We start from the raw sequence: 138,677 nt of genomic DNA, 5'->3' as shown, positions 1-138,677 counted from the left end.
GAGTACGCGAGCCGCCCGGCGCGGGATGCTGCGGCGCCGGCGCGGGGGCCCGGCGGGGCTGCCCCTACCTGATGGCCACCGCTGCTTGGCCGGCTGCTGCCGCCACCCCGGGCAGCCTTTCCCTCTTGGGCGAAGGGGAGAGCACCCCCGACGGGCGTCCTTCCTCGGGAAGCCGGCATGTGCATCCTCCGTACGGGCCCCCGCACCCAAAGCCTTTCCTTCGGTGCGGACGGGACGTGTGAAGTAAATTGTCTCCTGGGCAGACAGCAGTCCTGACCGAGTCTTCTGAGTTAGGCACCTGTGGAGAGCAAGGCTTCAGGAGATGCTCTGCAGCAGCTGGATGTCATCCTGAAGGTGGCCCTTAGGGATGAAGCCTCTCCTGATGTTATTCCTTCCCCGAGAAAAAACAGATGTTGGGGTTCCCTTGGTATCCATGGCCTGCCGACTGTGATGGTGACGTTCTGTCCCTGTGATTTGATGCATTTCGGTGATGGTAATTTGGAGTAAGCACCACGAGCTGAATGAGCATAGAAAAAGGTCTCAAACAGGTGGGAGTGTGGAAAGGCAGCAGCATCTTCAGGCAAGTTGCCAGTGATACAAAAGACTAAATGCTTTCACCTGGGGCAGATACTGGGAGGCAAAAATGAGTGATACCAGAAAGCTTACAAGAAAGTTAAGGTAACAGAAAAGGATACTCTGAACTAAAATTTTGAAACAAAAGTTTCTTTAAGTTTTCCCATTAACATGATTCATTTTTCTCATACTACACACTTGGAAAGCTCAGAGAAGCCAGTTTAGAAAACACTCAGATGTTTCTCAGGTCATGAAAAGCATTAAGTTTTTTTTATTTACCCTTCCTACAGTATAACATCAACAGAGCACCTCTGTTGTGGATTTCCAATTTGCCTTGCAAAAAGCAAGTCCAAGAAAATAATTTTGTAAGTGGGAACAGCTCCTGCCTTATAGGACACTTTGTAAATGGGGTGTCAAGTTACAGTATTTGCTGTTTCATTTGAAGGATGAGTAAATGGGAGTAGAAGCACACAGTGGGGAGAGTTTTTAAGTCAGTGGCAATGCCCTGGGTGTGAGATTAAAAATTTGTAATGGAACACAATAATTATTTCAACTTGTCCTCCAGAACATTGTCCAGTAAAATTCACATTGAACCTCTCACCTGTTGCAGAGTGGGCTGAAGCAGGATTGTTTTGGACTCTGTTAGAAATACCTTTATTGATTGAAAGATCTAAAAATCAAAACCTTCCAGCCAGCACAAGTAAACTTCTACTTTTGCCACTGTGCAGGATTTAGTGGTATGAGAAATGACAGTAGTGTTCTCAGCTCCTATTTTCCAGAGCAAAAAATTGCTGTTTCTTTCCAGCTGCTGTTATTCAGACACAGCTTTTATGTCCTCACATTGGAATGAATAATGCCTTTTTTTTTAATCCATCAGCTAGATTCTGGATGAAAGAAAGTGATTAACCTTCAGAAAGCCCGTCCCACATAACTAAAATGTTGTAAAGTGTAAGTTATGAAGTTATGAGTATGTTGGTAACTAATGCCAATGAAAGTCACTGTTCCTGCTCCCTGACCTTCCTTCAGCTCCCCTAGTGAATTTGAATAGTTTTTTAAAAAATTGGAAATTGTTATTTTGTTGAAAAACAAATTATGATGCCTGGGAAAAGCAATTACCTGAAGCTGTACTCATCATCAGTCCTTCAGAGACAGAAAAAGGACACAGAAATGTAAATATTAGTGGCATTTATGGAGGGGAAAATTGCTGTAAGAGCTGAAGTACATGTCAGAATATCTAACAGGATTAAAAATGGCCCTTCAAATTTAAGCGACAGGCTTACTGAGATGGAAGAGGGAACATCTACTTTGGAACAGAAAGCTGTTAGTGGACCAAAAAACACAGAAAATGTCAGGACAAAGGTGGAACTAAATGTCTTCAATTTGTTCCTTTGTGAGTGATTTCAAGACAAGATTGTATGCTTCCAGCAGGAGGGGATAGAAAGGGAAAACAATCACCAAGTTCCAGGAAAGCATTCCACATTTGTTAAAATTGTCTTCCTAAGCTAGAAATCAAGAGATCAGCAAGTGCCACTTAACACAACTGAGCAACAATGCAAATGGTTGTATTTTCTATCCTGTTCATTAATAGAGAGGAAAAATTACTCCTTTGAGGTGAAGTATGTTTCTATTCTGGTGCTGTACACAAAAATTAGGTACTCAACCATGTGTTTACCTCAGTTTTCAATTGCAAACTCTCTTTGCCCCTCTTGAGTGGATGGGCAGCAGGATGGGGACTGAAGGAAAAAAGTGCTCTCTACTGTAATAGATGAGGGTTGTGATCACCTGAAGAACCTGAATATATGTGTCTATGGGATCTGATGAGATGCTGTGCTGCTTTTGACTGGGGTAGAGTTAATTTTCTTCACATGCTTGTATGGAGCTGTATTTTGTATTTGTGCTGAACACAGGGTTGATAACACAGAGATGTTTTTGTTATTGCTCAGCAAGGCTTACATACAACCAAGGCCTTTTCTGCTGTTTGTACTGCCATGCTGGAGGAGGTTTGGGGTGCATGGGAGGTTGAGACAGCTGGGACAGGTGACCCCAACTGACCAAAGGGATTTCCAGACAATGTGGCATCATGGTCAGTACATAACGTGGGGCAAAGAAGGAGGAAAGGTGGGACATTTTGAGCGATGATGTTTGTCTTCCCAGGTCACTGACAGTTCTGATGGGACCCTTCTCTCCTGGAGATGGCTGAACACCTACGTGCCTATGGGAAGCAGTGAATGAATTCCTTGTTTTGATTTGTTTGCATTAATAGACTTTAGAGTCCCTACTAAACTGTATACACCTCAACCTATGACTTTTCTACCTTCTACTCTTCTGATTCTCTCTCCATTTCCAGTGGTAGGGGTGTGAATGAGAGGCTGCTGGGGCTTGGCTGCTGACTGTAGTTAAACTATGACAGATGCTTCCCTGAGTACCAGGGGAATTAGATTACATAGTTGCCAAGCCAATTTCAATGGCACTTGAAATGTCCTGGCAGTCAGGTGAAGTCCCAGGTGACTAGAAGAGCAGAAATATTGGACCCACCTTTAAAAAAGGTAGGAAAGAGAACTGTGAGAACTACTGACCTCTTAGCCTCCCTGGACTGACATTTCCTATTAAAAGCTACCCAGTAGCTCTCTAAATTGTCTAGAGAAGGATTTGATGGGTGGGCTGTTCAATGGCTAAGGAATTGGTTGAATCAATACCCAGTCATACCCAGAGGGTAGTCAACAGCTCAATCTTCATATGAAGATTAGTAATAGATGGTGTCCCTTAGGGATCTGCCTTGGGACAAGTACTGTTCAATGTCTTCCTCAGTGATGGAAAACCATTGGCAGGTTTGCAGCCAACCTGATTTGAGTGGTTTGTGTGGTGCTGTTGACACCAATAAGGTCAGGATGCCATCTGGAGTGACTTGGACAAGTTTGAGAAGTGAGCCCATGGGAATCTCATGAGGTTTAACAGGACTAAGTCCAAGGTGATGCGCCTGGGTTGGGGCAACCCCCAATATCAACACAAGCTGTGAACAGATGGAGAGCAGCCCTGTGAGCAGGACTGGGGGTGCTGGTGGGTGAGAGGCTGGACATGACCTGGCCATGGGCACTCACTGCCCAGAAAGCCAAATGTGTCCTGGGCTGCATCCAAAGCAGCATGGGCAGCAGGGGAGGGAAGGGATTCTGCCCCTCTGCTCTGCTGTGGTGAGAGCCCACCTGGAACCCTGCATCTGGCTCCGGAGTCCCAGCACAGGAAGGACATGGACCTGTTGGAGTGAGTAAAGAGTAGGGACACCGAGATGATTAGAGGTATGGAACGTCTTTCCTACAAACACTGAGAGAATTGTTGAACATCATGGAATTCCATGGGCCCACTTCTCCATTTCACCCACATCCCTCTGCATGACATCATGTCCCTCAGGAGTGTCAACCACACCCCTTACCTTGGTGTCATCTGCAATTTTGTGGAGGGTGCATGCAATGCCCTCATCTATGTCATTAATGAGTTATTAAATAACACTGATCCCAATACCAGCCCCTGAGGGACATCTCTTGTCACTGATGTCCAGTGGGACTCTGGATATGACAGTCCAACTAATTCCTTATACATCTAAAAGTCCACTCATCAAATCCATCTCTCTCCAATGTAAAGAGCAGGATGCTGTAAGGCTATGTCAAAGGTTTTACAGGAGATAAATTATATTCATAGTCCTTCCCTTGTTCACTGAAGTAGTTACTCTATTCATTCTCTATTTCCAGTCACTGGGGATTTCTCCTGACTGCCATGGCTTTGCAAATATTGTGGAGAGTGATTCAGCAACTGCATTAGCCAATTCTCTCAGGACTTTCTGGGATATATCTCAGTGAATCCCGTAGACATATATGTTCTAGTTCCTCAGATGATCAGGATCCTGATCTCTCAAGAAAGGAAGCACTTCTCTCACCCAGTCCCCACCTTGCTGTCCATCCACTCAAGAGCTGTGGGAAGAGAGATTGACAATGAAAAAAGTTGCTGAATATCTCAGCCTTGTCTCATCTGTTGTTTCCAGTTTTATAGTCGTGTCATCAGAGTACATTTTCTTTGTCCCTTCTTAATAACCATGGAGGAACCAAAACAGCTATTTGGATAAGCAGTTTTAGATGTATTACATTCCTTTTGGTTTTTTATGTAGGTTTGAAGATAGAGATCAGAAAACGATGGACCAAGGTGGATGTGGTGGAAAGGGTACCAGATGAATGACAGGTAATTTTTCCTGGTATTTCTTTATTAAACCCTTCTCTGAACCTGCTGTTTTGCAGATACAATTGTCTGCTTCAGTCAATGGCTTTTTCCAAGAGCAAAGACTTTCTCTGACCAGGCAGTACTGCAAAATCCATGGAAAAGTGTATGTGCCGTAATTTTTTGTATCCTAAAATGAAAAGATCTGGCAGAAGGAGTTTTGAATTAATACATGACAATTGACAGCTGGCTTACTTATAAGATCTCATACCATGAAAGAACTCCACAGGCCCTTAATAACATCATAGGTAAAATTAGACTCTAATTTTCACCTTCCAAGCTCTGTGGCAATGCTAAAACTTGATACTGTTTTTGAGAGTGAGATCATGTAAGTCCTATGTGTAATTTGGGTATGGAACATGGAATCGTTTTGCTAGCAAGTTCTGTGTGGCTTGGAATACTCAAGTTTCAAGCTTTTACACTAATGCACTTGTGCAAATATTTGAGCCACCCCATTAGCTTGAGGAGACAGTCAGTCATTCTGCTGAGGTCACTGGCACTTCAAACCTGCTCAAGAGCTGCTTAAAAAAAGTTCTTCCTGTTTGCAGCAAGTACTCCTTGCTGAAAGTGGATGCTGAATGCGCAACATCCATCTCCAAGCCTTTTTGTACATTGTGTTTTCTTGGCAGCATATACGAAAGAAAATACTTGACAATCTTTTTGTAAGGTGCAGCTATGTGCTGGGATCCTCATATGCCTCTGCTGACAGCAAAGATCTTTTTTTCCCTCTATTTGAAGATGTTTGTTGTTTACCCAGCTTCACATACCATAATTACCTTATTTCTAGTTCTTAGGGGGTCTGTGTAGCCACTTCTGATGCCTCTTCCATGCCTCTGGACTGCTCTCAAAAGTTCTCTGGGTCTTCATGTCCTCAAGCAAAAGAAGTTCACCTGAGGAAGGATTTTTGGGCTCTGACTGTTCACTCAAACCCCTGGGTCTTGCTCTTTGTAGACAATCATTCATGCTTGACTGCTGCTTGCCAGCCAATTGGCCAGATGTGGAAGGACTCTGCTGATAAGAGCATCTGATCAATAAACAAGGGGCAAAAGAGAAATATCAGACGCCTGAAGGGCTTGTGTTTCATCACTGAGCCATTACACCAGGAGTGGGATTCAGAAACCCTGGTCATGCGTCATGCATCCATCTTGAGGTGACCTTGGGGACTTAGCAGGTTTGCTGTGGAAGAGGTACAGGCTGCTGTATGAGTCATGGCATCAGGCAATAAATTAGCCAATATAATTCACGGGGAACTTTATCTATCAGCATCGCTCTGCCTGATGTGCTCTTTCCTTTGGGAAGCTTCTGATTAAATATACTTTATTTCTTCTATCGAAAATTGGTCACAAAAGATGCAATAAAACTCAGGGGACTCACCCACAAGTACTGTGTGTTATGCACAATGGTGAATAACGGGTACCTTGCTTTGTCCCAGAGAACTTAGCAAACACTTCTTAAAGGGGGTCTCTAATTGAGTTACTTGTCTGTGGAAAAAGAAGAAGGAAAAATAGGTTGTCTTGACCTACCTCTGCAGAAGAAGCTAATAATTTTTCATATGCTGGAACACTTTTAAAGCAGTTTTAAGCATAATCATGACCATGTATTAGTGTACTTGCAATGACTAATTCTTTCTGTGAAGCTTGCGGACATCCTCCCTGTCTGTTTAGGAAAATATAGTATAAAACTAAGGGAACTTATTAAAAGGCTATGCATGTTCCTTGCAGGCTCTGGAAGATCGGAACTTCCCAAGCCAATTAATTTTGAAGCAAATTTAACTGGGGATGGATATAATTGTAATCTATAGCCCATTTAAACAATGCAAATATGTATTTTTAAAAAAATCATCCTATGCTGTGGATATGAAAGAAGAAATGAAATCTTTGTCATAGCAGTCCTGATTGCCTGACCCATGATTACTTCATACCACATCTGCACCTTTGCTAAGAAGTACCAGCTAATCCAGGAAAATATTTCCAGGCATATGAATGACAAGAAAATAATCAGAAGCAGTCATCATGGATTCACAAAGGGAGAAGTCATGCTTGATCAGGCTGATAGCTCACAGTGAAATGGCTGGCCTGCTGGATGAGGGGAGTGTGGGTACTGTGTACTTGGACTTCAGGGAGGCCTTTGACATTGTCTCCCACAAGACCTTCCTAGACAGGCAGTTGTTGTATGGCTTAGGTAAGTAGAGGGTGAGCTGGGAAAGCTCAAATGGGCAGACCCAAATGCTGATGGTTGGTAGCACAACATCTAGGTGGATGCTGGTGACTAGCAGTGTATCCCAGGAATTGATACTGGGTCCTTCAACAGTCTTCATTAATGATCTGGGTGACGAGGCGGAACGCACAATTGAAATACCTACCCCTACAGCCCCCCGGGGTTACTAGACTAGCCCAGATCTGAGAGGGCTTTGCGGGAAATATTTCAGGGGCATTGGCAAAAGACTCCAAAAGAGGGTCTAACCCCTGATGTGGTCCAAGATGTTTATTCCAGGGGAGGAAGAGGGAAGGAGAACAAACAAGGAAGAGCAGAGCCTTATCTAGACTCCTGCTCAGGGAAATGATAGTTGGCTCTCAGCCAATTAGGTCAAGAAAGGAAGGAAGAGTTAAATTAACATGGTCACAGCTACAGGGGTCTCTGGGGAGGGAAAAACAGTTTCCCGGAGCAATACAACACACAATCAAGAATTTTCCAGAGAATATAAAACTAGGAGGAGCAGCTGATATCAGAGAGACATGTTTCCATCACAGGGGCAACAACAGCCTTGAGAAATGGGCTGAGAGGAACCTAATGAAATTCAGCAAGGGGAAATGCCAAATCCTGCACCTGGGGAAAAATATATATATATATATGCTAGGGTCACCCCAATAGCTCATTCAGCTTAAAGGTGGAGAGTGAAGCAGGAATTGCAGTAGGCCACTCTGTGCTGGGTCCACGCTGGGTCTTTGCCAAGTCCTTGCCAAGTCCTTGCCAAGTTCTTGCCAGGCTCCTTTGGAACAGCCAACGTGACAGTGCAGTGGCTGCATCAGCACTGTTGCCTTCTCCAAGCTGGAACTGCAGTGGGAGAAGGGAGTTCCTTCTCATGGCAATCGGCAGAGAAATGAGTGAGGGTCTTCAGACGGCCTCTTACAAACACTAGGGCGGGTTGCCCAGAGAGGTGGTACAGTCCTTGGAAATATTCAAAAGTCATCTGGACATAGTCCTGGACAACTTGCTGTAGATGACCCTGCTTGATTAGGGGTTTCTTCCAACATGCACCATTCCGTGATTCTTTTATGGCAGAGAAAATGACGGAAGAGTGTGAACATGTGTGCATGTACAGACTGAGCACTCTCTCATCACTGTGTGCAGGGGCACTGGGGAGAGATAGGCAAAGCATGTTTTACAGGAGATGAGGATGAAAGAATCTCTCTTTGAAGGGGTGAAATCTACATGGTACACCAGGAATTCTCTAGGGAAAAGTATGCAATGGAGCTCTAAGTGTTCACATAAGTCACAGGGCAGCTGTGTTCTTGAATAACATAAAATCTGCTTTCTTTTCAGGAGGCAGCCTGTCTAAAACCTGTCAAATGGTGATGGCTTTCCTGAACCATCTGCTCCAGAAGATCATCAGCCATCATATGGCTGCAGGCACCATGAGCAGCTTGCTGAAGTCCCATGGTAGTCCCTCACTCTCAGGCATTTCCCTGGCAGCCTGTCTTCTTGCTGCCTTTGGGAAATACCAGTTACTTCACCCTCTACCACCCAGCAGTATTTGAGAGGAGGTTTCTCAAACAATGCTCTCCAACAGCTGTGGGACCACAGACACTCCTTGAGGAATGTCTCATCTCACCTCAGCCAGCTGCTGCTGGTGGCCACTGTGAAGGACTTTCAGGGCCTCTCTAAAGACCAGGGGAGAGAGGTGAGTTATGAGATAGCTGTCTGCCAGCTCTGCTGTCCCAGTGATCGATACCTAGCAATACGCACTGCTGGGGATCAGATCAAAGCACGTATACACTGTGAAATTTCCTTTTCTTATTTGTCTTTTGGGTACAACAGAGACCAAGATCAGGGAGAGACAGAAGCCTGTCCATGCTTCCTTCCAACATGGTTGTCATGGTTTGACACTGGCACAATGCCAGTGCCCCCATGAAAATGTAATCTCTCAATTGAATGCTGTGAAATACAATCGAGAATGGAGCAAAGCAGGCCCAAGCTTAATAACAGAAAAAACCCATTTATTAAGCTACTACTATAAAAGAAAGAAAGGAAGGGAAAAAAAAACACACACAAAGATCAAAATGAAAACCTTGCAAAGCATTCCTCCTCCCACCACCCAACTCCAACAAACCACAGTGAGACACAATCTGGACCCCAATCAGGTTTCCACCCTCCAAGCAATCGATACTCAGCCCATTGAGGGACACAGGAGTCTCTCCTGTGCCACAGACCCCCCAGGAAACACAGCTGCCACATCCTGTGCTTCCATGTCACACATGGCACCGTCTGGAAAAAAAAGTTTGCCATGGTGACCCTTCTCCTTTCCATGCACAGTGCTCTCACCACCAATGCATGGATGGACAGACTGCTTTTAGGATTTTTCCTTTCAAGGATGCCTGCCAAGAGGGGAAAAAACAACAGTTCAGTTTTTCATTGTTTGGGACCACATTCCCCCCCATTTTCCCCTGGGGCTGAGGATCTAAGAACAGAGATCTTCTTCTCTTCTCCTTCTCTGAGGTCAGGGGACACCACCACAAACCCCCTAACTCTTCTCTGTTCGCTCGACTTACGTCTTTTCCCAGCTGAAGCAGGTCTCTTGGCTCACTGGCATCCTCCTAAAATACAGTCTCTCTCAGCCAGGCCATGGGCCTGGGCAGGGGAGAGTCCTGCACTGAACGCTGACCAGAACCAAAGAGAGCCAGTTCTCCTGGGAATTCTGCTTTTAACCCCTCTGTGTTCTCAGAGGCGTGTCCACCTTCAATTGGCCAATATCCAAATTGACCTCTGCCTTCCGAGAAAATGCTTTTTCCGTGTCAAACCACGACAATGGTGAACATGCTGCTGGAAGACTGCCTTCAGAGGAAACAGTGTTTCCTCTGAAACGAAGGTACCCTTCACGAGGAGTTATGGGGAAGAATATGCAGAAATGGTTTTGAGGAGTCTCTTGCTGTTTTCATGCATGGATAGTGCAATGAATGGGTAGGAAGTGGTGGTAGTGGTAAGGCCTCTGTGATGAAGTGGGGAAAAATTAGATGTTTTACTGTCCAAAGAAAAATGCATGTGCATCACCATGGCCCTTGCATGTCACCACAGTCTAAAAATTAAGAACTGACTTGTACAGACATCACTCATAAGAGTGCCTAAATGTGTACTTGATTAACCTTATTGCCCTACGGGCTAATTATGGAGCTTATGGGCACAGCTTCACAGATGGTAATATTTGCTTTATACACACTTGTTCTCTTTCCTCATAAGCAGCACCCAAAAGCATCCATTGTCTAACTAAGCCACTGTAGATGGTGAGATGACAACAAGCATCAGTCAGTTGTGGTACGTTACTGTGTCAAGGAGCAGTATTTAAAGGAAGGGTTGTGTGTTCATGATGGTTGGGAGCACATCTCTGTGGATGCTTTCTGTATAGACCAGATCCTGGTGTTTATTACATGAGGAGGTGTGTAACCACAACGTTGTGAAGGGCAGTGATGGGGGAGGACTTTGCCAGCAATACACACATTTCAATGCAGTATGGTGTTCTTTTGTTTCAAAGACATTTGATGCAGGGGTGTAATAAAGTTTTTATTGCTGTACACTTGGAGTGCTTGCAACATTTAGAGTTGGTAAAAACCTTGCATGCTAATATCAGAGGATATCAAATGGCTCCTGATTGCAAACATGGGTGTAAATACACTGCTTTTCAGTCCCTTTCTGTAGAACAGGCCTTTGCCTCTGAAGAAATGGGGAAGGATGCTGTAAAAAGTGCTACAGATGTTGCACAAGAGGAGCAGAGCACTTGAAGGTGCTCAGCCATCCTGCAGGAGCGAGGCGCTGGTACAAACCAACCCTTGAGAACAGGCTCTGAAGGGCCAGACCTGTTCCTCTAACCCCCCTCATTTCCCCTGCACTCCACCTGGAGCAGACACAATGCAGGACAACTTGGGGCAGCTCCACTTGAGCAGGGATGTTCCCTACCACATCCCAGAGACCAGTAGGTTTAGAGGGTATCAGAGAATATTTACCCGATGTGTTTACTATTGCTGGCCCTCCACAGGCATGCCCTGGTTGAGGCCCCATCTCTACATCCAGTATCAGGCATCAGGTGCTCTCTGTCCTCTGAAAAGGGATCTCTAGCCAACAAAGAAGGCCACATGGCAGGTTCCTTTTTAGCTCTGCAGGTTGTGGTGAAATAACTGTCCAAAGCATGTGCAAAACTGTTTAAATCACTTCCACCAAATAATACTTTTTTCTTTCGCATATTGGTAGGAAAGACATGGTAATAGAAATTTTGTAACTTTTTGCTCCTTCCTGCAAAGTGCAAGTGGTTCCTCAGACTCTGATGGCATTCTGTGTCTCTTTACTGGCCTGTTCCCAGAAGCCCATTGCAGCAGGACAGCTGTCAGAGGTCTGGCCCCAGGGCCTGCAGGGAAGGGCACTGCTGAAGGAGAAGCCAGTGTGCTTCCCACTTCCCTGACTGCCACACCATAAGCAGATGGGCACAACTCATACAGTGTCACCCTGACACAGGATAAAGACCCTTGCCTAAGCACATCCTTGGGGCTTCCAGTTAATTCCAAATGCTCTCCTGCCATGACTAACTTTCATTTTCCATCCAGGAAGCAATGTCCAGCTGAAGGAATAGAATATGGGCATCAGAGGCTCCTTGTCTAGACTAACTCTTTATCCCAGGCACAGTCACCTGGCTTGGACATTTCCCCAACCCATGGAAACCCACTATGGAAAGTGAGTACAGGCCAATCTGGAACCCTCCTCTGCTGATGTCATGGTCTCTGAAAAGGAGCAACCAGCCATTGGTGTGTTTTGAATCATACCTTGTGCTTTGACAGGAAGCTGACATGTGGCAGGATAAGAAATTAATTAGCTTCATGCCTGACATGTGGCAGGATGAGAAATTAATTAGCTTCATGCTGCTGCAAGCTTTTCCAGTCCCAGCTGACAACAGAATAATTAAGAATCTCCCTGTAGTGTCTATTTTAGATAACCATTTTCTTTGATACAATTCAACAAGGGCTTTTCTAATGGTTTATTTTACTGGCAACTCGTTAGATTAATGTATGGAAAATAGCAGGAACTTGAATAGACATTTGAATTCCCAACCACTAAAAGTCAATACAATTTTGCTAAAGAGCGCATTAATTTTACCAAGGCAAAACAAGTACTTCCGTCTGATATTTTGTGTAATGTCATTTGTTTCCAGATGTCACCTTAACCTAAGTCCAGAAGTTTTGAAAACTGAAGATGACCTTGTAAGTGCTGTTTTTTAGGAGCCAGTTAATGCCCCTGTATGAGATTTGCCCATCAGAGTTATTTGTAGTGCTTGCAGACTGAGCACCAAGGGTGCTGAGTGCACAACATTATCAGTGCTCCCTGTTTCAGCATCTCAGTGAAGACTGAGGAGCCAAACCTCCTGCTAGCCCAGCAATCCCTGCATCCATGACTATGGAAAATGCTGATATATTTACAACTCCAAGGCTTTCACAGGATCTCACACAAAGCCTAATAGAATAAGAAAAGGGCCCTACATCCCTGAAATGGCAGGAATATCCTTCCTTTCTACCTTAACTTTCAAATGTTAAGCTTGACCCTACCTAACTGCACCAATACAGTTTGTTTTTAGGAAGTTATAGAAGTGCCAGATGTAGCCTGAACCAAAGTAGGGACATGGGTTGAAAGTGAACCCAGAAGCAACTTGGTTTTCTCTGCACAATCTGTCCTAATGGGAAAACATTTAGGAGGATTTTACCTTCCCTTTCTGTCTCTGCACTGCCTCATGTTCACAAATTACAATTGTGAGGGTGAAATTTTTGACTCCAGATTAAGAGTGAGTGGATGACAGCAAAGATGGCAGGTTGGACCTTACATAGCATATGATTGCACAGCTTGGAAAGAAAACTGGGGCTCTGGGTGGGGAAAGAGGAACATGAACTGAAAGGCCTTGCCAAGGGAATAAGGTGGTGCCAGAGCAGCAACTAAATACTCTGTGTGATTTTCAGCAGGATACAATTCTCCACAGGTCTCAGATCAGATTTTTCACTGTCACTAGAATTAATTGGGAAGGTCTCTTTGAAATGAATATTTGCACATCTAATATATTTTCTTTTTCCCTGGGGATACTAACCAGTTCCCTGTTTTCAAACACCATCGGAATCTTACGTTAAGGCCTCAGAGATTAATTTTTCTCCAAGTTTGGTTGAAATTGGCTGTGGATTTGGATACGTAATTTCATTGGACAAATTGCTTAAACTGGGACTGCCTCCCTACAAGTCATCTGCTCAGAGCCACCTGCTTAGAGGCATGCAGATCATCATTGTTTGTTGATGAAGAAGTTTCCATGCTTTTCTTTCTAAAATGCTATCACAAACTTAAATCCCTATATTCTTGTCTAGGATAGCACATATGAAGTGAAAACTAAAAATGTTAGTGAGGTTATCAGTTTGCATTTCTTAGCACCTAATTTTTTGTAATTCTAGCTTCACTCTCCCTCACTCCCAGAAATTCTATGTGACCAGAATTTGGAACATTTCCCCTGTTTCATGGCAACAGAACTATGCTGTAGAGGCTCCACAAAGCCACACACATTATGATTTTTATCCCTTGTTGCTGGCTGTGTGTAAACACTTCCTTCCCAGTTCTGCCTGAGCCTTTTTGGATGCAAACAGCTACAGCAAATACAAAGTGTGACTTCATTTGCTGTAGCTATCTGCCCTGTGCCTCCTAATCCTTGAGGCTGTTGCTACTTTTCCCTGTGGCTGAATGCTAAGAGGCTGGTGACCCAGTTCCCGAGACTGAAGACACTGTGGAACACAGGGTAGCTGCAGTGCCCAGCAACTCTGCTGAAGCTGAGTGCTGACAGCCAGAAGGCCGTGAGGACTAAATGCAATTGCCTCTGAAATGCACACTGTGCACTCCCCCAGCAGGTGCTTCTGCCGTAGCCGTGTGACAAAACGTGCTCTTGACTCATTCCTCAAAGGTGAATGCTGGCTCAGTGCTATCAGCTTGTATTTCTTCCTGCCAGAAGCCTCCAAGGACTCTATTAAGCAGGGGGCCTCTAGAGAATTTTTTCTCCTGAGGAGTAGCTTTATATAAGCAGCCTGTCTCACATTGATGAAATTTTTACTTATTTTCTGGCCCTTTGGGCATTTAATGGTGCCTTCCTGAGGTCACTGGTACTGCTCTGCTGACTCCTACCTGGCATGCTACTCCCTTGGCTGAGCTCAGCCTGCCCAAAAAACAACTTTATTGACCAGGGTGCTCATGTCAACTGCTGGGTGCAACTAGATGAGCTGCAGTTGTCATTCCTTTTCAACTATCAGATGGTAATTTTTTTGTACTCTTTTATTTACTATTAAATATCCATTTCCAAGAATATTGTGTGGTTTCTAAAAATACTGTGTGTAAGATCCCCTAGGTTGTAAACTCACATGTCCTTTGTGCTTTGGTGTATTAACAGATGGGGTACTTGGGCATGTTGCAGTACATGAGAATCTGTCTGGCTTCTGAAGATGACTTGATATCTGCTGATAATTTTCAAAAGCAGAAATTCTTTATGGGAACATGAAACCGTGGCAAGGTCTTGTAGATGAGCTACATCTGTGAGAACACCAAGTGACCAAAAACCACCATGCTACATATTTCCTTGCAGAGGCTTCCTCAGCCCCAGCAGTAACACTGAACAGCAGATTGTACCTGATTGTGCAGTTTCGATTTTCAGACTCTCACCAAATGTGTGTCATTGATTCCCACTCCCTTGCCCTGAGTCCCAGGTGTTGTACTTGGTTCCTTCTATACTTCTAGCTCCCTTCAGGGGCATGGCTATCCTCAGTGATGACACAGTCTCCTGTTAAATACACTGGGAAGAACCCAAGAGGCATGGAGTCCTTGGGCTTAAACTGTAGAGAATGATCCTGTGTCTGTAGTAGGGGCATTGGTTTTCCTTTTGTGAATTCCTATCCTAAATCCCACCCTATTCTGCCAAGGGAAGCCACCAACTGCCATGTTATCCCATGGACTTTTTCAGGGTTGCTGTTTCCAGTAAATAAAATATCTAGAAGTCCTTTAGCATTCATTCAGAGCCTGTGTCCCTGTCAGAGTCTTTTCCACATTTCCTATTCAGGTGCTACCTGCAAAACATATAATCAGTCAGAGATACAAAGACTGGATAAAACATTCCTCAGCAACATGTATTAGACAGATTCATCCCCTGTGATCAAAGGCCCTGTCCTTATCCTGTTAAATTTAATGGAAATTTTACTAATAACCTCAAAAGAATATTACTCTCCCTGATTAGTGGACCAGACCATTTAAGAAGAAATTAAATCCCTTTGCTTACTCTTTGAGTGGGGGGAACAAGGCATGTATTATGCTTCCTCTTTGGGTGATGTCTGTTCTCACTACTGGAAACCATCTGAGACAGGAGCTGGTGTCATTCCTGTCAGAGGAGTGTGCTGTAGCAATTTCTCTCATCATCATATATTTAGCCCTGAGTTTGGAAAATGGCTCTGTCTAGATGGGAGCTCAGCTAAGTTTATGTCCATAGTTGCAGCTGTGCATTTCTAGTCCCTGTTGGTGCTGCAGAACCCAGTGCCGAATTTCCACTACTTTTTATTCATTTCTAGGAGATTTGGTGGAGATGTGTTGAGATAATTTCTCTATCATGCCCTAAATTTTTATTTCAGGAGTGTGTCTCAAATATACTTAGAGAAAAGGAATTAAATTCATCAGTATGATTCTGCTAGCAGAGGAAATGTTTTGCTGGTGGTAGCTATTTCCCCCATCATGCTAGCACTGAATTTGTTCTGGTATTCCTGAAATGCCTTTAAACACTTCATTTCTTCTTTAGAGTGAGCCAAAATGCTTCCTGGTGTGAAAGCTGGCCTTGAGAAGACAGCACTAAGCCTCTTAGGAGAGCAAAGTTGTGCCTGTGTTTAGACTTATTCCAGCACCCTCTGTGGCACTTGAACTGATTCCACGTTTTATGCCTATCACTTTCTCATTTCCTTTGACTATGATCCTTCTTTCTTTCTGCTGAAATGTTTGGAGGGCAGGCAATTCCATGGCTGCCTGCAGATGAAGCCAGATCAGCTTTCAGGATTGAGTTGTGTAACAGCTGCCCAGTGTCACTTCAGAGCCAATTTTGGGACAATGTCATCAGCTTTGTCAATCCATATGTCCCAGGGAGATTTTTAGTGGATGAAAGCTTAAGTGTGTATTAACTGGATCAAATTCTTAAATGTACAACTGAGACATTAAGTGTCAAATGGAACACCCAACTCTCACTACTCTCACTAACCACACAAAACTGTAATTCATTGATATCAGAGTTCCATGAATTCCACCTATACATAGACACATGATATCTAAAAGATTGTCCTGTGCTGAGCCTGTATATGAATATGTGGGAATGAGTAAGAAAAATGTTAGTGGCCTTTTTGCAAATTTTGCCTTTTTTTTTTTTTTTTTTTTTTTTTTTTTTTTTTTTTTTTTTGTTAAATAAAGACTTTAATTGCCAGGCAGGCTTGTGGTTGTCAAAAGCATGTGACAAAAAAGACAGTATGAATAGTATCAGGGTTTTAGTTCCACAAAGCAAGTGTAAAAGATCCAGTGGAAGCTCGCTAATATAGATCTTTCTGATATATATTTTTTAATATATATCTTTCTAAGCTTGCCACTATAGCTTTCTAATAATAAAGATGTCCCACTCACCTTAGATGTGGGACACTGTGTTCTGGAAGATGTCCTTTTGCTACCTGAACAGCAGAGCCTCCTCCAGAGCATGCCCTGGGCTGCTCTTTGCCATTGCATTCATTTCTGAACAAGATGACATGACCCCAGAACCAGTAGGTCACCTGGGCACAAGCTGCATCAGATCCCAGTGGCCTCTGGCAGGAGGTTCAGCACAGCCCATCCTGTCAGCAAGTGCCGGGTGGCTGATGGGCTCTCAAACAATGCACGCAGCTCAGACAGCTCCTAGTTTACACAGGTTTCCATAGACAGCTCCAAAACTGAAGTGCTCTGTGTGCCTCAGGTGAGTTGTCTGCAGAGACCCTACTACTGAAAAGTAATCCTCAGGACTTAGTTTGGACATATTTCTCTTTGTCTAAACACAAAAGCATGATCAGTTCAGCTTGAGTCACTTGCCTTGTTTGTACTAGTTACTCACTAGCCCAATAATGGCTTAACTTCATCCATTACCTTAACAGTTCTTTAACTAACTCAATTTAGATAAGAAACTAACCTTATCTGGTGCAGAATTTGCTGAATGGTAGAGAATTTTGGCTGCACAGAAGCTCAAAGTGTGACAATAACTCTAGGTCACTTCTCAGTAGGCTTCTGCACATCCACAACGTGACAGCTGCCTTCAGGGTGGCCAGAGGAATGAAAAAAAAATAGTAAAAAAATTATAAATCAGTGTAAGGAGCTCTTTTGCTCTTTCAATTGGTATATATTGATCTGCATTTTCATTGATCAGACCTGCCTGCATGAGATTAACACCTTAAAATTATCTTATCTTTGAAAAGTGAGTTTGACCAAATTCTTTACAGTGCTGGATAACTTTTAAAAGGACTTATAAACCCAGCATCCTGAGTCCTTTTGAATAATGGGTTTCACTACAGAATGTTACATAGTACTTTTTCCAGGAGTAACCAGGGATTTTTTCAAGTTGGATAAATTCCAGATCTAGTAATTACGCTTTGCCTTCCTCAGTTCCCCCAAAGATCCAATTAATTCAGGTATTCTTAACATAAAACTGTTACACACTGCTACTGTACATGACTAGCTGCTGTATTTCCTCCCCAATAACAAATACATCTCTGTGGTGAGTGAGCTGATGCCCTCACACCACTCTGATGTAGTGTGCCTGAATGATTCCAATTCTCACAGTCCTCCAAGAAAAAGCACACTGGTAATATAATACACTTTTGTAATGGTCTTCCTAGACCTGCTAGTCTTGATCATCCTTCTTTGTCCTGCTGGTTAAATTCACTCTTGGATTTTGAACTACCATAGGTGGGGAGGGTCTCAGAGCAGGGGATGTGCCAGATGCACTGGCAGGCTGTACTTACATAGCACATGTTGCTTTGAATACCTGAGAGGGCACCCCCACTGAGGTAATTAGTTACTTCCCAATTGCCTAACAGGCCTGTGACACCTGTGCTGGCTGATGTTTATCTGTAGTGAAAGAAAAGTTTAAAATCTCAGACAGCAAGTGGAGATAGAAATCTCACAGCTGCAGTGGGCCTGTCCTGCTTTTTCTTTTGAACATGTTTTTACATCTGTTTTTTTGACCAGGTTTCAGTCTGATCCTTGCAGAAAGACCTTGTTGCTTGAGGCCCACTGGTCCCTAGCTCTAATGATCTGTGTGACTCCTGTGGATTTTAAAATCAACTGCAGTGCTCATGTCTGACCCTTGCTGCCAGACTGCAGCCAGCTGTCACATCAGTCTCAGAGCTTCTAAATAGAGGGCTTTCCAGGCCTTCAGAAAACTTGCCTCTGTCATAATCACTGTGGTAGTGAGGATGTTTCCACATCAGGGTTGAAAGCAATAGCCTCTTGCTTCTTTAGTTCTGCTCAAAAGCAATGTAAGGCCCAAAGGTAACCCTTGGTTACACCATCTTCTTGGAGGGACCTCTGCACTACTGGAGCAGCAGATAAAAGCCACAGGGCTACAATGAGAGAGGGTCTCACAGAAAGAAAGCTGAATATGACAAGGATCAGAAAGGGGCAGATTCTCTTCCATGTGCTTTGCTCTTTGACCTTCTGATCATTTTGGACATGCTGTAGGATTTCCAGTTGTGTCAACTCCCACCATATGCACCCAGGTCTGCAAGATACAATGGGGACAAATATTTTGTGGAGTTGCTGTGAGATGAGATAATCCACACTTCTGTCTCATCTGCACCCGTGGATGCATTTACCTTTCAGTCTGCAAGGGGTTCAGTTCAGCTTGCATTGCTTGAGGAGTAGAATTTCAGCTGTCAGCTTCTGGGTCAGGCTCCTGTTGGTGGGTGGAGTAGCTCTGGGAAGGAGGTTGTTCGGTGATGGGTGTCCTACATCGGTCTGTCTCTTGTGTCCATCAAGATTTCACTCAGTGCCGATTTACAGCTTCCTTCCTGCACAGCTGTCAGGGGTAGCTGTCATCATACCAGAGCCCTCTTCCAGTTGTGACCTTGCCATCTGATGACCATGACATGAAGCACTGGGTGAAGGCTGCAGCAGGAAGGTGGTATGTGCTTGCCTTTATTGCGTGTGCTACCAGAGTCAGCCAGCTCACATTTCATCTGAGCTCAGTCTGGAGATGAACACATTCAGTACACGTCCTTCCTGGGGAAAGGCTGTCATCCCTGAAATTTACTTCCTCCAAGCCCACTGGTTCCCAAGATGTGGCATGGAGTGTAGAGAGCAAGTTAAAGCATTAGGAAAACAGTTTTCATTTCACATGGGTAATTGGACAAATTTGACATTCTATACAGTGGGATGGGCAAGAGACTGGGAAGGGTAAAAATGAAAAAAAAAAAACATGGTGAGAGGGACCAATTTGATTTTTATTGATGTCTCAACATGTCATACACATGAGGGGAAAAATTACGGAAAGGACTGTACACGTGTTGGAAGCCCTGTCCCGGGGAGCCTCAGCCTGGCAGCTGATCAGGCCAGAGAAAACTTCCACGATCGGGCTGCGAGTGACCCCCACTTGCTGGTGGGGCAGATGCCCCGATGCCTGGGGAAAATTGCCTGGGAAATCGGGCTGTGGAAGGAGCCTTAACGCATCAAAGCAATTAACCGCGACACGACCAATGCCATTTTGCTTGGGTTTCTTGGAGGGATCGGGGGCTCGCTCCTCCTGCCCCTCGCCTCGGGCTCCCTGCGCTCCCGCCTCCCTGTGCGCGCCTGTCCCGCCGGGCTCCGCCGCTTCCAGCCCGAGGCGCGGCATCCCGGCGCTCGGCGTTCCCCTGGGCGGAGCGGGCGCTGCCGCCCCGTTCCCAGCCCCGTTCCCAGCCCCGTTCCCAGCCCCGTTCCCAGCTCCATTCCCAGCCCCATTCCCAGTCCCGTTCCCAGCCCCGTTCCCAGCCCCGTTCGCAGCCCCGTTCCCAGTCCCGCTCCCAGCCCCGCTCCCAGCCCCGTTCCCAGCCCCGTTCCCAGCCCCGCTCCCAGCCCCGTTCCTAGCCCCGTTCCCAGCCCCGTTCCTAGCCCCACACCCAGCCCCGTTCCCAGCCCCGTTCGCAGCCCCGTTCCCAGACCCGTTCCCAGCCCCGGTGTCTCAGCCCTGCTCCCAGTCCCGCTCCCAGTCCCGCTCCCAGCCCCGCTCCCAGCCCCGCTCCCAGCCCCGTTCCCAGCCCCGTTCCCAGTCCCGTTCCCAGCCCCGGTGTCTCAGCCCTGCTCCCAGTCCCGTTCCCAGCCCCGCTCCCAGTCCCGTTCCCAGTCCCGTTCCCAGCCCCGTTCCCAGCCCCGGTGTCTCAGCCCTGCTCCCAGTCCCGTTCCCAGCCCCGCTCCCAGCCCTGCTCCCAGTCCCGTCCCCAGCCCCGCTCCCAGCCCCGTTCCCAGTCCCGTTCCCAGCCCCGTTCCCAGCCCCGGTGTCTCAGCCCTGCTCCCAGTCCCGTTCCCAGCCCCGTTCCCAGCCCCGTTCCCAGCCCCGTTCCCAGCCCCGTTCGCAGCCCCGGTGTCTCAGCCCTGCTCCCAGTCCCGTTCCCAGCCCCGTTCCCAGCCCCGTTCCCAGTCCCGTTCCCAGCCCCGGTGTCTCAGCCCCGTTCCCAGTCCCGTTCCCAGCCCCGGTGTCTCAGTCCCGTTCCCAGCCCCGTTCCCAGCCCCGTTCCCAGCCTCGGTGTCTCAGCCCTGCTCCCAGCCCCGTTCCCAGCCCCGTTCCCAGTCCCGCTCCCAGTCCCGTTCCCAGTCCCGTTCCCAGCCCCGTTCCCAGCCCCGTTCCCAGCCTCGGTGTCTCAGCCCTGCTCCCAGCCCCGTTCCCAGCCCCGTTCCCAGCCCCGTTCCCAGCCCCGTTCCCAGTCCCGTTCCCAGCCCCGGTGTCTCAGTCCCGTTCCCAGCCCCGTTCCCAGTCCCGTTCCCAGCCCCGTTCCCAGCCCCGTTCCCAGCCCCGTTCCCAGTCCCGTTCCCAGCCCCGTTCCCAGCCCCGTTCGCCGCCGCCGCTCCCGGAGCCGCGCGGGCTCTGCCGCCGCTCGCCGCTGCCGGCTCCATCTGCCCGGGCGGGCCGCGGCAGCGATCTGTCCCTGCCTGCTGCTTCTCCCTCCGTCTCTCTTCTTCCCCTCTCCTTCCTCTTCTCTGTCCCGCTCCGCTGGGAACACTCACCCTTCTTTATCAATAAACAGTTCCCAGATATAATATTGGTGCGTTTGGGTTTCATTTTTGTCCGAGAAATCTATCAATAAGAATCCCCTTCAACTCCACTTTTACAACGGCATGGAATATTCATACACCCTGTTTGCAGGGTCAGACTATAGCGATTATATTTACCCAAGTACCGTATGTCCCCAAAAAGGGCTCATATTCTAATTTACTGTTTGGCACACAAAAGGGGTGCCAAGGTCTTGACAGAATCCAGACTACAGCTGATGTCTCCATGGGGGTAACCAGCTTCCAACTATATTTTTATATTATTTGAGTCCCAAAGGCTTGTGGACTATATTTTACATGAAATTTGCAGCTAGTTGTATTTGCTCATTGTCATCTCATCACCTGTTAAAAGAACAAAGCCCATGACTTCAGATTAACAACCCCTGCTTTAGCAAAGCTGGACTGTCTCCTCCACAGAGACACGCTGTTTGTTTGGGTGTTTCACCTCTAGAGAACTAAACTAAGCCATGTTAACATTTCAGTCTTGCTTCCATTCCTGGCACCGATTAGAAGTGGCACCTCCTAGACAGATGGCACCTATTAGGGCTTAGCTATTCAAAATACAACCACTCAAAAGGTAGTCAATTAAGCAAATATCCCTGGCTTAAGGCAATGCAACATTGGGCCTCTAGCCTTATTTACTGCAACCATAAGGGCTTTTCGTCAGAAAAAGAAAGGAGGGATTTAGCTTCATGACAAAGGTGTCAGCAATAGACTCCTCCTCAAATAACTGCATTTCATTAGGCTTGATCTCAGGTTTCAAGCAAGTCTTACAGAACTATTGTTAGAGCCATCTGTAAATGTAACATTGAGATACCCAAATTTTTATGGAAGTGCAAAAGATAGCAAACACTCCATGGAGTTTACAGTCTTACATAGAACGTCTGCAAAAAACAACAAGTGAAGGGAAATACACTTGTGGCTGTTTCCCCGAGTAGAAGCGGAGAAAATGAACTGATAAGTAAGTTCTCTGTTTTCACAGGAAAGGTGAAAGCTACTGATTGACCACAGTCCTCCTGTGATGACACAGCATCTTCCAAGCCAGACAGAGTTTTAAAGAGCCTTTAAAACCACAGCTAACATATAATTTCTATTAATGACTTCTGAAACTGTACTGAAACCCAGCCACAGCTGTATGGGAAACGTGGGCTGCAAATGGATGACAATGGAGGACTGTAGAAATTAACAAAATATAAAATCTGTGGTGTCACGCAATATCCCAGATTAAAAGACAATGAGTCTGATATTTAAAAATCTGAGTAGGATGGACAGTGGACAACCCTGCTCTGAAGGGTAGGATAGGAAAAAAGACAGTTCCACTGGGCAGGCAATGGAAAACTGCCCTCCTCAAGATGAAGCATGTCAGCAGAGGGGGGTATTTTTTCCATTCACCTTTGTCCAGTACAAGTGACCACATGGGGACATCATCCACTCATACATGATTGATTTGTATTTATCCTGACAGTTTGTTTCTTTCTGAGTGGTCCATTAATTTTGGCTTCAGGCAAAAAAAAAAGACAGTGCAAAACCAAAGAACAACAAACCAAACTTGCGTAGGGAATTTTGCTTTTGGATAAAAAGAAATATTTTACAATAAATACCAGGAAATACTTACAAATTCAGAAAAAATTTCATTACTATTCCAGATATAATGGGATATATTAATATGTATTAGGACAAAGTCTGTGTACAAATATATAATTTCACATGCTTTATAAAGTGGTTGTATCTCAAACTACTTACTTTACCTTTGAATGGATAGTAAAGATAACTTGTAATTTCTTGAAATATTGAAAGCTCAGAAAACCATGCTTTTTCTGAGCATGTTATCAGTAGACTAGAATAAACTGGGTGTGTTTTCTGTTCAAGATTCACCTACAGATAGTCTATGAATAAGTCAATACCACTATCAATTTTTCTTAATTAGGAGTCTTTTACCCATGAGGAAGAAAGAAATATAACTACATCTCAGAACTACTTCGCTCATGCTTCAGCCTGCTGTTGGCCAATTTATCTTTTTCAGCCACAGTTCTAAACAGCTTCTGGGGAAAGAACTCATTTGAAGAGTATGTACTTCTATTTTCAGAAGCAATTGTAAAAATAGCTTAGTAGGAATCTTATTAATAAGCTTTTGTTCTTTTATTGCTTCCTCAGAGTCAAGTATAACTCATGTATGTTGTTTCTTGCTATTTAAGCTATATAATGAAACTGTAAGTGATGTTTTAGAAATCTGTATAAAACTTCTGTCCTGAATTAAGTGGGCAATATCTGTTGCCATGTAGAACTGAGCTACTATTACATTTAGAAGACAGGAAGCTGTGCCTGCAGTCTGCCAGTAATTTACATTTTCACAGTCTTATTCTTCACTAAAAGAAATTAAAGAAATGTTTCTTTCCCTGCTATGTTGTGTGAAAAGCCCAAATGAAAAAAAAAAAGATTGATGGTATGCATGTGAATGTAGAGATCTGCCAAATCAGGCACACACTCTCATCCCTCCCAGGGGACAAAATGCAAAGTAGAGACTTCTAAAACCACTTGCCCTTTATAAAATGATACCATACCCACCAAACTAAAGTTTTACTCTCTTTCCTGGCACAACTAGCTCAGCAGACACAAAGTCATGACTTTAGAAAAAAAATATAAAAAAGCCTATTTCTTCCATTGCTACATTTATAATAAGTTTAAGCACAACTTGCCACAAGTTGAAAACTAAAAACTCAGGTTTTTGCTAAGTTCACACAATGTTCCTTTGAAAATAGTAAAGTAAAAATTTTGAAGTGCAAGTTAAGAAAGACAGAGGCAACAGTGTTTTACTCTACAGTGTAAAAGTGGTTCTTTAATGCTATTAAAAGCCTTGAATGAGGCTTTCAAGAAGCATAAAGAATTTACATAAAATTAAAAGACAGGAGATAACATATATTTTATATTCCATATTTACAAATCTGTAATTATTTTAAGGATTTAATTTTCTTCTCATGACTGCATGGATAATTTGAATTAGTCTAGTATGAAACTGATTCGGCCAACATGTAAGAAGCTAGATAGACATTGTGTCTTAACAGCCAGCCAAGAACTAGATAGCTAGCTTAAATTGGCCAGCTAGGTTTTCATCCTAGGCCATCTAGCTCTTGCTGAAAGACAGGTGTCTTGGCTCTGTTCTTAAATTTCTTCTGAGTGCCTTAAAAATGTGAATCAGGCATAAATCACCAATGAATGCACTTTTTGCCTGCATGGGAGTACAAACATTGACGGGTAAGAGCTGCAAGGGGTTTTGCTATATCAGAGCAACGCTAACTCCAAAATGTATCAAGTGATATCAGCTTAAGCAGTTTAAGGTGGAAAAATACATGTAACCACTGCCTGAATTTGGGACATTAACTGTATTTTATCTCCCTGAAAGTGCCCAGTTTCTGCCACATACACAAGCTGTATCTGACAGGCAAAAATCACAGACTCCTTACATAGACTCAATGCAGATGTTTTGTCTTCTGAAGAAAAAGCTTTTATCAAAAAAGTTACCTGAATTTATTGATTTTTCTTAAGGAGCATATGATAGAGAGGTGCCACAGGGATGATGCATGCTCAAAATCAGTGAGGTTCTCCTGAGCATCTCATCTGTTTGTGGCTCTTAGTCTTTCCATGGCTTTCAAAATATGCAAAACCAATCTAACTAACTGCAGCTTTCATTAAACAGAATGAAGTGAACAACATGGAATTAACCTGTGCATGGAGTAAGACATTTTTACCATTCATGTATAAAGCCTTTTGATTTTCAGAAAACCATGTGGAATATGAAGTATAACCAGGAAGTCATCTCTACAGCTGGCCTTCTTGACTTGTTTCTGGTGCCTAAGAGTTATGCATCAGTCACATACTTTATATTCTCCTACTGACATTGAAAATAGCAATTTGAAACAAAGCTGTCTAAATGCTTCAAAATTGTCAGGTGAGCTTCAGTGAAAAAGTTCCCAATTACTTACAGTGAGAACAAGGTAACAAAAGATCAAGAAGGTAAGTTTTACCACTAACCAAGCCAAACATAATCCAACACACTTCAACTATCTACAAAAGTTTATATTATCAATATGTTCCATTTCCTGGGCAGAGTTTCAACTGACAGTACAAAAATTAACATCCTTGCTTTTTTTTTTTTTTTTTTCCCCTTACATCAGAGTCTTCTGATGCTACAGGATTGTAAGTTGAACAGAAAAGCATATTGTTAACTTTTAAGTTTCATCTCAGATCTCTCTTTCTCAACACTGACTCAGGATCACTCCACTCCCAAATCCTCCAGTGCACAGAAGAAGTCCTATGTTGGCTTTTCCTGTGTCAGGAGAAAGCTAACATAAGAAGGAAATGTCAGGAATGCTTATCTGGGAGTGAACTGCATTTCCCAGTGATCATTCGTAAAGGAAAGCTGGCATGAGAAGTATGTGTCTAAATAAAATATGTGAGAACACGGGAGTGAGGAAACAGGCAAACTTTATGTGAGGTAGGGTTTTCTCCTCTCCAGAGAAGATCAGAGCTGTAAAAAACTTTGTTTGTGTTTGTCCTGAACACTGGGCAGTATTCCCTATTGCCCTCATGAATTAAAAAATTAATAAAATATTTAAGCAGCATTTTCTACATCTGCCTGGAGAAAAGATGCTTTCCAATGGCTTAGCCTTGCTTGCTGAGCTGATGCTCCAGGTTGCAGTGTCTGCCAGACTAGGGAACTTGATTTGGAACAATGAGATCCAGTCATGCAGGGAGGAGATTAACTCACATCCATTATAACACCTTTTGAGGCAACTCATTAAATCAGTCTGTCTGTGAAGTCCAGCACACTTGATAGCATTAATCTAATGTCTCATCTCAGCCTTGAGGTTATCAGTGGACAGGTGTAATTACAATTGATTGAAAAGACATTTTCACAGAGGAGTTTCTGTTTCCTGGAATTCAGGCATTTCTGAAAATTTTTCCTGTGTTGCCCAGCCCAGTCATTCCAATCTTATTATCTCCTGGCAGGCATATGCAGCTTTTTAGTAACTTAAAATCAAAGTACGAAATCGGCAATATTCTGACAACAGGAAAACTATAAAGTTAATCTCAAAAGAGAAGCTCACATGGTCTTTTAATGACACTGTATATGCCTACTGCAATCTCCTACATCCTCCCTATATGTTGGGGAATGTGGTGAGAAGCTCCTGCTTGGTTCACTGTCACTCCAGCTGTGACACTGGACCGGTTGCTGCTTCTTGACATCTTCCCTTTTCTCTTCCTTGATGGACTCCTCAGAGTCAGAGGACAGCTCAACCACCTCTGGTGTCCTCTCAGCTAATGGCTTAACGTACCCAACAATGACACAGTTGTCTGAGGAAGAGCCACTGTCGTTTGAGTCAGCATTAGCCTGTAACTCAGTCTGCACCTTGGTTCTTTGGCTCCCTGAAGCAGAGTCCTCATCTGAACTTTCTGATGACTCCAGAGGAGAAGCTATGGTGGCACGAGCCTCTTCTGAAACGGAATAGGAAGGCCCCGGAGTTTCATCATCCCACGGGGCCTGGCCAAGACCAGGTACAGACAAACTATTATCGGGTCCTTGCGGGTACGCCACATCTGGAGAGATTGTAATAATGGATGAGTCTGAGTGGCTTCCTTCCTCATACGATGGTGCAGGACAGTCATAATTGGCGTGTTGATCGTAGGCTTCTAAGTTAAAAGGACAACGAGCAAAACTGATGAATTCGTGCAGGAAGTGTTCTGTCCGATTCAGCAAAAATGGCTTTAAATCATCAGCAAAGGCCTGACTTTCCAGATCGTACCTGGTTACGTTACTCATGATTATGTGCTGCACGATATTGATCAGGGACCCGTGGGCACCAAAGAGGACTGTGAGTTCTCGCTTCAGCCAAGGAACCAAGCGGTGAAGGCAAGCGGGGTTGCGGCGGAAGAACTCTGCCGAGATCTCTCGGTACCGGCCGCCGTCCTGAATGCTGCGGATGCGCACGCCGGTGCGGTACAGAGCCCTGCGGAAGCTGATCATGTCCTCCTCCTGAATCTGCCGCAGAGATCTGCCCTCCGCGCTAGCCTTTCTCCTGGAGGCCAGCCTCCTGATCATCTGCTGAATCTCTCTGTGTCTGTGCCGCGCTGGCTCGCTCGACAGCCCTTCAAACAACATCCCGTTATCCGGAGGGGACAGCATCCTTCGGGAAGGGGAACCGCGCATGCGGCGTTCCCTCGTTAAGGTAGTGCGATAACGAAACCTCCGGCCATCGGGGCTGGCAAAAGAACTTGTTTCTAAAGGGCTGAGTATGTACTCCTTGAAGTCATCTTCAGCACGAATCGTATGGAAAATGGAAAAAAAGGGCTGCTTGCAGAGCGGGCATTCTGCTTTGTTTTTTGACCATTCTTGGACGCAGCAGAAGCAGAACCTATGCAAGCAGCGGTCGAGATACGCAACGTTGTCAAATCTGTCCAGGCAGATGGGGCATTTGGAGTCGGGAGACGCATCTGTTGGCAGCTTACTGGTGCTGGCTTTTGGCGAAAAATTGCTATTTTCTGCAATGTCTCAGCTAACAGAAAGCACCTAGTGCCTCCTACATTTTAGGATTACCATTTGGCTAGTGAGGTCATCCCTGCAGCAAAGCACCTTGAATCATGAGTCACATCCTGACCTGTGAAGGATAGGCTGAGTTTATGCACTGAGATAAGGAGTTTTTCCAAGCAGATGCTCTGTGTGCATCTCATGTCTCTGTTCTTGGCTCTTAGCCGGAGTGTGCCCACAGGGTCCCAAATTGCAGTAGAGATTTGAGGGTCTTTCTCTTTCATTTTCTTTCCTCTAGTTCCCTGTAGTCTCAAGGACTGGTCTTAAGGAACCATCTCATCTTAATGTGAGCTGCAGGCAATTATCAGATGGCAGCATTGCTCACTGATGTGTGGATGGGAATTGAGTCAGAAATTCAGAAAGCAAAGGTTTAACTTCCACTACCATTTCTTTAAGCCACCCAGTTCTCACAATCTAGGAGCTATTTTACCTTATAAAATAATCATTTTCTAAGGGAAAAGAATGTTTTAAAAGAAAATTATTTATTATTGTCTAAGTAAAAACATAGACTCAGTCTCCTGGACATGAAAAGGGTCTAAATATACAGTCTAAACCAGCACCACAATAAAAAAGACCAAGTGTGTACACCATGCAGTCACTTACCAAAGGGACTGAATATTTGCAAAATCACATGCTCCTCTTGAGGATTTCTCTGGGTAGCATTTGGAAAGGAAGATAGAAAGAAATTCAGTATGATCTGCAGACTTTTATTTCTGGACATGGAATAATATTTAATATTCCCTGGAACAGGCTCTTCCATGCAAAGCCTTCAAGCTCTGAAATGCACTGCCTTCTACCACCTGTACATCCACCCATCCTTCCTCAGGCTCCTGCAGGGCTGCACATCCACTGGCTAAATGGTGCCCACATTAGCACCTTGACACCTTAAGCGTATCCAATGCTCGCCCTTTGGTTGGCTGATGGCAAAGAAGCAAGTTAAACTGGAAAGGTCAAGTGGAAATCTCTGAACAGAGTGAGCCATATTGCAGTCACCAAGTAAAGCGAGCAATGAGTTCTCAAGCTATGTGAAAACTGGGTCAAAATGGCCTGAAACAGAAGCTGTTAGGCAAAGTGAGAAACCAAGTTTGTTATTTCAAAGACGGTCCATGTGGCAATATCTGTGCCCAGGATGAGCTTTGCTTTTGCTTGCTCTGCTCAAGACTTACAGTTTTGAACTGTAAGCAGAGGTTGTATAAAGCAGATGCAAGCTGCATTGGGAACAGAAGCCATGTGCAAAACCAGGAAGGTGTGCAGGAAAAAGCAAAACCAACAATCCTAATAAAGGGAAGAAATTATATCACATGCTTTCACTGATAGGCAAGGACAGCATTGAAAACCTTCCACATTCACTAACAGGACACGTATACAGAACTTTTATCCTTCCAAGGATTTCATGCATATTGTCCTCTTAAGTCACAAAGTCTAAGCTTCCAGCCTGTCCACACTGTGACTAAACCTAATGCCTCAAAAGAAGAGCAATAAAACAAGAAGTGACTCCATCCTCCTCAGAGAAGGATGCTAGCAGGACAGTACTTACAAGAATCCCTGTAACATCCTTTGGTAGGCATTTCAGAACTTACAAAGGCGATGCTTTGTGATCCTGGGAAGCTTCTGGTCCTTCATTACAATATAGTCAGAGCACACAACACTGAGTGTAGAAATAGGGAACCTTGAAAAAAGAGATGCATGGCAGGTGTGAACACTATGAAGACAACCCATCCTCTCTCTAGTGGAATGTAATCAGAAAAAGCATTCCAACCCAGGACTGCAGGAACAGGTGTAAAATAATTGCAGAATCCTGCACTGAAAACTTTACCTGGAAATTTGTACAGAAATACTAAGGGGACAGTGGTTTTACTAGAAGCCTTAGCCAGTTACCCCAAATTATCTGTCCTTAAGTCTTGGAAAAAAACAGCCAGCACTTGTGAACAGGGACTGAAGTGACATCCACTGTAACAGCATCTTCTTATAAAGAGGATGAGCCAGGTTGAGTAGAGACCATAAGGGAAAGAATAACAAAGGTAATTCATATCCTATCTTGCCTCCATGGCAGCTGAGCTCTGCACACAGAAAGCCTTCTGGGTCCCCCTCCTCTGCTCCTTGTATGCAGTGGAAATGTTCTTTTTATTGTATACCACATTATTATGTTGCAGCTGGAGAAAGAAAAAAAAAATAAGCCATTTTTGTACTTGCCTATAAATGGTCAGGTCATGAAAGAAATAAATTGCAACAAATTATGAGGTCCTACTCAAACTGCAGCTCTCTGCAAGCAGAGAGTATTCCCAGGTAAGCAGCCACTTGCCCATTTAATTAATTTTCTTTTTCTGTTATTTGTAATTAAATATACTTTAGACATCTAGACATCCAATATGGAACAGCCTGGTTTTGGAAGCCAGCATGCTCTGTAACTGTGGCAAGTTCTCAGGCTGATGCTGCAAGGCATGAACTGCGCATTTAAGTTACATAAGCAACTTTCACTGGAGAATATATAAAATGTCAAAATCTGGTACTATGCCTTATGTTCCTCTGTTTCAGAGTTTAAAAGTTAAAAGCTGCTGCAAAACCACCAAAGGTTTTCAGTTGCAAAGGTACAATCTACCTGCTTTGAGCTTTAGATATTTGAGAAGCTTTTTAAGATGAAACTTGGTGATTTGAGAAGGTTAAAAGTTTGATTTTTTTATTTAATTTATTCAATTTTAGCATTCCTGGGTATTGGAAAGTAAGGTGTCTGCCCAGATTTCACAGGTTTAAATATTTTTTTTAATTCTGAGGCAAAATAACTTGTCGTGATATTCACAAAAAGGCAGTTTACAAATACAATCACATGTACTTTCCTTTACCGTGGACATGTGATTAAACTGGCTGCCAGCAAAACAGGCTGCTAAATGGTGAGAAGGTTTGTAATCAGCCTGAAATGTAAAAATCTATACCCTCTCTATCCAAATTTATACAGCATAGTACTACATAAAGAGATAACATAATCATTGAGCAGAAAGAAACCAATGAAATAAATGCAGTGAATACTTGCTTATCCAGTCACTAAATAAGGAAAATACAACCTAGATTGAGGGATGCAAAAATCGATAGTCCTTATTTTTCATATGATACAGACTATTATCCTACACTAGCTTAAACAGCTATGTGAAAATGTTGAAGTTACACTGTGCTGGAAGGAGAACACAAGCATACTCGTGCTGCGCCACATCATATTTGTTGTGTTTTAAAGGCAAGTTACTAATTTCTTGCAGGAGAAAAAAAATGAAAGCAGGAGAAAAAAGATGAGGGTGGGGCAAGAAGAGAATTTGAAATATAGAAATAGAGCGAACCCATTCTCTTCTTCAAGTTTCAAAGGCGTCCTCATTTGCATATCCATATCTGAAAATTGAAACCGCATGTTTACTTCTACACTTTTAGATTATGATATTGTTAAAATTTATAATGGTTCCAGAGTCTGAAGAGACACAACCTGGAGTCCAAGCCATCCCTGAATTACCAGCAGAACAAAACCTGTGTAGGGATACAGCAGCCAAGATCAGTATGCAGCAGCAGGTCAGCCCCTCAGCTTGGTCTGAGGTGCCTGTACTTCAGAGACTATAAAAATAGAAAGTAGCAGAAAGCACCAGCATTCTGTAGTGCTGCAGGTTAATGATATTCTGTTACAGCCATATGGATCAGTGTCATGCAGACACTAAGGAAGAAGGAGAAGGGGACACAGAGTGATGAAGAAAACTGAGACAAGAGAGTGGGAAAGCTGAGAAAGAGAAGAAGGGTAGCTGCATCTCCACTGGTCTCTGTGGCTATTGCACAGAGTCCAGAGGTCCTCCTGAAAATAGCAATTTAATATGCCCACACCCTAGGCCCAGACAGAAACACTGGTTCCAGTGTCTGCTCCCCACAGGGATTCCCTATCTGGCACATTCCCTGTCTGGTACTCTTTACAAAGAGTAAATCAAGCCCTGGCTGAGCATCCCATAATCCAAAACTAATCCCTCAGATTCCTTTGGACACCAGCCACCTTTTGTGCCTGATGCTAGACCCTGGGTAATGCAGGATCAGCTCCTTTTGGCCCTTCTCCTTGGCGCAGAAAGACCCTGGGTGCAACCTGTGCTGGTAGGGGGCTGTGTGGGGAGGAGCCTAGCAGGGCATAGCTTTGCAGCCCAACATGAAGCAGAGACATAGCCATACAGAGATACCAGAGTCAGAGAGCACTTCAGATTGGGTGAGGCACCCCTCTAAAAAGGGTTCAGGTTATGTGCAAAACTTGGTCTTCATTTATGCAGGCATATAGTAATGAGAAGAAGAAGATGGTCTGTGTACTGGTTTTGGCTTGGGTAGTGTCCACTTTCTTCACAGTGGCAGTATAGGGCTGGGTTTTGGATTTGTGATGAACACAGCAATATTTTTGCTACTACTGAGCAGGGCTTGTGCAGAGCCAAGGCCTTTGCTTCTCCTCACCCATCCCACCAGTAAGGAGGTTTAGAGAAGGAGAAAGGCACAAAGAATTTTGAGGGGACACAGCTGGGACAGCTGACCCCAGATAACCCAAGGGATATCCCAATCCCATACTTTATGGTGCCATGCTTAGCATATAAATCTGGGGGAAGAAGAAAGAAGGGGAGGAAGTTCAGAGTCAGGGCATTTTTCTTCCCAAGTCATCATTATACAGAATGGGGCCCTGCTCTCCTGGTGATGGCTGAACACCTGGCTGCCTATGGGAAGCAGTGAATGAATTCCTTGATTAGCTTTGTGTCTTGGTGTGACTTTTATTTTCACTATTGAAGTGTCTTTACCTCAACCCATGTGTCCCAGCATGCTGTAAAAGTGGAGTTGAAGGGGATTCTTATTGATAGATTTCTCGGACAAAAATGAAACCCAAACGCACCAATATTATATCTGGGAACTGTTTATTGATAAAGAAGGGTGAGTGTTCCCAGCGGAGCGGGACAGAGAAGAGGAAGGAGAGGGGAAGAAGAGAGACGGAGGGAGAAGCAGCAGGCAGGGACAGATCGCTGCCGCGGCCCGCCCGGGCAGATGGAGCCGGCAGCGGCGAGCGGCGGCAGAGCCCGCGCGGCTCCGGGAGCGGCGGCGGCGAACGGGGCTGGGAACGGGGCTGGGAACGGGACTGGGAACGGGGCTGGGAACGGGGCTGGGAACGGGGCTGGGAACGGGGCTGGGAACGGGACTGGGAGCGGGACTGGGAACGGGACTGGGAACGGGGCTGAGACACCGGGGCTGGGAACGGGACTGGGAACGGGGCTGGGAACGGGGCTGGGAACGGGGCTGGGAACGGGGCTGGGAACGGGGCTGGGAGCAGGGCTGAGACACCGAGGCTGGGAACGGGGCTGGGAACGGGGCTGGGAACGGGGCTGGGAACGGGACTGGGAGCAGGGCTGAGACACCGAGGCTGGGAACGGGGCTGGGAACGGGGCTGGGAACGGGGCTGGGAACGGGGCTGGGAACGGGACTGGGAACGGGACTGGGAACGGGGCTGAGACACCGGGGCTGGGAACGGGACTGGGAACGGGGCTGGGAACGGGGCTGAGACACCGGGGCTGGGAACGGGACAGGGAACGGGGCTGGGAACGGGGCTGGGAACGGGGCTGGGAACGGGGCTGGGAACGGGACTGGGAACGGGGCTGGGAAAGGGGCTGGGAGCGGGCCTGGGAACGGGGCTGGGAACGGGGCTGGGAACGGGGCTGAGACACCGGGGCTGGGAACGGGACTGGGAACGGGGCTGGGAACGGGGCTGAGACACCGGGGCTGGGAACGGGACTGGGAACGGGGCTGGGAACGGGGCAGAGACACCGGGGCTGGGAACGGGGCTGGGAACGGGGCTGGGAACGGGGCTGGGAACGGGACTGGGAACGGGACTGGGAACGGGGCTGGGAACGGGACTGGGAACGGGGCTGGGAACGGGACTGGGAACGGGACTGGGAACGGGGCTGGGAACGGGACTGGGAGCGGGACTGGGAGCGGGACTGGGAGCGGGACTGGGAGCAGGGCTGAGACACCGGGGCTGGGAACGGGGCTGGGAACGGGGCTGGGAACGGGACTGGGAACGGGGCTGGGAACGGGGCTGGGAACGGGGCTGGGAGCAGGGCTGAGACACCGAGGCTGGGAACGGGGCTGGGAACGGGGCTGGGAACGGGGCTGGGAACGGGGCTGGGAACGGGACTGGGAGCAGGGCTGAGACACCGAGGCTGGGAACGGGGCTGGGAACGGGGCTGGGAACGGGGCTGGGAACGGGGCTGGGAAGGGGACTGGGAACGGGGCTGGGAACGGGGCTGGGAACGGGACTGGGAACGGGTCTGGGAACGGGGCTGAGACACCGGGGCTGGGAACGGGACTGGGAACGGGGCTGGGAACGGGGCTGAGACACCGGGGCTGGGAACGGGACAGGGAACGGGGCTGGGAACGGGGCTGAGACACCGGGGCTGGGAACGGGACAGGGAACGGGGCTGGGAACGGGGCTGGGAACGGGGCTGGGAACGGGGCTGGGAACGGGACTGGGAACGGGGCTGGGAAAGGGGCTGGGAGCGGGCCTGGGAACGGGGCTGGGAACGGGGCTGGGAACGGGGCTGGGAACGGGGCTGGGAACGGGGCTGAGACACCGGGGCTGGGAACGGGACTGGGAACGGGGCTGGGAACGGGGCAGAGACACCGGGGCTGGGAACGGGGCTGGGAACGGGGCTGGGAACGGGGCTGGGAACGGGGCTGGGAACGGGACTGGGAACGGGACTGGGAACGGGGCTGGGAACGGGACTGGGAACGGGGCTGGGAACGGGACTGGGAACGGGACTGGGAACGGGGCTGGGAACGGGGCTGGGAGCGGGACTGGGAGCGGGACTGGGAGCGGGACTGGGAACAGGGCTGAGACACCGGGGCTGGGAACGGGGCTGGGAACGGGACTGGGAGCGGGGCTGGGAGCGGGGCTGAGACACCGGGGCTGGGAACGGGGCTGGGAACGGGGCTGGGAACGGGGCTGGGAGCGGGACTGGGAGCGGGGCTGGGAGCGGGGCTGGGAGCGGGACTGGGAACGGGGCTGGGTGTGGGGCTGGGTGTGGGGCTGGGAGCGGGGCTGGGAACGGGGCTGGGAGCGGGGCTGGGAGCGGGGCTGGGAGCGGGACTGGGAACGGGGCTGCGAACGGGGCTGGGAACGGGGCTGGGAACGGGACTGGGAGCGGGGCTGGGAGCGGGGCTGAGACACCGGGGCTGGGAACGGGGCTGGGAACGGGGCTGGGAACGGGGCTGGGAACGGGGCTGCGAACGGGGCTGGGAATGGAGCTGCGAACGTGGCCGGGAGCGGGGCTGGGAGCGGGGCTGAGGCACCGGGACCCACGGCGGCGGTGCCGCTGCGGGCTGGCGGCGGCAGCGCCCGCTCCGCCCAGGGGAACGCCGAGCGCCGGGATGCCGCGCCTCGGGCTGGAAGCGGCGGAGCCCGGCGGGACAGGCGCGCACAGGGAGGCGGGAGCGCAGGGAGCCCGAGGCGAGGGGCAGGAGGAGCGAGCCCCCGATCCCTCCAAGAAACCCAAGCAAAATGGCATTGGTCGTGTCGCGGTTAATTGCTTTGATGCGTTAAGGCTCCTTCCACAGCCCGATTTCCCAGGCAATTTTCCCCAGGCATCGGGGCATCTGCCCCACCAGCAAGTGGGGGTCACTCGCAGCCCGATCGTGGAAGTTTTCTCTGGCCTGATCAGCTGCCAGGCTGAGGCTCCCCGGGACAGGGCTTCCAACACGTGTACAGTCCTTTCCGTAATTTTTCCCCTCATGTGTATGACATGTTGAGACATCAATAAAAATCAAATTGGTCCCTTTCAGGTATGTGAATTTGTGATTTAGAAGGTACCACATAGTGATACAGGAATGCTAATTAATGAATCGCAACCCTGCAAGGATTTTTGTTTGGTGCTTGTGTGTTGCTAAAACTGAATTAATTGGCTTTACGTCCTGAACATGGAAGTTCAGCACATGCTTTTGTATGTGAATAGTCACCTTGAAATCACTGGTAACAACTGTCACAGTCGTGTCTGACACAGCTTCATGTCTGACACGGATTTGAAGCCTACTGAAGATGTTTATAGGGAGCATGATTTTTTAAATTGTGTGTTTTTATTTACTTTGATGGGATTATTTGCCCCATGTCAGGTGAGTAGTTTGTATGGATTTTGTATTTAGTCTTCTAAAGAAAGGAAAAGGGGAAGAACTTGAAATGAAGAGTGTGCTACAAATTTCTTTTTCTTGCAATAGGCACTTTTATCTGCTGCAAAAGTATATTGTCCATCCTCTGTTACATCTGAAAAATGATAACAGAGAACTCAGAGTGTGATTTCCTGCATTTGAGAGCCTTTGTAGCAATGTGGAGTGACAGCAGGATGACTGCAGCTAGTGAAAAAAGATAAAATATTATTATCAAGCTGCATAACGAGCAAATTATTTCACTTGCTTGGGTTTATTTTTTTATTCCTTTTGTGCTCTAATGCTGGCACTGAGCTTTTGGTACACAATAAAAACCAATATATCATTTCAATTAGAGTTCATAATTTTAGTAATTTTGATTACTTTGCTGCTTGAATCAGCACAAGGATAGAGTTGAAATATCATTTATATAATTTTCAATGGAGAACTATGAAAACCACTCTACCAAAAAATAGTTTGTGGAGCAAAAATATGTTCTACTAATGACTGTAATCAGTAACACGTAGTGTGTAAAAGTAAATGCTGTCTTTATCTGCTGGCCATGTTGTGCTCTTAGCTGCTGCAATTATTTCAAAATGAGTGGAAGAATGAGTTTTCCTTTTCCTTAGAGTGACTGTTGTCCTTCTCTTCCTATGTGTGATGTGTGCCACAGAGAAAGAAACTAAAGGAAGTTACTGTCTATGTTTTTACATCTCATCAAGTCCAGAAATCACTTTTAGAGCAATCCTGAATAGCCACACATCTGTACCCAGTTAAAAGATTATTATGACATTATTATTATTAGAAATCGCTGCAGCAACAACTTGCCAAATGAACCATTAAAAGCAAGCCAGAGTCATGAACCACAGTAAAATCAATTAACGGCTGCTTGGGGCAACATATGGTATTTGAAGGTCTTTATCTTCTTAACCATTTGTCTCTTCCAGTGTTTGTGGCAGAGCCCTCCACCTCTCTTTCATTTGAATGTAAAGAGCCATTTCAAAAACTGTAACTTCCTCTTAGTGACAAGCTCATTTAGTCGAGTGTCACTGTTCAACTGGACCTCTACTGACATGAAGAAGTTTGAATTAAAGGGAGAAAACAACTTTTACTACTGAGGAAAATTGAGTGTTCTTTCTGCTTTGAGAACTTCACTTGAGCCTTTTTGGCTGCTGTTCTGCCCTATTCCCTGAGCTTCCATTTCGTGGTTCCTGTTTTTGAGGCTGAAGTTTCAGATGACAAAAAACAGGGAGGTGGAAACCCAATTCCGTTAAATGGAGTTTCCACAGTTAGAGCCCACTGTGCAAACCCCGAGCAGCAGCTTGCCGGTGCCTCAGAGCATGTGCCAACACTGCCGTCTACCTTCCACAAAGGCTTTGTGCACTTCTGCTTCTAGGTTGCTTGTGTCCATGTGTTAACACAGCTTAGCGAAGCCTCTGTCAGCGAGTCTGACTTCTGTTTGGAAACACAGAATCATTTGAAGTGGTCACAGCGCGGAGGGATGGAAGACGGCAGCAAACAGTAGAGGAGATCTTAAGTGGCAATGCATCAAGAAAATTCACCGTCTGTGTTTGCACATAGGGAAATGAAACCCATCTGTCCAAACTCTTTCAAGGTATCTGGCAGCACAACAAGGCAGAAAAACAAATTCCAGGTCTGTTCAGTATTTCTAATGACAAAGCATTTGCGATGTCATTGAACAGGGTCTCCTGACATATCACCCCCTGATTTGTCTTTTGGGTTCAGTGTTGGATCCTACTTTCTCGTGTGTCTCTCTCTCCCTTACCCTTCTCTGTCTCATACCACAAATACATATTTTTTACTCTTTCCCTGCAAAAGTTGTACATTTTGCTTCTTGGTCTGTGGTGACCTGGGAGCTACTTGTCTGAAGTAGTCTGAAGTACTGTGTTTAGGTTTTATATGCACATGTTATCTGGTCATCTTGGGATTTCAAAACTTTTTATGGTTTCCATTCACTATGAACTTGCATTTGTTTACCAAAATCTGTATTTATATAGCATTTAGGTTACAGATGGTAGTGCATAAATAATAAAGAAGCTAAGGAATAGATATAATATTTGTATTATATATCTGAATATATAAAATTATTTTTAAAGAGGCAGAAGGCTCTATTAGGGCTCTAATTTGAAATTGCATAATTCCTCCATTTTTGAACAGCATGTAATACAGGAATGAAGTAATTAAGTTCAAGATTTCTGGGTGGTGTAACTTGTGAGAAATTGATGATGATGATACATTAAAGTGATTTAAATATGTATTTAGCCCAGAGTGGCCTGGCTAATTATTTTGTTTCTCGTTTTTGCTCATTTTCAATAGACTTCCTTAAATAATTCCACTATAACAGTAATCATGGAATCATCAGGGCTGGAAAAGACCTTCAAGATCATCAAATGCAACTTTTGATCCACCATACCCTGGCACTTAGACCATTACTCTATTTGCCACATCCAATCATTTCTTGAATACTTCCAGGGATGGTGACTCCACCACTTTCCTGGCAGCTTGTGCCAATGCCTGACCATCCTTTCAGTGAAGAAATCCATCCTGATGTCCAATATGGACTTCCCCTGGCACAACGTGAGGCTATGTCTTCTCCTCCTGTCAGTAGAAGCCTGAAAAACAAGCTGATCCCCACTTTCAGGCAGCTATAGAGAGTAATGAGGTCACCCCTGAGCCTCCTTTTCTGCAGGCTAAAAATCCCCACTCCCTCAGCCTTTCCTATAGAGCTTTACTTCTCTGGACACACTCCAACCCCTCAGTGTTCTTCTTGTAGTGAGGGACCCAGAACTGAACAAGCACTCATGGCACAGCCTCGCCACCATACAGGAGGACAATCACTGCCCTGGTCCTGCTGGCCACTCTGCTGCTGGAACGGGCCAGGATGCCACTGGCCTTCTTGGCCACCGTGAGGACACTGCTGGCTCATGTTCAGCCACTGCCAACCGGCAGTCCCAGGTCCTTTACCTCTGGGCTGATTTCCAGCCGCATTCCTCCAGCCTGCAGCTCTGCACAAGGTTGTTGTGACCCAGGTGCAGGACCTGGCACTTGGCCTTGTTTAACCTCATACAGTTGTCCTTGGCCAAGCAATCCAGGCTGTGCAGGTATCTCTGCCAAGCCTTCCTGCCCTCAAGCAGATGAACTTGGCATCATTTGCAAAGTGACTGAGGATGCATTTGATCCCCTCACCCAGATCATCAATGAAGATGTTAAACAGGACCTGCCCCAGCACAGATCCCTGGGAAACACCACTGGTGAGCAGCCACCAGCTGGATGCAGCACCCATCACCACCACTCTCTGCGCCTGGCTATCCAAACAGATCTTAACCTAGTGAAGATGCACTTGTCCAAGCCATGGGCTACCAGCTTTTCCAGAAGTATGCTGTGGGAGATGATATCAAAGACCTTGCTGAAGTACAGGCAGAAAACATCCACAGCAATTCCCTCATGCTCTAGGTGGGTCACCATTTCATAGAAGGAAATTAGGCTGATCAAGACTTCCCTTTTCTAAACCCATGCTGTCTGGGCCTGATCCCCTGCTGGTTCTGTACATGCCATGAGAGCACACTCAAGAAAATCTGTTCCATAACTTTTACTGGCACCAGGTTTAGCTGTCCTTTTATCAACCTTTTAATCAACATGTATCCATGGGTACCGCTTCATATTAATGAGATAAGGTTGCATTTGAAGGACAATCTTTTGTCTCCATAAAAGCAGCTGTTAGTGTGGCTGCATACCTGGGTCAATCAACTAATCATTTCATTAAAGGAAAGTACTCTTAGCTATGCTAATCAAAAGCATGCTTATCACAATTTTTCCAAACAACCCCACTGAAACCTAAACAAACAAACCACTTCAAGACTAATAAACCAGTCTTACTCTGATATATAAATTATGCTTTATTAAGGATTAAAAAGCAAAAAAAAAAAAGATCTGAGGGAAATTTAATCAGCATTATGCATATATTCCTTTAGCCATCTTGGGTGATGTCATCTGAATGGTTAATGCTGCCTAAACATAGTTATTTGCTGTATCACTTTGAATATGACAGGAAACACAGGCTTTCTCCCCTGAACTTCATCTTCTTGGCTGAGAAGATGGTGGATACTGAACACTGAGACAAAGCCCTTCTTATTAAATCCCAGAAGCAGGCTGAGGGCGTTTCTATGTACTTCTTGACCTCTATGAACAAGCATATGAGCAGAAGCTGAAGAGAGAGAGTTTTAAAAAGGACAGGTGGAATATAACATTATCAGTGAACATCTTCATATACAGATTTTTCAGAGTGGTAGATCAGTGTATTAAAAAATGAGATAACTAGCTTTAAAACTTCATAGGTGTGGTTTAAACCCAGCAGGCAACTACCTACTATGCAGCTGCTTGCTCACTCCCCGTCCAGCAGGATCAGGGAGAAAATCAGAAGAGTAGAAGTAAAAAACCTTATGGGCTGATATAGTAACAGCTGACTAGGTAAAGCAAAAGATACACATACAAGCAAAACAAAACAAAGAATTCATTCTTCACCACTATCCAGAGGCAGGCAGTTGTTCAGCCATCTCCATGAAAGCAGGGTTCCACCATGCATAACAGTGACTTCAAAGACAAATACCCCTTGATTCCTTCTTCACCCAGCTTTATATTGAGCATGATACCACAGGGTGTGTGATACCCCTTGAATCCACTGATACCAGCTGTCCTGACAGGGTCCTTCTCCCAACTCCTTCTGTAGCCCCAGCCTCCTCCCTGGTGGTGTGGGTGAGGATCAACAAAGGCCTTGTCTCTGTGAAAACCCTGCTCAGCAGAAACAGAAAGTGCTTTATATTATCATCACTGTTGTAAGTGAAGCCCCAAACACACCCCCATACTGGCCAGTGTGAAGAAAACTACTCCAGCCAAACCCACTATATTTTCTACTCCTTACTGCATACAATTAATGTCATGCTGTAGTCCTACATGATTTAACAGAGTTTCATTGATACCCCCCATTCCCTCTCCATCTTTTGATATAATACACAGGTATCATTCCCTTAGTCTATGGATATCCCCTGCAGAAACCCACCAAATGTTTACATATGTCCATAGAATGTCAGCTGAATTCATCTCAGGGCCCATGAGCTGGGGGTCTGTCTGTTCTGCTGGTCACTCTGGAAAGGTTAGGAGAAGAGAGGTGAGGTGGTATGGCCAGCTCAGGTGAAGTCACTGCTGCATTTGCATCATGTATTGTAGGATTTGTCCTCCATTGGTTCATGTAGCCCTTATTACAGTAATTCTTGTAAACAAAACTCAAATAATGCGTTACAACAATTTAAAGGCACATCCATTACTATTTCCACCCCTGTGCATTTTGTGCCAGATTGAAGGGTTTAAGAGTGTAATGAACTCCTCATCTTGCTTCTAGTCTGGTTAGAAACAGGGGTTCCTGCTACAGCAATTACAGAGTCCACCACGGACCTCCATGGGATGCAGAGGGGAAGCCTGCCTGACCATGGTTTCACCATGGGCTACAGGAAAATCTCTGCTTCATCACCTGGCCCACCTCTTGGCCTCCCCTTCTTCTTCAGGGAAAGGACTTCTCACACTCTTCCCCTGTACTCATCCACAGGTCACAGTCCCTTTCAAGTTCAAGGGGCAAGTTCACACTGGAATTCCAACCTGTCCAGTACAGCAGCACAGACCTGCAATGCTGTGGCCACCTGCCAGGCCAGACACATCGTAGCTGTTATCAAAATGTTCCCAGGCACAGCAGAGTGAGATAAGAAGCATAGAACTACAGCAAACAGCCACCAACAAGTGCTGGATTGCAATACAGCATCAGGCAAGTGACCCCTGTGGGCAAACACTGGAGCCTGCTGATTAATAATTTAACAGTCATAGCTGCTGTAAGTTTAATCTAGCACATTCCAATCTAGTCTATCATAACTGGAGGTTTTTGAGCCCCACATTGGATCCAAAGACGGACTGCTGTGGTTTAACCCCAGCCAGCAATTAAACATCCTATAACTACTTGCTCACATCTCTGTGGTGGGATGGGGAAGAGAACTGGAAGGGTAAAAGTGAAAAAACTCATGGGTTGAGATAAAGACAGTTTAATAGGAAAACTAGAAGTCACACAAAGAAGCAAAGCAAATCAAGGAATTCATTCACTGCTTCCCATAGGCAGCCAGGTGTTCAGCCATCACCAGGAGAACAGGGCCCCATCCTGTGTAAGGATGACTTGGGAAGACAAATGCCCTGACTCTGAACTTCCTCCCCTTCTTTCTTCTTCCCCCAGATTTATATGCTAAGCATGGCACCATAAGGTATAGGATTGGGATATCCCTTGGTTCATTTGGGGTCAGCTGTCCCAGCTGTGTCCCCTTAAAATTCTTTGTACATCCTCAGTGTCCTCACTGGTGGGGTGGGCGAGGAACAGCAAAGGCTGCAGGAAAAGTTCAGCAGGAAAAAAAACATGTCTATGTTATCAGCCCTGTTTTCAGCACAAATTCAAATCACAGTCCAATAGTGTGACGAAAATTAGCCCTACCCCATCCAAAATCAGCACCTTCCCACTAGACTAGAAGGAGGTAATTTCTAAATCTCTATGGGGCCTTTAATCCCACTTCTGTGTTATGAGGGAGGTAAAAGTGGCTTCTTGCTTCTGCTATCATGCTGATATGACTTCAGGTCAGCATCAGGATGTGGAACTGGAAATGTTTCTAGGACCACTGATATTTACTCTAGCACTGAGATGTGACAGCAATACAGGAGAGAGGATACAGAGCATAGTCAAGACAGGCTAGAGAAGTAAAAGGTCTTGAGTGAGGCTCTCAGTTCTTTTAATATATGCAGAAACATCACACAGGTTTCTCAGTTAGCTAAGGGTCATGTCATAAAAAGAGAAAAGTGTTGTTCTGCCTTAGCCTGCTGCCACTGTTCAAGGTCCTTGTCATCAGCAGGGACATTATTGAGTGTTTCATCTCTCCTGTGGGCCTTGGACTTCAGGGACAAGAGAAAATGAACAGGCCTTGGTCCTTCAGAGATTTTTGCAGAAGCATCCCCGAGCATGCACACCAAGCAGCAGGCAAAGATGAAAGGAGAGAAATTCAGCTGCTGTTGCTGCTGCTGCTTCTTCATAGTCCTGCACAGCTCCAGCCTTCGGTGCAGCAAGGCAGCTTGGAAGGGATGCAGGGGAGTATTTTGCCATCTCGTGGCAGCTCGGAAGTAAAGCATTTCTATGTGATCACAAAGACTCACTGCCCAGACGGAATAAAGCCAAAAAAGAGAGATTTCCATTGAGCTGGATGCAAAGAGACACTTGGAAGATTTGCAGCAAAGCAAGCCTCACAACCCTGAACTGACCGGCACCTGCCCATGTGCAGCTGCAGGTGCACACCAGTGGTGGAACCTAAAATGGAGGTTGAGAAGATGACACGAAACAGGACCCAGCGTGGGGCAGGGTCAGAAACTATTTCTAACTCCTGCTCTTGGTGTCATGCTGCTGGAGATGCCCAGCTAGTCAAGGAAAGGAGTGGATAACTGCAAGCTGGTGAAGACTTCAACACCTCAGTGAGGACTAGGGCATACTGAAGCTGAGCTCTTCTGGTGTCGACAGCGAAGAATGATCCAGCCAGTCAGCTTTGGCTCGGAGAACATCAGCAGAGAGGAAGAGAGCCCGTTAGCACAGAAACCTTTGGAGGAGCACTGCTACATATCTATGACAATTTTCATGTATTTACAGAATAAATATTCTGTAAATATAAATATTTACAGAATAAAATGTAGCTGAGAGATGCTGAACAAACTTAGGAATTGAGCAATCTGAACCTTCCACTCACCTCCTTTCCCACAGGAGCAGCTGTTCCTGCTGTGACTGAGGGACCATTGTCCAAGGTGCTGGGCACACCAGAAAGAGGGCTAGAGGTTCTCGCTGGTCAGTGACTGGAGATCCCACTGTCAACAGTGTGGGAACTGCCAGTGCTGTGGCTGATGCTCAGGAAGACATGAGACCTCTCCACATTCCTATTCCCACAAAGCTGCTGGCAGGGAAAATTCCTGTTCCTGACCAAGGGACCCCAGAGGCCCTGATGGTAGAGCACAGAGGGCTAGGCTCCCCAAGAAAAGATTGCTCCCCAGCTTCAAGAGCTATGTGGGATGAGGTGCTGCCAAACTGTGTGGGCAGTGGCAGAGGAGCCACATAAGTTCTGCTCTTCACAGACATGTAGAAAACCAGCACCTCAAACCAGATCCATTTTACTTCTAGAATTGCTTCTTTTCAGCTCAGAAATCATAAACCCCTGTGAAGAGCCTAGAATGCCTTTCAAATATACTTTATATTTCCATGACCTAAAGATGAACTGTCCAAGTGGGTCCCACCTTGCCTAAGAGCTGACACTTGCACACAGCATTTATCGAGTTGACAGAGTACAACTATTTGTGATAAAAATCCCTCCTGTTATGCCAGCAATGGGAGTGGGTAATGGCCCTGATGCAAACAAAGGGTGCAGGTGCTCATCCAGCCACTGGGGCAGGATGGGTATATGTGCCCCAGGTGCACCTACTGGGGAACTGAGGCAAGTAAAATTAGTGAGTCTTGGCACCCACAGACAAAGCAGGACGGCAGGTCACAGCCCACATGCCTGATGCTGCCTGCTGTGGATACAAGAGAGGTTGCACCTGCCCTGAACACCAGGGAAAATTACTGGGGGCAGAGATGTATCTCCTGAGCAAAGTACAAGGAGGGCTACCTGGTGAGAAACAGGCTCTGGGTCCAGGCAGGTCATGAAGGATAGGCCCGTGCTGCTACCTGGGGAGATCTTTAGGAGTGGAGTACCTGTTGGGAAGTGCCCGAGCACGCGTTTGCTCTTGAGCAAGAAGCAGGACCAGCTGGTGCGTGGGAATGAGTAAAATGGCTCAGGATATGGGACAGGGCTGTCACATGAACAGAAGGGTTGTGCTGGTACTCTGGGGATTGCGAATTCACAAGTGCTTTTGTAAACTTTAGTCCAAACTGACTGTGGGTAAGAAAAAAGACAGGGCTGGCTGTGCTCGTGTTTTGCACAAGTCCTGGTAGTAATACGTGTGGGTACTCTGGCAGGCTGTGTCCCACCTGTGGCAGCCTGCACAGCTGGCCTTGTCCATGTCCTTTGCACACTTGTTTCTACTGCAGGTATCAGCTTCTGAAAATCAGTAAAGACAGTTATTTTTCTCTTTCCTCATATGCTTATGCTTTATCTATCTCCTCTTTCCTACCTGCTATTTATGTTTTATTTGCCCAACCAACCACACTGCTTCCGCAGCCTTCGCTGTATTCCTCCGCACCCGCGGAGACAACGCCGAGCCGCCGCGGGCTCCGCCGCCGCCTGGGGCAGCCCCGGCCCCGGGAGCGGCGCTGCCGCTGCCGCCACCCGCTGCGCCGCGGAGAGCGAACCGCCGCGGCAGCCACCGCGGAACCCAGCTCCCTCCGGGCCAGCCCCGCCGGCGAGCACTCACAGCCGGCCGAGGCCCCGCCCCGGCCCCCGCCCCGGAACGGCGTCAATGCGCGGGGCCCGGATGTGACGGCGGCGGCCGCGGCCTCTCTCGCGGCAGATCCCGGCCCGGCTCCGCGCCCGCGGGCCGCCGTTCCCGTGGCAACGCCGCCAGGATGGCGGACCCCTCCCGGCGCCCGGGCCGCCGCCGCCCGCCCGGGGAGGAGCGGCGGGAGCCGGCCGGCGCCGGGCGCTGCCGGACGCGCCACAGGCTGAAGGCGGCCCTGGCCCTCACGGGAGGCGAGGGCCCGGCGGCGGTGAGTGCGGGCCCGGGGCGGCGGCGCGCCGGTGCTCTCCGCGCTGCCCGGCGGCTCCCGGGGCGGGCGGCCGGGACCCACTCACCCCGCGGGTGCTCCGGCGCTTCCCGCGGCCCGGGCCGTGCCCTTGGCACCCCAGCGCTGCTGCTGCCCCATCCCCCGGCGTCCTGCCGGCGGGAAAGGCCTGTCAGGCTACAAAACATAGGCTAATGGATTTTGAAGTAGGGCGGTAACTTATTTTCAGTGGATTGTAATGCCTTAGGGTAACGCCAAAACTTAAAATGGCATTTAAATAGATAGATTTTTTTTGTTGACCGTATTTGACTTCTCTCATGATTTCACCTCAGCCAGCTGCCAAGCACCAGGCAATCACTCACACACTCCCTGACCACTGAGATCAGGGAGAAAAACGAAATTGTAAAAGGTGAAAAACTCAACAGTTGAGATAAAGACAGTTAAATAAGGACACCAAAAGCCATACAAAACAAAGGATTAATGCACTGCTTCCAATGGGCATGCAGGTGTTCAGCCATCTCCAGGAGAGCAGGGCCCTGTGATGTGTGATGGTGATTTGAGCAGACAAGCATCATCACTCCAAATGGCTGAGCTTTCCTCCTTCTTTCGCCCATGTTATATATTGAGGATATCACATGGTCTGGAAATTCCTTTGGTCAGTTTGGATCACCTGTCCCAGCTGTGTCTCCTCCCAACCTCCCACACCCCACCAACTTCCTCACCAGTGTGGAAGTACAAAAAATTCTGTGTAAGCCCTGCTCACCAATAACAAAAACATCTCTGTATTACCAACACTGTGTTCTAACACAAATCCAAAGCTCAGCCCCAGACGAGTCACCGTGAAGGAAAATTTACTACCTCAGGCAAAACCAGCATAACAAGCTGACTATATAAAAGGCAGTGTGTACTTGAGCATGACATCTACTTCAGTCTTGAAAACAAATACTTATTTTGGGAGGAACACATCCCTGGAGATTGTCTTATCCAACAAGCTGTGTGTGTCCAGCATGAATACCCAGTAAAGAGGGGCAGACTGTACAGGAACAGAACAGGTCCAGCAGAACTTGGAAGGTGATAACATAGTTCAAGTCCAATTACTTCTTTTGGCTGGTTTGTTTTACTGTTCAGAATTAACTGTTCTCATACTTTTCATACATAAATGTTAGATTTTTTTAGCTGTGTTTTGGAGGATACCATGTAAATCATAAATTTACTGACCACATCAAAGGAATTATTTAAGAGTGGGGAAGAAGACAGGTCTGCCTATGCCAGCATCATTAGAGTGCTGTGTAAAACTTGAAGCACTGAAGAACTAGATCTCACTGTGAAGAGAAGTCAAACAAAGTAGTTAGGCTATGTTGCCTCTTTGTTCAGCATTCTTTCAGAGCCACTGCTGGGTTTTGCCACTGTAAAAGCAGTTGTTATGGGTTTCTGCATCTAGATATTTGCCTCCTTGTGATAGCAATGATCTTCTGTCTCTGTCTTTCTAGAATATGACATCAGATAAGGAGTTTGCAGAAAATAGCAATTTTTCACCAAAAGCCAGCACCAGTAAGCTGCCGACAGATGCGTCTCCCGACTCCAAATGCCCCATCTGCCTGGACAGATTTGACAACGTTGCGTATCTCGACCGCTGCTTGCATAGGTTCTGCTTCCGCTGCGTCCAAGAATGGTCAAAAAACAAAGCAGAATGCCCGCTCTGCAAGCAGCCCTTTTTTTCCATTTTCCATACGATTCGTGCTGAAGATGACTTCAAGGAGTACATACTCAGCCCTTTAGAAACAAGCTCTTTTGCCAGCCCCGATGGCCGGAGGTTTCGTTATCGCACTACCTTAACGAGGGAACGCCGCATGCGCGGTTCCCCTTCCCGAAGGATGCTGTCCCCTCCGGATAACGGGATGTTGTTTGAAGGGCTGTCGAGCGAGCCAGCGCGGCACAGACACAGAGAGATTCAGCAGATGATCAGGAGGCTGGCCTCCAGGAGAAAGGCTAGCGCGGAGGGCAGATCTCTGCGGCAGATTCAGGAGGAGGACATGATCAGCTTCCGCAGGGCTCTGTACCGCACCGGCGTGCGCATCCGCAGCATTCAGGACGGCGGCCGGTACCGAGAGATCTCGGCAGAGTTCTTCCGCCGCAACCCCGCTTGCCTTCACCGCTTGGTTCCTTGGCTGAAGCGAGAACTCACAGTCCTCTTTGGTGCCCACGGGTCCCTGATCAATATCGTGCAGCACATAATCATGAGTAACGTAACCAGGTACGATCTGGAAAGTCAGGCCTTTGCTGATGATTTAAAGCCATTTTTGCTGAATCGGACAGAACACTTCCTGCACGAATTCATCAGTTTTGCTCGTTGTCCTTTTAACTTAGAAGCCTACGATCAACACGCCAATTATGACTGTCCTGCACCATCGTATGAGGAAGGAAGCCACTCAGACTCATCCATTATTACAATCTCTCCAGATGTGGCGTACCCGCAAGGACCCGATAATAGTTTGTCTGTACCTGGTCTTGGTCAGGCCCCGTGGGATGATGAAACTCCGGGGCCTTCCTATTCCGTTTCAGAAGAGGCTCGTGCCACCATAGCTTCTCCTCTGGAGTCATCAGAAAGTTCAGATGAGGACTCTGCTTCAGGGAGCCAAAGAACCAAGGTGCAGACTGAGTTACAGGCTAATGCTGACTCAAACGACAGTGGCTCTTCCTCAGACAACTGTGTCATTGTTGGGTACGTTAAGCCATTAGCTGAGAGGACACCAGAGGTGGTTGAGCTGTCCTCTGACTCTGAGGAGTCCATCAAGGAAGAGAAAAGGGAAGATGTCAAGAAGCAGCAACCGGTCCAGTGTCACAGCTGGAGTGACAGTGAACCAAGCAGGAGCTTCTCACCACATTCCCCAACCTATAGGGAGGATGTAGGAAGTTGTAGAAGCTGTTTATCTCCTGCAGTCGAGAAGATGGAGTCAAAAGAGGATGAAAAGAGCAAATGTAAAAGAAAAGATCTGCCTCCACAGGACTTGAATTGGAGCCCCTCTCCAGGGAGTGACACAGTATGTTCCCCTTGGAATCACAGATTGTTTAAAAAGGGAAAGTCTAGAAGCCCACAGTCCTCTTCATGGGACAGTCGAGGCAGTCGTGGCCATCGGTCTAGAAGGGAGCACTGTAGCAAAAGCCAACTTAATAGGAGACGATCGAGAAGCAGAGATACTAGCAAACATAGGAGTAAAAGAAGCAGCAGAAGATCAAGGGCTCATGACACCAGAGCTTCTCTGAAAAGCCAAAGAGGCTCTCTAAGTGGTGAGAGCACTCCATCCAGAGAAGTGAGCAGATCACGTTCACGCAGCAAAGGCCACAGTAAAAGGAGATCAAGAAGCAGAGACAGTGATCGCTATTATGTAAGAGACAGTTATCAAAGTAGACACCAGTGGGGTTCTGCTTTCTGTAGTCGAAAGGTGTTTGGAGACAGCTATGAATCCTCCAGTAGAAGGAGGACCCGATCTAACACACTTTACTCACGGCAATCTGCTAGTCCAGAGTACAGGATACGATCCTTTATTGAGAGGACAGATCTGCATAGCCAGAGGGGACTGCATGAGAGACACTATTACTGTTATGAAAGATGCAGGTCAAGGAGTCGGTCAAGCAACAGATCAAGGACTCCTTCTGGAGGAACTGACAGAATGAAAAGTGAAAAGCCTGGTGGAAAAAGGAAGTACAAAACTCGCCACCTGGAGAATGCATTCATGGAAAGCACAAGTCTAGAAAGAGAAAACGAGTCCAAGAAAACTTCCTCAAAACTTGGTGACTGCTGCAAAAATGAGGAAAGCCTGTCAGACAATCGTGCAAGCAGCGAGACAAAGCGTAAGAAAAGGAAGAAGAAAATGAGGAGTCCAAGTGTGGAGATAGTCTATGAAGGAAAAGCAACAGACACAACGAAGCATCTTAAAAAGAAAAAGAAAAAGCATAAGAAGAAACACCGGAAACATCACATGAGTAACTCAGTACATTCTTCTCCGGTGGTGATAACAATTGATAGTGATAGTAGCAAGGAGCCAGAAAGTACTGAATGGGACAGCAGTATTACATGGACAGGCACAACTCAAATAAATGAGAAGGAAACTGAGTCTCCATCTTCTTTTCTGAGGAGGACAGGAAGTGAGGAAACCGGAGGAGTAGACAAAAAGTATGGTATGCCTACCACAAGGGAAAACTTAGATGGTGGCATTAGAAATGCTGAGGTTAAACTTCAAGAAACAGCAGCTGATCAGATTGTTACCACAGTGAATACCAACAGTAACACCTCTCACACAGAAACTGTATCCAGTTATGTTCAGGAAGCACCAGCAGTGCCTTCCAGTCAACTGCCTTCCCCCAGGACTTCCTTCCTAGAGTGTCCAGAGAGAGAGCCATTGATACTGAGACTGCCAAAGAGACTTGTCAACAGAGCCTCGTGGTTTGATTTCCCAGAAGAAGAAATGTAGTAGGCTTTCCTTGGAACACTTGTTAAAACTGTGAATTTAACTACTTTCTTTTTCCCCTTGAAAACTAAAATGTCTGATAGGGTGTCTTTTAAAGATGTCTAGTAAATGTCTAAAACTTTTGAATGTGTATGCACTTTTAAGTCAAAGAAGATAGAATATTGTTAGTATGTAATTCTAAAAGTTTGTTAGAGGACTGTTTGGAAGTTTTAATTTCATAAAGCCATCCACAGAGTATTTCAAAGTTTTGTATAAACCAAACAACAGAAAAGGAGCCCAAAACAAGAGCCTTGAAATGCATTTTATGGGGATAGCTCTTCTTAGACTAGGAAAATGTTGTTTGGTTCATAAAAACGGATTCAGTCTGAATTCCAGCATCATGTTAATCTCTGATTTAAGCTGATACCTGCTGAAAAGCAGTCAGTGATTTCTACAGAAATTCTCGATGACTTTGAGTAATTTTAAGGTAAGCTATGTCAAAATCTGAATAAAGCAATAAGATTTTGTTGCTATTGTTTGTTTAAATGTATCTACATATGTACTGTGTGTTTTATAAATTGAGTTTTTTCTTTTGGTTTTGAGTGTCTCATCTATACAGGGCATTGGATATTTTTGTAGTCAGGAGTACTTCAAGTTGGAAGGGTTGTCTGGAGATCAGCTGATACAAGCCTTCACTGAAAGCAGGAACTTTGATCAGATTGCCTGTGGTTGGTTTGGTTTTGAGCTTTCCCAAAAGCTGGGTGGCTGCTCTGTCCTACCCTTTCTAACATAGTATTCCCTTGGGAAACATTTTTTTCAGATTTCTCCTTTTATTTCCCTTAGTGGTGCTTGTGCATTCTGCCTTGTGTTCTTTAGCTGTGCAGACTTCAAGAAGTCTTTTCCTCTTCTTTATATTCTACAGCTGCATAGTTGAAAAACATCTGTCTTGTCTAGCCTTGGCAATAAAACTCTCCCTCCTGACCTCCGTGAAATAACCAACATTTACCTGGCTCTGCACGTCCTAGATGTCCTGCTGCAGGTATGTGCAATGCACAGGGCTCTGGCAGGGTTTTGTTTTCCAAGTTTGGCCCTTCTCTGTGTGCACAGCAGTAATTCTGAGGGTGAATGAGGAGGATACCTTCTCTGTCTCTCCTGCATTACATCCAGTAGTTTTATGGGTCTGACCTTGGCTGGTTGCTTGCCAGGTAGTCACCAAGCTGCTCTGTCACTTTCCTTTCTCTGCAGGATGGGGGAGAAAGTAAAATAGGACAGCTGGGCAAGGACAAGGTAGAGTACTATCACTAGCCAGAGAGAGTTGGGTACAATTAATATTGCCAATGAAAAATTGAGAAGGGGGATAAGAAACAAAGGCAAATCTGAAACTAATTTCCTCTCCCTTCTCAACTTCACTCTTTCATACAGGCTTTTCTACCTCTTCCTCCCTAGCTGTGCAGAAGTATGGGGAATGGGTAGTGTGTTCAGTCTGTCACATTCTTGCTGCTTCTTACTCCTTACACTGTTTTTCTGCTCTACTGGGCCCTTTCTACAGGTGTGCAGTGCTTGTGAAACAGGTTGCTCCAGCTGCCAGGAAACCTGTGCCTGTATATGCTCCTAAGCACAGGCTTCAGCTCCTGACAGGAGCCTGTTCCTGTGTGAGATCTCCATGAGCTGTAGCTTCCATCAGGGCATCTCTATCTGCTTCAGAGTGGGGCTTTTCCACAGCCTGCAGGTGGTTCTCTGCTCCACTGTGGTTATCCAGGGGTTGAAGGGGATAGCTTTTCTCACCATGGTCTTCATCACCTGGAAGTGCTCCAGCTGTGGAGAAGGGCTGCTCCTGCCCAACCAGTTGGCACAGGTTGGCTGAGGTTGACAGAGAATCAGGAATGGTGACAGACAGTCACCTCTACTCTTGTCCCTGAGAGTGTCTCTGGGCTGCAGGGGTCAGGTTGGTCCCTACCGTGGGGTTAGGTTTCAGAGATGTCAGAAGGAGCCAGGACACAGGAGGCCTGGGGCCACGTGGTGTGAACTATAGTGGTGGGCTTGCCATGGTCCATTCTGGCTATTGGTTGCTAAGAGCTCTCTGGCTTCTCCAGGGAATGAATGTAATGGCTCCCTTAGTTCTGTTTAGCCCTGACAGCCTCTCCAAGTTCTCCTAGAGGGCAGGGGCTCAGGGCCTAGGGTGTCCTTGGCAGATGGCTCAGGGCTTGCTGCTGCAAGTGCCTTTGACTGGAAGCCTTGGTCCATTCAGAGAGCTGGGATATCCTTGGCATAAGTGGGACTTCTCCTACACCCAGAGTGCTGGGGTGGAGGGTACCAGCTATTGAGGAGAGGGCAGGGCAAGGTGGAGCTGTTGCACTAAATAGAAGGGGGAGGTTTAATACAGCCCTTACAGTTGGTGATGTTGTGGTTGGGAATCTCTGGGTGAGGATGAAGGTGTGGAAGACAAAACAGATGTGGTGGGTGTCTTCTCTCAGTTGCCCAGCCAGGATGCCAATACTGAGAAATTAATTTAACAGGCAATTAGGAGAAATCTCTGGATCAGCAGCCTTTGTACTTATGGCAGATTTCAACTTTCTAGAGACCAGCTGGAAACACCATCCTGCTGTGGTGAGCAGATTTGAAAAATTCCTACAGCTTGTAAGAGAGAACTTTATATTGTAACTACTCAGAGAGGCAACTAGGAAAGATGCCCTAGACTTGCTGGGTTAGAATGGAGAAGGCCTGGTGGGAGATGGCAAGGTCTTTGCTATAGTGATTAGGAAGTGGTTCAGCTTAAAAATGTCAGCGCAATGAGAAAAAAGAACTGCAGGGTTGCTTCTCTATTTTGAGAAAGCAAACATTGCACCACCCAGGAGTCCCCTGGGAATCTGCTCTTGAGGTCTCAGGAGCTGCATGTTGCATGGGATCACTGCAAACACTAGAAAAGAGCAAGCTGCTGAAAAACATTCTCAATACTTCAAAGACATTTACAGTGTGGGACACCTCATTTGGTTGTTTTTCATGACAGTCATTACTAGGAAATTGTCATTAAAATGTGAAGGGTGTCTAGCGAGTACAACTGAGGAAAACAAGTGTGCTACAGGCAGCTGTTGCTTTCCAGTGCTGCTTTGTGTAAATTGGCTCATCACTCCCACTGCACCTACCTGCATAGTGTGAGTAAGCAGCGTGACTTGGTGCCAGCTGCTACTAAGAATTCTACTTGCGCAGAGAAAACATTGTGGCTTAGCCCCAGCTGGTAACTACCATGCAGTTGCTTACTCAAAACACCCTACCCCAGTGGGGTGGGGAGGAGAACTGGGGGGAAAAAGAAAAGTGAAACATTTTTGTTAGCAGTTTAATTATTGAACTGGAGTAAAATGCAATAGTAGTATTAGTAATAGTAATAAAAAGGGGAGAGAGTGAGAGAACTAAAGAAATGTAAGTAATGTAAAGTATAGTTGCTCACCACTTGCTGGCCAATGGCAAACCCAGATAGGCCCTCTTCTGGATAAGTCCCCCAGTTTATATACTGTGTGTGACATTGTCTTTTGTGGAACATCTATTTGACCAGTTTGAGTCCCCTGTTTTGCCCGTGCTCCTCTTCACCTTTTTGTATGCTTCCTCACTGGCAGAGCATGAGCCGCTGAAGAGTCCTTAGCTCAGAGTAAGTACTCTTAGCAGCAACCAAACCATCAGCATATTATCAGCATCATTCTCATACTGAATCTAAACACAGTGCTGTACCTGCTTCTAAAAAATACCTACTCAAATTCCAGCCAAAACCAGGACAAGGACTGAGCTGAACTAATCGCTCAGGGTAGGAAATGAGATTTATCAATCCTCTTCTAAAGTTCCCCTGGCATAATTTTGTAGGCTTAGACAAGACTTCAGCCAGCAGTTGTGTTTGGTTTAGCAACCCACATAACCTTATCCAAGGCTATTTAACTTTCCCTGGATATTCTGCCTGTTTTCCAGGTGCCTTTTGAGAAGAAGGTGCCTAATCTACCAGACCTGGCATGTAAAGCCCTGGACTCTCTAGATGTGTTTCTTTATTTTTTTTTTATTCCCTGAGACAGGCACATGGGAGAAACACAGTGTTCTCAGAAGGCTAAACAAAGTTTTTCAGGCAAATTTTAGAAAATAAGGGTACCTGGCAAATTTTTAAAAATTCAATCGACATAAAGCATTTCATAGGGCATTGACTTAGTAAACTATAACCCATTCAATTTTAAGTTAGCCAGATTTCAAGAAGAATTTAGGGAGAGGGTGTTTGTGCAACTGCTTTTGTCTGCTTTAGCCTCCTGGAGCCCTCCCTTTCACATAGGGCTTCTGGTGTGCCAGTGGCTGATAACCATTCTGGAGCTGGACTAGAGGCTCCAGGGAGATGGGAAATGGAGAAGTGCAATATCCCACTTTTTGCAGAGCTTTCATTGCCATCCTGCTGCACATGTACACACTTAGTTGTTTTGAGCAAGTAATGATTTTCTCCAGTCTCTTACACTGGAGTCACTTGAAATCTCAGGTGACAAAATGAGAGCAGATGAACCCACCAGAGTTATCTTGCTGTACATGCATGCAGAACTTACTCAAATAGGCCTGGGATGTATTTTGCGGTTCATCCTGTCAAAAATACGTAATAACCCAGGGTGCTCTGCATGGGCCTCCTCCTTTAGTACCCACCTGCTCTGCTTCAAATGAGATTCTAAGGTTCATCACATTGAAGTGAAACTGCAGGGATGAAGCATGTTTCTGTCTCCAGAAACTGGACCAGAATCCAAAAGGTGGCTGCAGAAAATGTTGCTGCTACCATGATGCATATCCATTGAACATTTTACTGGTAGGGAAATCATCAGCAGTGCCACAGATGCTCAGTGCCTCAGTTTCCAGACGTTTCAAGTGTCAGTTTCCAGCAAGCTGAAATGGTCTGCAGTTTAACAGGCTTCGTGGCCTTTGCCATGGAGTGACAGAAGATCTGGAAACATCCCAAGCCTAGTTAGGCAAACTGCTCATCTAGGTATGTTGTCAGTGGTCTCCAAAAGGGGAACTACATTTAACTGAAGCAAGCCTTTTGTTATTAGCAAGGGTTGAGGAAAAGTCCCCTCTTAGGATGCTTTGGAATGCTGAGTCCTGAAGAATTCCAAGGTGTGGAATGACCAACTGCACATCTAAGTTAGTCTTTATCCTGATGAATAACATAGGAACCAGCATGTGTGGCAATAATACCATTTATCTTTAAAAAACCTGTAGCCATTAGAGATCAGATACTCATCCAGTGTGTTATGCACAGAAGTCACAACTAAGTGACAAGCTGCTGTCCAAGGCATTGAGATGAACAAGTGCATAGGGGAAAAGACATGCAGAGCATAATTTTTAAAAGATCATTCACCTTGTTAGTGTAGCTGAACTGGTAAATTTAATTCTCAGCAAATCATGAGGCAGGTCACACAGCTCCTCCAAAGCAGAAGGCTTTGTGCCTTGAAGTCATAGCAGTTTCTTGTCCATTAACTGAAGAGTCAAAAATGAACATACATACATGCACATGTATGTGTACGCTCACCTGCATGCACTATGTTTATGGGGAGAGAGGGAGAGAGAGTAGGGGGGAGAGCACGAGTAAGCTGACAGATGCCTCTTGTACCCTGGGAGAGGAGAAACACAAAAGCAAATACTGTGCATCTCCTGCATGCACGCCTATTTTATTTGGATATATGAAAGAAGGAAAGAAACCCCAAACAACAAACCACTGGATGGATTGGTGTCCCATATGATTTATGAACTACTAAATTTAGTAAAGTAATTTTACTCTTGCTGGTGTATTGCAGGTTCTTGTGCAAGAGTCAGTAAGAAAAAAAAAAAAGTAAGTTACTTTCTCTGTGAGAGGATGTACAAGTAGCATAAAATAGGTTCAATTAATCTTTTCGTCTACTGAATTTACTCTGGATAAACAAAGCATTTATCAGATTGTATGTCTTAGAAAGATAATCAGCCTTATAAACTGCTTCACAGTTCTGCTTTTCTCATTATTGTATTTCAGATAGTTTTCTGAATGGGAAAATTGTTCAAGCAAAATGTTAAATACCATTCCTCTGTCATTTTTTTGCATAGATCTGGCAGCATCCTTCTGAATCTCAAGATATGTAGTCATTATAAAGCTTGTATTGAACTGTTCATCTTTTTTTGCTCTTTTTATCAGGTAGTCTTCTTTTGTGGCGGGTAATTTCCAGAACTCCTGCTTCACTTGCTATAGGAATCACACAGATGATTAAATACAGAGGATCTCAAGCTAGTGATTGAGCTGTGTTCAGGTAACATGTACAGGCAACCTCTACTGCTTTACCTGTAGCTATAGATGTTCTGTCATGACAAAAACCTGTGCTCTAAACCACATCACCAAGATCATTACAGAAGAAACCTGTAATTTTAGGCTGAGGCATTGATGAGTGGAAACAGATTTTATCAATCCCTTTATATTGTTCATTTTTTCAAGAAGGAAAAAGGAAATTTCTACATTTCTCATAGTAACTTAATGCAGAGATAACTCAGTAGGATTCTTTGACTTTTGCTATGAATAATGTCATAGTAAACAATTGGATTAAATACTCCCAAGTTAAAAAAAAAAAAAAAAGAAAGGGAATAAAAAAGGGGAAAAAATAAAATAAACTGCTGTCTTTTAGCACAGGCCTATTGATTGCTACAGAGCAGTGTTGGAAGACAGTGTACAGTCAGAAATCAGCCTTGTGCAGGAAACAGCCAGCAGTGCAATGAAGATTGCCAAAGAACAAATTGCTGTCACAGAATACCCCTACCATGTCCCACAGGCCAAACAGGTGAATGATCTCACCTCCTGCACAGCACTAAGCAGATGTGTTGAAGTAGTATGCAGTACATTATCTGTGTTGTAACCATAGCTGCCAGAGATACTTTCTTATAAGAATGCCTTGTTGTCACCAATTAGAGAGTATAATGGTCAGTTCCAATTCCATCATAACTGAAGCTCATAAATAATAAATTTTGTCAATGATTAGTAACATCTCTACCAAATGGCTAACAGCCATAGTGCTGGCATTTTTCTTCTGATCTTTCTTCTCCTCTTTATTAATCCTTTTCTCCTTTTAGCACCTTTTCCATTTGTTCTGCAGGTTCCCTGAACATCTCAGATATTTGATCAGAAAGGGCAATATGGGCAGAGTATGAATCTTGTGAAGTTAATGTCAGGGCCGTTAGGGCATTGCAATCTAGCCTTCTTCCCAGTTCTTGTCTGCCTACACTGATGTCCAGCTCTGGCACTGCACAGCCATTAGCCTGAGATTGTAGTGTTGGGGTGCCAGGGCTTCTCCATCACTTGTGGGCTGTGCGTCAGCTCAGCCCCACTGGTTTGTCCTTGTGCCCAGACTCCCAGTCCTCAGCCAAGCAACCAGCTATTGGCACTTGCTAGTATTTGGTGGAGGTACAAACTGGTTCAGTTTCCTGTTACCTTAAGCTTTGTGCTGCATGCCTTGAGTCTAGTTGTGTGCTGCCCTGTTTCCACATCTTGAAATATGACATTGCCAGTACCGCTTAGCAGTGATCTAACAGGAGAATCTGGAAAATTGTCAGAACAACTTTGTGTCAGCCCTGCCATGCTTTCAGGTTGACTAAAAAGGACAGGGAAGTAAATGTCTCTGCAATGGTGAACTTTCCTGCACAGTTTCTCTTCCCTGTTTTTCCATGGTCTTTCTTACTTTAACTTAAATTTATCCATGCTATGGCTCATTCACTTCTGAATGTACTTTTGCTCCATCTGCTCAGGCAGTTTGCTTTCCTTTTATTTATATTGAAGTACATAGATGTATCAGAAATACAGCTTTAATTGCTCTGCAACTCTCAGATTCTCTATGCATAAAAAGAGGGAGAGGGACCTTTTTATTTGAGCAGATCATAACAGGACAAGGGGCAATGGTTTTAACTGAGAGAGAGCTGTTTAATTTAGATATTATGGGGAAATTCTTTACTCAGATGGTGATGAGGCACTGTAACAGGTTGCCCAAAGAAGCTGTGTATATGCCATCCCTGAAAGTGGTTAAGGCCAGGTTAGATGGGGCCCTTAACAACCTGATCTAGTGAATGCCATTCCTGCCCATGTCAGGGGCATTGGAAGTAGGTGATCTTCAAGCACAAACCATTCTATGAAACTGAAGATTCAGAGTGAAGTTGAGAATAAGCAAAGTAATAATATCCCAACTGGTTATAATTTCTTTTTCATAATAGGATCCAAAGTGATATTTCTCAAGATTAAACTTTGCTAATATCTGTAGGCATTTGCTTTGCACAAGCTGTTTTTTGTAGGGGACTAAACAAATCAAATTTTCAGTCTTTTTTCTAAAGACAACTTTAAATCCAAATTTCATTCCTAATTAATAGAATTTCTCAAGAAGTATGCTATTTTCATACATGTATACACACTGGAAATATTGTAGAGATGAAGAAATTACCTTTTTTCCAGGAGAAGAGACACAAATGAGGATAGGGTAAGTAATTTTTCAGCCATCTGTCTTCTCAAAACACTCAAACAACATTCATACCTTGAGTTAAACCCCACAGCATCATACCTTCTAGACGTGAAAATAAGAAAGCATGGACAAAATTTGGCCAATATTCTCTGTCTGACTCTAACTCTATACAATACTATGCATACAAGCAACATTTAGGTTTCTTCTGAAGATCTGTTGAAGTGGAAACTCCTTTGGCAGCCTTGCAGCTTTTATGGCTCCAGGGTAAGTCTTGTGAAAAATGTAGCATATAGAAGAGAATCAGAAAACTTCATAATGTTAACAGGACATTTGAACAGCAGTATAACTTTTGAGCTGAATCTTTTTTTTTTTTTTTTGTGAAACAACTGCTTCTTTGAATTTTCACTGAATGCCATATAAGTGAGCATTTGCATGTATAAGGTTATATCAGACATAGTGAAATAGACTTACAGACTTTCTGATGAAGTCTATCAGATTTACTAGTGAATTATTTTATTTCTGCAGACTTTGTGAACTATCTTATAGAATGGCATTTCTGTATATACAGAATTTGTGAGCAGCTTAATACACAGGAATAAAAATGAAATATATTCTAAATGTCCTTCAGGTACTTCTTTTAAAGTCAAGACAGAGAGTTAGTTTTCCTAAGACATGAGTTAGAGTGGAGACAATTCTAGATAAGCCACTCCTGAATTAGATCTTATGGGAATGTTAGGAATATTTGTTTTATTTTAGCACATTTTAGAGATCTCAAAAATGCATTATTTTTCTAATTTTCTCTTCTGGACTCTTGACTCCAGACTCCCTGTCATATTAATGAGAAAAACTCAAAATTTTAATGACAGCTGTTACTGTGACCTGAAAAGAGCTTTGTGCAAGGTGGAAGTACTGAGGGTGCTGTCAGCCTTCCTGGGGCATGAATATAAGAGCCAGTGGTACCCTGTGCATCATTAGAAATATCAACACTTGTCTTCATCTACAGAAAGATGAAGAACTACAGAAAGACCCAACAACTTTTGGTGTTCTCTACTGAATGTGGGAAGTACATTAGGTCAGACAATTATTTTCCCTCTCTTTGTCTGCCTGAGCTGGGCTTTTGCCTGGCTTCGGGGTCCAGGAAAAAAAAAAAAAAAAAGAGCATGCAGAGAACCTTAAACCCTTTGGTTGCATCTTTTAATAGCACTTTATGATTTCTTCCTGTTGTATTTCTTTTAAGTTTAGGATTAGAAAAGGATATTGAAAGGCCATTTTCTTGAATTGTGGAATTTCACTGAATTTTTGGAAGGAATTTTCTTCTCTTGAAGTATCTTGTGTGATGTTTACACAGCACAAGATTAAAATGTTTCCTCTATCCTCACACTTCCTTCTTCTGGATGAAAACAGACATAATTGTTTGACTATCTTTATATGCAGCTTTTATTTCTATCTCTTTTTCTTAAGTCTTCTCATATTTCCTGGTTCCAGTACAGCCTCTGTATGACTAATTGATCCATCTTCATTAGGCTGTCATCTGAGTAAATGATTGTCACAATGTATAAATACAGTGTTTACTGAAAAAATAGGATTTTAAGTATTGTGCACTTTCAATTTATAATTATGGTTTTTTGTTATGAACTGTACTAATCTTTAATCTGTTTCATTGCTGTTTCATAAAAAACAGATCTGTGAGTTTACCTCCAGTACTGTTTGGACCTCCTTGCTTCAGTCTCTGGCTATTATTAGTGCACTATCTCACTACTCAAGTATGTGGCTAGTGAATTCTGGAAAATTCGTTGTCTGGGATATTGTTGATATCTTTCAAATACACTCTGCATGCTTTTGACTGTACTGGTTTGCACACTTCCAGATTTTTTTTAGAAGTATTTTGAGTTTTGGCTAAGATCTTCATGGTTATGGACTAATTTCTGATGGATTTGGCCTTTGAGGTGCTGAAGTCATGAGCAGAGCCAGCCAGAGGCTGCCTGAAAGTTCCAGAAACTTCTTACTGGCAAATCTGTTTCCCAGCAAGAAATTTCCAGGTTAGTGGTTTCCATACATTTGAGCAAAATAGTGCTTTTTTGCATGGTCTATGTCTGTCTGAGCACTTCACCTATGCAGTGATAGCTGAAGTACCTCTTTTTTTGCCAACGGAGTATGTATCTAATACTGGCTTTTTTCCCCCAGCCTATCCACACCTCCACTGGGAGTGTTTACACTGTGCTCTCAAGCACATGCTGTTACTCTTGGGGTGTCCTGTGCAAGGCCAGATGTTGGATTTGATGATCCTGGAGTGTCCCTTCCAACTCAGGGTATTCTATGACTCTCTGACTCCAAACCCACACCTCACAGTACAGGAAATGAGAACAGTGATCTGATTTCTTGGCCAAGCCCTGACAGACTGCCTTCAGAAGGAGAAGCTGGGAAACTGATTTTTAAGAGTGACTCAGTAGCATCATCTGCAGCCCACCCCTGACTCAAAACTACCAATCAACCTGTACTGAATCAGGAAGAAATCTACATCCCAAATTTCCTGCATGTAAGTAAGTTCATGTCTCCTCCGCAACCTTGTGTGGATGATAAAGCTATGATTTGCCTCTATCCCCAAAACTGCAACACTACTTACATTGCAGCTTTAAGGAGTTTTTAATTATTTTGAAAATGGTCTTTCTAGTTCTGATCACTCTTAAAAATGTTGCCAAGCAAGAGTATAATCTATTAAAAAGTCAGTCCACCAGCCTTTGTTGCTCAGCCTTTGCTACCAATCTGTTACGCTTGTCATAATAAGTTGACAGATTGTTACAATAAATGGCACAAATTTAGGGTGTTGTTTTGTTTAGCCTTTGTATGAAACACAGTTTAGTAGAGAAATATAAAGTATAGCAAATGAATTCTGAAAGAGAGTAGTTAAAAATTGTTAGAATAATATTTTCTACTATTTTTTGTTTACTTGGGGGACTGCAAATTACTGCAAGTGGTTGTGACTACTGAGGAAGTAAATATTGATAAGGAACTTATTGCCTGAAAGCAAACTAGGAATGTGAATATTTCATTTACTTACTCAAATTACTTAATTGGTAATTACTACTCATAAGCAAGTTCAGATAGTGCAGCCTGCCCAATATTCAGCCCATAAGAGGAAGCAAAGCTGTTCTTTTCCAAGAAATGAAAATGCCCAGACACTGGTATATTTTTTAATAGATATTCCTGTTCGGTCTGATTCTCCACAGAGATCTGATATTTTTCTTTCCCTTCTTTTTTTTCATCCTGGAGAAATCTCTGGGCAGAGATGTAACTTTGTTGTCACTCCTCTTACAGACACTAATGCGTCAATGGCCCTTTAAAAGTTGTGCTACCATGTATCCAACCATATGTGTCAACCGACTCCACTGCCATCTCTTGGGAATTTTGACTCGTGGCATAGTTAAAACCAAACCAGGTGCTCAGGACTCCGAGGCTTCCCCAGTACCTCCCAAGAAAATCTTTGTCACCTCCAGACTTACTGGGGTTTCACCAGATGAGCCATCACAGGAGCTCATCTGGAAATTTCATCTCTGCAAGCTCACCATCGCACTGGTTCCCATCAACCTTAAACGCCGCCCTGAGCTCGTGGTTTGTCTGACTCGCACCGACCTGAGACCACCTGCAGAGCCCTTGGAGAGAGCAGCAGCTGCACAGCTTCAGAGCAGCACACCAAGCTAACAACCCATCAGGTAGGGAAAGAATTTCTATCCTTCCTTTTCCAACGGGTCGTGGAAATTGACCCTTTGAAGTATTTTATGGCAGTGCTCTATCATGGGTAGATCTCAAGTGAGAGTCAGGTTGAAAGTGTCAAGTCTCCTAGGAAGAGGGACCTTAAATGTGAAAATTTTTTTGTTGAATTTTCCTGTCCTTGCTGCAGATTTGGTGGGTGTTCTGGTCATTTTCCAGACAGTCTCTTTGCTGAAGTGTAAGGGCAGGGTGAAAAATACTGCCTGACAAGTGTCAGTGTAGGTGAACTCCCTTCTTCCTTTGAATGAAGCTAAACTTCAGTGACAGGCTATTGCAATGTTTAAGACTGTTTGCCCTGCAAATCAAGCCGTGCCATTAAAATGAGCTCTGTGTGCCCCAGAACAGCTGCAGCTGCAGAATACAGCCTCACCCACAAGGCTGTTTTTAGAATAAATTCACTGTATAATTTCAATGTGTGTGTCTGAAGACCTGGGTTCTCCCTGGGCGAATGCACTTTCTGTGGTCTTTTGTGATGAGAAACCCAAAGTAGCCAAATCCAAAAGCAGCTGGGAGATAGGAAAGGCTGTGATTTTGATTATTCCTTTGGAACAGAGGGGGAAAACCTAGCAGTTGGGTTAAAGACCAATAGTGACCCAGCCTTCCCTTTGTTTCCTTTTTGCTTCCGTCACTGCTGCACAGCTTCCTTATGCCAGAACCTCACTGCTGCTTCACCGGAGGATTCAGAGCTGCCTACAGGCCTTTCCAGGAGAAGTCCAAGTCCTCAAGAGCATGACGCTTTCTGAGCACCTCCCAAGCAAGTGTTTCTTTCTACAAGAAGATCATCTGAGTGGCTTGGGGTGCTGATGTTCATTGAATAGGAAGTACTCAGCACTATAATGTTGTTCTTACTATTCAGCACAGACTCATATTTTAGTATATTACTCACACTTTATTCTGAATGCTGATCCTGAGATCAGCTCAGCCTGTTAGATCCTGCTGCTAAAAACATCAAGGTTGTGGGTACAGTCCCTGTATGGGCCAAAAGTGGAATTTGATGATCCTTATAGGTCCCTTCCAACATAATATTCTGTGATGCTGTGGCCTACTAATTTCTGTGTGAAACTCAGGTGTTTGTCACCCACTACATTGTCTTAATGTGCTCCTACAAACACTCCACAATGTAAAGGAGCATCATGATTGCTTTGCTTTTACTGATGATAAATGAAAGCATGGAAGTCAAACGTTGTGATGACAAACTTTTTCAAGTCAGTACAATGTGATTTTTTAAGTTTTCAGGACAGAATTTCAAGTTACTGAAGTTTAATTGTGAAATCTCAACATGTATGTGAACTGGGATGCTCAGGGTTAGAAGTAACATGCAAATAATTCATGAAAGTTTTGGCTTGGAGCTCTGGGTTTTGGGTCATTCTGTTTGGTTTGTTTGCAGGAGTTTGTCTAGACTGACCTATAAAAATTTCAGTAAGACTTTGTGCAATGAAAATTAAATTCTCAAGGATATGTTTCATGTGTTTTAATTTTAAGGTCTTTCTTCTCTACATCAGTCATCAAATACTCCTCTCTATATATCATTCAATCTCCACAAACCTTTGAAAGCTTTGATCTCATATTCCAAATGTTTATTACAATTTTCTTGATAACATCACTACCGTTCAAGCATACTGACTGTTCAAAATATAGTAGGAAAAGCACTCTGTCGATTTACTTACACATAAAGATGTGCTATATCTTGGTGGAAACTGCAGTATTCCCAAATCATCTTTTAAGACTGCTTAGGAGTAATTCACCTACCCCCTTATGCTACTTTACAGCATAAATCTCTATGTTGCATGTTAGAAACTATGAAATTAACAGTTCCCCTGCATTTGTCTCCTAGCCTCAAACTATTTCAAAGGCATGTATGCAAACAGACTGAATTCATTAATTATACTCCAACCCTTGAGGGCATGATCACAGTGAACAGCACTCCTGCTGCCAGAGGAAAATATTTCAATGTGGAATGATTGCAAGGGACCCCCAGACCTTGCAGATTCTATTCTTATGCTCAAGTCAAATCAAGGGGCACCTTTCAAGGATCCAACTGCTTTTTAAAGAAAACAATCTGCTTTGGAAAAATTGTTTCAAAGCAGAAATGTGTTGTGTGTTTCTGTCCTTTGTCTTCTATCCCTAGAGCTTATCCTGGAAGTTGAAAGAAGTTTCCTAAATTAAAAAAAAATATATTCATAATTAAGCTCTCTTCTCACAATTTTTTTCTCTTCTGCAGTAAATGGAAACTGGACAAGTTTTATTCCACACATAAGGAGGATTCTATGGCCTTCTCCCATACTCTTGTAGTATTTTTTCTTGGACAATCTATTCCAGTTACTGGGATTTTCTGCTGATTTTTTTGGGGAGCTTGGTTTGGTTTGTGTTTCAGTTCTTTCAAAGAACTGAAGCCAACTAGTTTTTAGCTTTTGTACTTTGATTTCTGTTACTGCCCTGGCTGAGTTCATCTTTACCACAGGCAGATGTTCTCAGACTGTGTCTTACAAGTGTTCTCAGAAAGTTGTCAGGCACATTTACATATTTATCTAGTAACAGGTGTAATATCACCTAGACTTTTTTCATGTAACATGTCCCAGTTCCCTACTTGATCATAAAAGTTAAGTCCTGCTTGCCTCACAGGATATAAAATTGTTCTCTGGAAACAAACTTTTCTTTTGTGTCAGTGAATTCCCATAGTATTACTAAAACTACTGTTCTGTCAGGATACTGGAAAATGCACGGCTGATATTAAAACAAAAACAAAACGCAACCAACTAAAACCCTAAACAAACAAACAAAAATGTTAAAAACTCAGTACATTACACACTACATTAAGCCTGAGGAATTCTTGTTTAATTTAAGAGTAACCTTATGACAGTTGTATTGGAGTTCCTGTTTTTCTTCCATACTAGGCAAACTCTGCTAAGGTTTGCAAATATAAGTACTAATGTAAGGTTTTTGCACCCTGTAGGTAAAGATGTGTCTCTCTTTGGCTAATTGGCCTAATGTATTTTTTTCTGGAAAACAGCATAGAGCTCTATGTGTTTATACACTACAGTTTCATGAACTGTATATAACTGGTTACTGTATATTCTCAAATCTTATCTACAGTTCCAGGCACTATCTATCTTCAGAAATGGACCAAACCCACTATCTGCCAAGTTGTAGCTGTTTTGTAGCAAATGTTTCCTGAAAACCTGCAATATCACTTACTACTTATATTTGCAGGGTCAAATATTATTTAATTTTTCTATTCTTTTTATTATTATTTTTGCATGACTTAGTGCACTACTGAGTGCAGTATGCAGTAATTATTCAGAAATAAGGTTTATGCAGTTCTGTTACAGACACTTCTAAGGTACCAAAAGCAAGCTTTCACACCTCAGTTGCCGGTGATCTGCAGCTCTACTGCAGCAGCAGTCAAGGAATCAGCCTGCAAACACTCAACAAGGAGCACAAACTGCTCCTGAGGAGAGCACTGCCTCCCTAGAAAGCAAGACAATGGAGCTGCTAATATTCAACGTCTTTGATTTTTCAGTACCTTCTAATTGAGTACTGTGCTACCCAATAAAGAGATAGAACACATGCTGTGAACACTGACAGGCCTTTTTCTGTCTCAGATGTTGTGGCACCTGCAGTTTTAAAAGCACTTGAATATCATGATCAAGATTAATTTGACTGGTGCTTCATAAATGCAAGGGAATGACTCCTTCATATATTTGCAACAAATTGTAGCTCTCCTGTTTTGGAATCCAACTTTTCATCTTCACTTTCTTGTGATATCTTTAAACTCCATTCCAAAAAACTAGCATAAAAATTGAGTTTTAAAGTCACTTTATTGAATGGTCTGTTGTTACAGTACTAATTTGGGAAAAGTATTTGAAATTATTATGTAGCAAAACAGACACTGCACAGAATAATGAAATAATATAACACAGATGCAAGTCATTGGCAGATCAGTTCAGAGCTACTGAGGCTTGATTGTGGCAAAGAGTGTACAGATGTGCTTCTGCACATGAGCATGGTCCAAAATGATGACATTCACAAACTGAGTTCTCCTGAAGGGGAATGCTTAATTTAGAATGTTTATAGATTTTTGTCAACTTGCTTTCTGAATTTTAAATACAAAATGAAAGCATAGGATCCCATGCAAAAAAATTGGAGGCAGACATTGCATTCTTCCCATTTGGATTGTTTGGAAAATGCACTTAAAGGTTTAATTCCAGTTGCTCCTACAGAGCAGTTATGGGGAGGCTGCTAAAATCTGGGAGCATCACAGGACTAAAGGAATGCTACTGAAATCACAGAAGTCTCATAAGGCTCAAAGGAGAAGGAACTGGAGACACTGCACATCATATTTAAGTCTTCACACCTTCCTAGGCCTGCAGTCTTTGCAAGCCTCTGGGGCTGTCTTGCCTTCCTTGAGGCACACATTGTTTCCCATGGTTGTCCATTCTGGCAGCAGCCCCTGCACTGTCCATGCATGGCCAAATCCCAGATGCTTCTCCTAGCCTGACTTGTCCATACAGCATAAATTCCCATGTCCAGGATAAGAGTCACCCACAAGCACAGCAGTCTGGGCACTGGCTGAAGACCTGTCCATCACAATTCTGACTCAGGAGACTCTCAAGCAGGAGCTTCAAAGCCACTACTTCAGCAAAAATTACAAGGACACTTCTGCATGGGGGAAAGGTGCCCAGCTGGCTAACTTTCAGAGTGGGGCACTTAAGACCTAATGCTGCAGTTCTCTCTTCATCCCTAACCAATATCTCTTACAGACAGGAGGACGCTGCACTGCCCTCATATGGCCTACAGCATTTCACAACAGTTGGATTTACTGCTCAACCCCTGAGTCTAAACACCTGCAGCTCTGGAAATGAAAAGTGATAACTGCTATTTGTCATCTTCTCCTCCTCTTGCTGCTGCAGCATGTCAGGACACAAGCTCCAGTGTGCAATGCCACCACCATGGAGCAGCATGGTGACATTTGAGAACTTCGCCTTGGAACCTGCAGCCAGCCAGTGCCAATTCCTTGGCATTTGCTGTCTGGCAGGACCAAGCCCAGGGAAATGCTTATGGTTAGGAATCATTCTGCTCTAACCCTGACAAGAAAATTTGAACAGGAGCTATCTCCAGGAAAAACATAATCTGCTTCTACCTAGTATGACTCCCTTTGGCTGAAAGACTCAGCTTTTCCTGTCCCTCCAGAATGGGACAGGAAAGCACATTGCAAAGCTGGTCTAGCATCCCTCAAGGAAGAAAAGCATTTACAAACATGCACTGATTACCAAAGTGCCAACAGAATCCACCCACTTTGTTAAAGAGGAGTGCTCCAGTGAAGCTGATGACTTTACCTTTCCGAACAGAGACATACATTTCAAACACACCCCCTTCCTAGATTCATATGCATACACACATTTGTGGATTCCCCAGGAACTAGCATGGACCCTCTTATCTCACATGCACACTCACAAAATATTCTGAGTTGAAAGGGACTCTACAAGGATCATCCTGTAAATCCAGCCTGTAAGTAAATGACCCATACAGGGATAGCACAAACCTTGATATTATTAACATTACGTTCTGACCAAATGAGCTGTTCTCCTCTCAGTATCCCTTCATGGATGTCAGCCTTCTTTTAATCCTGCATCACCTGAGGTACAAGGTGAAGTGTCTGGAAGTTGCAGTTCTGGTATGGCACAAGTGCAGGCCTATAACTGGTGCACAAGGTGGCCCAACCTCTTGACCCCATACTTTCCCAGCAGTGCACCAATGCATGAGGCCTAATAGACTTTCAGGATCTCAGCATCTTCTTGCAACAGTTGATTCCTCTGCATGTTTACAAGCACAGCCCCCCATCCTGTGAACTTACCTAAAGTGACATACTCAAAGTTACAGCACTTAGGTATCTGATTAGGTCAGCCTGGAAATTTTCAGATGTTCCTGTGGTATAGAGTATGCAGCAATATATGTGTTCTTCTTCTGTCTTCTTTTATTTTGTTGAAATCACACCCTAGAGATAGGAAAATTCAAGAATGAGAACAATACTGTACTAGGAAATCTCAGCTGTTTGCACCCTAATTTCTAATAAAACTAAAGTCCATTCCTGATCATCTAATGTATAGAACTATTCAATTGGGGGAAAATGTATTTCAATTACACAAACCATACATTTGTATGGACTGCTAAAAAACCTTTCAAATTCTTTACCTTTTTCTTTGTCAGTATTAGCTGTATTTTCAGATACAGAAACATTTTACAGGTGTAGCCAGTATTAGTTCAGTTTAGAATTAGTTTCTAACTCTCTATTTGAAATTGAAGAGGCTACAGCTCTGTTAATCATAGCAAGAGCAGATACAGAGATATCAAGAATAAAAGCTGAAGCATCACAGGGTAGGCATGCATTTTTCATGCTGCATAGCCCAAAATCAAAAAGCAACACAGGACTCAGTGCAGCCTTTGCTGTGTATATAAATATATATATATATATATATTTTAATATATATAAATATAAACAACACAGGCCAGGACAGCTTTGCTTTCTTCACGACACTCTTTAACCTTTTAAAGACTAGCTATCCTGAACCCTGGGATAACAGCAAGGCATCATGAATTTCACATACTAGCTGAATCTCCTCTGAGGATAAGTAAATACAGACATGTTCAGCTAGCAGTTTTATCTAGCTTTATAACAGGCCTTGGAGATTACACATCACCATCTGCACACTTTGGATTTAATTTCCATGGTTTGGGATGAGCTGAAAGGCCAATTTGACAATAGCACACAATCACCTTAATTTTGATTGACTGGCAGATGAGGGAAGAGTTTTGTATTTACTACAATGAAGTACATTCAATAAGTAACATTGGTAACATTACCAAAATTAATAATTCCATCTTGCCAATGGTGTTCTTACTGAAAGAAGAGTGCTGACTCCCTTTTGCCTCCCTGTACACAAAGGTTTCATACAATAAAATCAAACATAATAGGAAATCAAAACACTTCCAAGACTTTCTTAGCTCATACAGGTGTTACCATAACAACAACAACAACGAAAGAAACAGTGGATGAGACTTTACTTTTAACACTGGAATATCTGCAGAACTACTTTCCACAGGAAAAAAATCAAGAAAATACTAGATATTCTCTTCTTCAGTGGCCAAAGGACTGCAACTTCTCACAAGCCAAAAAGTTGCTTGAAGAAGAAAGCCTACAAGGTGGAATTTAACAGAGGAAAATAATATACTAATAGTCAGATTTGCAAATTTTGAAGCAAAGTTTCTTCCAGCCTCAACACTCTAGCTGTGTTAAAGTCAAACAAGCTGTGGCAGGACACATAATGTCCACTAAAAAGATCCTTGTAACTGTATCTATTGAATTAAATAATGAAATTAAATAATGAAACAGAGCTTAAGCACACTCAATCTTTGTTTTAATTTCTGCAATACTGTTTCTCAAGACCACAAAGTTTGTTCATACAAGCAAAACCACAAAATGTGTAGCTTAAATATGATGTAAATACAGGCAATCAGCTCTTCTAGCTATCCAGAACCCTGACTTTATGGACTTTGTGACTTTCTGAGGGGAAAAGGCACAACTACTTACTTGTGACAACCCCAGCCTTGCTCTGGGGTCTCATATGGTGGTGAAATTCCTCCTCCAACCCATGCTTCCAAAGAAAAACTCCGCAGGCTTTGGCTGTTTGGTCTCAAGGCAGTTTATTGCTAGTTATCTAACAGATTATGTTCTTGGACTGTGGCTATTTGATCAGCGGCCTGGGTAGAGGCACACACACACCCTGACATCCTCTCTATCTGCTGTCTTCTTCGTCTCTCTCCCCGCCCAGGGCTGCTGCTATCTTTTATAAGATATATTACGTATAACATGTTTACAGTTATTCCCCAATACCTACTACCTATGTTGCCAAGTGTTTTTCTACTCTAAACCAATCTGTGAGTGCCAACATCACCAAAAACATGGAGGTAAAGAAAAAGAAGGAGGAAGAATAGGATCAGCCCACTTTCCTCCATCTTAGAACTTCTGACCCCCATGTACAAAGTGAAACCCCCCCTGTACAATACTAAAAAAATTTCCCCTCTACTTTGTAACTACTTTTACTATACTATCTAACCTTTTGTGACTGCTTGTTCCACCTCCAAAGTTGGTCATTCATTCCATGGCTCAAACTCAAAATCACAGTTGTTTTTCAGCTGCCTGCCAGGGTCTAAAATGCTTCTGACCAAGGCCTGGAACCTCTAAAAATGTCTGAGAGACATTTTGAGTTCCCACACTTACTGTGTAGAGAAATTGGGCAGAAAAATTCAGTCTCCAGATTAGAAAATAAAGTCAAACACTGCAGAAGCCTTCAAAAGTCATGAGTTCAGAAACAGATAGATGTAGGTGAAAAGAAGGTAAAATAGAACACTTCTGTGCATTTTATGGCAAAATTAATGTTTCTGACCCCTCTTCTATCCATCTCCTTCAAGAAAGTGTAATTTATAAAATGTTGTTCAGATACTTTTGGTCCTAAAGAATCTAAAAGTGAGTTTGGCATTCTTTTTAGCCAAGGAGTGGGGAGTTCTTTTGAAAATTCAAAAGCCAAACAAGAAAATCACACAAACATTTTCCCTCCCATAGAGAATTCTAATGAAGAGCTTGCATGAAATTTTCAGGCTTTTTAGACGTAGTCACTTCCACATATAATTTCAAGTACCCAAAGAGTAGTACTTCTCGCTAATACCAACCAGCACTGTATGTACTTCTATATCAGCTTTAGGACTGTGTGTGCTGGTTTCAGCAGAGGTAATTTCCTTTCCTTCATAGTGGCCAGTATGGGGCTGTATTTTGGATTTGTGCTGAACACAGGGTTGATAATACAGAAATATTTTTGTTATTGAGCAGGGCTTACACACAGCCAAAGCTTTTTCTGCTATATATACCTCCAGACTGACAAGGAAGTTGGGGTTGCATGAGAGGCTGGAAGGAGACACAGTTGGGACAGGTGAGCCCTGTATAAAGGGACCAAGGGGATTTCCAGGCCATGTGACATTGTGCTCAGTACATCAAGATGGAGGGAAGAAACAGAAAGGGGGGATTTGTCTCCCCAAGCAAGTGTTACACATGATGAGACCCTGCTCTCCCAGAGATGGCTGAACACCTGCCGGCATGGGAAGCAGTGAAATAGCTTCTTGCCTTGTTTCTGTACAGGGATTTTGTTTTCCCTATTAAACAATTTTATCTCAACTCACAAGTTTTCTCACCTTTATCTTTCTGTTTTTCTCTCTGCTGGAAAGTGACTGCCTGGGGTTGGGGGCTGGCTGGGATGAAACTGCAGAATTGTGACACTTTTATTTCTCCACCTCCAAGTGAAGTTTCATTTAGTTATGCAAGGCCTATATTTCCAGCTGAATATTGCCATAAGATTTTTATGCAGGTTTACATCCAGAGGTTCAGTCTGTGAACATGTCCTTTGTCTTTAGTACTAAGGGGAGCTACAAAGGAAGAAGAAATATCAAAACTAAGTGCATCTGTGCATATGAAGAAATCTGAGACAGGTATTTAATGGGAAACAGGTTAAGAGCCTCACACTATTAAGTATATCTGTTCTTAAGTAAGAAATTCTTTACTGTGAGGGTGGCAAGGCACTGGAACAGATTGCCTAGAGAAGATGTGAATGCCCCATCCCTAGAAGTGTTCAAGACCAGGCTGGAATGGGGCCCTGAGCAACCTGATCTAGTGGAAGATGCCCCCACCTGTGATGTGAGGGTTGGAAATAGATGAGCTTTAAGGCCCCTTTTATATGATTCCGATTCTATGAATTCTTCTTCTTAACTTTTATAACCTCCCTCATAAATAAAAAATTACTAACATCCCAATCACAAAATAAGATACAGGTTATGTATTAGGATCTGACAAATATTCATACCTGGGGGACACATATTATCTGTTATTCAATAATTTCAAATGTAGAAAATGCAATATTGACACATAATGTAGACAACATTGAGTAAAAAGCCACATAATAAACATACTTTTTCTAGAAAAGAAAAATCTATGAAACTTCCATTTATATAAGTTTCTTGATTTTGCACTAAAACTAACAAATGACATGAAAAAATTAAATTATTAAGCATCTGTTTTGACATCTGCCTGCCTTCAGATATCAACTTTCTTGTTTGTTCCATCTTTCTTTGCTCAACCACTTAAAATAGCTTTAACTTAAATTCTTGCTAAAATAATCTACATTTAAAGTACCTTATGAGAGTCAGAAGAGTGAATGACTCACAGTGGAAAAGGTTTACTTTGAAAGAAAGACCATTGCTGAAGAGTCCTATTAATATTCATAAAAGCACTGCAGAGATAATGAAAAGTGCTCTCAAATGGGAAACACTTGAAAAGGATGTTTTTAACTGATATGTTATCAGAATAATTTTTAGAGCAATTAAATCAATTAATGAATTCTTAAAGATCCTGAACTCACCCCAAACTGTAGAAAAGTCATGTACTAAATTTCTGCATAATGCTTTCCAAGCTGACTGCAGGATCTGCAGCCTATCGTTTGCATCAGGCCCACCCCAAGCAAACGGGAACTGGTGGCTGCAGCACGAACAAGAGAGAGGTAGGTGTGAGTCCATGACTGCGGCTCCACGGAAAGAAAAAAGCAAATGTCTCCCTGCACAGGCCACCGGGGTGGCAGGACCCCCTAGGTGGTGCTGTTCGACCACACATTTAGTACTTTTGTCTTTGAAAAATAAAATTAAAAACAAAACAAAACAAAACAAAAAAAAAACCCAAAAAACACAGGATGGGAAAATAACAATTGAGGGCTACAATTTTTGTAAGAAAAAAAATTCGCAGAAAGTTTCAGATTTTTTTTTTTTTATCAGCTTTGCCCTCATCATTCCTGTGTATGGTACTGATCGCCATCAAATCTCTTTGTTTAGGCAACATTAGATCAGAAAAAAAAACTTTGGCCCAGTGGGCTTAGCCATATGTTCTCTCTTTTTAAATTGTTGTCTAAAATAATCCAATTCTTAGGCTGCTGTAGAGACAATGTATATTATTCAACCATATATTAAATTATAGCCTGGAAAAGACCTCTCATTTTATTAATTCAAAGAAATAGTCAGGTTTGAAAATAATTTACATTGCAGATTAAATAAAAAGCAAAACCTAGACTGTAAGAAACAGAACATTACCTTTTGTTTCCTGAACCTTTTCCAGTTTACTCACTGATAAATATCATAAGTTCACCACACACAAAGATAAAGTTTACTTTTTCCAAGTGGCTTATTACACCTTGTCTTCACTTCAAAATAACAGTCTATAACAGTCTAACTTCTATAAACCTTGAGTGCATACCCAGAAGGGGACAAGGGGGAAATATGTCATCTTTACAGAAAATTTTGGTGTAAAAATGGCAGCTAACCCACAAAAGATGGTAATTTTCTCCTAGAAAAAGAAAGTTACACACATATATGTGCACACAAGAGTTAGATATGTAGGATTAGAAGGCAAAGAATAATGGGTTGAGCCAAAAGGAAATTTTACTGAAGGGGGTGGGGACAAAGTATGTTAAGCACTAAGCCACTAATATACAGCACACTGTATAAGAAGAATAAGAGTGATAATGGGAAAACATTATAATGGTGTAATCATTAGCAGATTCAACAGAATTTAGAAAATAGGTTTCTTATTGCTGGAGGCCTATATAGTTTGCAGAAAAGCATTCAAGAATCACATTATAATCTACTTTTCCTGGTTTCTCATGAAAAGCTCAGAAACAAGGCTGAACCCAAAAGTTATCTTCAACATCTTGGTAAATAATAAATCCATTGCTTGCCTGAGTAACAATACACAGAAAGCAAATATGCTGGTGAAAACTGTTTATATATGCAAAGTCACTATTATGCCTCTCTAAGCTAGTATAAAACAGTGACTTTTAAGAGCACTTTTAAAGATATTGTTTTAGAGACAAGAGGGAGGTTCAGGACATAAGGAAGAAGTTTTTCACCGAAAGGATTTTTAAGCATTGTAACAGACTGACCAGGGAGGCAGTGGAGTTACTGTACCTGGAGGTGCTCAAGAAGAGAGTGGATGTGGCACTCAGTGCCATGGTTTATTTGTCATGGTGATGTTCAGGTGCAGGTTGGACCTGATGATCTTGGAGATCTTTTCCACTGTCATGATTCTATGATTCTATCACATAGGATTGACATAGCCTTAGAATGGTGGACACAAAACAAAAGCTTCTTAAACTATGCAATATTTTGTTTACAATTCTGATTATAAACCAAAATTGATTCAAAATATAACTGCAGAGGTTTAATTTAGTCTTTCTAATATAAAGCTGACAGTAATGTTAAAGGTTACCAAGAAAACTAGGAATAGAGAAAATAAAATATTTCTGATATTTTCTCTTTCATTAGCACAAACAACTTACTATCAGATTAGATTTTTTGGCAAATTAATAGGCAATATTTATTATAATTTTAATTGCTAGTAATTAAAAACTACATCAGTGAAGTTAATGATGTTAAAAGACTTGAAGCATTGTTTCCCGTTTTACTGGAACACTGGGCTATGTCTTCTGTTTAAGCATGAACAGTCTGTTCACTGCTATACTACCAATAACAAATTGATAGGTTGGCATAGCAAACTGACCCACAAAACACAGATTTCAACATAAAAGATTTTTCTGCACAAATCAGCAATTTCTTATGCTATTAGCTTACCAGGTAACCTACCACATATTTTATTGTTCACTGTAGAATACAGTGAGTACAGAGAGCAATGAGCTGATGAAAATTTAAATTCCTCTAATTTTTAATAATAAACTACGTTAGCACTAAAAAGTAAAAAAGGGTCGTTATATAATGCTAGATCTAGTAAAGATTTTTAAACTGCTTCCTTATGTTTTTAAACATGTATCTGGATATACTAATTACTGATACAAATTTCTAGGTATACTAATACTGATACAATGTTGTAAACTTTGCTGCACTAATCTGTTTTAAATTTGTTCACCCGCATTCAAGGGTTAGGAAAATTTGCTCTAAGAATATTAAAACAGATTTGTAGAAAAGGTTGCTAAAAACCTAAACCCAGTTACCATCATCTAAGGAATGCATGCAGGCACACACGGACTAAAATTACCATGGTTCATCTCCTTTAGGTGATACTATCTACTGCAAACTGATCCAAACTATAGCTTTATGTAATTCATCTAAAGTTTTCAAGGACACAGAAATTGAAGAGCTGAAGTTTTGAAGGCTGCCCCTACCCCACTTATTGGAATGACATGGGCTGCTGGAGTAGGCTTTTTAAACACTCAGCATTAATTGGTAACAGAGACTAGATTGAAATCAGTCGAGTTCTTTTAACCTTTCCCAAATACCCTCCCATCTTCAAGTTTCACTTAATGTAATTGTAAAAACAGGTCTACTGTTACTCAACTCTCAAGGGTGGCATTAACTTCATTAGGTGCTGTTTGTACAATGTGTTAAGCTCCTCATTAGAACAGTCACAGAGGTATTTTAGACTAATGAGGCTCTATTGTTATAACCTACCCTTACTTAATTGCAATTTCTTTATAAGTAGCTGATGTGGTGCAAACTCTCTTAAATGAAAAATACTGGTACAACAATCAGTTTTAATTAATGTGTACATTAAAATAAAATTTCCCATTAGGCTGCAGGTTATATGCCTATTAGCCTCATAGAAAAAAAAAAATTAAAGAGAAAAGAAAAAACATGTGTCTCCAGCCATCGACCTCACCCACTTGCAGAAGGGTGCCGCAGACTCCTTCCTTCTCGACAGCCCTACAGAGCACCCCAGATGGGCCCTACAGCTACCAGTGAGATAGAAACATAGAATCATTTCAACTGGAAAAAACCTCTATGATCACTGAGAGCAATGCCAAGTCCACCGCTAAACCATGTCCTCAAATGCCACATCTCTGAGTCTTTTAAATACCTCCAGAAATTACACAGATTTCAACTCACCACATTTTACAGCAGCAGCCTTCATCGTCACCCTTAGTTCAGTTAATTCACTGCCTTCTCTACACTAGAAGAGAAGCAGACCCAGAGGTCAGGATAGACATTCTCTCACAAGACCTAAATTGTGGTATTGGAACTGTGTTTGTAGTGATAAAAGGGAGAGATGAAATCACTCAGCTTGCAAATGCTTCAAAAAATGCTCTACAAAATGTTGTATAAATATATACAACAAATTGCTTGGAATTAAATAAATTAAGCAAATCAAGGCAAAACCAAAAGCAAAATAAAATAAAGCAATATGCAGGCTGCAAGTATGAATTTTATTTCTGAACAATGTCAATTCTGTGGTCTTCTGTGCTCTTCATGCAGGAAGGATGTCAGGTCTATGTAAATTTAAATCATGCAAAATATAAAAGCTCCAAAGGAAAAGAAGTGCACCTAAGCTTTAGTTCTTTCGCACTGGCAAGGCTCCTTCAAATTCTAATTCCTAGGCAAAAAATCTTTTGATTTTAACACAAGGAGAGTAGATTGAGCCATGTCTGTGTATACTGGAATAGAAATTGACTTCTGAAAAGGCATTCAAACAGAAAAAGTATATTTTAAAACAGAACATCTTTTTATTTCCCTTTCAGAAAGCACTCTACTGCACAATCACATAAGATTAATCTTGTATCTCCAACCTTTCTTCCTATTATTTGTGTTAAATAAAAATATATGGTAAGAGGTAAGAAGGGACCATGTAAACAACTGGGGGCAAATTCTGTTTGGGACTACATGAAGGCAGTAAACCTCCACTTTCCTTATACAGAAGAGAAAAACAGATTTGAAGTGCTTAAATTTCATTAATCTATTTACTTTCCTCCTGGGCCAGTCTAATCACTTTCACTTCCTGAGAAAATCAAAGCAACCAAATCCATGAGCTGTTCAGATCGCCTTTATGATTATTGTAGGCAACTTTCTCTCCAGTGAGAGTTTTCCATGCTTCCTACCTACAAATTAAGTTCAGTGTTGCAGCACAGCGTTGTCTGACAGTGATTGGATCAGAATTCTGATTAAGCTTCCAATCACCTAGGTAGGGTTTTTTATAATACCACAAATGTCATTCCTGTTTTAATTATTGGCTACATGGATAATAAAGCTGTTCTTGTTGGCTCCCTATAACCATATTGTTGTTGCTTTGCTGACAGCTGTATTACCAACTTATGCATCTTCTTGGTGTTGCTACTCAAGCTGAATATTGCTGGAATTACCTATTTTATTTACTGTCTTTGCCCGTGCACCTCTTGAGAGGGGATGTCACTATACTGTCAGTAATGATATTTTATACAGTACATACCAGTACCTCATTTACCAAATTAAATATTTAATAAAGTAGAGGTCTAGCCAGGAGGCAGCTAGCTTACCACAAAGACGACAATAGTATGGATATGCAGAAATTTCCAGCATTTCACAATGCTATTCACCAAATTGATTTCTTGCTTTCATGCCAGCAGCACCCAGCTTGGTAAAATAGTTACTTCTCATTCCTAGTAACATTTTACTCTAGGTCTGTCAGTAATCTTCGTCATTAATACAGGAAGTTTGAAAACGTAACCTGGAGAAACTCATCATATTCAGCTGTGTAAATAAAGATATTAATATTAGTATTACAGTACTGAAGAGAATAGATCAATTCACATTTTTTAGTGGACTGATAATACAGTAAGAGTCTAGATATCATTTAGAGAATGAGAAATACTGCCATTTACAAAGCTGAATTTATTTAACTTTTAAAGCATATCCTACAAAGATCCAGTCTTTATTAATAGTAATGGTATTTCAGTCAACCAGATGAAGTGTTTTTTTTCTTCTTAATAACAAACCCAAGTTTCTCAGGGCAACAAGATCAGGTTTTTTGTCTCTGACACTTTTTATCTTACTGTTCCTTATCAGACTCAGGTGCTCAAGAATTAAGGCTTGAATTTTTATACTTTAGTGCTTCCTTCTGTTTAAAGCAAATTTTGCAAAGTCTCATCTTCTAAGGTAAAGTTGCATTTCATAACCCCACCACATCAGACTGTCTTCTCCACCCCAATGGCTTTCTTCCAAATTCATTGGATGAGGATTTGTTTAAAAATGCTTTTCCTGCCTGGAAGTAGAGGCTCCAGACACAAATAGGGACCTCCAAAAGTTGAGCATATGGGAGTTCCAGGATGAGGAAGGGAATTGGATGTTTATACAGTGGAGTAACTGAAACAGCATCTACTAAGGCGACCACCATGTGAGGGACCAGAAAAGACATAGTTTTAAGAGCATGTTCTAATAAGATTACTGAAGAGTAAAACAGTCACTGGCTTCCACGAATATGGACACTACACCATTCATTTCATTCCTGTGTCTCTCTAGGCATAATTCGTCTATGCTACATATTCACCTATCGCTCTCACTCCATTTAACCAGTTTTCTGTCCCTTTGCTCCACAAATTTGTCTGTGATTCTACACATGAGTTCTGAGAACATTATTCTCCAAATGCAGCATTCTGAGTAGTACAGGAGGAGGCATAGCAATTCTACATATCTGCCTGTAGCATCTCACATACTCAACACAGCATTCATATAAATTCAAGCAGAAACAGGCACAACTGAAAACTCACTACATACAAACTGAATGTATCTCACTATTGCAAATAAAGCACAGACTAGAACAGATTAAATCTCAGTTCAAGAGGAAAACCAAGAAATCTAAGATCAGAAAAAGGAACAGAATATTGGAAACTAGATATAAAACTTACCTAAAAATGTCCAAGCTGATTTTAGAGTGACCAACATGTGACTCATATTTCTTTCTCTATTTGTGGAAAGGTGCACTTTTCACATGTCCAGTTAAGAGGAAAAAAAATATTAATTTCTGAATAGACTTTGTTCAAGCAGGAAAAAAAATGACACAGTCCTAACTATGAAAGACAATGTGGGGTCCAAATCAGAGCATCTGATTCTGCATATACCTCAGAAAACGAAAATTATGAGAGCTAAACCCATAAAGCAAGAACTCAGCTCCCCATTATTCTAGGGATCATAACAGACTAATTATGCAATCCAATTTAAAGGCCAGTAAATTTTGAGACTCAAAACAAACTGATAAAATGACCAGTCATTGATTCCCCCACTCCTTACGAAAAAATCTACAAGCTTTTGTGGCCACATTCCAGCCAAGATGTAAGCTTGCATAAGATTGTACATAACATTCACAGCCACCTCAAGTCACTAGTATGACCTTCAGCCGTAAGTTCAGCAGCTGGTTTAATGCTCATTTGGTTCATTCCTGGATGGTAATAAAAATGAATGTTTTGTTCAAAATATGCTTCCTGACGTCATACAAACTCTGTCTAACAGCATCTCCCTGTATCATCACTTCAACTTGAAATATTTAGGCAGCTTCTTAGCAGTCACCTATCACAAGGCACAAAGTCCTTCCTAGCATAAATGAACCCTCTTGCTCTGAATACTCAGATTTCACCACATTATTCTTCCTATTCCATAACATGAGACCATTAATAAAGGCAAAAGTACTTAAAATGTGTGTAACACAACTGGCATTGTTAACGTATTTCTGAATATCCCTGTCATCAGAACAAATACTCCAGTGACTGAGAAAGCAAAAATAATCTACCATTTCTTTTCCTGAAGTAATTAACTTTATTTTAATGGAAAAACCCAAACAAACAAACAAACAAACAAAAACCCCACAGTAGTAATGAGAAAAAAGAAAAGTGTACATTTTTCCAGACCTTTAATTTCTAACCTTTAAGTGACAATTGCTGCAGACTGAAAATAAAATTGCATGAAGTTCAAGGACACCAGCCACATTTCTTCCCTCTCTGCTTGCCTATCAGAAATAATTGCAACAGTTCTAGACTCCATAAGATACAGTCTAGCAGATAAGTGATAACAGAGTGTCAGTAACAAAGGTCAGAACTAAAGGGCATAGTTTGATAATTGAGAAAAATAAGGATACATTTGGCCAAATATAAATATGGAATTTAAGAAAAGTAGGTTAAAGTAAGAGAAACTGAAGAAATGAAGGGGGAAAGTTGTTTTCATTGTATGAGACAGCAAGAGACAGAGCAAAAAATTTTACTCAAGCTTACAAGCTACTGAGCTACCAGTTTCTTCAGAACATGAAGAACAATTCTCTGGGGACAAGTCCATGTACAGCAGATAGCCTCACCATCAGGAGTATCAACTTCTTCCCACACCTGATCCATCACATCAGAAAGAGAAAAGATACTGGTGTCTGTTAACTACTGCTAAGAAGTCTGAAGTGAGCAGCTACAAAAAATCCTGTATCTGCCCCACATCTCTATTGATGACATTTCTGTGGGTATCTAGACCTCCCCTGAAAATATTTATGCGTATCAGAAAGACATGGAGTGCTAACTGCTTTTAAATTTGCCTAGTGGTTATAAACTACATGGTTTTCATATCCTTGCATCAAAATAGAGCAATCCCAAAGATTATAATACATCTTAGATCCACACAGAATAAAAATTGCATGAATCCAAGTCTTATAATTTATACAGACACCATCAGGTCAGCCCTTCTGGCCTCCTAACTACAACTATCTACTATTTTTCAGCCCTAAAACAATCTCCAAAACAGCTCAAGATCACAGTTGTGCAGACACCCTAGAAATCCATAGCAAACTCAGTTTGTGTGGGCCTGATAATAAGGAGAGAAAATCATCTCTTGAGCATAAGGTGACAGCATGACCATCACTGTACCTTTCTGTTCCCACTAGAAATGCATCTTGTAGGCCTACTCCTCTTCTTTTCATCAATCCAGGGAGCTACTGCTGCAACATACAAGACAGATAAGACCTCTTAATAAGCAAGAGCCATGAGAGTCTCAGGGCGCTGTCACACAAATCTGTTTTTCTTCACATAGCCATATATAACACTGATTATCACTGCAACAAAGCTCCTGAGGTGGAATTGTCAGTGTTAGATTTATGGATGGACTTGATTCACATGATTCTGTGCTTCTATGTCAGACCTGAGCTGACCTAAACTAGTTCAGTAACACCAGCTGTAGGCAGGAGCATTAACTCCCCAGCCTAGTCCTTGACCTGGTTAGCATTGCAGTAGCATGGCAAACCTAGAAGCCCTTCAGTACAGGCATATGCAAGTAGCCATATAATTGCAGGCTGAAAAGCCTTACATACTTACATACACTTATCACTTACTATTGTGGTATAGGATGGAAAAAAAGTAGTTTACAAGCAGGCACAGTAGCCTGTACAAAACTGCAAAACTTGACTGTTTTGTAGAACAGCAAAGATGCATAAAATTGGAGGAAGGAATCATGCCATAGTTTTTCCTTGCCAAGAATGTTCCTGCAATTACTCATTTAGGGAAAAATTCAATTGCCCTCTCACTGTACCTGCTCTTTAACATAGAGAAAGAACATAGTTGCCATTCTGATTCTTAATGAAGGGGTTTCATTACATTTTAATGTACAAATAGACTGCTTTCAAAGATAAATAAGTCATATTGATGGTTTACAAGCTCACTACATCACATGTGTTTTCTGAACAGTTTTAAGAATGTTTCTTTCTTTTAAAAGAATAGACTTCCTATCCTAAGTGAATAGATATGAACAACACAACAGAGCCAAAGCAAATTCTTCTTGTGATTAGAGAAAGAAAAAGCTTTTGATTTGTTGAAGGTTGTACCACTTGTTTTATGGAAGAGTAATAATGTAGAGAGACTTTGCCTAGTTAAGAAGCCCTGTGTTTACAGCCTATGATCACACAGGATCAAGTGCAGAATAACAAAAAGGCCTATTTAGGAGAAAATCAAACATTTACAGCATAGTGACTCAAAGAGGCATTAATTCAGAATCCAAGTAGCTTAAATACAGCACAAGTACAGGTTTTATGGGGAATACTTAAAGACGATGAAAAGCTTTTTTTTTTTTTTTTCTTTTTTATTAAGTCTTCTCCCATTTATTTGGAATTTTTGCTTCCAAGAAAGCAGCTGTTTAATTTTTAACTTTCATAGCTATTATGTAAATCCTGTATTTCAATAGTTACTGTTTCACACATTTATAGATTTCATTACAATTTGCTTAACTGATCACAAGCAAATTTTGTATTTAAAAAAGTCTAGGTATTTAGCTATGAAAGAAACCACAAACAAAAGACATTTTAAAAGAGAAAAATACATCAGTTTGCTTAGATGTCTTTGCATTTACAAATAAAACCTGTGAATAGTCAAAATGAATTTGTGCTGTTTCACAGGGTTTTTGTAGATGCTGAGAACAGAAAGAGTGTATTTTGGGTCAGTCTTATAGAGAAATCTTCATTACTGTGCAGGTCCAAGATGAAGTTTAACAGAATTTGTAAATGCTTTGGATGTTATATCAGCACTATAAGAGGATTTGCAATATAAAGAAAGATTTCTGATTATTTCACTCACTAACATAATCATTATAGTAATCTTCAACAAACAGAAAACCATGCGAATTTGTAGTTAATATTTGCCATTTTATGGAAAAACTCGTTAGACCAACTGGTTTTGTCCTGTTTGGGTTCCTGTGCATTGAGAATTAAAACACGACCTGTATTTAAACTGAACTGCAATGATTTGACTTTTACAGCAGCTACATGCACACATGTGGATGAACTTGTCACTGGAGAAGCGCAATATAATAATTTTAGCATGTTCACAACAGGTGCATATAGTCACTTCTTAAACATATACAAATTTCTTATTTAAACTTGCATGCTTAGATAGATCACAAAGTGTAATTTATGACAAAAAATGTTTTAGTTTTAGGTACAAACCTGAAACCAAAACATCATTTGAAACAGAGTTCTTGTTTTACACTCCTCAATTAATCCAAACAAGTTCTTGTTATGTATAATGAAATTTCAATTACACAGTTCACCTAGATTTTATATGACTGTTGTTCTCAAGTAAACTTCTGAAGTGCTGCAGATAAAAAAGAAAACTCCCTTATGATGTCAGAACACTACGTTACTCATTAACTGATTTTTAAACCCAGTTTGAGCTGGAGTCACACCAAGACAGCACTTCCTACAGCAGAGAAAGGCTGTGTTTTTCACAGATCACTCTAGAATTGAACTTACCTAAGTCTGCAGTTAGCTCCATTAAAATGCTGAAAAAAGGAAGCTCCTTGGAGGACTCCGTTTTCCTTTCTGAAAGTCAGAACAGCTTCCGAAAATCAAGTATTGACACCCCAGCCAGTCCTACGGAGAGTGTTGGATCAGTATTTTTAAGGTAAAACCCAATATATTTGAGTGTTTTTCATGTACTTGATTATGGGGGGAACAGGGCAGCAACAGAGGAGTGCACTGGGACAAGTATACTCATGAAAATACCTAGATAAGGTATTTAATATAAAAAGGAAATGCACACAGAGATGGTAATTTCATGTATATTACTGATTGCACTGGGAAGGGGAGCACTCCTGTAAAGGAGAAACTTGTGATGGAAGGCAGAAAGGTATTGTTCTCTTCTCCCTTATCTATTCACACTGAAATAGGGCTTTGAATGTTTATAACACTATACACTAACAAAACTCAAGTTTTAAAGTGACATTTATGGGGTCACCCAAATATCTATAATATTTTATTTCTGTACAAAACAAATGTAAACTTTGTTAGATCAGGGAGTTTAACAAAATATTTTCATATGTGTTTTGGCCTAAAGGAACTTCATAATGTTTATTAAACTAATTTTCAAGGTAAGTGCCACCTTACTCACTAGAAATATTCAAGGAAGTAGAAAACTTTCTAAATTAATACTAGTAAATGGTTTCCTGATAGAACATTGCAAAAAAAAAAAAAAAAATAGGGGAAAATCTGTTTTCTTACTTTGGAAGGGTGGACTTTTTGAATTGCAAATTCCCTCTATGGTGGAATTCATTGCAACACAGAGTTCTGGAGAAATCATGCACATTTTAGCACAAAAAATGAGGGAAGGCAATGTCAGAGGGCTACTGGCACTTAGTGCTTATCCTTCATCTACTGCAGGAGCAAGACAAGCAAACATCCACAGTACTTCTGTCAACCCATCATGAATAAAATAGCTTAAAAAGCTATTCAAAATATCGTTAGACATTTATTGGTTCTTAATCTGCTTGAAAATTCTTTGCCAAGGGCTGGTACTTAATTGTTGCATGGTGCCAAACAACCCTGAAGAGTGATTTGGAACCTCTACATAGTCTTTGTGTGGCTGAATTACGTTTCTTTGTGGCTGTGCACAAATTCTTTATATGGGATGACAAATCTTATCACTAATTGGGTCACTACTATAAAGGAGACTGTTGGCCTAGTTTTTCTCTTTTGAAATATTATTAGGGATTTTTAATATTATATATGCATAGCATCCTTTCTTCCAACTCAAATGACAGAGAGATAATGTCCAACAGTTTGAACAGATAATAGAGAATCGGAAATTTTAAGTTTTAATTAGAGATTTCAAAGACTCTTATCTAGAAATAATCACTTCAAACTTGTTTTAAAAAAAAACAATTTCACATGACTTTTCATATGCCTCTTGATCTCATTTTGCAATTAGGTGTGGGACATAAGTATATACAGTGATATTTGGCATTAAAAATCACAAGTTGGTGATTTTTAACCACTTCCTAATTTGGACAATATAAATTTTTCCTCCTTTCTATGCCCTGTCCAGAACACTGAGCAGACAGATCTACCTACTTTTTTATTTACCACTAAATAACCAGTACACAAAAAGTTGCCATATATGCCCTGGGGGCAGTGTGATCAGGCCTTACAAAGAACAGTCCTTTACCCCCAATTTCTCAATAATCAACCTGCCTGCCAAGTATCCAGTGGTAGGAGCAGGCCTTCTAGAAAGCCAGTTTACAGTTTGCTGGTTCGGTAAGGATAATATGATCATAAAACCCTGTTGTGAAACCAAACCTCTCTCAATAGCAAAGATGGAGTAGCAGGCTGCAAATATTAGACAATCTAATAAGGAGGATGCACAATAGCACACAATAAGCTAGACAGACTAAGCTCTCACTAAACTTGCTTTTCATGTGTTTGTCACAGTCATGATACATTTATTGAAAATGAGCCCCATTAAAAATCATGGAAAATGCTTTTGCAAAAAGTAAATGCAGGATCTGCATTTTTAGGTACTATTTTCATACAGTCTTATTTATTTGGAGCATATTTTCTATATATGAAGATTTACCCACAGAGAAAATTTACTATATTAATGATCCTTCTTGTTTATTCTAATTATTCATGCCTGAGGAGAAAAACTGACTATATGCCTAAGTTTTTACATACTTCTGTTTTCACCTCACTGTAATTGGCACGTGGATGAGTAGGAATTTAGCAGAAATCAGGGAGTTATTAACACTTCATAAAGGGGAAAGCTTATCATTATGGCAGCATGTTATTCCTGACATAGAGCAAAACTGATTTCAAAAGGAAATTAAGACTCTGGAGCTAAAGCTGAGGTGTCAGCCATATATTATCAATCAGAAATTTGTATTTATAAAAGTACTGGCCACATGTTTTGCAGCATTTTTTCAGCATGAATGTACAGAGTTGTTCTGACATCAGAACAAAATATGGGCAAAAATACCAGGGATTTCAAGCTCCCATCTGGAGCCCATCCCTATGATATGAGTCAATACTTGTATCCAGTTCTCCTAAAATTTAGAAAACTCTTAAGGCTTTTGATTTTGAATAATCTCCTGAGTGACCCTAAAAAAAAAAACAAAAACCCCAAACATATTGAACACAAGAAAATTTGTTTTTTAGACCAGCAATTTAGACCACCAATTCTGTGCAGTCATAATGCTACGTATGTTTAGGCCAATCTTAGCAATAATTGCATTGCAGGTAATATATTAAATGATTTTTAAAAATCAGCATTTGGCAGTAACATTGATATTAGGTGAAAGTTACAAATAATTTTTTTTTAAGTACAGAACAATGTTTTTAAAATTACAGAACATAGAGAGGTTTGTTTTCTAAATATCTCATCAAAATGGAAATCAAAAGGGTTCTTGACTCCAGTCCGGACCTGGCAGCTCATTTGGTGCACTACAATACACAAATACAGTAAATACAGCACTCATATTTTGCATCTGTGATCTGGCATTAATATTTAGCTATCTTTTGCTTACAACAAAATAACAGAAAAGCTCTGTAACAACCAGTAACATAAACTTTAAGGATGGTTTTATTACAGACAGGTTTTTGTTTGAACACAAAAAAAGGAACCCTACATCCAGATTTTCTTTATGAAGATTTTTTGACAGAAAGCTTTTAAAAAGGAAATCCTGCATGGAAATCACACCCCTCAGAATCTTCCAGTGTAATGCTGTAAGACTGAGGCTTAGCTCAGATTAATTTAAGAAGTCATGTTAAAAAGATAGGCACACATACCACCTTCTAAAAGGTATGTTGTTTTTATAGCTCAGTTATGAGCACCTGAAACACTGGCAAACACATTACTGCTCAATGGTTTGCATTTCAGCTTTGGCATTCAACCTTACTGGCCTGACTATGAAGAAATATTTACATTTGTTTCAGTTTCTTTTTCCCCCAGAGTAACATAACTCCTAGTTCTAAATGAGATAGAACAGTAGCTTATTCACAACCTCATCTGATGTAAAGACTGTGAGAAAACTGATAGTATGATTAATTCTTTCACATTATCTTGTATTCCTTCCTCTTTTATAACCTTCCTTTTCTAAAGTTAAGAACAAACTTTTCCTAACCTTCTGGAAAGCCTGAGCACTCTATTTTCTTGTGGAAGATTAAATTTATACTCAAACAAGACAGTTTTAGTTTTTTACATACTTAATGTGCCATACTGCTGCACTTCAGAGACTGCCAGATGACTAAAGGTCTTTTTCAACAAAATGATCACCATATTTACATATGTCATGAATGCTTGCATGCACTCAGGTATATGTGGTTCCAAAAAGGACCCAAATGTATTCCTTTATTGAGTAATTATATATATGCATGCACCTTATTCATTAGATACACATCATCTGTTTGATAACCTGAACATACAGCTGTATTTGGATTGAAATTTTTGTCAAGTCACCTATATACAGAGATGTCACATTTGGATACTCTCCAGGATTTCCTTGGATATTTATAATCAGAGGATGACAAACCAAGCTAATGTGACTCACCAGAGTAGAATAAGCAATACTTACATTTAGCTTTTTTAGCACAGCTGGACAATATATTAAAAGAGAACATATATATTTTTTTATTAAAAATGGAAATATCTTTTTAAAATTATAAATGGAGAAAGTGGATTTTGCTGCTATGAGATTTCATACAATCATTTTAAATTATAAGATCTAGGCATCACAATATTCTAATATGTTAGCATTGCCATTTATGAGGCATCTAGGCCAATATACTGCATGAAAATATGCCATAACTGCTCTTTATTTTTTTTATCATTAGCTAAAAGGAGACAGTGACATGTTTTTCAATAAAATGCCAACAGGCTGAGTGCTTTCTCACAGCTGGTAAAACCAAACTATTAACAAATCACAAGGTTGCTTTTTCTCGTATGTAAGAGAGTTGCCATGAAGAATTTGGAGTGAGATGAACGTTCCTTTATTTCAACAGTTATACTGTGTTCTTCCATTAACCCTACATCCCATACTGTTCTTTTGATCACCACGGCACAGTAAGACAGTGGTGAGGCTCAAAGCATGTAGTGTGTCTCCTGTGACTCTACATGGGTCATTTTGAAGGTCATTGGTCCTAAAATGGCAGTAAATGTACTGATGAGTCACTGAGAGGTGGGCTGACAACCTATAACTGATACTCCAGAAGTTTTGTGTAGCAGTCTCTCACCTTTGTCCTACTGGGTACTACAGCATGAGTGTAGCACAGTCTCATTCACCCAGCTGCTTCAGCATGGATCCACAAGGAACAGTCCCGGCATGCTCCACCATTTCTGATAAGTTCTCAGTTTTCAGCCCAGCTTACTTCATTTGCCCCATGCACTGCCCTGTCCAAAATGGGGTTCAACCAATACAGTAATCCAAGCTACCTTAAACAAAAAATAGGAAGAGACAGTCAAATAAGACTTCCAGTAAACAGCTCAGAAGAAAAATATTACCTGATATGGGTATCTATAAAGTAATCTCAAATTTCTGAAAGCAGAAAAATTATTAAATTCTTAATCCAGGCAAGGAACAAGACTCAACTGGCCAAAACTGCTTTTCATTCATTACAAAATCACATCATTCACTGTTTTCTGGCCCTAGTTATCATGTCTACAGACTATTTTGGACCTGTTTTGAGCATACTTCAGGTAAACTGAGTAACTTGAACAGGTTTTGAACATTCCTGCTTAAATCAGGAGTATCATTAACTCCAGTTCAAATTAGGTATGGCTTTGTCTAGCTGGGTCTTGTACCCTCCAAAGACAGAGTTTATAGCCTCTCTGGGCAACTTCTTCCAATGCTTCCACCTTTTTAAGTCTAGCTGCTTTTGGGTTTTTTGTAGTGTGCATCTCACAAGCTGGCTTCACTCTGATTTGTGGATGACTTGTGTGTATTATAGAAATGAGAATCTTTTCCCTGTTTCAACATCTTTCCAAGTGTCTATTAGTTTGTGTCTCATACTATCAGAGCTCATATTTCTATAGTATCTAAGATAAGACTGCTTTACTATCACATTTCAACTATAAGGACTTAGCAAGTCTTTCAACACTTAATGGCTTCCAAGACATTTGCATAGCCTTCACAGAATCCTACCAAGGCAGAATATCACAAAGAAAACTGAAGACAAGACATATACAATGACCTATCAGGCAAAAGTACTTGTATTCAGGCACTATTGAAGCTGTGTCTCTTAATATATTTTTACACCTGCAAAGAAATACAGAACTCCCTACTGAAGAGAAATGTGCTCAAAGTATACAGAATACTTGTAACCACTTTACTCACTTTCTGCTTTGTTTCTTTCCAAGGAATTTCCCTCATATTCAGGCATGCTGATACTTGCCAGATAAACTGAAAAATACTTTACTGAACAGCTACAACGATTGTACTGAGATAAACCTTGTTGATTAACACAACCTATAACACTATTTTCAGCTAGATTGTCTTTTTCATCATTCAACAGCAATGTCCTAGCCATGAATCTCTAGGTATGGGTAGCAGTTTTTTAAGCCACTGCTTTTTATACTGACCTCTCCGGCATGTCTCATTAGGATCTTTTACTGTTTCCTGCTTCATGTCCTTCAAGATATGATTCATAACTATTCTGATATATTAAGGAAAAAGATGGGAAAGAAAAAAAAAACAGCAAAATGCACAAAGGATATGTAGATGGTCACACTTAATCAAATCTTACAATTTGCTGCTGATGTACTGGAGGACAGCATCTCAGCTAATGTTTATAAAACCTTCATTAGGTCCTAGTGCTTGAATACTAAACCTGAGCCAGCCTCACCTGTTGTGAAACACAAACACTTTACCACAAAATATGACCAGTGATACAGGACAGATGAAATAATCTTTTAAACTCCTCTTTATATAGCCTTCATAAAACTAATGGTGTTGAGTCTGGAGGATCACATTTCAGAAAATACCTAAACCTAGAAGAGAAGTCCAAATTCAGATTTTATATGTTTTATCTGAGACTAAAGATAAAATGAAAATGAGGAGAAGCAAGAGATGGGTTTTTACTGTTCTTCATATTTAATAAATTAAGAAGTAATGACTTTAGATTTCAGCAACAAGGACTCCAAACCATGTTGCACATTGAGGACATCCCCTGTATGTCCCAGCAAACACTGGAATTGGTGGCCTGGACATGCTGATGACTTGCCAGGAGTGACACAGGAATAGCAGGCCATAACTCGGGACAGGGAATTAACTAAATGACTCAGTGAGTCTCTCCCCATTCTGCTTTTCTGTGATTTCATATGTATTTGAAATATTTTTATTTTGCAAAGAAAACTTTTCCTACTGTTCCATCTGTATTTTTTTATTCTTGCAGTGTTACACATAATGTTGAAGGTCCTAATTACTAAAACCCTGAATCCCCTTCTAAGGTTTAATATATTCTTCAGAGCAGGGTCATGTGAATTTTTGTCTAGACAGCATCACCAGTATTGCAGGCATTATAAAGTAACTTTATAGTACATTACTCTCTTTCTCTCCCCAGTCTGCCCTTCAGCAGTTACAGAAAAACACAGCCCAGATCTTCTCACAACAAATCTGTTGGTGACAGATTGATCTTCAAATACTTGCTTTTCTGTATACGTATATATGAGCAATTATCACAGTACAGTAAAAGGTCCTTTATGCTTTTTTTTCCTTTTTATGTAAGACTTGATCATGATAAAAGCATATGGTTTTCAAGTATATTCTACTCACATGAGCAGTTGCACATTTGCTTATTTAATATAAGGCACTCCTCCTGAATATTCCTGAGAATCCTGGTATTCAGAGCTTTTACCACTCAGGAGAGTCCCCTCTCACTCTGGAGTTAACTGCATCGTGTACAGTTTGACAGACCTTGGCCACAGGGTTTCTTTTTCAAATCCTAAAAAACCCCACAGGCTATAGTCCTGGTTCATTGCTTATTACTTCCACTGTCATTATCAGATAAAAGCAAACTTGACTAAAGACACATGTATCACCAATCTGTCAGAAGTCTCTGACAAGTTAAGATATCACGATGTGGAAGAAATAACTAAGCAAGGATTCTTTTTTTTTAGTGCCGAAGCTTTAGGCATCAATTTATTTGAATATAAGTTTCTTCTTCACTAAATGACTAGACAGATTTATTTAAATCAGAGAGCTGTGCACACCCTGAGAATGGAGTCAGATGAAACTACAAGAGAGACTGAGTTCCAGGACCAAGCAACCCCTTTCTAGTTTTTCCACAACTGAGCTAAAGACAGGAACCTCTGGCAATAAATGAACAGAACAGTCAATGGCAGCATTTATCTCCTAAAGAGGTGGTTACACCTGACAGACTGAAAATCTAAGCACTCAAAAGAAAGTTAATTTTATTTATTCAAATATCTAGAAGCCAGATTCTCACCTAGAACTTCTGCTGAACTGCATATAGTTACACAGGAATTTTTCAACCACAAGTCCGCCTCAAAATTAGGACTAAATTATCAAATACATTTTTAGTGCAAGTAAAAGCCTCCAAAAACACAATGGGGGATAGGCAGTCACTTTTCCTACTGATTCCACTCCTCCTGTCCATGCCTTGTTAGTGCACACTTACACAAGGACAACCCCCAGGGTACCTAAAACTTCACATAGGTTGCTGCACCCAAGGAAAGGGCCTGAACACATGACGCCTTCCCCAGCCCATCAGTTCCAGATCTACTCATAGTCCAGGCAGCTGAAACGGCTCCTATTCCATTATGGTTGAATAAAGAAGATGCTGTTATATTGCCACAGGTTGTGTCTGGTGTAAGGAGGTAAGAGAGGCTCTGCAAAGCAGTGGCAAGTGCACCCAGGGCACAAGGAAGAATAGCAGCAATCAATGTTTCAAAAGTACAGGGCCCAACAAGCTGAATAATCTCCCTTGTAAATTAAATCTCATTTCTTTTCTACATGTACCTTTGCATTTATGTTAAATACTACATGAACATTAGTAAATGGTGTTTCCCATATACAAATACAGCCATTTTAAATGTCTTCCATTCTATGCATCTTAGCACATAGTCTTTAAATTTTCCTGTACTGGAGCAAATTAAACACACATGGTTAAGAAAAATTCATACAGCACACATTTTTTGCAGGATCTTTGTACCCAAGCAACTATGGCAGTCTTGAGGCATTTCACCATTAAGACCTCTTTCTTATCACTGACGTCCTGAAAGTATTGCAACAATACCTAAAACTTATTTCTAAATATTTCTAAATATTCAAAGGTGATTAATTTGCTTTATACACTTTTCAATCTGAAATGTACATTAGTATCTATCTCCTACACAGATATTCACTAAAAGAAACCACTCTACTGTACATATTCTCCCTTTAGCTCAAATGAATAGTCAGCTGTAAGGAAGTTATTCTATTATTAATTTTATTAAAACATGAAAATAGACCTTTGCCTAGACATGTTACTTTGAACTCTCATCCCAGGATTTTCTCTCCTCTGATTGTATACTTACAACCACAGAGTCCATTCAAGCTTTATTAAAACATAATTTCACCAAAGTGAAACCTAACTGAACTATTAACCTAGTAAAAGCATTTTTCATATGTACATTCAGAGTTAGTGCCTGCCATGCAAGATGACTTGTGCCTAGTGCCACCTTAAATCTAACCTTCCTAAAGCCACTCAACTTGCCCCACAGCTCTGCCAGCACAGGCCCAAGGAAAGCCGGGGCAAGCCAGCTTTCTGGTTTTCTACACTGTATTAGATCATTTTGTCTTGTTAGTAGAAATGAGACAAGGGCAAGGCCCATCTGGAATTAAATTTGGACCAGGATGTCAAAAACAAAAAGAAGAATGTCTCTAAATACATAAGTAATAAAAAAAAAGTAAGAAGATGCAGAGAAGGCAAAGCTACTGAATGCCACCTTTCCATTGGTCTTCACTGACAAGACCAGCCCTCAGGAATCTCTGACCCAGATCAGGGTAAAGCAATGTTGGAACCAAGACTTTTCCTTGGTCAAGAAGGATTGGGTTAGAGAATACCTAGGCAAATTCAACATACACAAGTCCATACACAGTCCAAAAGTGCTGAGAGAGCTGATGGACATCACAGCTGTGCTCCTTATGTTCATCTTTAAAAGGTCAGGGAAATCAGGCTTGGTGTCTGAGGACTGAAGAAAGCAAATGTCATCCCAGTCTTCAGACAGGGCAAGAAGGAGGATGCAGGGAGCTATCAGCCAGTCAGCTGCACCTCAGTCCCTGTAAAGGGGATGGAGCACCTCATTCTGGAGGCCACCTCTATCCACAGGGAAGAAAAGAAGGTGATCAGGAGTAGTCACCACGGATTCATTAAAGGCAAATCATGCTTGACCAACCTGATTGCCTTCCACGATGAAACAACTACCTGGATGGATGAGAGGAGAGCAGCAGATCTTGTCTACCTTGACTTCCAGGCCTTTCACACTATCTCTAACAATGCAAACTCATAGGAAGAGTGGACAGGGAGGCAGATTGAGAACTGGCTGAACAACAGATCCCAGATCAGTGGCACAGGCTCTGTTTGGAGGCCGGTCACTCCTGGTGTCCCCCAAGGCTCAGTAGTGGGCCCAGTCTTGTTTAATTTATCCATTCATTCAATGACTCAGGTGAAGGGGCAGAGGTCTCCTCAGCTCCTCCTCCACCTTCTTTGGCCCTGGTGAGGCATCATCTGGAGTGCTCTGTCCAATACAGGGCTCTTCAATACAAGACCAGGAACTCCTGAAGATGTCCAGCAGGGAGTTACTAAATTGATCAAGAGTCTGAAGCATCTCTTGTCTGAGGAAAAGCTGAGAGAGCTGGACACCTTCAGTCTCAAGAAGGGACGACTGAGTGAGGACCTCATCAATGCCAAGAGGACAGAGCCAGACTGCTCAGTGGTGCCCAGCAATTGGAGAGACAAAGGGCAGAAATTGATGCACATGAAGTTCCACCTGAACATGAGAAGAATTTTTTTACACTGCAGGTGACCACACACTGGAACAGGTTGCCCAAAGAGGTTGTGGAGTCTCCCTTGCTGGAGACATTCAAGCACCACCTGAACACCCTCCTGTGCCATACACTCTTAGATAGTCCTGTCTGAGCCAGAATGCTGGACCCACTGGTCCCTTCCAACATTACCTTCAGTGGTTTTGTGATTTTTTTTTCTGTACAAAGCAGCATGGGGTGCTGCTGTTGAGAAAGGAAGTGTAACCACCTACTTGTCTGCTCAAGATGTAAAGCCGCAGATGGAAATACCAGCTAATCATTTCAGGAGTTCACCTGAGTAGAGCAGCCCTGAGGCCTGCCTCCACGAGTCACCGGGACAGCGCACTGACATACAGGGCCCGGCCACTGCCACCTTCCCCCCGGGACTTCGTCCGTGTCAAACCGCGTTATCGCCTGCACCCCCGCATAAAACATTAAGGCCGGCTTTTGTTGGAGCCGGCGGGATCCGGCGTCTCACGCGACAGCGTCCCGACTGAATAATTTAAAGCTCGTAAGGGATCAGCCTGACGGGCAGCGAGGCGCCCCATCCCTGACGAGCCCTGCGGCGCCGGGCCCGGCCGGGCGGGCCCAACCGGTTTGCGGCGGCTGCGGCTCTGCCGGCCCGAGCGGCGGCGGCGGCGGCGGCGGGCCCGCCCCGGGGCGGGGCGGCGAGGCCGGAGCGGGCGGCCCGGCCTGGCCGCTGCCGGCGGAGCGCCTCGAGCCGTGCTGCCCGTGCCGATGGTGCTGATGACCGAGCCGCGGTGCGATGCGGAGGAGCCGAGGGCAGCGCGGGCCGCCGGCCGGCGGGAGAACAGGGGCGCTCCGCGGCTGTGAGTAGCGCCCGCGGCGGGAGAGGGGCCCGCGGCGGCCGTGCCCGCAGCGCGGGCTGCGGGCGGGGGCGGCGGGCAGCCCCGCTCTGGGGCCGCGCTGTGAGGGGCGGCGGCCTGCAAGATGCCCGGGAAGAGTCAACAAGGGGGCTCCGCCTCCAGGCTTGAGTTGAGCGCGGACACCCCCGCTCAGCCGAGACCTGCGCTCCAGTTCAGCTGAACTGCGAAGTTACAGCTTTAGGAGCGAGGCGTATAAATACTGCTTCTAGTAATTTCACCCAACTGCCTGAAAATCTTTCTGTCCCGTGGCACTTAAATACAGTAATTGTGCTTAATGGCTTACGTTAAAGTGCGCGGGCTCCTGTGGGAAGCTGTAATTCTTTCCTCTGAATGTTAGGAAAGCCCAGAACTTTGTCGAAAGTTTACTAAGTCTAATACAGGCAAGAAACATTAAAATGGGAGTTCATGCTGATGTCCCAGAAAGCAGAGGATGTCCCTTCTCAGGAGAAGGATGGTGGTCACTTACTGGTCCTGGCATAGTTCCCCACTGGGCAAGCCCAGCGTGGCTATGCTCGTACTCACACTTCTGCTTTTTAACCTGAGAAGTACCGTAAAAATTGAGCAGGTGAAGAGGTTGGAAATATTTTTCATGAGGAAGAGGTGGCCCTGCTGGCTGGTAAAGGCTGTCTGCTTGGACTAACTGATGGGAGGTAGGGAAGTCAGAGTGCTCAGAGGGGTAGGAGGACTCCCCTGAGGCTGCTGACTTTGCCAGCCTCTGATGATGACTGGGAACGTCCACAGTTCAAGTTTCACTCGTGCATTGGTCTCTTGCTTCCTGCAGAGATTTCAAGTTTTTTAGTTGCTTGTGAGCCATGGCAATGACCATCACGTGAAAATGTTGCTGAAAACAAGCAGCCGTCTCTTTCCATACCAGCCTCCCAATTCACATGGGTCTTGGCAGTCCCAAGGGCAGTTTCTGAGAAGTTAAGCATCTGTGAAACAAGAAACTAAAACATGTGGGGCTTTCTTCTCAGAAGAAATTAAAAAGAGTTAACTACAGATAGAAGGTCTGTATCTGATTTTTCTCTTGAAAGCAGAACTAGGAGTCCCAAGATGGTATAAGGAGAGCATGGTCTCGGAGGCATTGAACATGCACAGGTAACTGACCACCTGTTTTGCTCCCAGGTGTTCAGTCTTTCAATCCTTCATCAGTTAACAGTTTTAGAAGCAAGGTCAGTCTTAGCCAGTGTGATAAACAGAGAAGTCTTACTCACTATGACTTGCTAGCTTTTTTTAGCTATCAATTTTTGCTGTTCAGTAGGTGTCATGCAGGGAACAGCTAGGCAGTATGTCACACTTTAAGATACAGTGTTCAGCAATAGTAGCCTGACAGCAGGAGGGTGGAAAGACTGGGAGAGGAAAAAAAAAAACTTGAAGAGGTTTGTCTTAAACTAGAAAATTGTTGAAGCATTTGCTTTTTTGGAAACAAAATTGGAATTTATTTTCCAGCCCCATTTTACTGAGAAACTTGTCTTAGAATCTCTTGCGTTCATTTGATTGGGAGTTAACCTCACAAGCCATGTATCTTTGGTTTGACTAATGTGAAGTTACAGGGGAGATTCAACTTCTGTTCAGCTCAAGAACAGAAGCATGGCTTTAATTCTGCTAGAAATGAAATTGTTAGAAGTTTCATTGTTGAAGATTTGGTATTAGAAGGTGTTGTACATAAGTGTGTATTTGGTGGAGCTTCATTCCCCTCATGTACTTCCAGGGTACAATATGCAACTAACAGAGCTCATGATGACCTCTATTTGAAAAAATATTAGCAAGGTTATAGAGGTTGGAATCTTTAGTGTTTTCCAAAGCTCAGGGTGAAGAGAGATTCATGTGTGTAGAGATTTATGTGTATACCATAACCTTTACTTCCTGGAGATATGCTTAGAATGTTGTTCAGTTTAGATATGAACTTCATAGCTTAATATGCTACTGCTGTCATAAAGGCTCCCTGGGGAGTAGGTGGATCTGAAGGAACAAAGCTGTAAAAGTATTTTGGGTTGTTTTGGTTTTTGGTTTGGTTTTTTTTCAGGGTTTTTTGGTTAGTTTTTCTTGAGTGTTTCAAGATTAGAAACTTCAAAGGTCGTATTTATCCAACAGTGATTCAGAAAAGTTAAGTATTTTCATACTGATTCAGGAAATGGGCTACTCAGGCATGTTTAGTGATACTTATATATTTGCAAAGTTTCCAGTAGAGCTCTGTGAGTTGTAACCCTGGGGAAGATGGGCACTGTTATTACTCAGACCCAAAATGGTAATGTGCCAAAAGTTTGTCATTATGTGTAGCTCCTTCCAAGCAAATAAAAAATTTGCGGACGGAAAAAACCTTCCAAGTGGAGCTCCCTAACCATTACCTCTTGATGTGGCCTTGGACCAAAAAGGAGTTAACCCTTGCACTGTATTTGGGGATTTTTTTTTATTATTATTGGGAAGTGGAGTATGTTTTATTTGTGATGGCACTGGACCTCCTGTAGAAGCTGTCAGCCTTATTTTAGGGACAGCAGGTGGAACAGATGTTTGACCATTGACAATAAAAGTGTGGTACATGAAGGAGAAATGGCAGAGGAGTAATAGGAAGTAGTTCACAGGCTTTGTCAGCATCCCTCTGCTTTATCCCATGCTTGCTTCTGATAAAGTCCCTGTCCACCACTTTCTGGTGCCACTGGTAATATTTGTTCTCATATAATTCATTCTGTCTGTATAAGTGTACTGTGATGGGTTACAGTATGGCAAGATTCTGCCAGCATTAAGTGGCACATTCTGTCCCCTTTTGAATCATTCGGCCCCCTTTACAGAATCAGGTAATGTCCAATTACCAAGTGTAAGTGAAGGGACCGGGACTTAAGAGTCTGAAATATGTGGAAAGGTTTTAATTATTTTTTTTTTGCAAAAATGCCTTGCGGGTACTGGGGAAAATATGCTACTGCAAGCAGTGGAAAATGCTTGCAAGCAAATTGGGTACTTCTGGGCAGGGAAAATGTGATTTTTATGGTTTGTTTGTCTGGCATATTATTCTGCTGTAACAGATGTTTCTTAATAACTGTTTATCAGTTGATAAATTAGAACAGAATTAATAGACTGACTTGTACTTAATCAAAATTCAGTTTTTTTTAAAAGTCTGTTAACTTGAGAAAAACACAAAATACAGAGGAAAATAGGGGAAGTCATTTATTACTGACTTAAAGTTTTATTTCAGCTTTGATACAGGTTAAATCCTTTCCAGCAGCCAAACTTCTGCTGTGTTGGGTTTTGGTTTTTTTTTTGTTGTTGTTGTTGTTTTTTGTTTTTTTTTTGCAAAGAGGAAAAGTGTATGTATGTGCTTCCAAAGGATGAAGATACTAACACATATTAAGTGTCATTTTTTAAATTGTTCTAGTAATTCTTCCTTACTCTTGTAGCAAAAGTTGTAACACATGATCTCCTAAGGAGAGGCTTGCAAAGGAAACATTTTCATTTATGTGTGTGACAGGAGTTTTCCAGTCTAGGTTTGAAACTTCATTTGTTCATAATGATGTTGTTTGACCACTTCTGGTTTTTTTCCTTTTTTCTTCTTGTCATTCCCACTGTGTTCACTTTATGTGCATGCTTAAGTTATAAAAACAGCTTTTGAAAAATAATTTTTCCATGTGTAAATGTGTGGTATGGATCTGAAGAGTTTTTTCTTTCCACCCAGGTTCTTCATATAGCTAATGTATTTATTAGTTATATTTAATCTGTGAGAAATGCTTGTTAGGTAACATAATAGCCACAACTTTGGGCAGCAGGATTTGATGATGGTATTTGACAGGTGATGCATAAACATCCCATCACTGTATTGTCTTCTTACTTCCATCTCTGTAATTGTTGCAGTCATGTGGTTAGAAATTATGTGCTTATCTAATGAGGCTGAAATTCATGATTTGTATGCTCTGTACACAGCTGTTGTCAAGTCCACGTATATCCTTTCCAATGAATCTTTTCAGACCTGTGTTACTTTAACTAAACTTCTACTTGGCACTGACTGTCTTTGCCTCTGTCCTTGAAAAATAGCACACTAAGGTTAGGGAGGTTAATAAGCTCCAGAAAGAGTGGCAGGAAATAATATATAGGCTGCAGATAGACAGCAGACAATTTCAGCAGAACAGAGAATGTAGAGGCAGACTGAAGCCTTCACCCTCTGTGGATAGCAGAGGGAAGCCTGGTTATCTGACTATGAAACAGCAGTTCTGTGCATCCCATAAAACCAGCCATACCCTGGCATGTCCTGGACATGCCTCAGTTTAGCCCTCTGGCCATGGTTTCAGTCTGTTGAAGATAGGCCACGTAGGCAAAAGACTCTTGATACACTTTTGTAGCTGCTATCTATGTTATACTAGTTCAAGAAGACCTGTTTAGATTTGTTCATCATTTTTCTCAACAGGAAGGAAGTTTATCTTACAGAAGTCCAGTAAATAAAAGGATTATATATATTCCTATTTGGTTTAGAGATATTTTAAAACACACGTAGTTATGCTATGTCCAGCATAAGAGTGAGTGTGTTTTGCCATGGAGGACAGCTTGTGGCCAGTGGAAAGGCTCAGATTCAAGAAGCAGGCTTTGAGAGCATTCAGACTCAGAAAAATAGGAAAAAAAAAATGGAGGAAATAGAAAATCCAGTTGTCCTTAGCAGGTGTCTGACTACCATGTGTCTCATCTGATCTGTATAAGACTACATTTTTCCAAGACTCTGGAAGGAAAAGGGTTCCTTATGTTCAGTGTCACAGTCAAAGGCAGTGTTGTGACTGGTGTTGGTTAGACCCATTGTTGGGAGCTAGTATTTCTTAGTGTGAAATAGAAGCTTTTGTATTCAATTATCCACATTGTTCTGGTCTTTTCCATTAACACATTGAGCAGTTGTGTAAGAATAGTCACAGGTTGAAAACATAATAATGGGAAATTCAGTATTGTCAGATCCTTGGTGAATGGTTCACTTCTGTCCTTAGTGAAATGTGTGATGAAACATCAAAAATGTACTCAGGTATTCCTTGAAACTTCTAATTTCATTTCATTAGTGTTGTGTTTTAAACAAGGAAAGCATGATAAAGTAGAGTAGATAGAAGCAGTGAGAAGTTCATTTTCATCTTATTATTTTTCATTTGGTTTTGTTGTGCACTACTCTTGCTGGGGAACCTCACAAAAAATGTAAATAAGATATTTAGGAGCAGAATCTAACACACTTTAAACAGGGAAATCTTATAAATGATTTTGGATTATCTTTTATGAATGCCAGTTTTCAAATACATTGTTTTATGAGAAAATCCAATCCTCCTTCTCTTTATATATAACCTGTCAGAAGAATACTTTTTTTCTCATGTACATTGATTAAAACAGTTTTTGTGCAGCATAGTGAGTCATTATTTCTAAACCTACCATAGAACTAAAACTGCTGGTCAAGGATTTCGTGGCAGCTTCACTTTTTAACAGCCAAGAATGGAATAATAGTGTTGATAAGATTATTCCCAAATCTCTGCTTTATAACTGCATTCTTAATAATGATTGTTAATATAACTGCAGGTGTCTGATTTCTTTTTTTTTTGCATTTTGGTTTTTGTGATTTTTTTTAGCTGTTTTTGGGTTTTTTTGTTTTTTAAGTATTTGAGTCTGATGTAACTATTTAGTTTTTTTCAAAACCACAGTTAGTGCTGAAAAACTGGCATCCAAGTAATTAAGGTATGCTTCTCTGGAGTTCTTCTTCCAGAAACCAGAGGTGCAGCTGCAGGCAATGAGGACAAACCTTTTTGATTATTCTCTGGTAATCTGGTGATTGTAAAGATACTTTTATTTTTTCAGATGGATACATATAGTTTCTGCCTAAGTTAAGGAACAGCTCTGGTTAATAGATGTTTATATGGTGGTATTGAACATAAAAATTGTACATAGTTGAAGTATTTATCTTTTTAATTGAATTTGGTATTGAACAATTGGTAGACCTGGTACTTAAGTGCATTTTTCTCTCTTTTTTGCACCTGAACAAATCATAAATCAGTATTTTTTCTTTTCCCTTTCTCCTGTCACTTTTGGAAGCTAAAGATAAAAATGTGAGTTAGGACTGTACACTTCATTTTCAGTATGAATTGTGATTATGTTTTTCTCTGCTTTGGGTTAGAAGGTTAGGTAGGCTAGAACTAGGAGATATGAAAATGTTTTCTCCTAAAGATTGGAAGCTGGTTGAATGAGAAAAACACATCCTCCTATCCAAAGTAGAGGCGAATTAATATGTTGTGCTTCATTTTCATATTTTTTTCTCCCCCAGAAATGTGTCTGTCAAAGATTTCTGTTATGTGCTAGATTTGACTATGCCTATGTTCGGATAAATAATTGTTGGTCATCCTACTGAAACTCCCATGGAAATTGCATTATGGAAGTCTTGTGGAGTTGAGTGAAGATACATACGAAAGAGCTTTTGGGTTTTGGAGTAGATATATGAAATGGAAACTCCTGAGAAGACAAGAGAGCTAAATGGCTTGTGTTCCTGTTCTAGTGTTAACTTAGTAAAATATCTTGTTATAGTGTCTCTGGTTTCAGAGCACAGGGAATTCTTCTATGAGGGTTGTTTTTTTTTTTTTTTTCCCACTGCGGAACTTGATAGCAGTCTGGTTTTGATTAGACAGGGAATACAGACAGTTAATAATAGATGGTATTTAGAGCAGAGAATTTACATACTTGCTAATGACGTCTGCAGTGTCACAGTGATCTTGTTGATGTCCAAGTGGTAAGGCACTGTGAAACTTGATCTAGTTATTATGTGAAATGCCTATTCAGCCGTGGTGAAAAACCTGACTTTCTCTGTCCTCAACAGTGTTGGAGGGGTTTCTGTTCAGTACTGACTCCAAAATTTCATTTGCATTTTTAATAAAGACATTGCAACACAAACATATGATACTATTCACAGGTGAGTAATTGTTTTCTGAGAGATAGATGTGGAATAGAATGCAGCATTTCTGCAATTAATTAACTTGATATATAAAATTATTTTCAGATTTTGAAGAAGTCCTAAACAATTGGTTTCATTTCTTTTTTGGTGCTATTTGACATCAAGATTTCAGCTGTGCCTACAGATGTGTTTCATCCTAGAAATGCCCAGAGAAGCACGTGGTGTATGTGCAAGTGTGCCCATCCATATGCATGTTTTACACAGTTAATGCGCAGCTGTGTAACTGCCTCCATTATGCCGTGTTTGACTCTGATCTCATGAGAAGAACTAGCCTGCTCCTTGAACAACCTGAGGAAATTAAATCTCAGTCTGGTTCATACCTATTCATACTGGCAAACACACCTTCTCATGCAGGGTTTCACATCTTCACACCATCATTAATGTTTTGCTGCTCTCTGTATTTGGTATAAATCCATCTGTTGACTGTAGATGACCTATACAAAAGACATACAAAGTTGTGTACTTCACAGTCAGCTGCTTTCTTTTCTTCAGAGTTCAGCCTTAAGTACAAGCTGTGTACGAAATATATGGAATTTTACAAATGCCAAATGGATACAATTGTCTCAATCTAACATCTATTATAGCTGTTAAGCAGCTTTCTGCTCCTTTGTGATTAGAGTTGCTGTAGCTCATTTTCTGCCTGTTTTGATAATTTGGGAGTCTTAATGATAATTAGTGTCTAGCTGTCCATTTGCATGGTAAGAATGGTATGTGGTCTTCAAAGCAGATTAATTCACAACATTTTGCAAAATTGTTTCTGGGAGATGTGTTATCTCATATAAACAGTGGCTGTGTGCCACAGAACACTAGAGCATGGCTGTAAAGCTACAAGGAGACAGTTTGCTTCTGAGTGACCAGATTGTACAGACAGCACCTAAATCCTCAATTTGAGCGCTATTGCTATTTTTTCCAGTATGGAGAGGACAGCAGAAAGTATTTTCTTCAGTCCAGGTGAGAAGTAATTGAACTGTGTACAGTATGAATGCAAGCTCATCAGATAAAGCACTCCAGAATTTGATTACACAGGCAAAAGAGGTTTGTTCAGACTGGGGTGGCATAGAAAAAATATCTAGTAGAATGATGGGACATCTCTTCTGAAAGAAAACTTTAAGATTTTAGTCTTAGTAAAAGGTAGCTGGAGATGATTGCTTCGCAAGCACATGATAGGTCAAGGAAACTGAGTGCTTAGGAAGAGACCTGTGACCTGCAGCATGCTGAACAATGTCCTTCTGAGCATTGGTACATGCCATCTTACCTCTTGTAGTCATCTCTGCTTGAGGCATGTTGCTGGTATGTCTTTTGGACAATGCCTAGATAAGTCTTTTCATCTGCTCCATATTCTCTGCTTTTAAAAACCTTCCAAAGTCTATTTGAGATCCTTAAACATTTGAAGTCTGTCCCTTTGACTTTTAAGTTTCTATAAAAGTTAACACAGTCTTTTACCTGCATACTCATGTAAGGGTTCACACTACCTTGATTCTTTTGTCAAATCCTATCAGTCTGCCAACAGCTACCTAATCAATCAAACAGAACCAAAAGATACATAATGTCATTGTATTTGCGATCGATATTTTCTTATTAGTTGTACCAAGCATGGTTGTAGACATCTGGGGAGAAATTATTCCCCGACTTCTTGGGTTGATCATTTGGGTCTAACAGCTGTTGCAAAATTAATCCTTTTTGTATAACACAACTGAAACTGGACCAACAAGGCTTCTAAGGTAACAGGGTGATCTAATATGTATGCTCCATCCCCAGAAGGAGCATTGCACTAATGCTGAGTTACATTAAACCCTTGGGAAATATGCTTTGAGTCCAGTTTTGCAAACAAATGAAGATATACCTAACATATCTGATTATTCAACAGGTCTTTTTTCTTCCTACATAACTTATCCGCAGTGTGTGGACTGGCAAACTGGTTTGTCACAACTTACTGTGTTTTCTGAACTTCTAGAGCAGTTGTCAGGCAGACCAGGTAGTGTTGGTGTCCTGAGGAAGCTTTGTAGTAGGATTCTTGTGGTTGCAGGGAATTGAAGACAGTAACCACCATATGGTTCTGGAATTTTGGTCTCTGTTGTATATGCCTGAGAAGTGTTTGTGTCTGGTTCAGTACTGGGGTTGTCAAAGACAGCAGTTGTTTCTGGCCTATTACCATTTCTCTCTCTCATTGTTTTTGTTCAATGCTTTTTACTCAACCTATATTTGAAATGAACAGAGGCAAAGCTGCTATTTTAGATTAATGTATTTAATCTTTTTCCTCTTGAAAAATTCCCATTAATGTGGTACAGTAATGTGGTAATTTACACAGGGAGTCTGAATTTTTCAGGTCCTAATGAAGGTTAATGCCAAGCAAGAAAGTTTGGAGTTCAGAGAATTTTATGCAATACAAGGAACTTGACATACATCTGCTGTTTGTGTTCCCAGAAACCATTCAGATCAGAAGAGGTGAAGTTCCTCTAGCTTTTAAAATTTATTGATGAATAATGTGTTTCTGAACTACATTAGAATGGAACTTGGCCCACTACCTTGGTTTATGCATTTCATAGCACTTTCCCATAAACACAACTAATGTTTATGTTAACTAGCTTAGATGCAGTGTAGGATTCCACTGTAAGTGCAGGACTTGGTTTTGAAAATATTCCCTATGACAACTGTTCTCTATTTGGAAACTAGAGACAACTTCTTTTCTTTTAGCTATTATTTTAATCGGCTTGGTAGTAGTACCGAATATATGAGATTTGGGTTTGTTTTTTTTTTTTTTTTTTTTCATTTCAGTGGTCACAGTGTCACAAAGTTCTTTTGCTTTGCCCTGACATTTGTAAATCCAGGGGTTTTTTATGTGCATCTACTCCGAACAGTTGTAGTGAGAATCACTACAATGATTTTAAGTGCTCTTAATCTGTTTGTTGTTGTTGTTCCTGACTTTGTTGTTGTTTTCCTGACTTTTGTGCTCTTTTTACAGAGCATTTATGAGTACTAGCTCACTCATGAGAATGTGAGAAGTGCTTTAACTTACTTGTGATTTAGGGAAGGAAACATTCTTCTGATACTTAGAAAACATCTGCTGTGCGGAGCTATAATTATCAGTTTTTCATTATGTAAAGGAGGCTTAAGGATATAGGGTGAAGGATAGACGTGGTGAAACTGTATCAGCTAGTAGGAATATACCCTATTGCTCACTAGCAATAGGGTGAGTCTCCTCACAGCTGTACTGCTGTCCTCAGGAGGCATCCTGGAGAGGTGAGCAGGTTGGCACAAGTTAGCTCAGCATTCCTTCACACAGCTGTTAGCAGGATTAGCATATTGGGATGGCTGAGCTCTCTGCCACCTGAAAGCAGCTGGATGGAATAGGTTCAGATGCTAGAGATTCATGACTAGTAGAAATTAGCAGGGAAAACAGAAAGAATGGATGAGGGAACGGGAGTATGAATTGTAATTTAAAAAAGCAGCAGCAAAGCATCTAACCACACTAACAGATGTAAGTGAGAGGTAGAACCTGTGTTACAGGTTTTTTTAAAAGATACTTGTACTACAGAGACATGAGACAGGCCTCCTTGATAAGTTGGTAGCATTGCCATGTGAGAGTAGCAGTCTGACCAAAGCAGTAATGGACACCAGTCAGGCTTCAGGCTCAAGCAACTAATCTTAAAAACAATGCTGTGTTAGGTAGTTTTGTTCACTTGGGAGTTTCAATGCTAAGCTGCTTTTTTTGAACCTGGCAATTTTGCCTCACCCTGTTCCTTATCCCATTCATTTCTGGTGTTCTCTGGCCACTCTTGGAGTCCAAGGATTTGGGTAATAGAAACATAGCAAGACTGTGAATAAGACATTTTCAGGATTTGGAGATTTTTGGAATGCAAACTCCCCTATGCTTGCAGGGAGCACCTTGAGTAGGTAGTCTGTCTGTCTGTTTAGAATCTCAAACAGCATAAAGCTGCTTATTTGGATTTTTTAGGCAGATTGGGTTCCACTTGAATGTCATGAATTTTCTATTTAGTTGTCATTTATGTTGACTGAAAATAAAAGCTGATGATTCATGGTCAAGGCAGAGCTGATCCAATGGGGAAATAATAGGGTTTTTTTTCTTATTGTCTTTGTGTATAATTGAAAGGATTGAAAGTCACAGTAATAACATGTGACTTTGGGGAGTAGGAATTCAGTGCCCCTGTGGTGGGGAGTGCTAAGGGTGCTGAGGAAGGCTTAGATATGGAAATAACTGCTCTATGTGAATATAAGATGCCTTGAGAATCCTGGCATTTGTCCTGTGACATAAGTTCTAGTTTAGCTGTGAGGTAGGATAACACCTCATTAGACTTCAATTAAGGTGAGGCATATCTTCTGATCTTACTCATCAGAGTGTAATAAAAGCAAAAGATCTTTTTGTTCCCTTCCTAAAGGAAGATTAAATTAGTTTGAGAACCTCTGTTAACAAAATTTTTGCCTTAGTAAGAAAAAAAATTGTTCATAGTAAAGACATTGTCACATGATGGCTGTAGTCTTGCTGTAAAATAGCAGAAATTAAACATTTTAATGGAAGGCTTCTGTAAATGGAGTCATTCAGGCTAGGCATTAAAATAATGGGTGACATGGTTTGGCTTTCCTTTTTAATCCTAAGAGCATCCTGTAGTTTTTGTGAAGCTTCAGGTTTCTGCAGGCAAGTGTGTGTATGTATTTGTCATGTCATTTTAAAGTATCATAATTCTTCACACCCTGTTATTAATAACAGCTCTTTTTCCCTAAATTTTCTGAGTTGTCTTTTTGTTGGACATTTATGGAAAGGGAAGCCAGGGGGAGACTCTAGTGGCACATTGCTTAGCTTTCAGACGCTGGGTCCATAACACACATTTCTGAAGCAGTGGCACATGCTGTGAAAAGACAATGCACTGTGGTGGCAGTGCTGCTTTTGTAAAATAAAACAAATACTTTTTGTATGTGTCGAGAAACCTTTATTGTGAAGACTCTGAATATGGCCTCTGACAGAAGATGGGAAGTGAGAGGCAAAATAGGACCCATCTTCCTCTTGCAATATTGAGCCACAAATAATCTGCTAAGCATCAAGTGCTGTCATGCAAGATGTTCTTTCCATGGCTTGCCAATCAAATTTATTTCCATTACTCATCTGAATCTAAGTACTGAACATGGAATGCATTTTTCCTAAACAAGACATTATCTTCAGAACAGGAGCTGGAGCTACAAATTTTATGAGTGCTGAGATATCCATGGCAGTCTTTCAATTTTCTGCTTTTCATTGCTGAAATTCCAGTACTGGAGCTCAGATGTATAGTACTATCGAGTCCGTAGGCAAAGATTTTTTCAGGATCTCAACAGAAATATAAGTTACGATTTTGTTCTTTAATATATGCTGTATTGTCAACATGTTGCTGTGGCATTCAGCATTACTGTGAATCCTGTAATGCACACTTCTATTTCTTTGGTTCTGCAGTTCAGATGGAGAAAATGGAACTGAAGAAAAAAGAAAGTCTGGAAAATCACCCACTGTGTCGCTTCAGACCCCTGCCAGTGAAATGGAGTATTTTGATGACCGGAAAAAAGTTGATGTTGATAGGTAATGTCAAAAATGCTGTAAGTTTTCTTCTAATAATATAATTTGAATGGCTGCAACCCACTTCAAAAGTTAGACTGGGTGGCAATATTTATCAGATATCCTAGGGTTAGCGTGCACACTCTGCAAGTGAATTGGAATCCACGCACCTTCCTTAGTTGCTCTGTTACCCATTGCAAGCAATCAAAATAGAATTTAGACTCTGAGCTGGTTTAGTTCCCCTCTTCTAGGAAAAAATATATTGCACTCTTTGGTGCCACTGCTAGTTACATTCCTTTCATAATCAATTTGACAGGCAGTCAAACAGAGCTGCAGTTTTAGTCCTGGCCTGTTTCCCAAACACTTTCATGCTGGAATATTGATTGCCCATGGTAAAACTATGACATAAGTTTTAATTTTGGACTCTGTGCCATATATTGCATCAGATTTTTTTAATGTCCCCACAAAGACACTCATTCTTCTTTTGTTGGAGAACTGGAATGCATTTTAAGTGCTTCTAAAAGAAGCTAAAATCCCACATGGATGGCTTGAACTTTTGCATCCATTTCACTTTGTCAACAGAACAGTCAGTGTAAAAGTCACTGATCAGCCTGACACTGTTGTTTTGGCCACAAGGCAAATATTTTAAAAAACATAATTGAATTTTATGAAGCATCTTTGAGGGAAAAGTATTTGAAGAAATGTGTTATCATTTCCTTTCCCAAAACATTGCAGTCTTACCTCTCATATGCTATAATTGACTATTTTTGGTGAACGCTAAACATAAGATTTCTGCCAGGCTTGCAGTTTGTTTCAGTTCAACCTGTACTTTACATAAGCACAAAAATACATGTACTCACATATTTCAGAGTTTTCTTCTATGAGGGACTGCCTGAGATACGCAGCTAGTTTCTCTGCTGTTCAATATCAGATTGCTATACAATCTCTTTACTACTTTGTTTCCATGACACTCAGGGTTTTTCTTCCTTTCACTCATATGGTGCAGTAATGGAAACTTTTTTATCACCTTTATTTCCCTACTGTATCTTTACCACAACGTATTTTTCAGGTCATTTAGTGTGAGTCCTGTGATGTGAGTCCTGTGCTGTTCTCTTTGCATCTGAGGGCTTCTGAAAAAGAGCTACCTGATTTTATTAGTGTGTTAATATGCATTTATTCTGTGCCACATCGATCTAAGAGAAAGTGTTCTGCTCTTTCTGATTTATGAAACAGTTGTCCTACTTCTCTGTTTTTCTGAAGAATATGTGTTATTGATTCCTCCTGTATAAAACAGGCAAAACTGATTTTCCCAGCCATCCACAGAGAATTTGTCTATACCTGTTTGTTTTTTTTTAAGTTGTTTGAGGTTTTGGTTGGATTTCCACTATAAATGACCAGAGCTGTACAAATTCTACTTGTGAATTAAAAGGAGACCTCCATCAGACTGTCATATTCAGCGGACTGATGCAGTTTAGGAAAAGATACACTCCTCTTTATCTCTGCATAATCCTTGATGAATTAGATAAATTATCTGAAGGATTATTATGTTCCATGGAAAAGCACATCCTGTTGATAACTTACCAAGACTAATGAACAGAGGCGAGGCTTTAATGCTTTAAATCAAATGCATTTAAATCTTCAGGACCAAGAGCAGCACAGACAGTCCAGTTCTGACAATCAAAAGTGACTCCAAGATTGAAAGGAAAAAACGTGCTTCAAATCAGGTAAGACAAAGGCACTACTTGTCTGCTTACACAGAGTGAAAGTAAACACATAACTACCATGAAAGGTTTTTATTTAGCAACACTTTAGTTCATGGTTCTATAAGGACACAGGTTTCTTTGTCATCAGTGTATTAAGAGTCTGAGTAAAGCACAATATAGCCTTAATAGCCACATAGGAAAAAAGGAGGATTTATTGTAAAACAAGTGGGCAGAATGGGAAGGTGTGTGGGAGACAGGAAGTGGAGCAGGTCACTTGATTGTCAGACTGTCTAATGAAGTATGTGTGGTTTTGTTGTCGGGCTTTTTGTTTTTTAGCTGAAGGCAAACGCACACTTTCATAAGCTGTTTCTAGATGTTCCCATTGATGAGCCACTGAAACAAAGTAAGTATTAATCCCATGTTGTTGGCTGTGGATCATAGATAATGTTGTTACCCAGCAAATGTGGTGATGTATAAGAGGAGCTATCTAAATTTTAAAAACTTTTAACTCCAGTTATTAGAGCTACGGGGCCTTGATCCACATGCAATAGGCATTTTGTTGTAATCTTGGAAAACTTACTTTTCTGCATGTTTGCTGTATTTGGAAATTGTACCCCACTTTGCCGTTCCTGGAGAGTAGCCTAATGCAGTATTTTTTGGTACTGAACCTTGCTTAATAAAGGAAGTACTTGAGACAGCATTAGTCAAGTGAATTAGCTTGAGTTTTCGCTGTTGATGTTTTAATGATGTAGTACTTATAAGAAGGGAATTTTACACAGACATGTATAGCAAATGTTTCTTGAAAGGAATGCAGGGAAGGAGGTTCATGAGTGAAATGGTTTGCTCAATGTTTGTGAAGTAAAAGCAGTATTACTTTAAATGTGTTACATCTCTGTTAGACATCTAGTTTAGACAACAGCCATAGAGCTGGTAGTTTAAAGACAAAACCTTTCATTAAGCTCTTCACCTTTAAGTAATACAGTTGCCTAGAAGTTAGTAAAAAGTTTATAGGAAGCTGGGTCGTATTCTCTCAGAAAATAATTTTTGACCTTTGGAGGCCAGTTGCATGTTGCTATTCATTTTATTCATTTCAGTTATTGTCCTTCAAATACTTTGAGTCTAAACTTAGGCCCATTACATCTTCTGTGCTTCTCAGTGTTAATTACACTTACTGAGAATTCTGAGTTTTTACAATGTTACTCAAAAGGTATAAACCAAAATATATCATAGCTTTGTAAAAAGAACAAAACAGTAGCCAAATTGGCTTGGCTTGGGTTCTTATTACATTCAAGATTATAGAATTTCTATTTGTTTCAGGCTTTACCTGTGCTCTGCAGAAAGAAATTCTGTATCAAGGAAAGTTATTCCTTTCTGAAAACTGGATTTGCTTCCATTCCAAGGTTTTTGGTAAAGACACTAAGGTTAGTAAAATGTTTATGTATAGAATGGTAATGCTATTCTTAACAACTTTTTCATCACCAGAAGTTCAAATTATTATGCAAGGCTAGAATAGTAGTACTTCCAAGTTTTATTGAATACAATCATTATTTATAAGTGATGCTTGAAATATAGTCTAGAACTGAACGTATTATTATTAGAGACTGAATCTCTTGTTTAAGGACTTTGTGTCTGAAAGAAACAGATGAAAGGATCTGACAAGCAGCAGTAAGGGCACTGTCAAACCCATGTAATACAAATTGCAAAAATATTTTTCTTGGGGTAAGTACATTAAAGAGGCAGAGGAGCAGGAGGAATGAAGGCTGAAAAATATTAAGGGCTCCAAGGCTATAACTGAGGCATGAAGAGAAGGATCAAGCATATTAAGGCATTTAGAAAGGAAGAACTAAAAGTGGCTTTTGGCTTGAGTAGCAAAGCTCTCAGAAGGATTCTTCTAGCAGTCCCATTTTGCATAGAAAGAAAACAGGATAAAAGAAAAACAAGTTGACAAGGTTTTTACTTGTGAGCCCAGTATGCAGATCAGAGCTGATATGTGGACTGTTGGGAAGATCATAAATTGGTTTTTCTTGGTGATCCACCTAAAGCTTAGTACCCCTGAAGTGAATTATAAGCATACAGAAAAAACCAAAGACTTAGTCTGTTGATTTGGAGCTTTTGGAGCATGCTTAGTTTACATAAACTCCATTGGTTTTGACCTCTTCTGGGGAAACAGACCAATTTGCTTCAAGGATTTCTTTGGCTTCTTTGTTTCAGGTGCATCCTTGAACAAACTTCCTGGTTAAATCCAGTGCATTGAATCCTGAAATCAGTTTAGGGGTTAAGATTATCTCATTTCTCTGTGGTCAGTGTTTTGATGGTGTACTATCTGTTGTTAAAGGGCTTTTTATAAAGTGTAATAGGTTTATAGAATGTTTAAAATTATTGACAGCACATTGTCCATAGTGATCTTATGGGTTATTGTGTTCCACTACTTCGCCCAGGACTATTGTTCATTTCTGATTAATGGATTCTACTAGTCAAAGACTGTGTTAATGTGGATGGTTTATATATTGGTGAAAGCAGTATGACACAAAGGAAAGAACAACTGGTTGACTACTGTCATTCAATATTAGTAACAGCAATCTTTGCAATTTATTAAAATTTAAGCTGCTGTACTAGCAATCTTCTGTTCACCACGAACAAATGCAACTACTTCAAACTGGGGAACAGCTTTCTAATGTCAACTAAGCTAAATGTGTACAAGAATATTGTAGAACTTTACTGAGTAGAAAAGCTGGTAAAAATATGTAGAATGATAATGTAGTACTAGGAAATTATTTATCAGCAGGGTTTTGAATTCAGGAATGTATACATACATATATGCTGAAAAGCGAAAACATTTTACAAGATAGGGTAGAATAAACATTGGAAATGTAATAATAGCAATATTGCAAATTACTCAATTCTTGGTCTTATTTTCAGAAAACATTATGGGGAAAGTTAAGAGTGAAGGAGATAGTCCTTATCGTGTATTTGCAGCTTCATTCAGCTTTTAGGACTACCATTAAGAAAAAAGCTTGAAAATCAGGGATACAGTGAAAAATGTTGTCGTGGGAGAGGAAGGAGGAAATTAAGCTGTTCAGGAAGAGGAACATTCTTAGTAGTCAGATATACTGACAAAAGTTTCCAGGACACAAAGCTTCTGTTGCTTAAAATTTGTAAAACAATATAGGCTTAGGGATAAAGTGTTTTATTGTGAGAAACAGCAGATCTACACATTCCATTTAATTTTTGACAGGAGTTCTACCTGCAGGTTTGGGGTTTTTTTTTGCTGAAAGCTTTCCTGCAAGGGACAGTTATGCAATTCAGGAGTTTTGAGTATGCAGTAAAGACACTGTATATTCAAAAGCAAAAGATTGCTTCTGCAGGATTGAATAGGCATTGAAAAACTTTCTTTCCAGGTAGCACTAATTTGGCTATATATGTTGGCCTTGAGTCTTTCTTGGATTTAGACATTTTTTTACCTTTTTAAATTACTTTGTATGTTACCTGCAGGTAAACCTTTTATTCTGAAATAATTGTTGTTCCAGATAAAAGCATTTGTGATCAGAGATTCCATTTTTCCAAACCAATGCTGTGGGAACAGTGTAGTAAGCAAGTGCTGAATGGACACATTAGTTTTGATTACTGTAATGTTATCCATCTAAACTACACACAGTAGAATGCTGCTTACATCTCTGATTTAAAGTTCTTTAAGGTGAATGTTTAACTGAACTAACTAGAAAAATTGTAAGCTGCTTTCTTCTAGCAGGTGTTCTGTTCAAACAGTATTTGGCAGTCTTGCAACCAAACTGTTACCCACAAAGATTTTTTTTTTTTTTTTAACCTGGTACAAATTTTCATTTCATGATTTTGTGTTATTCTTCTGAACAAAAGCTAACAAGAAACTGCACAGAGTAACTTCATTCTCCTCCAATGGCATATTTTAATTCAGTATTGTGATTGCTAACTGAACAAATTATGGATTCTTGCTTCCAAATTTCTCAACTACTTCTGAGAGCGTGTGCCAGAGATATTTTTTACATTATCTGTTTCTTAATCATGGATGTTATTATCCATGATTATTATATTATATACATATCCAGGATTATTATGTTTGCCTAACTCAATACATCTCTAGGCTTTTCAACTCACTGTCTCCAATCAGGTTTTTTTACCTTTGTAAATTGGGATTTACAGGAAGAGCCTATGCAGAATATGTGGAGTGAAATACTCTGAAACTTAGTAGATGTTACACTAATGGTGCTGGATGTAAACATAAAGGAGGAAGGAAAATTGAGAACTTTTCAATGTAAATGGATTCTGCCTCCTTGGCACACACAGGAATCAGCTGGAATCAGCAGGTGTGTCAGTATTGGGTCTTTCAACCTTGCTGAAGGACAAGCTATTTGCTCACCTGCTTGTTGCAGATCTGTGAGTGGTCAGAAGACCTCCATGCTCATTATTCAACAAGCTTTTCTTGTCTGATATGTTCTCAAATATTTGGTTTCTAAACAAAGAAACATAGCTTTGAGATTGGTTCAATTTGTGGATCTGCAGTTCACTAAGCCCATAGTCTTGTAAAAGCCAGAAGGATCAGGAAAGGAAGACACAGGAAACTAGTACCTGGATTGGCATTTTATAAAAGCTGAAGTAAAAATAGGTAGTATGGTTTCAGATTATTACTATTTCTTATTTTACATGAAATAATACTAATCAGAAGGGCAGTGGAGACATCTTTGAATGGTGAAGGTCTGGCTTATCCCAGTAGCTGGGTTGGCCTCTCGGGAAAGAGTGTGATGCAGATTTGTATGCAAGTATTGGGATTCCAACACTATGTTGATGTTGTTTCAGATCAGTATACCTGTGCTGTCAGTGACACTTCTGAAGAAAACCAAAACTGCCCTTCTTGTGCCAAATGCTCTTATCATAGCAACAGTGACAGATAGGGTAAGTACTCCTGGAGGACAAGGTATTCAGTGAGAAAATACAGAATAGAATCTCTGTTTGCCACATGCTCTCTGAAATCATTCATTCCTTTTTTCCAAGAATTCATAGCACCAGAGGAACTGAAAAATCTGAGTAAGGAGGTGCATGCACAGAGAATTACCTTCCTTGTTAGCAGCTCTGTCAATGTTAGTCCATTTACTTGTATCTCCTTCCTAACCAGTCATACTTTAGACACACAAAAAAGTGTTGCTTACAATGATATTTGGGAATTGTAATTACATCTATCAGTAGAAAATGTGATTATCCTATAAGCAGCTTAAGAAACAACATATTTTCATTGCACAAATATTTTGTGGGTGCAGGGGACAGTACATAAAAGCAAGTTTGGGATTTTGTTTGGATTTTTTTAAGGGGTAGGTAAAATGTAGCATGAAAAGTGTTTTTAAAAGACAGAACAGATCTGGAGTATGCTCTTGTTCTACATGCTAACTTCTATGTGTCTGTTCTGTGTTTGTGTGATAGACATCAAGCTGTAGGCTTAGAAGGACCACAGGTTTTTCCTGCCATAAAAAGTTCTTGAAAATTGTTACTTGGTTAGCAAAATCACCTGTCAAGTTTTATATAGATAAGAGGAAGACTGTTTTGCAAACAGTCATGGAACTTTTATTTTGCAGTACATGTTTGTCTCACTACTCTCCAGAGATACCACCTACAAGCTATTAAAATCTATCTGTACACATCTTGATGTAAGTACTAGTGGCAGTGAAGATGGTATGTAGCTTTGTATTCATTATTACTGCTATCTTGCTGTGAAATGGTACTTTCTGCTCATGTTCCCTGTTAAAAGTGCTTGCTGCTTTTTTTCAGGATACAAGCATGGGCAACAGTCCAAATCCCTCTTCTGCAGAAAACAGCTTCAGGGCTGATCGCCCTAGAACTCTGCCCCTGGTAAACAGCTTAGAAGTTTATTCTTTTGTTGCACGGCATCTTTCATTGCAAGTACTATTTATAATGCCTGAAGAAAAGAAACTGAAGAAAATCATTACATCTGTTTCTAAAATTTCCATGAGTTTTTAATACTGGAAAACAGTTGAAATAATTAGCATAATTATCCATGACATGCAGTTTATATACATGCATGCGCTTTGGATTTATTCAAGGTCTGTATGTTCTTCATATCTTTGTCTAGCAGTCAGATTTCACTGTACTGACGTAAAGTCTGCGATGGACCGTTTTTGCAGTGTTTCTAGTAGCAAACCTTCCTCTGTAAAGCTGTGTAAAACACTCATATGAAAGAGCTGTGAAGCCACATGTGATGACCAAAGTCAAAGTCTGTGAACTTCTCCTGGACTTCACAACTTGTCTACTTTAACAGTCTTTCTTACAGACAAGGGAGGAGATGAAGCTTGAATTCTGATCTTATGTTGCTTATTTTTTAGTTTGATCTCAACATGTTGATATCAGAGATTGTTCCTAGTTAAACAGTTCTAAAGCTTTGATCATTTGTTCGGATTCTAGAGGAAATTGGATTGTTTCAATTTAGAACAAGGCTGAGCCTTTTTGTGATTCAATCTCCCCATCAGGACTTCAACGAAGATTATTCTGATCTGGATGGAATAGTGCAGCAGCGTAGACAAGAGATGGAAGAGTCCAGCAGCACAGGCTCGCAGACACCAGAGCTGGAGTGCTTCCAAGGTGAGTTGGATCATGGAGCCCCAAGAGGAGAGTAGATTAGCTCAGTTTTGCTTCTATATCCCATTCTGATGTAGAATCTAGAGTCTCCATGGTCCTGGAGAATTATGTGGATTTTGAGAACTTCGTCAAGGCCCCACTGTGTACTTTTCTGTTACTATGGCCCTTTGCAATCCATACTCAGGCAATGACTTGGTCATCAGCAGCTCTAAATTGTCACTACTGGTTCCAGTTGCTTAGCCATGTGAACAGAGACAGAATGTAGGAGCTGTTCATGCTTTAAAATCCAAAGGAAAAATGAACAATCAAAACCCATTCTAAAGTAGTTCAAGTCACAGTGCAACTTCTGATCTATGTAAATAATGCTTTGTACCTTGGTGACTTTTGGTCATCAAGGTTGTTTTTAACATGTATTTTGGTGGGGTTTTTTAAACATTCATTTTATTCTTTTCAGCTATTAAGATATTTGAAGATACCATCCAGAGTTGTTCTTTCTTCATCACACTCTTTGTAATCTCTTCTCTCTGCTAACTAGCAGTCATGCTGATTGAAACTCACTTCATAACCCATACTTCATAACTTCATGAGTGCAGCAATACTTGTTTTGTGTAGCTCATGCTGAATGCTATTATGAAAATCTAGAGTGTTCTCTTGTACAATTAATATATATTAAGATATTCATGTGTTGTTATGCTGTTAGTGCTCTGGGTTCCATCTTGACTATAATTGGTATAAGAAACTGCTGAAAGATACTGTTGTTTTTTATAGCAGCTCTCTGTCATGTTATTTTTTATTAACTCTCCTTCTTGTTCGTGTCTTTTGCTCAGCAGAATGATTTGGAGTTACTTGCTTTCATTGGTATTTGATATTTACTGTGCATCTGTCTTTAATTGTGTGATGCTGTTCATTAAGTTGTGGTGTCATCACATGCCACAGAAGTGCTTCTAAATAATGCTTTAACTTGCTGTGTTACTTCCTGATAGTTAGTGACTACTTCAAACAATTTGTTTTTTCCGCAAATGAAAACCAATACCCAGGCAAAGAACCATCCTAGGAAAAGGAATTGAAAGCAGAGGTGAAAGGTAGCACGTCTGTCATTCATGGTTGTTTTTTGTGCATCATTAGAGCAAGTCCAGGGTAAACAGCTCAAGCATAAAATTGAGTGTGATTAGATTTTTCAGTTCTATTTATTTCAAGATACCACTGGCATTTTTAAAGACAGTCAGGAAAAGGAGTTTTAATATCCTTTTTGAAGGAACAATGCACTATCCCCATTTGGTGTTGCTATTAAAGTAATTTGGAATCATTACTCTAGCGAATTCAGGCCTTTTGAGAGATTACTTTTGTGACTATAATCTTCTGCTTAGAAATTCAGTAGTAGCTTTCAAGATTTTCATGGGTTGCTGTCTTTTAAAAGATCTGGAATATAAATGCAACATACATCATTTTCTCTCAATCCAGGTGCTTCTTTTATTTAGTGTTGATGTGGAATTAATATGTAAGCTGTTTCAAGGATACTAAATCAACTTCTACTTTTTACCAAAAGTACAGAATTGCACCTTTTAATATTCTCCTCTTCCTCTGTTTCTTGACCAAAATAAGCTATTAGCAATTTCCTTTAACCTTTGTATTTCACCTCTGTTAAAATGATTTCTTTTCCCAGATTATCACGTTGTTGAAACAGAGACTCATTTGAAAGTTTCCAAGCCTGAGGCCAAGTCTGTTCGTTCAGATGCACATAGTAAACGTGGGCCTGATGGGAAAGCCCGAAACAGTCCTCGAAATGGTAAGAATTCAAGGACAGCTCTTCAGCTGGAATAACTTGAGATAAATTTGCATAAGTATATAACATGGAAGATCTCTTTCTTGTTTCTCCCTCTGCATCATCTGTTGCATTCTTCAAAACATTGTTTATATTCTGTGGCCTGCTCTGCTCTAAGTAAGACTTGGTTTTTTCTATTGCAGGCCATTCGGAAGCCTTCAGGTTCCTCCACAAAGTAACGACCCAGAAGCTCTTATCTCTGAACCATGTACTTGTATTTTATGCAATTCTGTAAGTTAGCAATACCAAGATTGTCAAAAACTAGGATTTTCTTATGTTTACTTGATTGATATAGTCTAAGCATGATTGATATAATCTAAACTTTACTTGAGAAAAGGAAATTATAGGGAATTGTGGCCTTTACACTTCCCAGAAATGTGTATATACATATATCTATATAAGCCTGCTGTGACAGGCTTATATTTAACTAGCCATTTACTTCTAAAAGCAAAGGGTCCTTTGATTCAGAAAATGTTAAAAGTGTTTAAGTACTTGCAGAGGTTCCTTTTTCATGCCACTTAGCAAACACATATTGAAGTTTGAGATTTTCATAACTGTCTGAATGCCATTGATGGTATTCCTGAAATGTTTCTAAGAACAATACTTTATTATTGAACACTTGCAAGTAGCAATTTATGGCTTTTAACAATTAATTTCTCAGGTACTGCTAAAGTTTCTTTAACTGATATACCTTATTTTTCTCTCTTACAGTGTTTGTGTTTTAATACTTTCTACCTTCTACATGAGATATAAAATCAATGTCCTGGAGGAACGCCTTATGTCCATGACAGCCTTTGATTCACATATTAAGGAGTAAGATAAACTCTGGAAAAGTATTGGGGATGTAAAATCTTTTTCCAGAGCAATGATTCCATAAAAAGGTGTAACTTCTGTCTTCAGTCTTAGTGTAATTTGATTAGTATGTTAGAACATACTTCATGCTCTTTAAGTTAATACATCTGTCTTGCTTGTATAAAGCTTTACGTTGACTATATACCATTTAGAAACTGATATCCTGTCTTTCTGAAATAAAAAACCCCACGCCACAAAACCAAACCAAAGCAAAATCCAAACGCAACAAGGGACAGGTGTCTGTGTATTTGAAGAGGAAATAGGGAAAGGGATCATAGTTACATAAATTATTCATTTTTGTGGCTGGAGTCATGGCTGTCATCTGCCCCTGCAGTAAGTTTTTTTGATTTTTTTTTTGTCTCCATGTTGCATAGATAGAAAATATGCAAACATTAAGTGGAGGGGCAGTGCAGGGGTATGTGGTTTTTCTCCACAGTAGTTTGCCTCTATAAAGTTGTATTGGCTCCCTGCTCTTGTCTTAGGAAGTTAAACTGGGTACTGGTGAGAATACTAAGTTTATTTTATTTTATTTATTTATTAGTTTATTGAGCATTAGATTTCGCATTAAGTCTTCTCCCTTTCATATAACAGACTTTTTTCTCTGGGCTGCTCTGAATAATATGGCTTCAGAAGTAATTTGTAAACTCAGTGCAAAACCTGCAGCCACATGCAACGTGACTGGAAATGATAACAGCTGGAGAAGCACTATGTGAAAAAGAGAAGGGAAAAATAAAATTCAAGACAGAGCTGACTCAGGCATGATGGAACTGTTTGCAAAGTGGTTCAAATTTAGCAAGCTCTTACAAAAGTATGCTTTTAAATTCAGCTTTCTTTGATTATCCATCCATGACAGATCAGGTCACTCTGACATTGCATTTGTGGTCATATCAAACAGTGACTGTGCTGTTTATGATCCAACTGGTCTCACCTGTCATCTGTGGAAAGTAGTAGGATTTGTATGCATGTGTCCGAAGACAGAGCCAGGTTCTTCATAAAAAAAGGGATAGGAGGGAAATGGTGCTCTACCTATGCAGCCTTGCATTTATATTATACCATTTTATAATGCAAGAAGTGGGGTAAACCTGTGCCACATATTTTTATTAGTAAGATACTATGTCCTCTTCAGAAACACACAAGAAAGTCCTGTTTCTGTTGCTCTGATCCTGAACAATGCAAGATACAGGAAGGAATATTTAATGTGCACTCCTGCAGTGTCAAGGGTGTGCACTTTACAATTTCCTCCATGTCACAGGATGTTGAACTTACGGAACTTTTTGGTGGAAATAGCTCTAAAGTGTTCTATCCAAATATCTAGAAAATGAGATCACGTTAAAAATGTTGTCAAGAAGTGACTTAGCACTTTTTTGTTTTCTGTAAACCAGTACAGTTTACAGTTTTGGCACTGTTGCCATCTACATGTGTATCCAGTTCTCTTTTCCTCTTTTTTTGAGTCTGTCACACTTATTTTTTTATTTGACAGACATCAAATGCACCAAGATTTGGGAACTCACCTGCAAACTAATGCTGACGCCCTTTGTGACGAGTTAACTGCTAATCTTAGAAAATTGGAAAAGGTAACATTGTATGATATAATGCAAATGCTGATAGACCAATTAGGTTCTTGCTGTGTTTCTATGCTCTTTTATTTTGAAAAGTGTTGAATTACCACCAGATTCAATACCAAAAGGTGGCATGTTTCCCTAGGCAAAAGACTAGGTTTTGGACTATAAATTAACCTTAATATAAACACTGGTATGTCTAAATGCTTTGCCTTGTGCTGAAGCTTATAACCAGGGCAAGTGTTCCTGAGGCAGACACTTCAGGGGTGATTATTGCATTATGTAGTGATCTTAATTTTTTTTTAAATTTTTTTTCTTTTAATCCCAGAGTTAAGGATTTTGAACTCAACCTTTATTGGTATTTGATTAATTTTTCTCTTTGGGGCTTTTGTTGGAGTTCTGGGGTTTTGATTAAGAAAAATGGTGCTTGGTGCTTGCTTACATATGTAGTCAGCTTCTTCAAAAAGAGTGGCTGAGATCTGCTTGTTTTACTTCAGTAACACAAATACTGCTGCACCAGTTGTGTAATTCCCTATACTTGACCATTGTTTTTTACCATTCTCTAATTGGATAGCTAAATGTACTTGGTGAGCGATTGGAAGCTTAAATTGGAAACCTGTGCAAAACAAGTGGGTGTGCAGATCTTATTTCCTTACTTGGTGTTTTTCCCCTTTGTAAAAGACTCTACCAGAGACTCGCAGTGGTCTCATGGCTGTGCCCTGTGATGGGTCTGCTGGATGCTGCTGGAATGGTTGTGTTCAGCACACGGCAGGCCCTGGCCCTGGCCACTGCTGCGGCCCCTGCAGACCTTGACCCACCTGCCCCCAAACCTTGACAAATGCACCCAGTACCAGTGGGTAAAATACTATGTGTTGGGTACACATACACTGGCTGAGCATGACAAAAGCACTAGCGGAACAAAACCAAAAGTTACTTGAATTACTTTGTGCTTAAGTCACATGGGATATTTTTGCCTCTGTTTCTAAAACTGAGTCTGGGCCAAGACCTTTCAATACCTTTTTTCCCCCAAAACAAATTTCTCAAATAGCATAAAGTTAAGACTATATAATATTACTGTTTACATGTGTGGCATAGGTTTTAGAACTACTACCCCCACATCTTCAACCTCTTGGCGATGGAAATCTAGAGTAATGCTGGCTTAACCCCTCTGTATTTTCTGGATAATAACAGTGTGAATACAAAGGGAAAATGCTTACCAGATGGTTACCATTTACAGTCTTTGGCCAAATTAGGTCATTTAAGAGGTTACTGCTTTCTGGCTGTCTGGGACAGGCTGGCAAGACGTTCGTTAGGAGACCTCATTTCAGTGGGAAGCCAGCCAGCCCTTTGCAACAAGGCTAGGCACTGTCCCACTCCCTTATATAGTCTCTGCATGGAGACGGTAATGGACAGCTGGATGGTTAGGTCATTCAGCTGTTCCCAGAGAAGTGACCGTCTGTCCTGAATTAGAGTCTTAAGTGGTGTGTGTTTTTTGTTTAGTGTCTTGATTTTTTTGTTTAGTGTCTGTAGGATTGGAGCCTTAAAGACTTACCTTTATCTGCCAAATATTCAGGGTGATGAAGTGCTCTGCATACAAGCTAAATCAGAATTGCCTGTAGTTGTGTATTGCCACATCCTGTTCTAATCTAGATGAGCTGTGGTTAGAAATCTAATGGCTTTTTGTTCTCTGAGCAAAGTTACTGCAGTTGCTTAACAGTTTCATATGCCTTAGTGAAAAGTGCTGGTAACTGGCTGCAGCAGAAGGTAGCATACATGTTCTAGTATAACTTGTCATGCCTCCCCTTACTTTCCCTGTGACCACAGGACTGTAAACTGGAACATTGAGATTATCTAGATTAAAAACTAAAAATTACTCTGCTTATGCAAGTTAACCAAGTTAAAAATTGGTTAGTGCACAAATACATTGCAATGTCTTTTTCAGTCCGACCTTGTGATTTTTACAAGTTCTCCTTCATACTTGGAGCCAAGGAACTATCATTGTTTAGCAAAATACTGCTACCTTGGCTTTTAACTGCATTTATCATCTTGTTAAAATGCACTGTGTCTCTCAAAGGATAAAGCATTAAATTGTGGGAGGGAATATGTGGCCTAATATTACTCATTCCCTTACACTAATTTACCAATCTAAAAGGAAGTTCCTGTTTACATGTGAAGCAACTCTCATAAAATTAGGTGCTTCTTACTGTTTCCCTTTCCCCAAAATGTTCTTCTTGGGCAAGGTGTGCATCTGAGATAGAAATCATGATGTAGGACTGGAAAGTGGTATCTTTGATCAGGAAGTACAATGGCTCCTCAATTCAAAGCCTGAAAGTAGCTTTGACTAAATCTGTAATCAGTGCTGACAAGTTGCTAAGATACTGAGATATTGAGAACATGTGTATCTGGGGATGTGACCTCTGTTCCCTCCTCTCTGCTTTTAAGGACAAGGAGATGAAAAGTGGATAAATAGGCTGTGTAAAAATAGGTCTGTTCAAATTATTCTCAAGGACGCAACTGGCTGACATTACTTTCATTGCAGCTAAAGGAAGATAACCCACAATCAATTCACTAAATCTGGTAAATGGGACATGTCTGCTAATGGTTAGAAGACTGTACTTTGCTGTGCACATATCATGGCTGAAGCTGTTACAAAACTTTGAATTATCCATTTAGCTAGAGAGCTATGACTTGGAAGTTTGAGGCTTTTACTGGATTTTAATCAAGGTGAAAATAATTCAGTTTCTTGTCCCATTGCTTCTAGCTCTGATTTTTATTTCTGTCTTATTTTCTTTTGGCTAATGGAGTAGAAAATCCATAGGAGAAAATTTCAGGGGATGTTCTTCATATGAAACTTGCTAGTTGATTGTCTAGGTGTTCCATGTGATGCACTTATATTACACTTATAATAAGGGAAGCATTTAACAGGAGTACCATAGGTATGAAAAGGTAAGTGGGAATTAACATCCAGAGTATATTGAAGAGTATGTCTTGATTTTATTTTTTATTTGAAATGTAGTATAACATTTCTTGCCTCACAACTCTTTTCCTCTCTTTTTCTAAGATACAGAACAACTTACAAAAACTGCTTGAAGATGGTGAGTGAAACATCAATGTTCTTGGACTGCTTCAGACCTCATTCTCCTGTCTTGACAAACCGTTCCAAAAGAGCTCTGCTGGCCAGAGTTCAAGCTTCTTTATTTTCAGTCCAAGCCAAGCTTAAACTACTGTAAAGCTCATGTCATCATGCAAAAACATCAGTTGATTCTTCAGCATGTATCTATATATTTTGCAAACATATATGGTTTGGTCTACATGTATCTATGTTTTAAAAATATGGGGATTTTTCTTTTTTGTGTGTGAATTAATGGATTTTTTGGCTTGCTTGATTTTAGAGTTGCTTTCACCAGTGCAAACCTGGTGCATATCCTTTTATACCTCAACATTTACTTTATGCCTATTGTCATACAAATATATATGTGAAGAATGTCAGTCATGATTCATGTATTGAAGTGTTGTGTTAATGAGCAGGTGTCTGTTTTAGCTATGATTATGGATTGGTGCTGTAGTCCTAATTTTTACCTCTCTGCACCCTGACATCACAAATAACAGAAAACAGATGCCTCTGTGTTTGAGTATGCAAAGTCATGAATAATTGAGGTATGCTCAGTTCTCCAGTGCTGTAAAAAGACTCAATTCCACTTTCTGTGACACTGGATCACCACAGAGGGTAGGGTCTGTTTCTACTGGGCATTCAGGTTCCATTGAAGTCAAACCTGAAATCTTTATGGACTTACTTGCCAATTTGCAATCAAGTCGCTTATGAATAGCAATATGGGTGTGACACGCCTGCACAGCTTAGAAAAACTACTTGTTTTCTGCCCTCTCATATGGTCTCTGTCCTTTACATTAATCAGCGTGAAGATCCTCAGTCAGCTTTCCTTGGAGTTGCATGGGGTTTTGGCTGGTTGAGCAAGTATGATGTGTAGTCCAGTAAATGGAAATCTTGGTGTGTGACTTCAGAGATTAGATATTTCCACATAATGAGAACTGGCAAATTAATGGTGCAGCAATACAAACAATCAATGGAGTGAATGAAAAAGTAGATACCTGCTTCATTGTATCACATACTTGTTTTTTCCCAGAGTGCCTAAGATGGGGATTTTTAGCTTTCTGATTGACCAAGCAGGCTCATTAGTTTTTAAAAAGCAATATTTAGGATAATAACTACTATCTGTGGAGTAACAGTATTGTTTATAATATGCTATGCATTTTATAACCATTTCTGTGAAATGTACCTACTTTGTTTAAATAAACTTTTTTAAAACCAGTGACTCAATACTATAATTTGGACGAATGCAAGTCCATCCATCAGTTTTAGTCAAGTGTGATATTCATGAGGGTTATACCTCATGGTACAAAGCTTGTGCAAAACCCAGCACACAACACAAGCGTTAGGAACTGCATCCTGCTGCAGTCCTTCGTCTGACTCCATTGTGTGTGACTACTTTCTGGATCTCAATGACAACAGTAAGAGAAAATTTGGCCCCAAGAGTTTTGGGGACATGTTAATTGTGGGAAGATTAGGCTCCCGCACGGTGGGGGTTTAGGGAGGCAGAGATCTCTGAAGCTTGCTCTTGGGGAGAGAGATTTATTGGAGGATTCAGGAATGCCCGAGCCTCGTGCTCTCAGGCGTAGCTGGGCTTAGGAGGATGGGGGAGGGGAGAGAGAAACGGAGGGTTTAGGAGAGGGGAAGCTCCAGGGGGGGAGGAAGTCCAAGAGAGGAGGAGAGGGCCAAGAGAGGAGGAGAGGGCCAAGAGGCCGCATGGCCGCTCGGAGCCCCCTTATCAGGGGCTCCTAGATGGGCTGGGACAAGGCATGGGCCAATGGGGTTACAGACTGCGATGCTTCAGGGGCAGGTACAGAGGTGTGGGATGAGCCACAATCTTTTGGGGGGTGGGATGGAACAGTCCATTTCACTCCAGGATTCATCCAAGGGTAGAAGTGACATTCGGCTAGCTAAGGTAACAATCATATCTATCTATCCTCTGCAACAATTAATAGTTATCTCAAGTTCCCCAGGTTTCTCAAGTTTCCTCCTTTGAGGATATTAGATGGGTATCAGAATGGTGAGGCAGCTTACAGGGCTCTGAGAGCTCTAGCACACCTGCCTGACTCAAGATTCCACATGATCACAGTGTAAGAAATTGTGAGATTTGACTGTTCTTCCTATTGAAGTCTCTGCCTTTGTTTCCTCGGCTATCGTGACTTTATTAGAAAACTCAGCTTCATAAGAAAACTGTCGAAATAAGTTATTTTTTTCCATTATTTTCCCTACTTTATTCTACAGTTGCACAGCTTTTGTAATGTTTTGGACTTTCAAGTTCATGCTCTGCCTTCTCCCCTCCCTTTAATTCTGTATCAGAAGTTTCTAGCTTTGTGGTTGAAAAATGGATGCCATGAGTCACTTCTAATCAAAAGGAACTACAAGAAGACTTGGTTATATCCAGCAACTGAACTGAGTTAGTCTTTTACCTTGTCAAGACTATGCCTTTCTCCAGGAGAACAGGGAGAGAGATAATATTTGATAGGTGCCCTTACTAAATCAGGCAGGCTAAGCCCTTATCACTAGCCATACAGAACAAAACAATGTGGAATGAGCAATCAGAGGTGGATGTGTGCCCTTTAGCCTGCTGCAGCAGCATGCCAGGAGAGGCAAGTCTGGACAAAGGTGTGTTTTCCAGTACAGGAAAGTGAGCTACGGTCGAGAGAAAGAGTTGGCTCGTGACACAGCGGCCACGTGAGCGCACTGGCACAGTTCAGCGTGACCTCTGCCCTCAGGTGCTACTCTCACTGCCCCTTTCCCTAAAGGGGAAGATGAGGATGTCTCAGAATGCCACTCTTTTCAGGCATCAGGGCACAGATGGGCAGCATGCAGTATGGAGGTACCCCAGGGAACGCTGCAAGGCACCACATGGAGAAAGCTTAGAAGTGAGGGGAGTGATTTAAATCCTGTGATTCAGGCTTGCAACTGGAGTGGAGGAGGGTTTGCCCCAGTGTTTGGGAGGGAAGTACTTGCAGCAGGGATAAGCAAGGAAAAGCTGCTTCCCCCAAGGCTGGGAGTCTGTTAAAGAGCAGGGAGACTTATTCCAGTATCTGTGGCAGGTAGTGCATACAAAGGCTACAAGGAAGGATTTTGCCTTTTGGCAAAAGTGGGAGTTTGCAGAAGTAGGTGGGAAAGATGTGACTTTAGGGAAGTCAGAAATGCACACAAAATTCTTAGCATTCACTCTTAGTAGGAATTGTTCATAATTCGTTGCATATGCTGCATATAAATCTGCTTTTAAAAGCCAAATTTAAAATTTCTTGTGTGTTTGTTTTTCCAATTTTGTCTACCTGATGTCCTTGACAGCACAGAGGCTAGAAAAACAGCTGAGTTCTACCAGCCATGCAGGACCTCGTCGTTACAAGTGCCAGATTCTGGGAAGATACTTTGAGTTTGCAGGTGGAAGGCAAGAGGGGCACATCACTTGTATTTTCTCTAGATGTAGTTAGTGAAAAAAGGAATGAGGATTTGTATTGGCTGTTTGGATTGAGGGATAGTTGAATTAGTTTTCTATCAAGGTATCAAGTTTATGGTAGTGTTGGTGTGAAGGATGCAGCTAGCACTCTAGGCAGGAAGTACTATCAGCTGAAAGCCTTCCTCTCAACAGAACATCAAAGGTAGTAGGTCCCATTCATGTTTGCAGAAAAGACAAACAGTTTTGTATGTATTTTTTTCTGAGTATATCTGAATTTAATACTATTAACTGCTATCACGTGAACCTTTGTACGTGTGTGTGGTAGTGCATTATGCTTCCTGCTACACCTGCACTTCCATTTCCATGTTTCTACCTCATAGTCACTTGACAAATGCTAAAGAAATATCCAGGTTGGTAATATCCAGGTCTTTGCAGGGTATTGCTCAGCTAATTCAGTTTCAACTGCTAGTAAGGTGTTATTCCAAAATATGTAGGAGATTTCACATTTACAGAGCAGGTGTGACATGCAGTAATGATCAGGAAAAGGTGGCCATTTAAACAGAAAACTAAGCAAACAGTTACACTGAGCAAACAATTCTTTTTGTGTTCAGTGCCTGTGTGTATGCTTCTATAAGCAGCAAAGGAATAATGTCGTTGGAAAGGATTTTACCAGAACCTGCTTTTCAGTTTCCCTGGTGAGACTGTCTGAGTCTGACAGGCAAATTTGCTCAAGAGGGAAAATTGACTCATCTCATTTGACACTTCTAGTTTTATGGTTTGAACCAAGTTGACCATTCTGCTAAACATGGTTGCATGTAATGAGACTTTAAAAAGGGATGGGTTTTTTGCTTTCTTGGGTTTTAAAATCTGTGTAGTATCATTTTATGAATGTAGAGCCTCATAATATCCTGCTGTTCATTGAACAGCCACAGAAAATGTAGGTCATTTAATTTTGTGTAAAGTTACTCTCCATTTATCACAAGCCATCTTGGATTTTAACAAAAAATCAGTCAAATGCGAACAATAAAACAATGTACAATCTACAGTAAATCCACAACACTTGTGAGAGTTTATTTCCCTGGGCTTCATGGAATGTTGTGATGCCTATCACCATTCCTGTCCAAAATATAGGCATTTCACATATACAGATGTTGTTGTTTCAGACCTTCTGCTCTTCTTCCTCGTGGCACCTACTTACCCTTAAGTTTCCATTTAGTCAAACTGGCCAGTTAGACTATGCCTACTCATCTTGGATTAAATATCAAATTATTTGGGTGACAAGGTCTAGATCTAGTGTTTACAATTACACCTGCTATTGGTAGTACCCTCAAAAGGGATGATCCCAAGAATAAACTGATTAGAAGTGTGTATGAGAGGATACTAGCAGGATTGGTATGATAATCAGAATTGCTTTTTACTCCTGTACCTAGTTTCTTATCATAATTTACAAACAAGGGATCAGGATGCAACACTTTAGGAAGCAGACTTTGAGCAGGAATTCAAGGTATGTCAGTAAAGCCTTTCCCAAGACTGTGTTTCATGTACAAAATGGACAAGAATGTTCCAGTTATCTCCAGCTGAAGTTAAAAATGTTTTGCTTGAATAACTTTATCTATTTTCCCCACAATGGGCAGTATTTGTGCCAAAAAGTCCACCATGAGTTGGATGCCTGTTCACTAAGTAAACATCTGTGCTAAAGACTTTGAAAATTAGTTTAAGTTCTTGTAGAGAGTTGCTGTGGGAAAGATTGCCCTGCCAGCCTCTGTGAGTTCAGTCCGGATAGCTTTTCTCCTGATTTTTTTTAAGTTTGTGACATTCTGCAATAAGCTTCATAACAAGGATTTTATAGTCTTTGGCAATGCAGATACTTTGGACTGTACAATAAAGGTTTCCTCAACTCCTGTTCTCACTTAATGGTATTGATAAGGTAATTTTCCACTGACTAGGCATTTTGGCAGTGTTTAGCAGGAGATTAAAGGAAAATCATTCTGATGAGCTGTCAAGTACTAAATTAAAAATCAGCTCTTCATACTATCTACAGGTAGATGGACAAAGGCTCCCTCCAAGAATAAAAGGTAATGAGTAACTTAATTAGAGCATTACATGCTGGATCTGGTATGCAAGAAACAGCTCTGAATTCTGCCTGCACTTAGACCTTGCTATCGTGGCAATGTGCACACATGGACTCAATTCAGAGCAAGGGCAAGAAAGAAAGTCAGCTTGTACTAGCAGCTGTTTCTACAACTTACATGAAGAACCACAGACCTTCTCTCATAAATGGATCATGAAACATAAATGCCTCAACACTGGCTTATGATACTCGTATGAAGAGATGTCCTTCTATATCCTATGTCCTATATGCTTCTATATATTCTTTCCCAAAAACTGTTTAAGTGATGCCACTGACAGCACACATGAAGAAAACAATATAATCTGCATTAGCTGACTTGAAAATAGTCACACTTCTAAAGACTCTAATCAATAGTAATGGCTCTAAGATGAAAGGCCAAGTTTGTGATTGTATGAACACATCTTTCACACTTCTCTTCCAAGTCTCTTAATGGATTTCTGATTCTGCAATTACTCTTTGACCATCACAGTAAATGCCACCATGAAAACAGTTTGTGGGTTGGAATGAAGTACAAGATTTGTGTTAGGTTGAGGACTAAGGATATGGGACTGCTGGTACCTGAATACTGAGAGGTCTAGGGTTTAGTTATTCCCTTCTTCTGTTTTATAGACCATCCTCTGCCTCCATCTCCCATGTTGTTCTACCAGATGTAGCCTGGATCTGAAAGCTGATCTTCTAAATAGTAACCCATCCAAAACCAGTTAATTTTCCACCAGAGATATGGATAAGAGTCTGTAAAAGAGCCCAGTATCGAATGCAGACATGCTGAGCATAGATAAAATAATTCTTTGCTGATGTTGCAAATTTTTTCCTCTATTTTTTCTCTAATTCCATGTGAAGCAACACTGGAATCTGCAAGAATATTCTGAGGCAAGTTCTCTGCACACCAGCCCTGTACCTCTGTGCTTCCCCAGGGAGCCATGGCCACAGACAATGGACCTGATCTGTCAGAAGCACTAAGTCAATCTTCTACACAGCTCTGGCGTCTTTCCCGAGATTAAAAACTAATGTAAATAAATCAGCACTGCCTGATCCTTAAGGTTTTAGTCATTCAACTGCCTGAGTCACTTCTGATTCTTGCACATGTCCATCCCCTCTGCCATTAACCACTTAATTGAAGCCAGTTGTGACTGATGTCCAACCTGCCAGCAGATCCTTTCCTTACAGACTAGTATTACTGTCATCCCACCATCACTACCTTCCTGGTCATGTGCTGCTGCTTACCAGTACATCTGTGGTGCAGTATCCCTTATTTTCTTCCAGAAAAATCAGCTGGAGTATTTTGTGGAAACTTCACATTGCAAAGGTATGTTGCATCACTTTGCTGCATCAGCTTTGCTAAATAGATTAGAGCATCTGAGTAATCCGTTTGGTGGAGGAATGCAGAACTGGAAATTATGAGAGTTTGGGGTAATAATACATACATATCTTATGGGTAGATGTGGAAGATGCTGCTTTAGGTATCTATTTCCCTTTTAGCAGCACTTTCCTATGCATAGGCCAAGGTTTGATAGGACTATCATACACATCCTGGACAAAAAAGAAAACACTTACAGCTAGGTTTTGCTAGATTCCCTGTCCTAGCTCAGAGAAGACTTAACAAATTAGGCTGACAAATGCTTCAGGACAGCAAATGATGCAGACTTTTTTGGTGGGCCACAGAGAAAACAGCATTGTTTCAGAAGGGAGCACATGGCCTATGTGGGAAACAGTGGGATAAGGCCGCAGTGTAACCAAGATCCTGTTCAGCCTCTGATTCAATGCACAAGCCAAAATCTTACTTTGCAATGTTCTGACCACACCTTTATAAAGGAACTCTCTTCATATTGAAATCTGTCACTGCACTGTGTGGTTGTGGACCAATAATAATTCCTCTGGAAATTTTGTAGACAGGAGCTGACCTCGCTCAGCCCAAGATGTTCCTGGATTGCTCTTGCCCTGCAGTCAGGATGTGCTGCAGTTAAACCATCACATTTGTGGCTAATGCAGTGTGAGGCCTTTTTTGGTAACTCTGATCCCTGGCCGTCAGCCCTGCTGATGAGAAATTGGAAGGGCACTCCAGCTGGGTGAATGTAGGCTTCCACAGTGAAAGGCAGCAGGAAAGCACAGACAGCTTTTTTCTTTGAAGAGTGGGACAGCAGAAAAGCATACTGGAGAAAAAGACAGCTTTTTGCACCCACTCTCCTGGGAAAGAGCTGCAAAGGAAATGTTCAGAATAGATTGAGAAGAACCAGATTTTTGTGTGTTGGCTGCATTCACTGTATTCATCTTGCCTGGGTGGAAGAGAGTCTTAGTTAAGTAGCCTGGTAGGTCCAGACTCTCTATCCCCAGCAAATACAAATCTAGAGCAATTAGACAGAATTATACAAACAGAAACAGTACAAATTCAGAAGAAGAAAGAGAACAAATATTTTTGTCTCCACTCTCATGATTTACTAGACCATAACAAAAGTTAACTATTTCCTCAGTACCAAGGAATGCGAAGCATTTAGAATGAAGGAACAGATAAAAATTTTACAAATAACCAGTTCATGGAGATGCTATAGAGGGACTATTATGTCAGTCTACAGATATTAAGGGGAAAAATTAACTGTTTTGACTTGGATAATATCTGCTATATTTCTACAACAGAACTTGGTCCCATTTCTGGCAGGCAAATAGTGAAAGGCCCTGGCTTCCATGTTTTAACCCACATTGCAGAAAACGTTTTCTTAGCAGCTTAAATGCAGAATTCAAAACATGTTTTCTGATTAGCTGAAAGGCATTGAAAACCAAGAAAATCATTCACCTTTTACATACATTCAGCAGGCTCCAAAATACCAAAAAAGTTTCAAAAAAATTCCAAGAATAAGCTACTCCAAGCTAAGACTCTGAGGAATTGCAAACTTCTCACTTAATTAGGAAATTTGTGGTGTGAAGAACTTAAAGAATTGTGAAAAGTATTATTAAAATGTACTGTTTCCCATAGGAATAACACAGGCTAAGTACAAGGAAGAGTTACCCTTTCTGTGAACTTTCAGTATTTGTTCATAAAGAAGAAGGCAGTGAACAGCCAGAAGAAAATGATAGGATCAGCACGCAAGCCAGAGTACTTAGACAAACAATGGCTGACGTAAATCTCACAGAGATTTGAAATGCATGGTTTGCAACATCAGAGATGATTTTTAGAAACACAAAACAAAGAGACTGGTGTGGTGTTTTGGCTTGGGGTTTTTTCATAAAGCACTTCATTAAACTGGGGCAATTTTTACAGCAAAGAACACACATTAAGAGGAACACAACCATCAAAATAATGTTTCTTCTGTTCGGTCTTCTTTTGTGTTCTTGGTGGTTTTTTTTTTTCTTAATTGCAATAGATAGTTTGACAGCCTGTTAGATTCATGCTTCAGTCAATGAATTCTGAACAGATTTGGAGTTTTGGGGTGATACTCTACCTTAGTGAATATGTCTATCTATGTCTCATATATATGCATCATATGTGATAGCTTAAACTACATCTGGCTCCTTTCCCTGCATTTTCCTCACACAGTAACCCTCTTATCTTTAGTGCATTCAAAACCACACTCTTTCAATTTATCTTATTTTGTGCACTCTGCCCCATCTCCCACTTGAAATAGTCTGATCTTTTCCAGCATTCCAAATGTATTATCCAACAGTTAAAGTCCTGGTACTAGGTCTTATCTGCCTACAATCCTGTTTGTACCATTCATATTGGCTTCCCCATCATCAACATCTCATAATATTTTCTGGTGATTTAGAATTTCTCATCCTCACTTCCAAGATCCTTTCATTTTCTACAGCCAACAATGGCTTGGTGTCTTCCAACACATTCTCCAGCAAAACTATGGTGCTTTTCGGACTTTGCAGGGAGTCACTTCAGCATTTCATTGGCAGGGAAAAAAAAAATAAAACAGTAACACAGCTAACATAAAAATATGTGAAGAAAACAAGCAGGCAAAGCAGTCGTAGCAGCCAGTGTTGCTTAAGACAAACTAAAGTCCTCATACTGGATTTTTAACCTACAAGGACTCACTACAACAGCAAATCTTCGGAGGATATTTCGACTTACACCGCTTCATGAAACATCACCATCACTTTATTCTGCTATTTGTTCTGCTTTAAACTAACACCATAAATCAACTGTTGTCTAGAAGAGCAATGTGACAAACAGATAGCCCCCATCTCTCCCACATATAATCACGAGCACATACAGTTGTAAGTGAATACAGTCAAATAGGAGCTAGGAAGAGGTTTATATTCTGGGATTCTACAGAAATCCTGAAATCCTGAAGACTTCTTATGTGTGTTAATAAAAGTATCAGCAATTGTGGTAAAAAATGTAGTTAGACAAAATACAGCTCAAGGAGAGGTATGTGCTACACTTTCTACACGTTTCTAGTACAGCTGCCACATTGGACTGAACCATTTGTATTATAGGTCAGTCTAATCATGCCAGTGAATGAGTAGCCTTACAAAATCCACAGAAGACAGGAGGCAATATCACTTAGTAAGAGTCTGTGGATTAACTAAAAATCCTTAGAAGCAGGAGAACTTATATTTATCCTGCTCCTCCTGAATCTCTCATTTTTAAACTCACATGCTGCAATTTCATTACGTCTGTAACAGTGCTCAGTAAGCAAGTAGGCGATGTTAGCTTCACCACCACAGCTAAGGAGGTTTGGGACACCTGTAAACAGAGTGTCAGGGAAGTGTGAAACACAACTGCCACATACTGCCAGCTTTTCAGACTTTAATGTAATGAAAGGATGTGCCTTCCTCTGAAATTCAGAGATCTAACTTGAGCTGTTTGTTCCTTGTAAGTCCACCTGGAAATCAGGTTGCAGGAAAAGAGCTATAATGCCAGAGAACAGTAGCATACTGGGTAAAGTAAGTATTAAACCATTTGTTCTTCCTGGCTGAAACACTTTGGCTTTTGGAGTTAATGTTTTATACAACAATTGCACTAATCAACTGAGGCTTTTACAGAACAGAGTGTATTTCATTACTAGCTCAGAGGCAGCAGTCCCAGATGTACTGGAACATAAAAAGCATTCAGACAGAGAGGTCTGTGTTCTACACAGCTGGCTAGCAAATGCAAAGGCTGCCCTTGGGCAGGCGTTAGCCTGACCAACAGCGACACTGGGAGGAACACAAAGGTTTTTAAAAAGGCTCTGCTATACTCCGCTGTGTAAGTCCCTGTCCAAAATGCACATGCATTTTCCTATTATCTGTATGGAAAACCAGTGCTAATAATTAAATAGAAATTTAAAACAGCTAACCAGTATTTACCTTTGTACCACATATCCATAGGGCAAACATGTTCAAAGTGTGAGCCAAGATGCTTCTCACTTCAAGCAGCACTTCACTAGCAGCAGATGTTTGCACACTGAATGCATTAGTTTTCAAACACCAAGCATGTACCACATGACAGCATGGCTCCTGATTAAGGAATACCAAAGAGAAGACACTAAAAAAAATCCTTACTAAGTCACTGTTTTTTACTCAATAATTTGATTCTGTGTGATTGAGTAATTTTACTTCTATATTATAAGCTTTAATTATTTTCCTGCTTCCACCTAGGAAAATAAGAGGACACACTTGTGCAATACATGACCAACATGTTAGTGCAGGATGAAAATAGACAGTGATTCAAAAGAAAATCCAGGCACAGAAGTCTCCTGTAATTTACACTTTTTCATATAGTTACTTACGAAATTAATGTAGAGACACAAATGGGTTAGCACACCTAATGAGTCTTGAATGCAGCACCTAAACATGATTTCTCATACAGAAACATAGGTGTCAGAAATCAAAAGTTTTGGCAGCCACATGGTTTTGAACCCATCCAGCAACACAAACAGAATGATGAAAACACCAGATGAAAAGAATGTGATATAACATGAATGGGCTAGTGTACTACTGCTGAAAGAAAAAGGTGAACACTTTCCCAGTTGCTTTAATTCAGCACTGCAGGACCATTTTTTGCAAAATCCCAAGCTAAAACCCACTACTGGAAAGTAGTTTTCTTGGTTCCTGAAAATCATCACCTCTGCAAGAAGCTGTGATAGGACACAGTATGATAGAAGAAAAGCAACCTATAGCTCCCATTCTCACATTTCATTAAAAAATCAATTTCTCTGTTAGTCAGCAAAAATATTAGTAGAATTTTCATTTTTGTTCAGGTAATAATATGGCAAAAATAAAGGAAGTTACCTGTAAGACTGTTTCCCATCAAGGTCATTTCATAGTAAGCAATACTGTGCTAACCAATGAATTATTGATCATGTGTCATTTAACACTTGTTATTCACTGGTGTTACACACTCAGTGGTAATTAAGTTTATGCAACAGTGGAAGACGCTGATAACATTTGTTTTAAAACTGTAAGTCCATTACGTTGCACATACCAGTAACTCCCAAGACACATTTTATAACTTCTCAAAATTGCTTTCTATGGGTGAGATAACCCACTGACAGCTAATGCAGTTTACAATTTCTTGAATGGACCTTCCAAATCAAAGCAGAAATTGAGAAACTGTGTTTATAGTATCTTTAAACCTCCTTAGTTCATTACTTCATCATAACAATAACTACTTACAGGCACCTACATGCCTGCCAAAGCATACTACAGCCTGCAGCAGTCAAAGACACTCTTCCCACAGCCACTTTATACGAAGTCATTCAGCAAGCTGGTTCTAGGATTGTTCATCACATGTAAGGAATTCGAAGCCATCTGGAAAGAGAAGCAGCACTATGACTACCTGCTCTGGTACCACACTAGCAGTCCAGTGGCAGTGCAGATAACAGATCTTTGGAATAGTAATTCCCGTACTTAGCAAAAGTGAGGCTGAGTTTGTAGCCTACTTACAGAGAGCCCTTTCTCTGCCTATGTAACATGGATCTAACTCATTTACTCCTAACACCTTTAAAAGTTTAAAACACCTTTGTAGTTAACCTTCAAAAGTCTAGCATGTTTGCTATGCAGCCACCTCTTGATCACCCTTGTGCTTTTATTGCATTCATATTCGTTTTCAGATGAAGATATAAGACAGTCAAAGATCAGACTCACCAGACAAGTTTTGTTCTGTTCATGTTCTGAGTTTACATATCTAAAGCCAGATGGCAGAATCAACCTTATTGCTGTAAATTAAACAACTGGACTTGTGAGATTATTTTACCCTAAAAAGAACTTCTATTTTCAAGAAAAAAACAGATGTGACATGAGGCTATCCAAAAACTATGATAAGCAGCACAAAAAGATAATCCTAGAACTTATTTTTCAGGGTTAAGAGTTTCATACTGATATTCAGTGCCACAGAATAGCATTAAGGAGTACAATTTTTATAAACTGGTACTATTTGCTGAACAATTAAATTTGGGAATTCAATTGTTTATTGTCCTATCTGCTAGTAATTATCTGCCTGCTTAGGATATGCCAGCTCATTCTGTGTGCTAACATACAACATTCTTTATTGAAATGGCTAGACACAAAGAACTACAGGAGATTCAGCAGCAAAAAAAGCTTTGACTGCCTAATGTTTGATATACAGAACACAACACCCAAAATACCTTCTGTAACACAGACGTAAAATTCTAAACACTAGGCATTTTAAAATTAGAAACAAAGCTGAAAGGAGACCAACTAATATTGTGGTATGGTGGACTTTCAATCCAGTTTGCATGGCATTGCCACCAAAATATCATCAAAATAAATCAAGTCAAATCAGACTACTCGAATCTAAGCCCAAAATGAACAGTTCTGCCATGTTCAGAGATTGTGGAAATTTGGTATATGACATCGAGAAGAATCCCCAACATCAATATATTAAGAACTGCAGAAATTTCTCTGTGGAAAGCTAAAACTAGTCTAGCAGCATTGTGTCTTTTCTCATTCTGAGTCCTGAGCAAGGCTTCTAAATGAGCTGTTGTTGCCTGTAGTCTCCAGTGGCCAAAAGAAACTCTCATTTGAGGTGAAACACAAGTAAGCAATATGTCTTTCCTTATAAAATTATTTCTTCAACTGCATCTCCAGCTCCCATCTCCAGCCAGTTTGGTTGTAGGGTATCACAAAAGCTCTGACAACCTGAATTGGCTGTAACCCTTTCAAGTGTTAAAAGGAGATTCCAAGGCACTACAGCAGACCTTTATCTCCCAACGTGTGCTGAAAGTCTCCTTTCTGAAGGAGAGGCAGGAAAACTAAAGCAGTGCTTTTACCTCAATGATTTTTTTTCCCAGCCAGCAGCTCTGTGTGTGAAAATGGATAGTCCTCTGAATATTCCTGCTCAAAAACAGTGAATAAAACAAATGAGAAGCCCAAGCTATTTCACAAAATGTATCTTTATTTATTAATTGAAAAATAGCCCTGTACTGTAGCCAAATATCCCCCACAGCACCAGTTACCTGCAGGGAACTTGGCACACAGTTTGAAACACAGATGTTGTACCTGGAAACATCAGCAAAAGCTAGGGAGGGGATAGAGGCAGTGTTGGCACTGAAATACAGTATTAAGACAATGCTATCCAGGCCACCTGAACCCAAGGTGGTCAGTTTTAGTCACCCTCCCTTCTTCCCAAAGACCACAGACTTCTCATTTGAAGACTAAATTAGAACATAGAAAGTGAAGCAGTTTAAGAGTAGCTGATTTTCTGACAGATCTGGCTTCAAATAATTTTTATCCCCATGATGCTTAGGAGCTTCTTGATCCAGAAATTCTAGGATGGCTCATAGCACAGACATTCACAAGGTTGTTACTGAAACTTGATTCCTTGAGCCAAGGGCAAATCTTTGCTGTAGTTGATTGTACTGAAAGAGAAACAAGAAGTCAGAGACCAGACTTAACCACTGAGACAGATTATGCAGTCCACATCCTATGTACAAGCTGCTTATTTCTGTCACATCTAAACAAAAGATTTCTCTAAAGCAATTTGCTTACTTAAAACTATGAACTTCACTCCAGTTTTCAATATAGTAGTCATGCAGAGGAAAAGACCACATTTGCCATTATCTCTTTCTTTATGGAGAATCTTACTTCTCTTTATCTATTTTTCTCATACTTGGAGAATGTCCAGATAGAAAAACCAAGGTGGAATTTCTCATGTTCGTAAGTCGTTGCATGGAAAGCATAGATAGCACAGGTAAAGGCTATGGCAGTCAGCAGAGGATACTAATCTTCATCCACTACAGACTGTCAGGAGGTCTGTGGATAGCTAATCAACATATAGCTGAATCACCTACCAGAGGCAGTAGTGGTGCCCTCATGGTCTCCTCACTGTGGCTGAAACTCAGTGTATTTCCTGACAAGTTTCAGTAATTTTTCAGATGAATTTAAAATCAATTGAGTGTGGAGGGGGGGGGACCCCAAAACCACCTTATTTTTTTCCCTTGGAAAGTATAAAAAAAGTCTTCATAAAAACCCTTCAAATCTTCTTCTGCTATGAATGTGAAGAAAAGGCAATCACACTTATAGATGGTGACATTCAGCAAAGATAGTAGCCTTGTAGTCAAAGATTTATATGTTTTGAACTTTTGGAAGTTCATCTGTAATTTAAATTTATCTAGTCTGTCTTACCAAGTAGACCGCCTCATATAAAGTTTCCACGAATCACTTCCAGATTCTCTTCCTCCACCAGTGTGCTTTTCACCACCTGTAGCAAAAGTATTACGAATTAAAACCTATTTTTGGACATGGGAATCAGGACTCATTCTAGGAGGTAAGACATTTTTATAAAAATACATGGGAAAAGCTATTCCTTTCTCTTGTCCTATATCTGAGCTAATTTACCACCCCACACAACACACACAGCTAGCTCTCCCTTCATACTT

The 138,677-nt window shown here is 41.5% G+C and overlaps 4 protein-coding genes and 1 long non-coding RNA gene across 8 annotated transcripts in view; 3 read left to right on the top strand and 2 right to left on the bottom strand.

Moving 5' to 3' along the window:
* Window positions 1-26,506: 26,506 nt before the first annotated feature.
* LOC110467767 (E3 ubiquitin-protein ligase Topors-like) lies at window positions 26,507-28,792 on the bottom strand. Its single transcript, XM_077790405.1, has 2 exons — window positions 28,777-28,792; window positions 26,507-27,930 (listed from the first exon to the last, which is right to left on the bottom strand). The coding sequence occupies exons 1-2, from the start codon at window positions 28,790-28,792 to the stop codon at window positions 26,507-26,509; spliced, it is 1,440 nt and encodes a 479-aa protein (XP_077646531.1).
* A 16,996-nt stretch (window positions 28,793-45,788) lies between these two features.
* Window positions 45,789-51,683, top strand: TOPORS (TOP1 binding arginine/serine rich protein, E3 ubiquitin ligase). Of its 2 annotated transcripts, XR_002464906.3 has the most exons (4): window positions 45,789-45,929; window positions 47,435-50,879; window positions 51,315-51,431; window positions 51,638-51,683. XR_002464906.3 is itself a non-coding variant. In XM_021525008.3 (2 exons), exons 1-2 carry the CDS (start codon window positions 45,789-45,791, stop codon window positions 50,414-50,416), a joined length of 3,123 nt encoding a protein of 1,040 aa, XP_021380683.3. In that variant the 3' UTR covers window positions 50,417-50,942. The 2 variants fall into 2 exon arrangements, 1 of the variants encoding a protein (XP_021380683.3); XM_021525008.3 differs by lacking the exons at window positions 51,315-51,431; window positions 51,638-51,683 and having other exon boundaries at window positions 47,435-50,942.
* Window positions 51,684-60,014: 8,331 nt separating this feature from the next.
* LOC110467772 (uncharacterized) lies at window positions 60,015-64,086 on the top strand. The gene is made up of 4 exons (XR_002464914.2): window positions 60,015-60,899; window positions 61,045-61,396; window positions 62,176-62,570; window positions 63,268-64,086. It is a non-coding gene; the product is annotated as an uncharacterized LOC110467772 (long non-coding RNA).
* Window positions 64,087-83,692: 19,606 nt separating this feature from the next.
* On the top strand, window positions 83,693-124,534 carry GRAMD2B (GRAM domain containing 2B). Of its 3 annotated transcripts, none has more exons than XM_077790261.1 (14): window positions 83,693-83,891; window positions 107,555-107,677; window positions 109,296-109,377; window positions 109,693-109,759; window positions 110,674-110,777; window positions 114,187-114,282; window positions 114,957-115,028; window positions 115,150-115,230; window positions 115,866-115,977; window positions 117,638-117,760; window positions 117,940-118,027; window positions 118,508-118,609; window positions 120,129-120,222; window positions 123,269-124,534. In XM_077790261.1, the coding sequence occupies exons 1-14, from the start codon at window positions 83,767-83,769 to the stop codon at window positions 123,308-123,310; spliced, it is 1,311 nt and encodes a 436-aa protein (XP_077646387.1). In that variant the 5' UTR covers window positions 83,693-83,766; the 3' UTR covers window positions 123,311-124,534. The 3 variants fall into 3 exon arrangements, with proteins under 3 accessions (XP_077646387.1, XP_021380681.1, XP_077646388.1); XM_021525006.2 differs by lacking the exon at window positions 83,693-83,891 and adding an exon at window positions 94,964-95,108; XM_077790262.1 differs by lacking the exon at window positions 83,693-83,891 and adding an exon at window positions 96,180-96,263.
* Window positions 124,535-137,174: 12,640 nt separating this feature from the next.
* ALDH7A1 (aldehyde dehydrogenase 7 family member A1) overlaps window positions 137,175-138,677 on the bottom strand; it is a 16,083-nt gene continuing 14,580 nt past the window's right edge. Inside the window, exons 17-18 of the mRNA XM_077790260.1 lie at window positions 138,424-138,499; window positions 137,175-137,657 (exon numbers count right to left, since the gene is read on the bottom strand). Coding sequence (XP_077646386.1) covers window positions 137,603-137,657; window positions 138,424-138,499 — 131 coding nt within the window. The 3' untranslated portion in view covers window positions 137,175-137,602. The remainder of the gene's footprint in view (window positions 137,658-138,423; window positions 138,500-138,677) is intronic.

This window comes from Lonchura striata, chromosome Z (assembly GCF_046129695.1).
Source record: "Lonchura striata isolate bLonStr1 chromosome Z, bLonStr1.mat, whole genome shotgun sequence".
NCBI classification, from domain to species: Eukaryota; Metazoa; Chordata; class Aves; order Passeriformes; family Estrildidae; genus Lonchura; species Lonchura striata.
The sequence above is the reverse complement of the archived record's forward strand: the minus strand, read 5'-3'. Positions and strand labels throughout refer to the sequence as shown.

Excerpts from the sequence above, each read along its gene's own strand:
- TOPORS (XM_021525008.3), top strand. The coding sequence starts at position 45,789 with ATGGCGGACCCCTCCCGGCGCCCGGGCCGCCGCCGCCCGCCCGGGGAG. Across the intron at positions 45,930-47,434 it reads GAGGCGAGGGCCCGGCGGCG|AATATGACATCAGATAAGGA; the intron begins GTGAGTGCGGGC and ends CTGTCTTTCTAG.
- GRAMD2B (XM_077790261.1), top strand. The coding sequence starts at position 83,767 with ATGCTGAAAAAAGGAAGCTCCTTGGAGGACTCCGTTTTCCTTTCTGAA. Across the intron at positions 109,378-109,692 it reads AAAAACGTGCTTCAAATCAG|CTGAAGGCAAACGCACACTT; the intron begins GTAAGACAAAGG and ends TTTGTTTTTTAG. Across the intron at positions 110,778-114,186 it reads TTTTTGGTAAAGACACTAAG|ATCAGTATACCTGTGCTGTC; the intron begins GTTAGTAAAATG and ends ATGTTGTTTCAG.